The sequence below is a fragment of the Eublepharis macularius genome, chromosome 4 (genome assembly GCF_028583425.1).
Source record: "Eublepharis macularius isolate TG4126 chromosome 4, MPM_Emac_v1.0, whole genome shotgun sequence".
In the NCBI taxonomy this organism is placed as follows: domain Eukaryota; kingdom Metazoa; phylum Chordata; class Lepidosauria; order Squamata; family Eublepharidae; genus Eublepharis; species Eublepharis macularius.
The window spans coordinates 32,545,852-32,690,030 of NC_072793.1; the positions used below are offsets into that span (position 1 = coordinate 32,545,852).

The 144,179-nt window shown below is 42.1% G+C and overlaps 2 protein-coding genes across 3 annotated transcripts; both read left to right on the forward strand.

Moving 5' to 3' along the window:
- Positions 1 to 11,058: 11,058 nt before the first annotated feature.
- TSEN54 (tRNA splicing endonuclease subunit 54) lies at positions 11,059 to 28,660 on the forward strand. The gene is made up of 11 exons (XM_054975259.1): positions 11,059 to 11,133; positions 12,153 to 12,317; positions 12,956 to 13,019; positions 13,472 to 13,555; positions 14,847 to 14,945; positions 16,631 to 16,683; positions 19,422 to 19,520; positions 21,647 to 22,302; positions 24,433 to 24,493; positions 26,204 to 26,320; positions 27,349 to 28,660. The coding sequence occupies exons 1-11, from the start codon at positions 11,090 to 11,092 to the stop codon at positions 27,497 to 27,499; spliced, it is 1,593 nt and encodes a 530-aa protein (XP_054831234.1). The 5' UTR covers positions 11,059 to 11,089; the 3' UTR covers positions 27,500 to 28,660.
- Positions 28,661 to 32,646: 3,986 nt separating this feature from the next.
- Positions 32,647 to 115,287, forward strand: LLGL2 (LLGL scribble cell polarity complex component 2). 2 transcript variants are annotated; one of them, XM_054978270.1, is made up of 26 exons: positions 32,647 to 32,724; positions 55,989 to 56,092; positions 77,233 to 77,330; positions 79,335 to 79,416; positions 83,328 to 83,446; positions 85,039 to 85,197; positions 87,058 to 87,220; positions 87,615 to 87,747; positions 88,263 to 88,317; positions 88,716 to 88,870; positions 93,027 to 93,244; positions 94,599 to 94,666; positions 96,303 to 96,456; positions 96,580 to 96,684; positions 99,728 to 100,020; positions 101,465 to 101,603; positions 102,151 to 102,301; positions 103,512 to 103,628; positions 104,592 to 104,758; positions 105,299 to 105,560; positions 106,257 to 106,410; positions 107,518 to 107,558; positions 108,549 to 108,596; positions 111,951 to 111,993; positions 113,235 to 113,296; positions 114,596 to 115,287. In XM_054978270.1, exons 2-26 carry the CDS (start codon positions 56,018 to 56,020, stop codon positions 114,601 to 114,603), a joined length of 3,069 nt encoding a protein of 1,022 aa, XP_054834245.1. In that variant the 5' UTR covers positions 32,647 to 32,724; positions 55,989 to 56,017; the 3' UTR covers positions 114,604 to 115,287. The 2 variants fall into 2 exon arrangements, with proteins under 2 accessions (XP_054834245.1, XP_054834246.1); XM_054978271.1 differs by having other exon boundaries at positions 114,599 to 115,287.
- The last annotated feature ends 28,892 nt before the right edge of the window (positions 115,288 to 144,179 follow it).

Below are 144,179 nucleotides of genomic sequence, written 5' to 3' on the forward strand. Positions count from 1 at the left end.
GGAAATAAACTTGTCCGTATAGACTTGATGGAAAGGACAGCGAAAGAACATGAATAAGTGATTCCACTTCACCAATGAAGCAACGGCAGCGTCTGTCCTCGTATGGGATCTTTCTATATGGTCATTGAAGGGATAACTTCACATCGGGCCAGGGTGAAAGCTCTTCTATAAGATGGGACATCCAAATGAGTGAGATATCTGGCCATACCCATAACATACCTAGATTCCCTAGGGGCCATAAAATGAGATTGAGCTAAATCTCATTGGCGCTCTGTGTCTCAGCACAGGAAGTTAGTTGCCATCATAAGTGGCTGCAGAACAGCCATAGGATTGTACCCCTTAGAATTTTAAGAACTAGGCGAGTGGATCCAAACATCATTCAAGGAACCTTCCTCCAACTTAAGTGGCTCTTCTGTTGAAGGAAAGCTTCAGACTTTGCTCAGTGGGGATATAGGATGGAGGTAGGATCCCCCTCAGAATGCATGAACACAAGATCTCTAAAATACTTCTGGCATGTAAGGTGGCTTGCTTCCTTCCTTCCTTGCAGCTGACCTGAATTTATCCTAGTATTTGACTGGAGTGTGTTGAGTTTTAGCTCTAATACTGTGTGTCCAGGTGTAACAAATTGTATTCATTAAAATGGTTTTTACTTACTCCAACAATTTACCCCTTTAAGGCATTCTCAAGATATTATTACATTATGTACTCTCTATGAGAACTGAACGAACTCAAAACATGATCAATCAGTTCAGCTGTCTTAGTAAACAAGATGCTCTTGTATGGTGCTTTCTGTGTACACAATTCAGTCCATTTGAAATCAACACATTCCCCTCCTTTGAGACAGATGTTCTATTCACCATCATAAGATAAAATCCTGCTTTTTATTTGATGCAGACAAGTATCCAAATCCCCTGGTGATGCAGTAGAGGTACTGAGTCGCTGCTTGACAGCTGTTGTCAATTGGCTGAAAGCAAGCAAATTGAAACTGAACCCAGACAAGACAGAGATGATGCTGGTGGGAAAAACAGAGATCTTGAAGGACATTGTGTTTCCGGCCTCTGATGGGGTTCAGTTGACTCTGGCTGACTCAGTTAAGAGTCTCCATTTGAAAACAGTTACAGGCTGTTTGGCTTCTGTTTTTTTGGCACCTTTTCTGGGAACACACTTTCCCAGAAAAGGCGCTGAAAAAACAGAAGCCAAATGGCCTGCAAACATTTTGCAAATGGAGACATTGCCACCAGCGTTCTGTGAGTGGGCCACCCCTTTAAGGGTGTGTGGAAGTGGACTTACTTTAGGCAATTGCAAAGCTGCTCATCTGCTTCTAGAGCTCAGCGCAGTATTGCACAGGTATTTCTCTCCCTGACTGGTGATTCCTTTTGACTCCTCCATTCCCCCCAAACCCCTTATATACCTCATATGCCCAAACGTTCAGCAGCTAAGAGCTGGGCTAGCTGCCACAGCAAGGTACTAGTCACACATGATATGGGGAAGGAATATTGCACTGTTGATTAGGGTTTGTGAGACATGGAAGATGCTCAAAATGTTACTAAATGTTTCAATACATACTCTACTCGTTTCTGCTTCAGAGATGAAAGTAAAGGCTGGTACAGAGTATTGGTAAGAAAGTGGTCAAAACTTTCAGTAAAAATACATTAAATATATTAGATTTAATAAGAGTAAAAATACAAAAAATAGATTTAATTAAATGGACTTTAATTCTCAATCTCTAGGGAAACAATGCTCTAGTCTACAATGCTCTAATTTTTACCTCTGTCTAAAAGAGGTAAAGGTAGTCCCCTGTGCAAGCACCGAGTCATTACTGACCCATGGGGGGACGTCGGACGTTTTCTTGGCAGACTTTTGTTACAGGGTGGTTTGCCATTGCCTTCCCCAGTCATCTACACTTTACCCCCAGGAAATGGGGTACTCATTTTACCAAACTTGGAAGGATGGAAGGTTGAGTCGATCTTGAGCTGGCTATTTAAACCCAGATGGAAGGCTGAGTTTATCTTGAGCTGGCTATTTAAACCCGGCTTCCACCAGGATTGAACTCAGGTTTTCCTGAGCAGAGCTTGAGCTGCAGTACTGCAGCTTACCACTCTGCGCCACGGGCTAGACCACTGGCCCCACTTCAACTAAATGTGATATTTGGCTCATGAGCATGGCATCTCTGCATATACAAAGAGTATGCAAGCAGGCTACATTTCCATGAATGGAAAAACTGCCAGGAAGCACTGTCCTGATCACAGGGAGATAGCCTATGTGTGGACTACTTTGCAAAAATCACCCTCTGTGCATACTTACTTTTGCCTTATAAAGTACAGTCATGTTATTTTTGACTTGTAAAAGGAAAAACAAATAATCCTCCCATATCAGCTATTAACAATGAGGAATTTTTTATGCATTGTTGAGCTTTAACTGAAGTATTGTCAGGTTCTGACAAGGTCACCGCCCTGTGAGACGCTGGCCTGCCTGACTTCAGCCTTAAAAGACCTTCAGGGAATATGCAGGATCCCGCTCTGTGGAAGGAGGAGGGATATACCTCACCCTCACACCCTCTCAGTCCACTCGCAGATCCCTTCAACCTGACTTTGTCCCAGCTGCCTTCCATGACAGCTGTCTCCATCCAGTTGTTGGTCCTCCTCTCCATTCTCCATTCTCCTACACAACAACCCACCCCGCCCTGTGGGTGGACTTCCCTTATATCCTGTCCCTCATTCCTGGCTCCACCTGCCAGCCACACCCCTTGTCTGCCCTCTAGCCTTGGCCTTGGCTGCCTCAAGCAGCTGCACTTGGGGTAGCTAGTCAGGCTGCTTTGGGCAGCTACAGCTGTGCTCTCTTGGCTGGCTGCCAAGCTCTCTCTACTAAGGGCCTCAGGCAGCTCCACCTGGTTCTGGCTGATTTCTTCTAGCCTGCCTGCTGGATGGGGCGTGGCCCTTCCTCTACTGCAGGTAAGGTTGCTGGCTGTCTTGCTGCTTCCTGGCTGTCCCTGCTTCCTGGGCTTTCTCTCCCTGGTCTGATCCCCTCCTGGCTCTCTCTGCCTGGGCTCTTAGCCTCCCACCGGAGGGTGGGGCTAGCCAGCTTCCATCTGCCCTGTCTAACCCTCTGAGATTTGGGTGCTTCTTTCCCTCCCTCTGGTGCTGGTGGGCTCTGGCCCTGGATGTCTGTTGGGGTGGCTGGGAACCTGTCTCCTGGCTGCCTCCCATCCCCTCCTCCCGACAAGTCCGGGGGCTGAGCTTCAGACCCCGGACAGTATAGTGTTTTGGCTTCTGTAACTTTTCCTCTGCATCTGGTTTATTAGCCAAATAATAGAGTCTCTGAAACAGTGCTAACAGTTTTTCAAGATTGTTTAATAGAATTACTAACAAAAAACTCTTCAAAGGATAACATATTCCTAATGTTCCAGAGAACTAGTTATAATGAAAATTAGTCAAAAGCATCAAAGAGAAGGATACAGAGGTCAGAGAGAGATGCTAATGCTGTATCTCTTTCTGGTGCCTCCTCTCCAATACTCTCCGAATCCTTTCCCAGAAAATAATGAATTGAATTATACAGTTCACAGTACATTAGTTATCCTGTTGTGGTTTTAGAGGCTAGGTGTTCCAAGGAAAATGTACATCTTAGCTTGGCTGATGTGATGTTAAAATGAGCCCTTGCCATGGCATTTAACCTGGATTTAAAAAAAAAACAACCCAAACTGGTGGCCAGAATTAGTTCTAAAGTCCTCCAGTTTAAACATGAATCTCCTCTCCTGGAACATCAGCACCTGCTGCCAGTTGGTTTCTGGACCCAATTCAAGTTGCTGGTGTTGACTGTAAAAGCCTTCCATGGCCTTGGACCAGCATACTTACAGTTCTCTCTGTTATTAAGGGATGTGCCCTAATTAGCAGTTGAAACTCCCAAGAATCTGGGGTTAGAAGAGCCAACATTTCCATTAGCTTTTCTCCTCTTGGGCCTGGCATGCAGAAATATAGCAGATGATGCTTTTCCTGGCATGAGAGATAGCGATAGGAACAGCTTTAGCTGTTAAAGGCCTAACTAGATGGTGGCAGTTTGTGTAAATAGGGTGTGTGCAGGCGAGCCTGATTTTGACAACAAAGGGGGCTTGCAGCTGACGGGAGATGAACCTTCCCTATACGTCCAACTGCTTTTCTCCTAGTTAAGCTCACTTTCAGCACTGGAATTTGGTTAAGCAGAAAAGCATTGGGGAAGAGAGACAGATTACAGACCACTTCACTGTTTTATTGGGGATCTGTATTTAAACCAATGGGTCCTCCACCATCCAGTCTTCTTTGGTCCTTAATTTTTGCATGTTGAATGCTGTTAAAGTCACAAAAGCCTTTTTTTTTTAAGAATAAAAAACAGCGGACCCTCTATATATCATTAACAGTGAAGCTGAAATAAAACATCTCCCATTTTGAAATTACTGCATTTAAAAATCTTTAAGCAATTAAACAGATTTCTCTGCTGAACTATTGTTAACATTTTTGCATTTTTCTTACTTAGCTATCTAAAAAGTTCATAGTGACAGCTGTCTATCGCAAAGACAGTAAGAAAAGCAAATTTTCTCCTGAAGCTGACGTATATTGATCGCAAAATCTACTTTATTTCTGCATATCAGGCTGCCGATAAAGGCTCAGGAACAGTGAGATGGCAATGAAAGTTTATGACTGCCAAGTTAAATCGGTGTGTATAAACTTGGATGTTTGATTCCTAATTAGCAGAGATACATTTGCCCTTGGTGAATATGAACATTTTTTAATTTACATAGTAGGTAATTTACCATCTGCTTTGCAGGACTGTGAGAGCTTATGAATGGGGTTAAGAGATTACTTTTGAATAGCAATTTGCTCTTCTAGGATACCTCCAGATATTCTCAAACCTTCATTTTTAAAAAGCAGATGGAGAACTCGACCCAGATGTTGATTTTGTTCTGTCCCACATTTCCAATCTGTTAATGTCGCTTGTACATTTTAACTGCACTGCAGTGGATTTGGCTGCAGTCTTCCAATAAGTTGTTATACCACAAACTTTGAGAATTGGTCCAGAGTTGGAGCAGTTTTAGAAGAGTCTTTGCCCAGAGTGAGCCAGAGATGTTTTTACGCATAATATTTGGCAACAAAGACATGTTGAAAAAGTATTTATTGGCAACACACCAAGAAATAGCTAGAAAAGATTAACTATAAGCTCAGCTTTCAATAACAAATCACCTCTCAGCATGTTATGGGAAGTTGCTGTTAATAATACGCCTTTCGTGCGTGTCTTTGTGTATGAGAAAGAAAGGAAGAAAGATTACAGCTTCATTACTTGTTTGCAAGTGCCCTATTTGATTTAGAGATTCGTGCCCAGTGAATTGCTGGAAGTAAATTCCATAATATTATATAATATAACCGCATCGCTGGGGAATCCTGGAACATTTGCCACAGACTTTAGTGGGAGCATGACAAAGTAATAGTTTGCTATAAAAATTGTCCCCATCTTCTAAATCTCATTCTAAAAGCCTGGTTTTAAACTGCCTTAAATGACCTTGCAGTTAATAAACACACAAATAAAACATACAGATGTACAATAGTCAGTGCTGGATGGATGATTTTGTTTTTACATCTGTTCCATCTAGACTTCAGCAAGTTTTTTCCATACATTCTCTATGTATAGGTTTGCAACTGGTACTACTGATGTATTACAACTCAACATGACACCCTAACTTTATGTATATGCAGGTGTCATTTCATAGAAAAAGAGCAAGAGGAATTAATTAGCATAACCTATTAGCATATGCCATGCCCCTTGACAGCACCAGAAGTGTGTCATTAGCATAACTGATTTGCATATGCCACACCCCCTGACATCACCTATCCTGGCTGTTTTGGACCCAATCCTGGCCATTCAGGGCTGAAATTGGGCCCAAAATGGCAAAAAGGGGTTGAAAATGGCCAAAAAGGGGCCCAAAATGGTCAGGATCAGGCCGCTGCTGAGCGGGAGAGTGATCCACCACCCGTCAGAGGCCCGATCTGGGCCATTTCGGCCCCAATCCAGACTGAAATGGGCCCAAAATGGCCGAGAGTCAGGTGGGTGGGGCCACCTGACGTGACCTCTTTGGGGAACTGCGTTTCGGCATGTTCCCCCTTGAAATGAGCCCTGTGTATATGTTTATAGCCCCCCTCTTCTCCCCAGTGTACCTAAAGTAGCTTTACATTAAACTCTCCTCCTCCATTTTATCTCAACAACCCTGTGAAGTAGGTTAGGCTGAGAGAGAACTACGGACTCCATGCCCACAGTGGCTTTCATGACAGAGGGGATTCAAACCCAGATCTCCCAATTTCTAGTCTGAAACTCTTAACCACTATACAATATTATGCTGGCTTTCCATAACACACAGTATTATCACATCATTTGATGTGTTCCCTTCCCCAGTTGCAATTCTGAAGTCTGTGACTGATTTTGGAAAGTGGGAGGGTATGAATATCAGTTGACGTTCCTGCTAATTATCAATGTTGTATGAATTGCCACTTTAAGTAGTAGAAATGTGTCAGGGGAAAATATTAGCACATGTACATCTTGTGCTGACAATATGGTGTTAGATTGTAACAGTGCAGGGAAGAAAAGTCTGAAGCACGCATGTGACTGCTGTTAACAGATGTGCCCAGCTTTAAGGAGCATCCCCTTTCACATTTTCAGGTGGGTAGCCATGTTGGTCTACAGTCAAAGGGCAAGATCTGGCTCAAATAGCACCTTAAAAACCAACTAGATTTCCAAGATACAAGCTTTCAAGCATCAAAGTTCTCTGACAAAGGGAGCTTTGACTCTCAAAAGTTTGTACCTTGGAAATCTAGTTGATCTTTAAGGTGATATTGGACCAAGATCCCTTTTCACAGAACATCATGGCACCACAAACTTTAGTAGAAGTTCCTTATGTAAAACACAAAAACTGTATAAGGTATTAGAAAAGAGCAAGAGTCCGGTAGCACCTATACGACTAACAAAATTTGTGGTAGGGTATGAGCTGTCATGAGCCACAGCTTACTTCTTCAGATACAGCTAGAATATGAATCCATCTGTCCTTGTATCTTGGGAGACTGGAGTGATTGCAGAAACTGAATGATAATAGCCAGTGAATGACAATGGCAAGTGCGATTGAACAAAGTGGGGTATGCAGAGGGGTAGTGGTGGGTGCAGAGAAATTAGCATTGGTAATGAGACAGGAAGCCTATGTCTCTATTCAGTCCAGGTGGATGGCTAGTCTTGAGCTTTGTTATCAATTGCAATTCAGCAGTCTCTCTTTCTAATCTCCCTTTGAAATTCCTCTGCAGGATAACTGCTACTTTTAAGTCAGCAACTGAATGTCCTGGATGGTTAAAATATTCCCTCACTGGTTTTTGAATGTTGTGGTTTCTGATGTCAGAATTATGTCCATTAATTCTTTGTCAAAGGGTCTGGCCAGTTCGTCCGATGTAGAGAGTAGAGGGGCATTGCTGACGTGTGATGGCATAAATCATATTGGAGGATGAGCTGGAGTATGAACCCAAGATGGTATGGCTGATGTTGTTGGGTTCACTGATGGTGTTGCTGGGATCTATACGAGAGCAAAGTTGGCATCTTGGTTTGTTGCAGGTCTTGGTACTAGAGTCCATGTTAATGTTAAGTAGTTTATCATTGTGGGTAAGTAGTTATTTCAGATTAGCAGGCTGTAAGCAAGAAAAGGTCCCCCCCCCCCGCCAGCGCCTATGTGAAGAAAGTGTCACAATCCGGCATGGATCATTAATAATGTGTTGGACTGGCTTGAATTGTGGGCTGTAGGTGACCACAATTGTTATTTTCTTTGGGCTTGTCTTGTAATAAGCTGTCCCTGGGTGTCATTCTGGCCTTTCCAATAATCTTTCTCACTATGTCAGGGGGATACTGTAGTTGCAAAAATGTCTGTTACAGATCCTTCAAGAGACTATCTCTGTCTGCAGGGTTGGAGCAGATGGGACTATAGCATAGCGAATCAAAAGACCCACAACAGTAAGGACTAGCAACCAGGGCCGGCGCACCCATGGAGGCCAGGTAGGCGGTGGCCTCGGGCGCGCGGGCATTGGAGGGGCGCTGGAGGGGGTGTCGGGGGTGGAGGCGCAGGTGCGTACAGCGAAGCTGGCATGACTGGGCTGCAGCTACTGCTGCAGCCAGCCAGCCAGCTCTGTGCTGCCGCTGCCACCGCTGCCACACACCCCAGTTAGGTGCAGCCTCCGGGCGCCGCCCCAGCAGTGGCTTGTGGCTTGTGGGCCCAGCTGAGGTGCGTGGCGGTGGCAGCATGGAGCTGGCTGGCTGGCTGCAGCAGCAGCTGCAGCTGGCCACGGCAGCTCCGCTGCGTGCTCCTCCGCCCCAGCCGGTCGCAGAAGCCGTGAGCTGTTGCTGGGGTGGCACACGGAGCAGCCTCTGCGCACCGCCCCAGCAGTGGCTCGCAGCTTTTGCGCTCGGCTGGGGCATGTGGCGGCGGCGGCACGGGGCTGGCTGGCTGGCTGCAGCAGCAGCTGCAGCTGGCCACGGCAGCTCCGCTGCATGCTCCTCTGCCCCAGCCAGGCGCAGAAGCCATGAGCTGTTGCTGGGGCGGCGCACAGAGCAGCCTCCGCGCACCGCCCCAGCAGCAGCTTGAAGCTTCTGTGCTCGGGGCTCCGAGCTGCCCAGCCCCCCGCGGCACGTGATGACATCTGCAATGATGTCATCACGCAGTCTGTGGCGTGCTCGCGTGCGCAGAGCGCGCGCACGCCACCTCGGGCGCTAAAACCTCTGGCACCAGCCGTGCTAGCAACTTAACATAAAGTCTACAAAGTACAACACACAATTATGTAAGTTACTGACCACTTTTATGAACAATATTAATCACAAAGGCCACTAGCCTGTTCCTTTTCAATACAAAATGAACACAAGGACTGCACAACAAAAAATCCACACTCCCCTCTGGGGAAGACATCCCAAATGTTTCTCTTAATGAAGCGAGTCACTCCTCTCTTCTTAATCATGGTGGTCAAATGATGAACACATTCCAATGACCAGCCCCCAGTTGGGAGATTCCGGAAGAAGGACGCCAACCTGCAGAGAGGACGGAAAGCCACAGTGTGCTCAACAGGGCACAAGCTGAACTCCTGTTGCGTATCTTCTTTGTCAAGAGCGCTATATACTGGTGGTTGTGCGGTTCCACAAGGCTGCACTCTCTCCTCTAGCTCCAAGATGGATATCAATTGTCAGGTGTCACATAGCATAGGGCTTGGCTATACACAATGGACTGCTTGATGTGGCTGGGGTGGTAGCTCGAGGCATGTAGATATGTTTGCCAATCTGTTGATTTACGGTATAATGTAGTACTTATGTGTCCCTCGTGTATCTGTACTGTGATGTCCAGGAAGTTTTTTTCTTGTGTAGAGTGATTCACAGATTGATGGTGGGGTGGAAGTTGCGGAAAGCCTGGTGAAATCTCACGAGGGCTTCCTTGCCATGGGTCCAGACAATAAAAATGTCATCAATGAATCTCAAGTAAAAGAGAGGCGCCAATGGGTAGGCATTCAGAAAATGCTGTTCTAGCTCCGCTATGAAAATTTTAGCATACTGAGGAGCCATACGGGTGCCCATGGCTGTGCCACTGATTTGGAGGTATACATTCTCACTAAACCTGAAGTAGTTATGGGTGAGAACAAACATGCAGAGTTCAGTAGCAAGATCTGCTGTGATCTTGTCTAGGATGATGTTTCTAATGGCTTGTAGTCTGTCTTGAAAGACTGCTGAAATTGCAACTGATAACAAAGCTCAAGACAATGCATCCACCTGGACTGAATCAAGACATTGGCTTCCTGTCTCATTACCAATGCTAATTTCTCCACACCCACTACCCCTCTGCATACCCCACCCTATCCAATCATACCTGCCATTGTAATTCACCAGCTATTATTCTGTTTCTGCAATCACTCCACTCTCCAAGATATAAGGACAGATGGACTCACATTCTAGCTGTATCTGAAGAAGTGAGCTGTGGCTCATGAAAGCTCATCCCCTACCATTAATTTTGTTAGTCTTATAGGTACTGGACTCTTTTTTCTACAGCTACAGTTAGACTAACACAGCCACCCATCTTGATCTATGTTCAAGGTATTGCCTGTCTTGTTTCCTGCCAGGGCAATTGTGACATCCCACTATTTTTTTGTGGTACCACTATTTGTTTACTGCCCATTTCGGCCTGTTCCAGCTTTCACCTGGTCCCAAATTGATTCTCTTGCTGTTTGCCTAATGTCATTGACAGCAGCCATTTAACAGGCGAAGCTATTTCCCTCATGAAGAGTAGGATCAATGTATCCCTTTAAGTGAGCATGGGAGGGCTTCACTTAGGTTTTGTTTTTATATGTTGGTCCTACTGTGGATATATTAATGTTCTCTCCCGGTTGGAAACAAAGAAGAAACCAGTTGTTGAAGCTACCAGGATTCCCTGTGTGTTTGCTGCAGTGCAGGACTGAATGGTAATGAGAAGCAGGGGGATGTTTGTGCCTTAGGGCTGCCAGCCTCCAGGTGGTATCAGGATATCTCCCGGAATTGCAACTAATCTCCAGGCCACAGAGATCATGGCTGCTGGGGGGGGGGACTCCATGGAATTATACCCCACTGGGGCCCCTCCCCTCCCCAAACCCCATCCTCTTCAGGCTCCGCCCCCAAAATCTCCAGGAATTTCCCAACCAGAACCTGGCAACCCTATTGTGCCTCCTACTCAAAAGGTCGAAAAGCAATACATACGACACTAAGAGTTCAACAGGTGCGGCTATTACCATCTGGAAGAGGATAGCGGCGTGCGGAGCGCTCCTAAAGGCCACATGGTCAACTCTTTTTTTTTTACCAGGCGAATATGGCTACCGTACTGGAAACAATAAAAATTATTTTACTTGCAGCCTGAATTTTCAGATCTCATGCAGCTGTTACAGACAGAGGGGGGGGGAGCATAGAAGCTGGATTCGGCAGGCGTTAGGACCCCGGTGAAGCATGCTTTGCAGGCGACTAGGTGGTGCTAGGACCCAGAGGGAAAGGAGGAAGCGGCTGCGTTGCACGGAGGCGGGGGCGGCGCACGCGCCTAATGGAGCCTGAGCTGCGCCCTCGCGCGAGCGGACACTTGCTCAGGTAACTAGTGACGGGGAAGGGACAGTTTAAAGGGGCAGCGCAGTATTTTGCGGGGGAGGAGTGCGCGCGCGCGGGTTCCCTATCCTATTTGGGGGGTTCCCATCCCATTGTAGCCTGTACAAAGCCGGAAGTGCTCAATGCCGGAAGTGCTCTAAACAGCAAACCTCAGGAGTAGAGAACTGGGCTAGGCAGGGGACTGCGAGGTGGGTTTCCCTTGCATCTTGCTCAGGATGTGGTGCTTTATATCCAGCAATGTATGCTGCCGTCCACATCTCCCTTGGGCACCCCGGCGTTCTTTCTGCGGCACACCTTAAGTACCCCGACAATCGAAGTGTGCTGCTGCCCAAGGAAGTCTCACACAACTATCAAGCACATCATTGTTCTGGGAATGTGGGTCATCCTAGGATGCCGAGTAGTCACGTGGACCCAGGAATGTGGATTGTAAAGTCTTTTCTTAGTGCTAGAAGCAGTCTGTTGCTATAGTACAGATGCATTCAGGTAACCGTGTTGGTCTGTAGTAGAAAAGGAAGATTCAGGTTCAGTAGCATCTTAAAGACCTTAAAGATTTTCAGGGTAGGAGCTTTTGAGAGCCTGGTGAAGGGAGCTTTGACTCTCAAAAGGTCATATTCTGGAAATCTAGTTGGTCTTTAAGGTGATACTGTATCCAAATCTTGCTCTAGTATAGATGCTGTGTGCCTCCCTTGCAGTGAAGCACGTTTCATTTTTTATCCCTTGCGGTTCTTGATTTTGGGAGCCAGTGTAGTGATTTGTACATCAGAAAAGGACGTGGATAGATGGGGGTACCCTGGTTTGAGTCTCTGCTCTGGCATGCAGCTGGTTGGCTCTCTTTTCTCAGCTTAATCTACCTCACAGGGTTGTTGTTATGATAAAATGAAGAAGAAAAGCATGTGTGCTGCTCAGATAGAACAATCAAAGCATACTTAATACATTTTCAGCTTTCAGGGAGTTGGGAATGGATTAAGGTGGGTTTTTAATTATTGTGTCCCCTCGCCTTCTAGCCCAGCAGAGCTACTGGCAGTTCGCACACGTGATCACAAGATTCCTCAACGATCGCATGGCCAGAAAGATTTTATGCCTGATGGCTCAGAAGAACAACAGGAGAAGCTGTGCCAGTGCCGTGATGAACAGTGGCAGCTCCTGCGGGAGGAGCGTGTGGAGCGATTGTATGTAGTATTATTTGTAAGGGGGCTATAGCTCAGTGGTAGTAAAGCATATGCTTTGAATGCAGAATGTCCCTATTCAGTCTCTAACATCTCCAATACAAATGGATCTTAGACAGCAAGAGTGCAGAAGACCCCCAATTGAGACCTTGGAGAGCTACTGCTGGTTAGACTACTGGAATAAATGAACCAGTTTATTAGGCAGCAGTTTCATATATTCTTTGCCAAGCCACTTTTGGTCCAGTTTTGTAAGGCTTCTTAGATTCTGCACCTCTATGATTATTTGCTATCTTCACACAATGGGAGTCTGAGGCACGCGCGGAATGAAATAATTTGTCCTGTGCAGAGTTCAGATCCATGGCCTAGTGGTGTGCCTGGGATTCCAGCATTTTCTCTTAGTTCTACAAATATACACGCTCTCTTTTTAAGCCTGTCAATAGAGAAAGTGCCCTTTGCCTTGCATTCTGTCTTCAGCAGTCTGGGCTGGATTTCATATCAGGTTTCTACATGTTAGAAATTATTTTTGTATCTGTTTTTAGTGGAACAAAATAGTTTGTTAGCCCCTTTCCAATAAAGGGAGAAGGACGGGTTGCAGGTGTGATGACTCTAGAGTGTAAATTACTTTAAAACTTCTTTTGCAGGGGAAGTCTGGTCAAAGCTGAATGGAAGCCTCTGGAGGGTATTGTAGAGCTAAAATCGCCTGCTGTAAGTGTACCCTTCCCCCTTTGATGCCATTACTGCTTTTTTGTTTGTTTTTTTAATGTCGTGTTGTCAATTCTGAACCCAGTCCTGGGGACACGCGGTATCTACAAACAGATCTGAATGCAACACACAAAGTTTAGTACGGAGCCATAAAATCTTAATAGCACAGCTTTGTCACTTATGAATAATTTTTATCATAACTGTAGCATTGTTCAGTGTACAAACTTACCTCTGTAGCCATTATGGCACTAATTAGAACAGGCCTTTTTCTGAGACTCGTTCTTATAAATGTAGCCCTAACCCTAGTACCATGAAATGTGATGCAGCCTGTAAAAAGTGAGACAGACTCAGAAGGCCTTCAGACTTACTAGGCCTACCATTTCTGAAAGGTTGTTATGGAGATATTGGACATACCTCTTCATTGCACCGATTAATCCTTGCTTTGCTGTGTGCAGGGGAAATTCTGGCATACCATGGGATACACAGAGCATGGAAAGCAATGCTTGCTGCCGGAGGAAGCACTGTATCTTCTGGAATGTGTGAGCAGAATATCTTGATTTTGGAGGCATATAATTTATTTTCTTTTTGTATGTATTTTGAATGAGCAACTTCCTTATATTTCCTGCAAAAAGATGGGGGGTTGGGAGTAGGTTTGCCAACAGGCCTAGAGTGAAGTGTTTAATGAAGGTTTAAGGGGATGTTATTTACCAGGTAATGCCCTGAAAAGCTTCAACTGTCTTTCCATATGTGAAGCCTCTATTAAAGACATTTTCTCCAGGCTAGTTGACTGCCCTATTCCAGAGCCTGGGTAGTTATATGGTTTCTGGAGAAAAGAGCTCTGCCATATCCTTTCTCCAGCCATTTGACCAAAGCTGGAGAAACCTAAACATGGGTCTGGTGGTGGAGAGTGCCCACAAGCCCTCGCTGACTTATGAAAACCCCTGGCGGGCTTTTCCTGGCAAGAGACTTAACAGAAGTGGTTTGCCATTGCCCGCCTCTGCAATCCTGGTCTTCCTTGGAGGGCTCTGTCCAATTACTAACCAAGGCCGACCCTGCTTAGCTTCCGAGATCTGACGAGATCAGGATCACCTGGGCTATCCAGGTCAGGGCCATGAATCTAATCTTACTTTATGCTGGTTTTGTTTCTGTTCCTCTGGACATGAATTGACTGAACCTGTGACAGTTTCTGTTATATTCACACTGTGCAGTGCAGCAAAGGGCCAGGCTGTTAGTCCATCTTGTTCAATATTGTGTGTTCTTACTGGCAAGGGATCTCCAATGTCTCAGGGTCTTTCTTAAAATCTGATACCTGAGATTCTTTAACTGGAATGCTAAAGAATGAACCTGTGGAGCTCAGCATGCAAAGTATTTGCGCTACCATTGAACCACAGCCCCTGTTTTTTTTGGTACATACTCAGGGAACAGCTCCACATTTTATGTGTTTGTTTGCCTACCAGTGTTTCCTACTAGAAACATGTAAAATGTTGATAAGGTGTATAGGAATTGTTAAAGACTTAAGTTTAGCAGTGCACATGCATCAAACACATTGACAACACAAAGTATGCAGCTTCATCTTTTTTTGACTAAAGTTTCTGTTTGTGGGAGATGTTTGCAACATTACTGTACCACTTCATAACCAGTTAATCTATATTGACAGCATAAACCCAAGAGAACAGGTTAAGGTGAAAAATCACAATGTATAGAGCTCCTAAGTGAAAATGGTCTGGCACAGTCTGTCTCCTGAGGCCACAGAGAAGGACAGGGTGTGGTACCCACAGAGCTGGTTTTGTGCAAGTTGAAATTTGTAAACATTAAGCTTCTGTATTACAGGGCTCTATTCAGCTTTTCTACAAAGACTTGCCCTTGTCAGTCCAGGAAGCCTATGAGAATCTGCTGTCCCAGATGTCAGTGAGTCTGCTGAAGTACCAGGTGTGTCCCGAATTTGGGTTTGGCTGTAGCTATTGTAGCAGGTACAATAAAAGAGAAATCCCTGCCTCACACAGATGGCAGAGAATGCCATAATGCCTCAACAATTAGAGAATCAGAATTTGGACTTTGGCAGTATGTATAGGAGAAGTGAAAATTGAATCCAGTAACTGAAGAATCATCTCTGATTAAGTAGTGATTGGGAGTTGCCTGTTATTCCAAAGCAAGCCACGTCAGGGATACACAACCTCACCTGCCCCAAATTAGTTACCAGAGTATAATTACTTAATGCAGTCATTCTGACACAGGATATGTGTAAATATGGCACTGGAATTTGGGGCTTCACTATTAATGAATATTGGTAGTCACCTACAATGTAACAGCTGAAGCTGTAGCTCTTTAATTTTGCCAGACCAAGGCTTATTGCTGCAATTAATATAGTGACCTTTTCTGGATCCTGGTGTCCTGGCATTTAGGCCTGGTGTCAGGATACCCTGAGGTGGAACAGCTGCAAGAGCCTTGTGGCTTCTGGTGGGGCCCATGGCTGCTGACTCTGTGCTCACGCATCTCCTCGGATGCATACACTCACACCCTTCCCTTGCCTGCTTGTGCTTTGTCACCTCTGCTTCCAGCTGCATGTGCTGCCTAGTGCTGCTGGAGAAGGGCATGTAAGCGGTGCACAAAGCACCAACATTCCTGGAGCTGCGGGAGTGACAATCCTAACTGCACCCACCACCTAGCACCACTGGGGAAGGGGCATGCAGGCAGTGTGGGCAGCTGTGGCTGCAGGTGGTGGGAGAGTGGGCCGAGGAAGGATGCATAGGCGGGGTGGGGGGACACACATGTGGATGGGTGGGCAAAAGCGGGGCTTAGTAGTGGGCATGGAGGGGGCCTAAGCATTCTCTGCTCAGCCCACCCCAAAGCTGGAACCAGCCCTGCTGGCATTCCACAAAGGGCAGGACACACCCTATTGGGTGAGGAATGAGTCAGTATAATTCTGCAGCATGTCACTCATGATGCTTGCCAACTACCCTAGTGATGGTGATTTGCCTGTGTCTAAATATGCATGTCACCCTGCATTCTGTTGTACATTCCTGCCCAGTGTGTTCCAGTGCTCAGTTCCTAGAACTTGGACCCAAAGATTCCAGTGATTCAGGTCTTGGTTTATCAGTGCATTTGCTGGGTGGCATATGGCAAGTTCCCCATCTGTAAGATGGGAGTAATGAGTATCATTGACACCGCACAGTTATGAGAGGCATGGGAGAGAGATTGTAAAGTGTTCTGCTTTGTTAAATAATAATGCTTGTTCTGATATCAGTGTTACATGACAAGCATGTGTGCAATTATTTTTATTATTATTATTATTACAAAGTTATATGCCAATAAAGCCTTGCTTGACTAATAAATCATTACAAAGTAATTCTTCTATTTATATCAAATCCAAGAAAATAATATGTATGAACAGTATCTTTAAATGAGTGTGTTTAGTAGTTAGATACAGGTACATTTGTCAGAGAGATGGGGTCAGATGAAGTGCCACTACACATACGTGGGATAGGAAATAGGGCTTTACCACCTCTGGCATGTGAAATAACATTTAATTATATAGTAAAACTCTTTAACACACAAAGCGTACAAGACTGTGTTATTTCAAAGATGGTCACCTTGCTTCTTGTTCCTTTTTAAAGGTATTCAGCCACTTGAAGAGGCTTGGTTACATTGTGCAGAGATTCCGATCTAGGTAATTATCCCAAGTGAATTCCCTGCCCCCTTGTAACACTTTCCTCATACTTTCCCCTTTTTAGCATGCTTCTTCAGATATGTAGTTAGATTCTATAGAAAGGCGCTGGTGAAAAACTCACGCGGAAGCAGATAGAGCATGCTACAGAACCCACTGAAGGACCTATAAAGTGGAAATGAAAGCAGCAAAGAAACGTTATTTTTTGGCAACTGTTGCGTCAGCTAGTTCACGACCATCCCAATTGTTTAAGATATCTAGACGCCTCCTAACCCCTAAATCTGAACCTTTACAGTCCCCAAAACAGACAATTAGCTGTGAGGCCTTTGCTAAGTTTTTCGCTGATTAAATTGCATGAATATGCTCTGATCAAGATGCTAGCTGCAATGCAAGCAAGATAGAAGAAATGCTAAATACAACATCCAGCTTACATTTGGACTGCTTTGAACCAATCACAATGACAGATCTTAACAGGATCTTGATGTTTTTGGAAGCCACGACTTGTGTGCTCGATCCTTTTCCCATCCTGGCTGTTAACATCAAGTAAGGACGACATAACTAAACCACTGAGGTCTATTGTAAATCAATCACTAACTCAGGGCAGCTTTCTCCGACAGCTCAAACAAGCTGTTATCTGTCCACTACTTAAAAAAAAATCCCTAGAAGAAAATGATGTGGCCAATTATTGCCCAGTCTCTAATCTGCCCTTTCTGGGCAAAGTGATTGAGGGAGCAGTAGCTGACCAACTCCAGACCTTCTTGGATAACTCTAGTGCTCTGGACCCTTTCCAGTCAGGTTTCAGACCAGGGCATGGGAAAGAGCACTAGTAGCATTAGTGGATGATCTTCTGAATATAGACAAAGGCCATGCCTCCTATTGCTTCTATTGAATCTATCTGCAGCCTTTGATACAGTAGACCATGCCAGCCTGTTGAGGTGTTTAGAAACAGAAGTGATCATCAAAGGATGTGCCCTGGACTGATTTAAATTGTTTCTCTTGGAGCGGACTCAAAGTGTTGCCGTTGGAGATCAGCTGTCTCCAAAATGAGAACTATCTTGCTGGGTTCTGCAGGGCGCAGTCTTATCTCCCATGTTATTCAGTCTCTGCGTAAAGCCCTTAGGAGAACTCATTCGCAGCTATGGAGTTGGATGTCATCAATATGCAGATGACACCCAACTCTATATCTCGCTATCCAGGTCCCCACAGAATGCAGTAGAAATCTTAGATCACTGCCTGACAGCTGTGGTGAAATGGCTGAAAAACAATAAATTGAAATTGAGCCCAGACAAGACTGAAGTGATGCTTGCTGGGAAGGCAGAGATCTTGAAGGACATTGTACTTCCTGCTTTTGATGTAGTTCGTCTGATCCTTGCAGACTCAGTTAAGAGCCTAGGAGTTATTCTGGATCCAGTGTTATTACTAGAAAAACAAGTTAAGGCAGTGGCAAAAAATTCTTTCTACAACCTCACTCTAGTCTAGAAGATGGCTTCTTATCTTGACATGGCTGACCTGGCCACTTGGATCCATGCTACGGTAACATCAAAGCTTGACTATTGTGATGCTCTATACATTGGCCTCCTATCTAAGTTAACCAGGAGGCTCCAATTAGTACAAAATGCGGCAGCTCAACTGTTATCAGGAGCAAGCAGGAGCTTGAACATCACTCGCATCCTACAGTCACTCCATTGGCTACCCGTCAATTACCATGCTCAGTTCAAGGTGTTAGTTATTACATACAAAGTTCTTCACGGCTTTGGTCCGGCATACCTACGGGACTGCCTCCCTCCCGCGTTCCTCCATGGCAGCTTCAATCATCTGAACAGGGTCTCCTGCAGGTGCCAGGCTGCACACGGGTGAAGTCAGCAGCAGCCCGTACACAGGCTTTCTCTGTGGTGGCCCCTTCCCTGTGGAATGACCTGCCTGAGGAAGTCAGAAGAGCCCACACTCTCCTGGCTTTTCCTAAATGATGCAAAACCAAAATTATTCAAAAAGGCTTTTTACTCAAATGGGAGGGCTGTATTATAGGGATGGGGTCTCAGGTGCCTCACTAATGAGTTAGGGACCATAGATTTCATCACTGTATTGTGTTACGTATGTACTCCTATGTACCACCAGTGCTCTTTGTTGTCTACTGTTAGTCCTAGAATTGATTATGTTCTGCTTCAGTATTTTTTCTACTCTGTATTGGATTCTTGCTAATACTATGTCTTTTAAACTTGTATCTATTTACCCTATGGCATTGTTTATGGAAATGTCCTTGATACTGTATTGAAATGTACTTGATACAGATTATACTAATCTCATACTGTGAATCTGCCTTGAGTCTCAATGAGAAAGGTGGACTATAAATGACATTAATAAAAAAATATGTGAGAGGAGCTTTGCCATTTCCATGTGTTCTAGCCATGACTAGTCCATTGTGCTTGGACAGATGAAGCTGTGGTACTGATAAGGGTTTCCCTACAACTGTTAACATCTGTTACCTTGATCTCAGCCTCCTGAAACTAATGTGTCTTTCCCATCCTTTGGTTCAGTAGTGAGGCCTGTACAGGTCCTTAACCTTCCATCTCTTCCATATGCCAATTTGAAAATCGATCAGCTGAGTGGAGAGAAGGGCGGGGTTGCATCTTCACTGCAATCTTTGGGTGTTTCTTCTTTTAAGTTTAAAATGTTCGCAGTTAAGTTTGAATCCGATTGTACTGACAATTTCCATTTTCTCTGTTTATTTTACTCCATCATAGCACCATTGCAACACCTTACGAGCAGCAGCTGAATCTGGATAGCCACTATCAGAATGCTGAAAAAAAACATCACAAGAGGAAAAGGAGCTCCAGCCCTTGGTAAAAGTTTATGGAAACCGGGAGGTGGATAGCCTTGACAGGGTGCACCACGTGGAATGTTGAAATCCATGTTGGTACTGAGTTGTATTTTATTGGTTTTATTTGTTGTAATTTATCTATGATTGTAACCCGCCCTGAGCCTGCTTGCGGAGAGGGCGGGCTAAAAATCCAATCAATCAACAGGCTATCCCTTGAAGAGCATGTTGCTTTACTGAGGGAAGGTGTCAGATTCCCTGACTTCCCAGTTCTTCAGGCTTGTTTTAGATAATTGTTACATCTCATTCTGAACCTGGCCTTATCATTATTGTTATTATTTATAGCCTGCCTTTCTTACTGGGACTGAAGGCAAATTACATAGCTGGCATGGTGAAGTGGCTAGAGTGATGGACTAAGATCTGGGTGACCCAGGTTCGAGTCTCCCTTCTGCCCTGGAAGCACACTGTGTGCCCTTGGGCCGGTCACACACTCTCAACCTAACCAACCTCATAGGGTTGTTGTGAGGAGAATGATGTGAGCTGCTTTGGGTCCCCATTGGGGCAAAAGATGGGATATCAATGAATTTTTAAAAAGAAGTAAAAAAAAAAAGAGGAAATTCACAATCATAGAGCATAAGACATCCAATGAGCAATGCAAGAAGATGCAGATGAGCAAAATTCAATGACAATGCGAGCAGTAATACGAAAAGCAAGCTGCCTAAGGAAAGGTGTAGTGCCAGCAATGCAGAAAGTGGAATTACAAAGGTATAAGACAATACAGTAAAAGCGAGATAATTCCCCACAAAAATAGATAATATATACAGTAATCATTGCAGTGCTTATAATGACACCCTTCTGGACTGGTCCATCTTACTACAGTTCTGATTCCATCATAAGACTGCCCTCCTGAACATTTCCATTTTGCAGAGTGATGGTATTGTGAGAGCTTCCTGGCATCCTCAGGCAGGTCATTCCCCAAGGTGGGAGCCATCACAGAGAATGCTCGTGAACAGGCAGCTGCTGATCTCACCCATTTGCAGGGAGGAGCCTTCTGAAGGCTTTGTTCAGATGAGCAAAGCTGTTGCGGTGGAACGTAACAGGAGAGAAGGTCATGCAAGTTTATGGGTCTCAGGCCATGACGGGATAATCAGTATCTTGACTTGAACCCGGTAACTGATTGATAGACAATGGAGCAACTGCATGTTCCACATACCACCCACTAGTGACCATGCTGGCATATTTTGTATCAACAGGAGTTTCTTGAGTTGGCTTTAAGAGTGGGCCTGTGTAGAGTGCATAACAATAGTGTTGCCTTGATGTAACCATAGAGTGGATCCACATGGCCAGATTGGCCAAGTCAAGGCACAGAATCATCTTCCAGATGAAATGAAGCTGGTAGAATGCTTCTCCAGCAGTAATGCTGGTTTCAGTTTAACCCCTAGGCTTTTAATGGAGACACCAAGAGTGATTCTGCACACGTTGGATAATGCACTTCCAATCCTCTTTATAGATCATTTGGAATGGATTTTTTTGTGTGCGGAAGAAAAAATCCACCTCAAACGATTGATAAAGTGCATTGAAAGTGCATTATCCAAGGTGAGTGGAATCAGCCAAAGTATCAGCTGGAATCCATCAAAAGTGCGGAGCGCAGTGTCTTTGAAGATGTCACCTTAGCCCTGTCAACCAGCATTTCCTCAGTCTTGTCAGGATTCATTTTCAACTTGTTCACTCTCAGCCAATTAACCTTAGTAGTAAAGCACAGGTTGAAGACCGCTAAAGGATCACTAGCTGGTTTGGATAAAGAGATATAGTCAGGGCTCATCAGCATATTGATGACATCTTACTCCAAAGCTAAAAATGTTTTCTCCTGAGGACTTTACGTAGAGATTGTATAAAATGAGGGAGAAGACTGAGCCTTGTGGAGCCTCACAAGGAAGGTCCCACACCAGTGGCAGTTGGTCTTCAATGGTAACCCTCTCCCTCTGAGGCCTTCAATGGCTTCATGTAGATGTTAAAAGCATGGGAGACAAAATAGAGCCTTGTGGTACCAGATAGGGGCCAAGGGGCCAAACAGCAGTTTCCCAGCACCATTCATTAAAAGGATATCTGGTGAAAAATACCTCTGTTTTAAAGGCCTTTTCATCTCTGTAGGTTGCATGGCAAGAAACCCAAGACATCAGAGAGAACTCAGGAATATGCACAGCCACCCCAAAAGGATAAGAGGCACCATGAGAGCTCTAGCCACCCAGTGTCAGATGGAGGAAGTTTACCTGAGGAGAAGGTAAAAGAATCTGATTCTGGAGTTGCGGTTGAGGAGACAATCCCAACTGCTAGTGATGCAGTACAATGTTATCAGTCTCCACCAGTTTGCATGGAAGACCACCATGAGAGTTCCACCACGACCTCTTTGGAAAGTCAGGGTGACACCTGTCCATCTCGCTGGAATTTCACCACCATTACTTTCCCCAACATGGGTGCCGATTGCCCACAAACTGTCCTGCTACAGCCTGATAAAAGGCTCCTCCCAGAGAATGTAACTGCACGGGAGGTCGATGCAACCAGGTGGCGCAAGAGACTCAACCAGAAGCATGAGAAGCTGTCTCACAAGGAGCGGGAGCACCTTGAGTGGGAGAGAAAATACAAAAGCAGTATCAATGAGGATAAGGAGGTCAGGCAGTGCTCCACCTGGCAAGAGTACAAGGCTCTTCTGAAAAAGAAGAGACAACAGAGGGAGAAGAACTGCCCAGCACACTTCTGGAAGCAGACCGTCACCCCACTTCTGAAGCCAGATCAAGGTCTTTCAACAGGTATTTTAGCTTCTGATTAAAAAAGTAAGCCTTTAAAGGTTGGCAGAATTACTACAAAGCAAATGGAATGCAGGGACAATGGGAGAAACCCAAATGAAAGGAAACTGAAGAGAACTATACACTTTTATAGAAGTGAGCTTTCAACATGAGCTTTCTAAGGAAATCTGAGAAGATCTGTAAAGATCTGTAACAGTGGTAGAAAACAGAGAGGCAGGATAGAGCTTGAAAAAGTGAACTTGACTCACAAAAGCTCGTTTTGAAATAGATGTTGCTAATCTTTAAGGTGCCACTGGACATCTATTTAATTTTGCTACAACAGATAACACTTTACAGTTTATCCCCCCTACAATTTGTCCTCCTTAAGTAGGCAGATGGCATATGTTTTGAGGTTCTTCTACTTAGAATAAATTTCTTTATTCAGGTTGATCAGTGGTAGAAATGTGCTGATGCCTTGACCTTTTGGGGAGACAGGATAAAATGTAATAACAGAAAAGCAAACATTTTAAAAATCATTTTAAATAAATTGTAGTAGTCTAGAGTTATTTCTAAAGGGGTCTCATCAAATACTTTTTTGAATAAGAACAAAGCCCACATTTGAGTCTTTTGTTACCCAAGTATGATTGTATTCAAAATGTGCTAGGCTTTTTAAAAAACATTCTTGAGTGATTTGCCTCTCTTCCCCCCCCCCTCTTACTAGGGCTGCTCTCTTTTCTTACTTGCAAACTAAAACTGGCCAGGTGTGATAGCAAGCTTCTCCACTGTTTGACTTACTTCTACCAGTTTCATTTTGAGAACTCAGCTTCTAATGGAAATCAATGGAATCTCTTCATTAACCCCTTGATTGTTTTGATTGGCGTGGAAATAAAACTTATAAGGGTCTTCCCCAGATACTGCCTTTCCCCAGATTTTGCCTTTCAGCTCAGTTTGGTATTTTGTGGCAGAGGAACACACCTTTTCCAAATAATTTTAAAAAGAGAAAGAAAATGTCTACAACCTAGCAGGAGGGAGATTGCGCTGCTTGTTATATGTCATGTCACATGCAGCGTTCAGTAGAACTAATGACACTTGTATAGCTGCATTCCATACAGCAGTTACAATAGGACTGAATGAACTACCTGGGAGAAGAACTGCAGTTTCCCCAGCAACAAAATATTTCAGTTTCATTCATGGGGAAATGCAGTGTCTTACAAAGAAGTGGAGACTTGAGTTGAGATGTGTTAGTAGCGTGGGTTGGATCCGGCGATCTGCCTCTTCCATTAGCAGAGCTGTGTTGACAGAAGAGGAAGGAGAGGGTGATTGTCCCCTTTTCCATGTGGCGTCGTGACTCACATGGCTATGAATGTACATGGGTCCCACCACCCCATGGTCAGCTTTTCCAAATCAGAGAGGATGTTGGGAAGATGCAGGAAAAATCTGCATCACAGATTGCTGGATCCACCCCTCATGAAACAAATGTGACATTCATATGGCGGGGTGGTTTGTTTGTTTGTTTTGCAGCATATATTAACAATATGGCAGAGCCATAGTGGCATGACACCGATGGCACCTTTTTGTTGAATAGTTTATGTATTTCCTTTGTCATGTAATAGAAATATGTTGAAGGAGAAGGCAGGACTGATTATGCTGCACGCATGTAAATCAGCACGGCACAGAAATTTAACACACTTTGGTGTGTCTGATCTTTTTTAAATCAAAAGTATCTAGTCCTTGAGGATGTAGCAAGAACTGTTCGAAAGGCATGAACACTCTCAATTTTGGGATCCAAAATCCAGTTCATGACTTCTCGTCTCCCCCCACTCCGTGTGTGCATTTTTTCTGTGACTTCGTCCATCCAAACATCTTAAAACCATTATGTACCTTCAGCAAATTCATGTGTTTGCCTAACTTATTTCTGTCTGCAGCATTTGCATTTCACGGCCATGCAATATTGGTTCTGTTTACACAAAACTGTGAATTGTGCACAGTTTTAATTAGTATATTTTCTCAGCTAGGGAGGAGGATTGCGGAGGCTTCTTGAAACGATAGCATCAGGAAGATCAGAAGGACCAAATAGCTGGCCAGTCAGAGTAGATATGCCATATTCCCCTAACTCAAATTTTTCTCATGGTTTTTTCCCCCCGTACTCACCAGCTGATGTCCTCCAGCAGATCAGTGTGCTCCAGCCTTCCCACATCCTGGATGGAGCATCCCAGTAAGTATTATACTGGTGGAGTGTTTTACAGTGCAGCACTATAGAGAGTACCTCCAGTCTTAAGTTCTTTAAAGGAAATGGCGTTGACTGGAGGTACTCTGGATAGGATCCCACTACTCGTCTCCTTCATAAGGTACTGTCCTGCAGTTTAAGACAAGCTGCGTGCCCTGCTTTGGGTTATAACTTACCTAGAGGACTCTGTGCTCTGTCTGAAAGCCTTCCAGGGGCATATGGTTGTTTACTGTGGGTTAGACTAACCATTGGTCTAATCTGTTATAGCTGCCCTTATGTTTTTATGCTGCTGGAGTGCCCTTCTTCAGTTGGTTGCCTGACTGTCTTGCTTCACGTGTAAAAAGATGGAAGAATCTGGTTTTGGGTCCCACGTGAAAGATCCAGTTGCAGAAGTGGTAGCAAAGTAGTAAAGAAGAGAACTTTGGTTCTCGACGAAGAGAACTGTGGTTCTCGAAAGCTTATGCTACAGTAAAGTTAGTTAGTCTTAAAGGTGCTACTGGACTCTTTGCTATTTTGCTACTACAGACTAACACGGCTGACTCCTCTAGAAGTGGGAATGTGATTTTTGCCCATCCCTCCTCTGCTGTGACAGCCTGGCAGCTCCGCTCTCGTGTTTCTCCTGGGGATCCCCCAGGAACAGCATTTCAGGGGACCCTCCAGGCTGCATTGGTTGGGGGGAGGTGTTCACTTTTCAATACATGAAATTTAGACAGAATCTTAAACAAGATAGAACCCATTCTTGTTTAAGGTTTACTTTGGGGGACTTAGCCTTTCTAGGGTTTTATTGGGCTATTTTTGTCTCTCTTCATCCCTGCTTGGTTTTTTGTTATTGGCACTACTGTTTTTTGTGTGTGTTGCATTTTAAATTTTTGTATAAACTGTTTGCTTTGCTGTTGTACACTGCTTTGGAAAAAAAAATGCCTTGAAAAGCAGGACATAACGTTCTGGAACTGTCTCAAGAAACAGTGGGTGGGTTGAACCCAACTAGCAGCAAAACAATTAAATTTCAGTTTCTGGTTCTCCTCATATTGTAATTTTAATTACTCTCATAAGCAAAGTACAGAGTACCTAGATAATTCTTTCTTCCCTCCTTTCCCTTTTCTCCTTGAAAATGAGATTAAATGTTGAATATTCAAATTTGTCTTTGCTTAATTTCCAGCACATACATCTACTTTGAGATGCCTGAGAACTCAAGTTTTAGTTAATGGGGATATCAAAATCTAAATCCTTGACTTTGTACCTGTGCGCCTAATGGGGAAACTTTGCATTCTGCTGCACATGACTATGCAAATCCAGATGTTTCCTTTAGCTTTAACTGCATTCAGCCATGCAACATGGAATTTGGAGGTGTGGGAATTGGGGTTCAGAGCTCTGAGGAAACCCAGCTATCTCTTTTTTTAAAAAAGCAAATGTTTAGTCTCTAGGGTTTCAGAAGTAAGCTGGTCTAATATTCAGAGTCTTTTGTGTTCTGCTAAGTTCTCCATAAATGGTGGCCAACTGAAATCCTTTCTCCCACTGTCCTACAACTGTTGCATCCCAAATGAAGCCAGGATCTTCTGTTTATTCCTTTCAAGATCATGTCAAAGGTTGTGGTACCTGAAGATTCATTTTTCCTCCATCAGATCTGAAGGGAATGGTAGACAGGAGAACTTTTCAGTGTCTTTTTCACTTTGTACTGATGACTAATCTCTTTAACAGGCTACAGAACAATTCCATAGCTATGAAGATAGATTTTGACGTATATCCAGCAGACACAGCTTCTAGTTTTAAGAAGAATAAACCCGGGAAGCCTTTTGTCCGGATGTGTGTTCGGAGGTATTGGGCAGTAAATGTTTTAACTGTTAGGTGAACTGCATGTTCTGCTTGGGTGTTAATTTATTTACATCATTTATAGTTTGCCTTTCTCACTGAGACTCAAGGCGGATTACACAGTATGAGGTTAATACAATCAGTATCAAGTACGTTTCAATACAATACTATAAGGTAAACAGATACAAGTTTAAAAGACATAGCATTAGCAAGGATCCAAGACAGAGTAGAAAAAATACTGGAGCAAAACATAATCAATTCTAGGACTAACATTAGACAACATGGCGCACTGGTTGTATGTAGGAGTACGTATTTAAAGCAGCAGATAATATACAAGTCAAAAATAGTGATGAAGTCTGTGATCCCCAACTCATTAGTGAAGCATCTGAGACCCCATCCCTACAATGCAGCCCTCCCATTTGAGCAAAAAGCCTTTTTGAATAGTTTGGTTTTGCATCGTTTATGGAAAGCCAGGAGGGTGGGGGCTCTTCTGACTTTCTCAGGCAGGTCATTCCACAGGATAGGGGCCACCACAGAGAAAGCCCTTGTACGGGCTGCTGCTGACTTCACCTGTGTGCAGCCTGGCACCTGCAGGAGACCCTGTTCAGATGATGGAAGCTGCCATGGAGGAACATAGGGAGGGAGGTGGTCCTGTAGGTATGCTGGACCAAAGCCATGAGGAACTTTGTATGTAGTAACTAATGCCTTGAACTGAGCACGGTAACTGATGGGTAGCCAGTGGAGCGACTGTAGGGTGGGAGTGATGTTCATGCTCCTGCTCGCTCCTGATAACAATTGAGCTGCAGCATTTTGCACTATAGATCACTCTCTCTCTATATATATATATCACTATATATCACTATATATCACACCTTTCCATTTAATAAGTTTCCAAGATGCTAACATACCAGAACTTTTTAAACTTAAGAAATGTCTAATAAAGTAAATAAAATGGCAGTAAAAAACTAAAATGCATTGTACATTAAACGCTTGTTAGAATAAAGTCATCTTAACAAATATTTTTTACCTTGCAGCTTTGACGAGCAGATCCCAACCCTGAGGGCAGTGAAACAGCTTGCTTATCAAAGTGGAGATGTGCCAGTGGTATTTGCCTTAGTAGACAATGGGGACATTGCTTTCTGTTCTTTTAAGGAGTTCAAGCTGCCTGTTGACGTATACCCCTGATTCTTGCTGCTATCACCTGGTGAAGCATTTTTAGGACTGGGCTGTCTCCTCTGCATGTGTATAAAATGTACTCAGGGCTTTGCTCAGCTTGATTTTGTGTAGAATCTCCAACTACCAATATTGTCCCATCAGCGGATGCACAAGAAACCTGCTCATTCTTGAAAGCTAAGGGCAGTTCCAACACGTTCTTCCTTTACAGCATCACCTCAATACTTCCTGGCCGTAGATGTTCAGCTAATTTTATTTTTGTAACTAACCGGTCCTTGAGTTTTAATATGATTCGACTGATATTATCTAAATTTTCTTTTTGTACCTATAGAATGCACTCTGGTCGACTGAGAACCATTATATTAAAGCAATACTGAATGGTATTCAGAAATCTTCCTGTACATTCACTAATCCAGTTGGGCTTTTAATGGTATCTAATAACTGCGGCACCAGCACTTGTCATACACTTTGTGTGTTTGATGTCTGGGAGGGCAGGGGTAGGGAAAAAGTCTCCACAACAGGATTTTGCCACTGGATGGATCCCTTTGCATTTAGAAACACCTAGAGGATTGCCATTTTGGTCTGAGATGTGTTATCAGTGATCCACCAATTGGCAAGACAGAGATAATAATGTTCTGATTTAACTTCAGAGCTGGTAAGCTTAGGAGGACAGCCTCCTGTTGCTGGGTCGGTAGGTAATTCTTCTGCCGAGGAAGAACAGCCAAGGAAGATGATGATGATTGTGGAAAGATCTCCAAAAATCCATGGCAATATGCTACCATGCCTATTCATAAAGCTATCGAATCTTGAATTATTTGAAGTACAAGTCACGATTATTGGCACTACCATGCTCAGTTTCTGCATTTTCAGGGTGCAATCAGGAGATATACTGGAAAAGCAAAACTTGTACAACATTGATTGAGCCACTCCCTGATGAGAGTCATGCTCCTGTTCTGCTGGCTGTATCACCAATTTTATTATGGAGCTCTTTTCAGATTCACAGCGTCTCTAAAATTATTGTGCTATATGGAACCATCTCCAGTGTTACCTGGGTTAAAGGAACTGGTTATTTTGTGATTTTTTTAATTGGAACTTTCACAAAGGAGTTTAGGAAGCAGCTTTATATATTTTGTTGGATTTGGGAAGCTAAAGCAATAAAATACCCTTCTTGCACAGTGTTGTTCGGTTTTTCAGCGAGTATGCTTCTCCTGGGAAAAATGTGTTTGTCAAATACTTTGGAGCTTTCTTCTCGTTTGGTAATGATAACAGTAGTGATGGCTTGCCTTTTGACGCTGCCAGCATTTGCTGACAAATGAATTCCCAAGTGATACGATTCTTGTGCAACAGAGAGGAGCGAGCACAAATTGCTATGTGCTTCTCTTAAATAAATTGCTATGTGCTTCTCTCAGATAAAGCTGAGAAATGTGGCTTGAGCAAAGCTGCCTGGTATTTTCTAAAGAAGGCAAAGGATAACTATTTCCAGTGTGTATGCTATATTGTTAAAAACAGTAGTTGTTCTGAAAAGGCCATAATACCAGGTTAGTCTTATGGAGAATGCCAGCTTGAATTAACTTTTTCTGTCTGTGGGGTTTGCAGAAAACGATTCCTTGCTTATTTGCTCATTTGGGCATGACTACACCTTAATTGCTTTCTACTGTTCTTTGAAATTGAGTGGCACGCTGTCTGAATTCAGCAGCGAAGCATCCTGGCTTGCGATGGAATAATTGGCTAGGTAATGTTCTGATTCCTTCTAGCATGGTTTATTTGCGATGTGTATGAAAGCATTATTATAGCTCAGTCAAAACCATGTTAACATGGAAATCTCTTATAAGTCAATGAGACTGAATCCCAAGGAATTGCAGCTTTAGTCTGAGTTTCCATCATCAATTGGTAATTTGTTGTTTCCTTAGGCTAGGATTGGAGGCAACCATGGCCTTTTGTGCCTGGGCAATTTTTGCCACTTTTGACCTCATACTTCTTTGCAAAATAGTAAAAAGTCCAGTAGCACCTTAAAGACTAACCAACTTTATTGTGGCATAAGCTTTCGAGAACCACAGCTCTCTTTGTCAGATGCATCTTTACTATTTTGCAACTACAAACATGGCTAACTTCTCTGGATCTATACTTCTTTGGGTTTTCTTCTGAATTTCCAACACTTAATTCCCCCTTCAGATTTCAGTGCAGCATTTCAAGGGCTCTCTTCCAAATTGTCTGCAGTGCAGAATGCTACGTTGAAATCTGAAGGGGGAGTTAAGCATCAGGAATTCAGAAGAAAACCTGAAGAGGTATGGGACCAAAGGCAGCAAAAAATCACCTGTGCAAAGAAGGCCAGTGTTGGTCTACAGAAACCCCCCCAAAACAAAAGTCCTATAATACCTTTTACTGTGTGTTTGTGTGTGGTGCCCTCAAGTCAGCGTTGACTTATGGCAGCCCCTGGTGGGGTTTTCATGGCAAGAAACTATCAGAGGTGGTTTGCCATTGCCTGCCTCGGAAACCCTGGTCTTTGTTGGAGGTCTCCCATCCAATTACTAACCAAGGCCAACCCTGGTTAGCTTCTGAGATCTGATGAGATCAGGCTCGCCTGGGCTATTCAGGTCAAGGCAATACCTCTTATTAGGACCAACCTATATCAAACTTTGGAGGTCTCCAGAACTCTTCATCAGTCTGCGTGTTCAGAACCAAAACAAGGGATGGATCACCCCTACAACTTTGTTGCCTGTTTACTATTCATTCGCTGTTAATTATATTTAGCTGTTTAATTTACAGGGAAAGTCTCTGGTCAGCTGCTGGCAACCAGGAGCAAGCAGAGCCAAGCCTCAGTAAGTCTGCCAGTGCTGCCGGGGCCACTCAGACCTGGCCAATAGCACATAATGGCAGCAGTGCAATGGATGAGCTGGCACCTATTGTGGGTGCTGCTGGCTAGATGTGAGCTGAGTGGCCATGCAGGACACTGGCTTATGACACCTCTGGGGCCACTCGGCTTGTTCCTAGGCTATTTTTAATTTCTCCGTCCACCCCTACACTTTAGGCCTAATCACTGATCAAAACGTGATTCTAATTAAAATCTCCACCTTGCGATACAGCTGAAGTCTGCTGTTTCTTAGAGTTTACCCAGCAGGAGTTAGTAATAACTTGATGTCATACCATAGTGAATGCCTATCATCCTTCAGTGTGGTCACTTACAATGACATTTCAAGGTCATGTTGAAACTCCTGATGAAAACAGTAAAAGAAAAAAAATAATGTAACAATTCTGTAGCTTCCATTTATGTGCTGTTTAACAATGTATTGTCAAATTAGGAGGACTTAAGGACTCAATACAAAAAAAAAAGTGTATAAGAGAAGGTCATGTCCTGGCCCTAGTTTCAATCTTCTTTCTAACTAATCAGATCTTACAGTACCAGAGCTGTCTGCTGGGAGGGAAAAGCTAAATGAGACAGAAAATCCCCCGGGGTTAAATTCACAATATCTGTCATTCAGCTGAAACTAAATCTGTTGGCTCATTTTTCCTTTGCTGTTTTGCCCAGGTCTCTGCTCCCAGTCTCTGACTCATGACATTATTACTTAATCACAAGCCAATTGGCTTTGTGCAGTTCAGAACAATCAACAAAGCCAACCTGTTTTGTGGTAGTAGTCTTGGAACACCACATCCCAAAAGTGGGAGAAATGCATGTTGAGGATATTCAGTGAAACACAGTTATCAGAAAACTAGTTCCTTATTTTATAACAAGGTACATATTATTTGAAAGTGGAGTTTCAATATGCATTATGTTCATGGCTGCCAATGTGTTTGTGAAAGTTTACAACAAGCAAACATCACAACTCTAATGAAATTGTGCAAATTGAGTTTTTAGTTTCTGAGATTTGCAACCTGATCTTTAAGAAACCTACTCAGAAAGGTTCTGAATTCAGTGTAATTTATTTCCTGGTACTTATTTTGACATGCTTTTCAATCCGATGTCATTTTTCTGAAAAGAGAGCTTTTACTCTCTTCTCAGGTACATGGTACCTGAAAAGTACATGGAAATGTCTTCCAGTGCACTGTACTACTTTATAATTGCTTTTTCAGTTTCTGTTTTGCTCCCACTTGGTGCTTTTCACCATATATACTGTAAATGATATAACAGAACTCAAAAGTTCTTTGATGATCTCTGCCATAAACTTTAACACATCCTTAATATGGTATTATCATCATTATACATATTATTTAGAGGAGAGCATTGAAGCTACAATAGTGATGTGCTGAAAGCTGTGGAACCAAACCCAAATCGTTTTTATAGTAAGAAATGAAAGTCAAGTACAGTAGCACCCCTGATTTCCAGCATATAAGACTTTGAGAGTTAAAGCTCCCTTTGCCTGATCCAGAAGGGAGCTTTGACTCTTGATATCTCACACTATGGTGCTACTGGGCAGGCCTCTAATCTTGCTCTTCTGCAGCAGACCAACACTAACCACTTGAATTTACAGTGTAACTACAATGCGCTAACTAGCAGCATGTGCTTTTTACCAATGTTGTTAATGATATCCCTTATGTTTCTATCTTACTGGCTCCAGACTTAGTTTTTAAATATCTTCTGACAAGATCAGATTGGAGAAAATGTAATTTGGTAACAATGCAACTGGAGAGGGGGAGGTTGTCTTTAATGCTTTTATTCTCCTAGTGCTTGTCGCAAACCAAGCTCAAGAACACCAGTCCGCTTTTTAGCAGAGCCGAATCAAGCCGGAGCGAGCTCGTTTACACGAACAGAGAACTGACCAGAATCGAATTCGCTTATGTTCTTTGTACTCCTTTCAGCCACACCTCCTTTCAACTACCGGAAAAGATAGGTACGCTTAGAATTCGGCGGACGTAGGGCGTGACCAAGGCTCCTTAAAAAGCCGCAAAAGAAGACCTAGCGACATAGTTATTAGCATGCTTTGATCTTGATCCCCCACCCACCATTTCTATTGGCCCGGGGAAGAAAAGGAATGCCGGGCGAAGTTCGCTGGTTCTCGATTGGCCCGGAGGACAGCGGTGAGCGCTATGAATTATTCATGAGGCTCACATACACGGGTCGGCGGCGCGATTGAAGGAAAGGCTCTCGGCGGCCACGCCCCCTCGCGATTTGCATATCCGGCGGCCACGCCCCCCTGCCGGAGGTATCCAGGAAGGAGAGTCAAGCAGGGCGCAAGGAGGAGCCGGGGTGCGCCCAGGGGACGTTGCATGGCGAGGCAGCTTGCCGCCTCTCGCCTGTCTCGGTGAGCGAGGGGCCTGTGCGGGGAAACGGGGCCGAGGTTGCAAAGAAGGGCGGCTGGGGTGCGTTGGGCAGGGCAGGTAAGGGGGCCTGGCCTGCTGGGGTCGGGAGCGGGGAGGGAGCCAGCCTGGGGCGCGGGGTGGAGCTGAAGGCTGCGGCTGTGCGCCGGGTGGGCAGGCGGCAGCTGGCCTCGGCTGAGGTGGGAGGCGAGGTAGAGGGGTTGGAGGCTGCCGTGAGGTGGTTCTGCGCCGGGCTTTGTTCGCGGTTCCAGCAAGGAGGGGAGAGAGCCGTGCCGCGAGGGAGTAGCGGAGAAGGCGCCCTGGCAGGTTCGGGGCGCCTCCGAGCAGGAAGGGCTCGAACGGGGGCCGAAGGTGCTGGGATGGAGGGAGGGTGGCTCTCTGTCGGGCGTGTGTGAAACTGATAGGCAAAGTTTGTAGGTGGCCCACAATAAAAAAAAAGAAAAGAAACACAGAACAAAAGTTTGGTGGTGTGATCTTTTTTTGCTCACGTTTTGTGATAGTTTGGGTCCTAGTAAGATAGTTCCAGGTGGGTAGCCGTGTAGTAGAACCGGTAGCACCTGAAAAATCAACTCGATTTCCAGGGTATGAGCTTTCGAGAGAGCTTGGACTTTTTAAAGCTCATACCCTGGAAAAAATCGAGTTGGTCTCTAAGGTACTTCTGGACCCGAGTTTGGTCTTAATAAGAAAGTGACTCATGTCTTAGTTTTGGAAATGTGTCTGCTGCTGTCGAAGGGAAAGCCTTTTAGGGTTTCTGAGCGTGGAGTTTGAGGGGCACATCATGCAGATGTTTAGGTTCTCTCAGGAGCCTAGGTGGGGGAGGACTGTCTGCAATGCATGACCTTTGCTTAGGCTGGGTCAACAGAGGTTTGGGGCTTGCCTGCCCAGGGGGAGTTTTAACTCTTATCACAGTGAAGGAAGCAAGTCAGGAATGTCCTGGTAGCCTTTGATGGTGAAGGCAGAGCTGCCTTGTGATGCAGATTGCAATGGGAGGCTATTTCTCAAGGGTTTGCTCCTTGTTTCAGTAGGCTTTGTGTGTGCAGGTGCTCTGAAACATGAAATGGCAAGGTAAAAAAAAATAAACCTAGGAGAAGGAACTCCATTTCTGCTGTTGAGCCCAGGTGTCTCTTTACATGCCATGCTATTTATTTTAGTGCCTTTTTTATTTTGTGGTGTATTATATTTGATTTCCTTTTTCTGGAAATTCAGGATGATGCTGTACTTGAGTACAGTGGGATGGCCTTGGGAGTACTCTAGGTTGAGATTCAGTAGCATAAGTTTTATTTTTTTTATTTTTTTGTTTATATCCCACTTTTCTCCCCAAAGTGGCTTACATCATTCTCTTTCCCCCCATTTTATTCTCATAGCAACCCTGTGAGGTAGGTTAGGCTGAGAGAGTGTGACTGGCCCAAGGTCACCCATTGAGCTTCCGTGGCAGAAGGGATTCCAAACTAGTCTCCCAGTTCCTAGTTTGACACTCTAACCGATTCTCCACATTAGCGTTCAGTTCTTGGGAGCAAAAAGAAAACCATGTTTTTATAGACCAAATTGGATCAGAGGTTAATTTAGAAACTTGGAGATGGTAGGATCTCTAGTACAGAGCAAGGTTTATATTCTGTTATGCTTCGGAGGTTGTTTAGGGTGTTGGCTTGATCAAGTACGACAGTCTGTTCTTCAGCTGGTGAAGAACTGCCCTACATAATGTTGGACAACTTTTATTTGGGTTGCTGAAATTCCCTCATGAGCTGAACCAAAAGTAGCTGTATCTAAAATTCTGCTTAAATTGATCTAATGAGTTCTGGTACTTATAAATTTGAGGTTAACTGAAACTTCATCTGAGCTTGAACCATATGAATTGATGCAGCTCACCACGTAATAAAGGGGCTTTTTGTAGGGGCATATTAACTGGCCTTGCAGAAAGCTGCAAGGGTAAGCAAGTGGAAACAATTAATAGATTAACAAAATTCAGGCCCAGTAGCACCTTAGTGGGCCCAAATCTTGCTCTTCTGCTACAGACCAACATGGCTACTCACCTGAAACTAGGTTAACGTTTGTTCTACAACTAAAGCCTTGTTGCTAAGAATGCCTTCCTTGCTCTGTTACCCCGTAGATTAATTTTGAACCAGAGTACTGTAGCTTTGTTTAATTGTAAGGAATATTGGCCATATGGAGAAGCATCTTACGACAAGCAGCAGTTGAACAGTAAGATGTTGCTGGGTGATGCAGCTAAAATAGCAACTGTGTTGGAGGCTTGGAAAAGTTATTAGAGCTCATTAAAACTGGAGTGTTGTGGCAGAAACTTGAAATCCTTTGCCATATAGAAACATAGAGCTGGAAGGGATCCAAAGGGTCATTTAATTCCACCCCCTGGACAATGCAGGAAATTCACAGCTATCTTCCTCTCCCCCCCCTTACCTCCTCTAGTAACCCCTGCTGTATGCCCAGAGGAAGGCAAAAATCCTCCAGGTTCCTGGGCAAAATGGCCTGGAGGAAAATTCCTTCCTGACCCCAAAGTGGGTCAGGCATTACCCTGGGGGCATGTAAGAAGGGGCCACGAGCACCTCACGCTGGCTCATCTCTCCAGACCTGCATGCATTCATATTGAGTCATAGAAACATCATAGCTATCAGGTGGCTCTTCTTAAATACCTCCAAGGGAGGAGAGCCCACCATCTTCTGTGGAAGCCTTTCTTTTTTGCTGTTGAATCTCTTTGAAGTTGTGTTATTAGTGGTCTTTCAGCAGGTTTTCATTCCAGTAAAACAATAGTGTATTGTAGACAAATGACTTTCATTCCCTCCCTGCCTTGTGCTGTACTGAACTGAAAGTGTTGTAGTATTTATCTTTGAGATGTTACAAATATCCATATAGATGTTCTGGCTTTTCATTACATACAACAGTGTATAGGGCTGGTTTCTTGATGCCTGAATTTCTGACACCAATTATATTCAGATAACTGTCTATTTAATAGAAAGCCAGCATTTCATTGGTTATAGGCTATTTAAAATGTTAGAGTTTCCTGCTGAATCTAAATGGGTGAGACAGTGTGTTCAGTCTTGGAAATATGTGTTGCCACAAGTATACTTAAGGTGTTCCAGATACAAGCAACAGATGCCTGGATATTGCACTTGCAAAACATGTAGGCTTCAGATAATATAGAGACCACTCTTTTGTCTACAGAGACCAATGGCATTTTAGCAACCCTTTTTGCCTGCTGTTCAGAGAACACTCTTTTGAAAATTTATAAATATTATTTTTATTTATATCCTGCTCTTACAGAGAGCATCCTGTGGTCTCCCGTGGAAATTTGCCGGCCAGGTCTGCACCTGCTTTCCTTTAGTGTTGTGGCAGCATCCTGTGTTCACAGGTTGTTTGCTGGATCCCCTGAGCATACGTAATTAAATGTAACTTGACTTCTGAAAACACATATTTAGGATTAGGGTATTCTTCCAGAAAGCTGTAACTTGATTGAGTGTACTTATATACTACATTTCTCATTGACCAAAGTTGCTCAGATAAAACAACTCATAATTCCATTAATCCTTAAAATGACTAAAATGAAGTATAATGAAGTATAATTACTAACAATAAAAATAACCATAGAAAAGCACAGCAAAAGCCCTAAACAAAATAAAAACTTCAATGAAGGTATGAGAAACTTAGATTTATTTATCTTGCACCTAAAAGAAAAATGCCCATAGGTACTTGGTACACCATCTTGGATAAATTGTTCCAAAATTGAGTTTGGTTTCTTCTGTTGGGAAAGCTTGCTGCTATTAGTACTTCACCAAAAATAAGAGAAAGTCTTTATGTATCTAGTGGTATTCTTGGTAGTATGTGAACATCTTTTGGTAATGAAACTGCTCTTCTATGTGCCGTCATAATTAAAATTACCATGATGCTCTGCCACATAAGAGATCTGTCTTTATATTAATATGAGAATGTCATTGCTAATCTGTGTCTCTCATCCTGGATTAGTTAACATGGAGCATTTGCAAAATATGTAGCATGGATTGAAGATTTAAGTGCACAGTAGATGATGTTCCTGTTTATTCATTCTTTAAACAGAAGTGATCAAGTGATCATATGAGTGTGTTCCCTTTTGCTATTTATAGATGTTGAGGCACTGTTTGGTAAGATTTCCATTTTGTTCTTCTGCAGTAGTTGGTGTGTAATATAGTTTCCCTACTTTAAACTTGTCATGTAGAATTTTTCCAAACATGGTTTGTATTGTTGTCTTGTATATCTCAGCTGTGAATATAGTTAACTTGTTAAAGTTGTCCTCTGGCAATGAAATGGCCTAATAGCATTTTATGAGGAAGAGGCTGTAATAGGTGTTGTAGTTTTCCAAGCACATGTAGTAATCACCATCAACTTTATTACTAGTCTCCCTCTTATAGATGTCTTAAATGTTATAGGTAATAGAAAGAGAGTTCTGGTTTTCAGGCTAGTCTTGTTTCTGCAATGACTACAAATGACAGATACCAATATGATTACTTCTGGTTGGACTCTGTGGCTCTTGGACGGTGGTTTGAATAGAATATTGTATAAACAGAATCTGTTGAACAGAATCTGTATAAGTGTATTTTGAGGTCCAGGTGCAGTCAGTTACTTATAGACCTGTACAAGTTGTACTCTCATTCTCCAAGTATAAAATGGGAGTGTTAATGACTGGCTTAGTAAGTATTTGTGGGATAAAGGGTTACAAAGCACTTTGCATAACTGACAGTAACGAATCCAAAATTTTTAAACCTGTCGTCTAGTTAAAGGCTTCCTACAGCTAACTATTTATGCTTAGTTATTTAAAAAAAATCACGAGCTATCTATTCTGGCAAAGAGCCTTGGTTTCAAGCTCTTAAATGATCCATCTGATTGATGGTTGTTGTGGGTTTTCCGGGCTGTATTGCTGTGGTCTTGGCATTGTAGTTCCTGACGTTTCGCCAGCAGCTGTGGCTGGCATCTTCAGAGGTGTAGCACCAAAAGACAGAGATCTCTCAGTGACAGGCTGTGACACTGAGACTGTGACACTGAGAGATCTCTGTCTTTTGGTGCTACACCTCTGAAGATGCCAACCACAGCTGCTGGCGAAACGTCAGGAACTACAATGCCAAGACCACAGCAATACAGCCCGGAAAACCCACAACAACCATCGTTCTCCGGCCGTGAAAGCCTTCGACAATACATCTGATTGATGTTCTAATGAAACAGGTGTCTTATTCTACAGTGGAGCTGATATACTAGCCAAGCAAAATTCAGATTACAAACCTGCACTAAACTCTTGTGACAACCCATGGCTTTTCATAAATCAATTGACATAAAACTGTTTTTTATGGTTTTAATCATTCTTTCATAAAACCATGTGGTTAGCAAAGAAAACAGGATCATTCCCCTGGTTGTGCTGCTTTAAAACAATGTGTTAGAGATATAGACTATCTTAGTTTCAGATGTTCGGTAAACTTTCTTGTCTAAGGAAGGTACCTTCTTTCGCCTTCTCGAAATAATATGAATTCTGAATCTTGCAAAAAGATAAACCGTTTGCAAATCCCACCTGAGTCCATATTCTTCATTGGGTATAAGTGGTATTATTGCTTTTTGCTAGATCCATTTTTAAAATATGGTCTACATATGAAATGATCCAGTGCTTAGAATAGAACTTCAGATTTTATAGAGTTTTTTAACTTATAGTAATAACTTGTGAATACCGATCTGTTTGCTGTGTTGATTACTTGTTCTTTTTCTTTGTGCTGTATAATTTTCTTTCTCTGCAAGTTTCTTTTTAAGGTGTAATCCTTAACAGATTACTTAGGCACATTGACTTGGATCCTGCCTAGTATTTCCATGAGCACATAGGGTGTCAGTGTGTGTGATATTCACCAGTTTCCTTTCCTTCTGCAGTGGAAAATGCCCCCTGAAAGGACCCTCAAGAATAGCTTGCAGGGGAGCAAAGAGATCCCATGGGAGGAAAGAATCAGTGAAAACCCTCCCCATGGGCCTGTGGAAATTCTAGGTGAGCTTCAAGACACTGCACTGAAAAGCACAGTTTTGTGTTAATTATTAATGAGTAATTGGATCAGAAAACAGTTTTTTGAGGAAAATTATTTAAAACTTTGCATTTGGTTTTTCAAATCTCAATCTTGTTCAAAGCTTTATCTGCTGTTAATTGTGATATTTGTGTAAATGTTCAGTTTAATAATGATTTCATTATTTAAGCATGTTCCGTCTGTGGTTATTACAGGAGTTTCAGCTCAGACTTGAAGCCTTTGAAACTTAGGTGACTCCTGTGATCTAGCAAAACTGGTTTGTATGGGGCATGGATTTTCTGGTGCCTGCTAGGAAAGAGCCCTGTCTGATAACACATCTTTCAGCTCAGTCTGAAGCAGACTTACTAAGATATAGCAAGTCTTACTAAATTTAGTAGAAGTTACTTCTTTTAATTAGGTTTAACTTATAGCCTTTCTTTTTCGTAACTATCAACTGATGCTATGTTTGGTCTCTGGATCACAGGCCAAATATCCTCAGGTAATATTGTTTGGAGTCTTATTTTAAAACGAACTTCTCAAAAGCTGCACTCAGTGTTCCTGGAAACTTTCTCTATTCTACGTTTATATAGTATTTTAAATTATAATTAGAATAAAAACTGTAAGTTGGTCAGTATATCTTTATTAAAGATCAAAATATATCTAATTCTCAACATGGGCAAATGGCTCCAGAGGTTGGAGCCATGAACAGACAAGACAGGATCTTTTTATGAACCTAAAAAAGCCCCATGTTTGCAGAAAATCTTTTAAAACTGCACTGCAAAGTTTAAGAGAGAGAAAGCACCTGTACCTTTTAAGAAAGGAGATCTTGGTGACTATTGTGGCAGTTGCTGGGCAACCACAGTATTGCCAGTCTTCACGCCTTGGTTTCTTTCAGTAAAAGGCAAGGAAGGGGCAAGGGCAAGGCTCTTTCTAGGGTGGCCGATCTCCCCGTAGGAGTGGAGGGTCCCCCGCTCCCAGGCTCCTCCTCCTGCCACCACTCACCTGGCCAGCAGAGACCAAGCTTTGTGGAGTGTGCTGCTAGCATGATGTCACTCTCAGGAGTCAGAGGAGTTAGCCATGTTAGTCTGCAGTAGCAAAATAGCAGAGTCCAGTAGCACCTTTAAGACTAATCATCTTTATTGTGGCATAAGCTTTCAAGAGTCACAGTCGTCTTTGTCAGGAGTGACATCATTACACAGGCCTTGGGACTGTCTCCTGGGCTTCGTGCCAAGCCAGTTCAGCCCTTTTGGAGGCTGGCACGAAGCGACGGAGCATTTCTGGGGCCTCCACAAAGACGTCACTCCCAGAAGTAAAGTCATTGCATCATGCTGCTAGCGCCTGCTTTGCGCACTCAAGGACTCCCGAAAAGGTAAGTGCTGGGTCCCCCTCCCTTTCCACTGGGAGGGCAAGGGGACCTGGCAACCTTGGCTCTTTCCAAGGCCGTTTGGGCCTTCGAGAGAGAACTCATAGGAACCAGGCCTGGTAGCAGCCACCAAGCAACTTTCTGACACATGACTTGTGTGATTCTACCAGGCCAGCTGCTTGCTACAGTTGAACAGCACCTTGCAAAAGCCAGTATAGTGTGGTGTAGTGGTTAGAGTTTCAGAATTAAGATTTGGGAGACCCAGGTTCAAATCGCCACTCTGCTGTGGAAGCTCACTTTGGGCTAGTCACACGTTTGCAGCCCAGCCTATTTCACGGGGGTTTTGTGAGGATAAAATGGAGCCGAAGAGAATGATGTAAACGGCTTTGGGTCCTCATTTTAGAGAAAGGTGGGGTATACATGAAGTAAATATGAATATAGCTGAAGATGGGGGGACGACAAATCAAAGGTAGGTTCGTTGGTGGGAAGGAAGGAGCAGGGAAAGGTGAGAGTGGCTGATTCTGCACATGTTGGATAATGCACTTTCAATGCACTTTATCAATCTTTTGAGGTGGATTTTTTGTTCCGCACACAAAAAAATCCGTTCCAAATGATCTATAAAGAGGATTGGAAGTGCATTATCCAACGTGTGCGGAATCACTAAGTGTAAGGGGTGCCAGGAGAAGGGAAAGAGGAAATATTATGGGGAGATGGGGATACAGGGAAAAGTGAGGTGCTCCCTGCAGGTCCTTACAGGTTCCCCACTGCACAACTGGGCTATAGTTTTCCCGGGTACTGGCTGCAAGGGGAAGGGAAAGCTGAAGACAGAGGGGGAGTAAATAGGCTGGCTGGGTGGATGGGAAGGAGAGAAGGAAACAAGGAAGAGGAGAGGCTGTGGGGGCTGGCAGAGGAGGGAGAGAGGAAATAGTGAAAGAAGATTAAATGAGATGCCTTTCACAAGTCCTTGCAGGTCACCTGCTTGTCAGTATATCTAATTCTCAACAAGACAAGAAAGGTCTTTCTATGAATTTGAGAGCAGCCCCAGGTTTGCAGAAAAATCTGTATTCTTAAAATAATACATTGGAAGGGTTAAAACCACCCTGAACGATAGAAGCAGTGCCAGGAATGATGCCAATTCTGGTGCGATGCAAAAGTGCCCCAGAGCGCGTGCATGTGTGAGGTAAGTCTCTGGATCAGGCCCAACCACCTCATCTCCTGGCAACACTAGGTACAACACTAAAATGAAGGAGCGGAAAACTATATAAGCTGCTTTGGGTCTTCATTGGGGAGAAAAGTGGGGTATAAAGTAAATAATGTAGCTGATGATAGGGGGCAGATAAAAGGTGGATTGGTTGATGTGTAGAAAGAAAACAAGGAAAAGTGGAAAGCTGAGGATATGGGGGCTGCCTGGAGGAGAGAGAGTGGGGAGGGGACTATAGGGGAAAATAAGGTGCTCCCTGCAGGTGCAACTGAGCCGAGCACCACACGACTTAGTTCAGCTTGGTGGCTGGGCTAACACTGCATTGCACAAATGGGCCAGCTTATTCTGGCTGCCAGGAGAAGGAAAAACTGAAGATGGTGGATGTGGATGTAAATAAAGGTAGCTGGGTGTATGCAGGGCTTTTTTTCAGCAGGAACGCGGTGGAACGGAGTTCCGGAACCTCTTGAAAATGGTCACATGGCTTGTGGCCCCGCCCCCTGATCTCCAGACAGAGGGGAGTGTAGATTGCCCTCCATGCCGGAGATCTCTGTCTGGAGATCAGGGGGCAGGGCCACCAGCCATGTGACCATTTTCTCTGAGGGCAACCCACTGAGTTCCACCACCTCTTTTCCCAGAAAAAAAAGCCCTGGGTGTATGTATGGGAAAGCGAGAAGAAGCAGGGAAAGTGATATGGGGGCTTTCAAGGAAGGGAAGAAGGAAGTTACTGTGCAGGGGAAAATGAGGTGCTCCCCTGTAAGTGCTTGCAGGATGCCCGCTTAGATAAACTATTTTTCAAATTTAGTTTCGGGCTGTTTGGATAAGTGGCAGCCAATATGTAATTGAAACTTTTAAGGGGGGGCGGGTTATGCGGTTGGAAGAGGCTACAAAGTATTACAGTATAATGACTTTAGTTCCAGAGATTCTCATCAATCATCTTTGAAATAGCATCTACAAAACTGCTTTACTTACAACTTTTCATTTCATTGCTGAGAAAGGTAACTTTGTGCTTCAGTCATGGGAAGGCGATTTGAAGTGAGGAGTCTTAAACCTGTGATGTATCTTCGCATTCAAGATGGTATAAACAGTTTTCCAGCTGAAGGGTCTTGAGCAATTATCCCTGGCAAATATAATAAGGGGGAAAGCTACATTTATCAGTTGAAGAGCCATTTTATTTTATGTAATAACTATAATTAATTCTTATTAAAGAATTAATTAAATCTATTGTTAAACTTGCGCAACTTACAGAAGACCAGTTTGTATGGTGAAGGGCATACAGCAGTCTGGTCCTCTACATAGGTTGTACTGCCTACTGTATAGACTGCGTGGTCCTCTTCCAATCCATTATGAAAGAACTCGTTAGTGGCAAGTCATGTCGCCTGTTTAAATGTATACTGAGGCTCCCTTGTTTCCTCTGAAAAGTAGTCACTGAGACCCTTATGAACTGAAGCAATGGGGGGGGGGAGATGGAGGGGAGGGACAAGTGGGCACCGCAACTAGGGTGGGGCGATTTTCGAGCAGATAGACAGCAGAAAGCAGAAGTAGCCCTTCCCTCTTACACTCTTTCTCCAGCATTCTCTGTTGCTGCTTTTTCACTTACTGTTTTTTAAATGTAGAGTGGAGGAATATACATCTCCAGAAAACCTATTTTTTCACTAGGACTAAATAAGTAGAGCATTTTTTAAGTAACTTGGGAATCTGCATGATCTGTTAAAATGTCCCATCTACTGATGAACATCTGAAAAACTGATCTATTAGCAGACTTTTTTAAAAAGCAGCTTTATGAGGTTGGGTTGTTGATTATCTCTTTGTCATTGGTTCATTTCTCAATAAAAGAAGTCAGGGCTGGTCCTTTATAGTATTCCCATATATTGACCAATTGGAAGTAATGTTTTAATCACTATTCTTGATGTTCTGAATCCCTTTCTTGAACTACCTGCATCTTTACACCCTGTAAGCTGTTAAGCAGTGTTGAAGAAAGCACTTGACTATACTTGTTCAGTGATGGTATAGCCCTTGTCCACCCATTTGAGTCAGCAATGTGAAATTATACATTTCTCATAATGAATGGCTACTTCAGCTCTTCGTTTGTGTCAAGCAAGTACTTGGTATTTATTTTGTACTTTTAAGTGCTCAAAACATCATGAACAGAAGGTGGAATTTTCCTGCGTTCCTCTCTGTTCCTGTAGACTCCGAAAAATCATTCCTATAGTTGTGGGACCTGTAAAGAAGAATTGCCTCATAGGGTGGAGGTGGGGCTGGAGTGAGGAGAGACCGGAAGTTGAAATCGTTGCTCCTTCCTCGTCTACAAGTAAAGCTGTGCCTAGGGAAGGGGCCATTTTCATCACCTTGGCCCTTTTCAGCTTACTGACATGCACAACTGTTCTTCTGCATGGGTTCTGCCACCCCAGAACTTATCCTTTGAGGATTTGGAAGAGGCAGTATTTATCTATTTAACAAAATTTATATCCTGCATTTCTGTCCTCATGAGACTACAAAAGCAGCTAACAAATTAAAACATATAATAATTTTAAAATGACTAAAACCAACAAAACAATAACAGATCAGCCACAGCTAAAAAAAACCCAAAGACATAAAAACAATTCCAACATTTAAAACATTGGGCACAAAGGTGTCATGACCTCCTCTGACCAGCCCGGTCTAACTTGGAGGGCTCAGAGGAACAGCCTGAGGGCCAGCGAACCAAGAGGACCAGGGGGATCAGGGAGGGCCTGAGGCTGCAGAGGCACCTAGTGATCATGCACCAGCAGCACCAAAGGCCACCCTGCCAGATCCTGCAAATGGGACCTTGCTACCTACCTTGAAGGATGCAAACCTGGGCCTGTAGCCCCTCAGGTCCCACTCCTCAAGGGTCGGTGAAAGGTAGGGTTGCCAGTCCCCCATGGGGAATGTTCCTCCCAGGGTGCGCTCCTGGGTGACATAACACGCTCCCACATGCTGCAGTAGGTCAATTTTGGCCCAAATTGGGCTGCTGTGGAGCACAGGAGCACTCCAGGGCCCGTTGCAGTACCCCAGCAGCGCTCCCACATTTTGCAGCAGCTTAATTTGGACCAACTCGGGCCAAGTTCAGCCCGCAGTGGAGCATTAAAGAGCTCCAAGGGGTGGCACGTGGCCTGCACAATGATGTCACTTCCAGGAAGTGATGTCATCACTCAGACTGGGAGTGCGTGCAGTCCTGAGGGTAAGTATCAGGTCTCCCACCTCCTGCCGGGAGGGTAAGGGGACCTGGCAACCTTAGTGAAAGGCCTGGGCCAAGATAGTGCAAAGAAGGTGAAGTGCTAGATTGGCAGCATGCACTCCCAGCCTGGATCCAGAAAAGGGCTCTGGGAGCAGGACTACTTTGCAAGATCTTGACCAAAGCACAGCACAGTCTCACGTGCCTTCATATCTGCCAGCCACTGCGGTGAGCCAGATCAACTCCCTGCCTATTGAGGTCAAAGTGTGGGAAGACTACCAGTCCACTGGGCGCAAGCCCTGTGCTCCCAGGCCCAGCCTGGTGCAAGCTCCAGTCTGTGCTCCCAGGCCTAGCCAGCCAAGCCTGAGGCCTTATTCTAAAGGAGCCTAGACCTGGCCTGCCTGCAGAGTACGGGACAGAAGGAAATATCACTGAGGAAATGTCAAACAAATGTCAAACAAAACAAAAACAGAGTGGAGAATAGTGTGGGAAAACTGTGCACCTTCCATATGCGGATCGCAGGATCCACCACTGAACAAATTGCTACAAAGATGTTTCAGTGATCTTTTTTTCTTTTATGGAAGAAACCTGATAATTGTGAAAACCAGCCAGAATAATGGCTTTAAACACACAAACTTCTGACTGGCGTAGCCCGTTAAAATATACCTACCCAATATAAATTCCAGAAAGTAACTGTGTTGATGTGCTGCAGCAAAAATTAATGAGAGATATTTTTGTAAGATAACATTTTATGCATTGGTGATTGGCATTTGATAGTAGCATTTAGGTATCTTTTGCTTTTAATAACTTCCCATTAAACTTGCATCTTTCTTTTTTTAAAAAAGGAAGTGTGTGTCCCTTTGCTTTGGAACTTTTGGATATTGTATGAAACTGTCGCTTGGCCTCTGTTACCCGTGCAGGCAGGGATGACCCTCTATTTCATAGGTGTGTACTGTAAAAAATACCAGCAACACATCATCACAAGTGTTAACAATGCACATTGCTACCTGCTCTACTATCTATTAGCAATTAGCATATCTTGAAAGAATGGGAACCTTTTTGTTATACATTCACAACCCTGATCTTTATGAAAGAAAGTCTTATGCAATCCTCCAAAGATAGGAGTGTTGGTTTTCAATTTATATCTCAACGGCTTAGGGCAGCAATATGCTTTAAAAGCCGGTTTAATGGATGAATATTCACAATCATGAAGTCGTTTTGTACTTGCTCTTTTTCTTCCTGATAAATTTCAAAAAGGCAGATGCCTTTTGTGGCAAGAGCAGCTAAGTAAACTTATTGACATAAATTTTTATGTCTAACGCACAAAGTGCTATTCTTAGTTTCTGAAGAAACATATGCGTGGTTATAAACAGAAGAGCAGGAGAACAAGAATGTTACTACAAAATAAGTCCAGAAGACCCCTGCTAACCAAGAGGCTATGTAGCATAACTGCAGAGCACCAATGAAAGGAGTAAAGATACAATCAGTGTGGGAGCGTAGACTACTTCAAACTGATAAATTGGCAGAACAAGACAAAAGAGTAAGTCAATATCTAAAGAATGTCTAAAGTACAACCGTGTAGTAAAAAACAACAAAGCCTTATGGTACCTAATAAACTAGCTAAGTCAAACCCTACTTTTATCAGATACATGGAGCCTTTCTGTGGTGGGCTAGTTACTCCCATTTTGTTGAAACCACACGATTGTGTCAAATCTGCACATGAGTTCCAACTTTGGTGTCCCCTCTTTTTAGATTTTTTTTGGGTGAAGTATAGCAGGATTTTAGTCTAGTGGGACCTTAGAGACCTTCAAGGTATGAGCTTTCAAGTCAGAGCTTTCTTCTTCTGACCCTCAAAAGCTCATACCCCGAAAAATCTTGCTGATCTCTATGGTGCCGCTGGACTCAGATACTGGTGTTTTACTGCAAATCAACATGGCTACCCACCTAAAAAAAATTGACATATGGCACCTTCCTAATCTGTGGGCTCTGGGGTGATGGTGTTGAAATGTTCCCCTACTGGTCTGAGTTTTCATTTTTTAAATTTGTAATGTCTAAACTTGTGCCCGTTCTTATGCATAGAAACAGTCTGATCTGTCTATTGTAAAGTGGCAGGTTGGATATCTTATTAGAAAATGTACAAGTAATTGGTGGTGTTGGATCCTGTGATAGTGTTGGGTGTGAGAACATTGGGGGGAGAAATAGTAGATAGTGACTCTTTGTTCTTCATGATGAATTTTGAGAGTTATCAGGAGGAATAAAGAGGAGGTTTCCAAGGTGTGTCTGGTCAAGCTGTATTGGTTGGCATTAACATTTTGAATTGCCCTCTGAAACTGGAGGAAGCAAAGAGAATGGATGGATAAGATTGAGCTAAACCTTTTGTTTAAATGATGTGGCTGCAGTGAGTTTCTTCTAAAAACTACCTGCTTTAAAATGAAATTTGAATTGACTGTGAATATGTTTTAACATTGACTTCAACCAAGTTCAGAAAAGCTGTTTTTCTTCCATGAGAAGCATAGGAAAGCATCTTAATCATCTGGGTGATTTCATTCTTTATGTACAGTAACTACCTGGCCTCAGCAATTGTCTTGAACTCTCCCTACCAAAGAACATGAGCGCTTGTTCTCAATGAGATCAAGTTTACCATTCTGTCCAGTAACTAGTAGCCCTAGCTTCAGGTTGAGATTGAGGGAGGGATCAGTGTTGGGTAGTTATGACAATGGCAAAGACTAAAACAGGATAGAAGACTGGAAAGATCTTCTGTCAATCTTCTAGGGTTGATTTCAACCTTCTAGGGTTGATTTCAATTAACAGCCTAACACCTGTCTACAAAAAGCTGCCAAGTTATAAGAGGACCCTATTTGGGTGAGCATTAATATTAGCTTCAATATTTAACTTAATACTTTTTCAAGGAACTTAAAGGTTGAATACTTAGATTTATATTAATATTTTTATGGTTATAGCAACAAATTAGTTGTGCTTTTAGGTTGGACGAGTTTGATGTAAAACCATGTTTTTAATTGGCTGCTTCCAGGTAATTTAAACTGATTTAAGTTGCTTATTTAAATTCCCTTGTTTTAAATTCATCCACCCTTGAAAAAATCCAGTGCCTTGTGTTTCTCTACCGCTGAAACCCACCCCAAAGTAGTTTGCAGACTTGGATATTATAGTCTCCATTACATTTCAATTCTTCAAGTGAACACGAAAAATACTTACGACATTGTGAGCATTGTTGTACTGCAGAAAATTGCAAACCATGCAGGTGTGTATTATAAATCAGATAGAACTGAAAGGAAAACCAAGAGTAGTTGCCTGCATGCGCATCAAGTTTCATAGCTTCTTGTGCTGGTTTATGGTGTGTGGATTTTTTAAAAAGCTATAGTTACAAATCTCTTACTATATTTATTTACTATTTCCTTTCCTTGATTTTGTTTTTGTGTTTGAAAGGTGCTGGACGCTTTTTCTTTTAAACCTGTTCTTGCTAAAAGGATTCTCTGAGGGCACCTCAGTCCATCAGACAAATGCATCAACTCTTTGGAGAAGAGGAAAAAAGTAGGAAAGGTGCAATTGTATAGTTGGGGTCCAATTAGTTACTGGAAATATCTTTCCCAGTTCTAAAAACTGTAGTAGTGACTACCTTAATCTTAGACGAAGACCATATAGGGTCTTAAGGACTACTTGCTCTTGTATGCGTATACATGCTGGTTCTGCTATAAGTGCTTTTCTCTGTGTACCCCCAACTTGAGGCAAGGTAGGTGGCTATCAGACATGCCATTCTATGGTGGCACTTGGACTCTGCATACCCTCCAGACATCCATTCTCCTGATGATTAACTTAAGTTTTACCCACTAGGTCGGATAAATTATTCACCCAGTATTTTGGTTTATTTAGCTTTTAAAATTTGTTATTTATAATCTACCTTTCTCACTGAGATTCAAGGTGGATTCAGCAATGTAAGTGAACATGATCAATGACGGGGACATTAAATAAACAATACAATAGGTTAAGGATAGCTGAACTTTGAAAACAGAAATCAGATTCAGATAGGGTTACCAGCCTCCAGGTAGTGGCTGGAGATCTCCCGGAATTACAACTGGTCTCCAGGCCACAGAAATCAGTTTACCTGGAGAGAATGGCTACTTTTGGGGTGGACTCTATGGAATTATGCCATGCCAAGGTCTTTTACCTCCCCAAACCCCTCTTTCTCCAGGTTTCACCCCCCCACCCAGATCTCCAGGAATTTCCCAACTTGGAGCTGGCAACCCTAGATACAGAGCTGAAAAAAATGCTGAAACAAAACATAAGCATGTATGTTGTGTCTTCATTCTCTTTCCCGTCCTGTGTTTCTTGATTGATTCCACTCCTTCCCCCACCCCGCCAGACTGTTTAGTCACCGTTCCTTTTCTTGCTTGTCCGTGTTAACTAGAACGGGTAGCAGATTTTTTAAAAATAAATGTGACTCACACCAGTATTACAATACTGGAAGAGATTAGGAAGCTACAACATGACTTGTGAAGGTTGAAATAACCTGTTCAAGGACTATTAGGTTTGAATTCAGCCTGGTGATATGGGAAGCACTACAACTACTTTTCCACTAGAACATTTCCAGACGGCTTCCCACCTCCATCCCCCGTGAACTTGTGTGATGTTGTGAGCGATACATGCACTCAGTCATTGTTCCTGACAATGGAATGCCATGCAGGGAGTGTGCTGAACTTTGTTCTGATAGAGGCTGCTTGCAAGGTCAGCATGGGCAGCATAGTATCATAACAGACACAATTACACCAGATCTCTATTCTTGAAGGGCTTCTTTTGCGGCATTTCCTATGTTGGTGAGCTGGTCACAGAACAAGGTGCCATCTGGAAGCCCCTTTGGAGGTCATTGTATTGGGGGGGGAGGTTTTGTTCACGTCTGTGTTTGTGTGCGTGTACAATGCGTGTATTCGATTTTAAGTATATATAATCAAAGAACTGCAAACAACACGACCCGTTCACAAAGTAAAACAAAGGAAGGGGGAGACTATACAGTTATAATAATTTCTTATCCATTCATTTCTAACAGCATATGGTTTTTTTAATACAGCCAATTGTTGCCAGTTTTTGTCTCCTAAAATGTTGTTGTTATGTGCCATCAAGTCATCTCCAACCTATGGTGACCCTATGAAGGAAAGACCTCCAAAATGTCCTATCGTTAACAGACTTGCGATCCTGCAAACTGGAGGACGTGGCTTCTTAAAATACTCTTTAGAATTTTGAGTTGCTCTTTTTTTTTTATTGACAATTCCCACATCTTTAAGAACCGTTCTACTTTGTCAGGCAACATTGGTTGTTTATAATGTGTTTCTGGCATCTCAGTGCTTAAGTAGGAAAGTGGCTATGCGCTGAACTATTAATGCTTGCAGTGTTGGTAGATACTCAAGGGCTTATCCCAAGCTTTTGTATAAAGAGTAGTTAAGTTCTAGCTTCATAACATGTTATCGTTGTGCTAATTTTTCTGTAAGTACGAGTGCGAGTTAGTAGTGTTAAACCCCAGGAATGAAAGCTTCTTCAAGTCTCTCTCTGCTGTAAGTTGTGGCAACATTCACATAGCTCCATACCACTGCGGTTATACTAGGATTGCACATGGACAGATAAGGTTACTCACGGTTCAGGAAGGAGAGCCGATTATTGATTCACTTCCATTTCACTTGAAGATGTATAAACATTTTCATCTGGCTTGCCAGCTGGAAAGGTAAAGGATATTGCTGAATCACTGGGCTATGAGAGAAAGCTCAAGGTCTGCTAGGGATGCTTAATATGCAGTGGAGTTTCTTATACATAAAATTTCTTCATATAAGTATGCTGCTAAATGTAGACAACACTCAAGAGGTGAATTGGGCAAGTTAAGGCAAAATAAACAATCCGTAGTTGGTGGCGTGCATGTTTTGTGCATAGTTCATTCAATACACTGAGTGCCCATGTAGGACCATTGTCAGATGTGAAGTAACCAAGAGTTTTTGACAATGTCACTTGTAACTGATAATTTAATCTCTTCCTTTGCATATTTAAAGGGTAGGCGGTACCGCTGTATTTTCCATAGGACAAGCACTGAGCTGGTTGGCATGCTTTATATAGCCCTGAAAGAACATGGGAGTTTCTCACTCAGCTTTGATAGGGGGACCAGATCTGTCTAGTTAGGTGCACAGCATGCTGATGTCAGTTAGGTCCTTTTAAATTGGCTAACTGTTCAGTCTTATGTGGTGGTGACTTGAATGGCAGTTCTAATATAACCCCTGCAGGAATAGTTTGATTTATGACATGCTGTGTGGGTGATGACCTCATTACTGGTTGGAATGCAGAGAGAATGAGTCCACATGTTTACATTGGCATAAAGTAATAGAAACATCTCAGGCTGTTGAGACCTTTGCTGCAGTCCAAGAGTTTTGTCCCAAAGGGATGTATGTGTGGTCTTAAGGAGTTTGCCCAGTATCTTTACTGTTCTTGTGTCCCACAATACTGAGAAATTGAGAATGCAGCGGTACTCCAATTTAGACTGGAACCAACATGGTAATTTTGCTTGCAAATTTGTTAAACTCTACTCTTCATATTTGGCTTAATATTGTGTGGGTGTTTAGCTGCAGAAGTGTTTTTATTTTGAATTCTGCTTTGCTAGCTTGTTCTTGAATAGAAATCTGTTCAGATGTGCTTACAGCTAACTTGTGTTCCATTGTAGACTGCTCTTCCGACTTCCTTGTAAAAACAAAACACAGCCTTTGTAATGGCAGGTCACTGTTTGAAAGATTTCAGCATTTAAAATCCAGCTCCTTTTGGGTTCCAATACAGTTGTAATGTATACTCCGACCCAAACATGAGCATACGAGGTGAAAAAACTGGGAACTGTTGATAGGTGGTCTTTGATGTTTGTCCAGAGGCTGTTGATTGGGGTCAGTTGCTGCTACTTAGCAATGCTTCCTTTTCTCCTGTGTCTAATAAAGATGCAGCAGATTGTAGAAAAAGCTTTAATGTATAGGTTACATCAGTGGTACCTTGGACTCACACTTATTGTACACAAGATTTCATAGACTCAAACCCATTTCAGAAAGCATGAGATGTATCCTTATTGACAAAGGTGTGAAAGTCAATTGTAAACAGCCAAAAAGGCATACAGTGCAAGCGGCATAATTTGTGATATTTCTATGTAAAGTTCAAATGTTTTCAAGATAACTGCAGTGACTTTCACAACCACAGTGACTAACAAAGTGAAGCTAAGAGCCAAACTACAAGTGATGGCCCTCCATTGCTGTTTCACACCTGAAAAGGTAACGAGGGGGAGAAACGAGCTCCTAGAGCTGCTATAGATGCAGAAGAGTTAGCCGTGTTAGTCTGTAGTAGCAAAATCAAAAAGAGTCCAGTAGCACCTTTAAGACTAACCAACTTTATTGTAGCATAAGCTGCATTCCCAGATTCGGGCCTCTCGGCAATTTTAGAAGAACCACAAATGCTTGTTAGCAGCCACAGAATGGACCTGTGTGGCCACTATCACTTGTAGTTTGGCTCTAACACAATTTCATACCAGTAATGGATAGACCATAAGCTGCCTCGGCTGCCCTTTGTAAACTGTAGTTTGCCACTTTTCCTTGTTGATAGGTCTTAATTTCCCGTCATTCTCAATAAGATCTTGTGAGCCATAATTGTTCCAGAGACAGACAGTAAAAGAACTGCTGGTACAAACAGTGGCAAGAATGTCTCCAGTTGACTTTGGGGGGTGGGGTCTACTTCCCGCCCATTAGGGTTGGCAGCCCTTGGCTAGCAATCCCTGGGAGACTACATGGGGGGAGAGACTTACCCAAATGGCATCCCGTGATGCTTCTTTTGACTGTATAACCAGAAATGATGTCTCTACGTTGCTAGATGTTCTATGATTTTTGCAAAATGATACAATTTCCAGTTATGCAGCCCACTTACTTTTCCTCTGCCACCCTTTCAAGTGGTGGTGGAGGATTGAGGGCCAGAGGCTGCCTACCATACCCATCTATACACAGAGCTTAAAGATTTCCTTCTGAATCTTCGTGTCTGTCCTCTCCTGTTTAAATATTCCTTTTACAATTGTGCCTGTGCCCTTTGGTCTTAGGATTCAAGGCTCCTCAAACCTCTTTAAAGTATGATTCATTCTAAGTCATTGCATTTCCTTAGTTTGCTGAGTGAGTGAAACAGATTGAATTCTGTGCTCAATATTCTAGTGCCCCACATGCTATTGTTAGTCCAGTGGCTCAAAGCTATTTATTTCTCAGTACGGTCTTTTATTGGCTTTTGTAGAAGTATGAAGCAATCAGGTATGTGAAACAGATGTAAAGAACTATGGAGGCCACAAGTCCTTCAAGTTTCATGCTGGTTGTCGCTTTCTCCTTGCTACCTGCTTTAAACAAAGGTGTTTGTACTACATGTTCTACAGAAAACAGATTAACCATTAACCCACCCTTTATAGTAACGTTGCATCGTTTCTTCTCAGCTTAGTACTCATAAACCGAGAGCACAAAGAAGAGTCCCATGGCACATGAAAGACAAGCACTTTGTCAGATACATATGAAACAAAGAACAGCTGTGGGAGATGTTTGTATAATGTATGGGGCAGCTCAGATCTGCACATGAGCTGTACACTGCCCAGATTTGTGGGCTATCAACTGTACACAATGTTTTCCATTTGCTGTTTTAAATACTGTATCTTGTATGCAAGTGGTAGGTGGCTGCAATGTAGTTTAAGTGCCTGAAATGGAGCAGGATTGCAGTTAATAATAATAATGAGTGGATTTTAATAATAAGTGTGCTTATTTACCATCCTTTTGTACAGATTACTGCTGCACTCAGAGAATTGAACAAAATCAGTATTATTATCCCCACAGTACAGCTGGAGAACTAGGGCTGAGAGGAGTGGCTTACCCAAGGTCCCCGTTGAGCTCGTGGCAATGGGGGAGTTGAACTAGCAGAGTGCTGATTCGCAACCTGGCCACTTAACCCCTATGCTACAGCATAGTATAGTTCCAGATTTTCAAGATAATTTTGTCTTTCTGAAGGTTTAGCAAGCAGTAAGGGGCAAGCGTTCCTGTAGCCAAAAGGCATAATATTAATTTATAGCCTGCTTTTATCACTAAGACTGCTAGGGCCTTACTTCCCATTGCTGTTAGTCTGACCTGCACTCCTAACTTTCCTTAACAGCCCAGTGAACTACATACCTATTTCTCAGTGTGGTCTGATCTGTGGATACTTAAATCCAAAGACTGGAGCCATGGACAGACAAGACAGATCTTTCTACAAACCTGAGAAAAGCCCCACGTCTGCAGAAAAATCTAAAATCTAAAAAACTAAAAATAAAAAGGGGGGACCCCAAAGTAATAGAAGTTGCACCTGTAGCTTTAAGAAATGAATGCCTCAGTGGTTGTTACTGGGATCCACAACAGTATTGCAAAGTCTTACAGCCTTAGAGCTAAACTACAAGAGACAAATTACATGAGGATGCTCATGTGAAGGGAGTCGCAATGTTAGCTGGAAAACTGAGTTTTAAAAGAGATCGGAAGGTTCTGTCAATTTCCCCTCTCTGCAGAGCCAGCAAAGATGGCTGCTCAGAGGGTTTGTTTATTTCCTCTTTCTCAAAGAGGAAATTAGCAAACCCTCTGAGGAGCCATCTTCACTGGCTCTGTAGAGAGAGGAAATTGACAAGTATCTTTTAAAACTCAACTTCCCCGCTAACATTGCGACTCCCTTCACATGTGCGTCCTCTTGTTGCTTAGCTCTCAGTTTATGTCAGTAAAAGGGTAGGGGCGGCAGGGCTCTTTCCAGAGCCGTTTTGTACCTTTGAGAGGAGGTAGCAACTAGTAAGCAACTTGCTATCACTTGACTTGCATGACTCCTCCAGGTCCAGCAGCTCGCTACTGTTTAACAGCAGCCATCCCATAAAAGCCAGTGCAGTATAGTGGTTAGAGTTTCAGAATAAGATCTGGGAGACTAGGTTCAAATCCCCACTCTGCCATGGAAGATTACCTGGTGACCTTGGGCCAGTTACACTTTCTCAGCCTAACCTACCTCACAGGGTTGTTGTGAGGATAAATAGGAAGAGAAGACCATGCTCTAAGCTGCTTTTAGTCCCCATTGTGGGGGAAGGTGAGGTATAAATGAAGTAAGTAAAAAAGTAAATACAGTTGAAGACGGAGAGCTAGGTAAAAGGTTAATTGGATGGGTGTGAAGGAAAAAAGCATGCCAAGATGAGGGTATAGGGGTTGTAAGGAGGCGGGAATGTGAGGAAAAGAAATAGAAGGGACAGTTATGTTCCCTCTACAAGCCCTTGTGGGATATCCACTGCACAGCTGATGGCCAGCACCATGCAGTGGTTGGAGCTTAGCAGAGTTTTCCCTGGGAGAAGCTATCAGGGTGAAGGAAAGAGAGAAAACTGAAGATGGGAGCAGATAAAGGTAGATTGGTGGGTGGGAAGAAACGGAAGCAGGAAAAGGCAGGCTATGGGGGCTTTCAGGGAAAGGAAAGAGGAAATAGTGAGGGAGGGGAGAATGAGATACCCCCCCTCAAGTCCTATTGGGTCCCCCACTTGTAATATTGTAATCTTCGTATCTCATGAAGGCAGCTTGACTCTTGAAGCTTATATCCTGGAAACTCTTGTTGGTCTTTAAGGTGCTGCTGCTTTTAACATGATGATGATGTTGCAACTAAATATAGTTTGTATAATTTATTTTGAGAACGTATGCTTAAGTTCATGTAATAGGAATTTTGGGACCCTCATTATTGGGAGAAAGGCAGACTTAACAAAAATTTTAAATCCATGTAGTTAGATGTAGGAGTGATAAAAGTTAGATGGCTTGCAGTAATTGCAATCCTGGTTAGTGATTATATGGAATGGAATCACAGTGAGTAGCTTCAAAACAGAGTGCAAGTCTTGTGCATGTAACCTGCTACATGATGTTAAAGAGTTTCTCATCTTGTTGAGCCTGAAAGCACTTTTGGAACTTTGAGAATGAAGAATGGTCTCCAACTCAAGATGGCCCGAGTGGCAGTGGAGCTGGGGTCATTTGCAAAATGTTGGGATGCTGAAAGCCCATACGATGGAGCTGGCTGTTAGTGAATGGTTACTTCTTGTATGTGATGCCCCCTGGGTCCTTCTGATGCACCCATTACTCCAATATAATTTGTGTGGATTATTAATTGTTGATAGTTTTATGTTTCTATGGCTTTTAGGCCACAATAAAGATTGTACTGTACTCCGGTAAAGTGAAGGAAAGCCTGGAGTGCCTCTTCGCTTTGGGGGAGAAGAAGAGACTGGTGTCTTTGTGTGCTGTGCTATGCTTTGTTGACTATTATCTGGCTTCAGTGCACACACTGCTGTTCAGATGAAAGAACCCAAAGTACAAGTTGCAAACCTCCTTGATTTTATGTGTGTCTGAAATGCCTCAGGTATGTTAAACATGTGTGATATTGAAATCCACCTTATTCTTCATTAGGTTTTGGTGCCAAGTGGTCAAAGCAGAAAATGAGGAGGTTTTTGAGGCCTGGATATGACCCAGTAAGAGAGAGGCTGAAGCGAGACCTTTTCCAGTTCAACAAGGTATGTGCCCTAAGAAACAAGCAGGAAATGTTTAAAGAGCAGCCTGTCCAGGCAGGCTGAAGTGTGAAAGGAATTGGGTTACTTAACTGTTGAATGGGAGAACTGTTCAGCAGGGGTGATCTTACTCTGCTTTTAAATGAGCACAGACTGAAACTAAACAAATATTGGATACACTGCTGGTGCATGTTACGTGGCCACCTCACAATGTGTTTACATTTGCTTGTCTTAAGCTAGCAGACTGCTTCCGGATTTCCAGATGGACATTCAGATCTCATAGTGTTATTTATTATTTTTAGAGGCAGAGCACCTTTGTTGCTTGTTGAACAACATTTTCTCTTTGAAGGTGGCAAATAAAAGCTATTTGGATTAAATTTTAGTATTATTAAACATGTGAGGATCATATACAGCCATTGGAGAATTATTGGATTATATGGCTGCCACAACCAGAGTCCCATTAGACCTGTAGATTTGAAAGGATCAGTATGTTACTGCATTTTATTTTCCAGCCAGAAGTACAAATGCGGTTATTACCAAACTTTATACCAAGTACAGAAGACTTAAGTGATGCTCCATGAGCACTGAAGAAGTGGATGGCATAGTGGTTCATACATAATTGCTTCTAACTCTGACATAGTGATTCACACGTATTTGCTTCTAACTGACATAGTGATTCACACGTATTTGCTTCTAACTCTGATATTAACTGCCAAAAAACTGTCCACTGAGCAACAGTTTAATATGCTTAAGGTTGCCAACCTCCAGGTGGGACTGGTGTTCTACTGTAAATTGTAAGATCTCCCTGGAGTTCCCTGGAGAAAATGGCAGCTCTGGAGGTGGACCCTATGGCAGCACATTCCTGCTGAGGCCCGCCCCCACAAATCTCCAGGAATATCCCAGCCCAAATACATCACATGTAAGAACAAAATCCACAGACAATTGTTCTCTAATTTCGATCACTATATATATTACGGCTCACATGTTACTTGTTCATTGTGTGAAGTACTTCTGGTAGGCATTAAGAACAAGGGCTGAAGACAGATGATCTGCATTGTGGGGGGTTTTCGAGTGTCTATGGAGAAACGTTGAAGAACGACTTCCTGTTTGGGATCCATGGAGGTCTAACGCAGCTCCACTTGCGGAGCTGACCGGACTGCCGTTTTAACCGGCCGGCGGGGTGAAAATAGCCCGCGGCCGACTGCTCTCAGGCGGGGAGCAGGCAAAGAACGCTCAAGACCCTAGGGTGAGCTAGATCTCGGACGAGGGGGGGCTCTACACAACGGGTCCCCTCCCGATCCTTGAGGTCCCACCTTGCGACGGGTCGGCTATAATCTCTGCGGCAGTTTTGGGGCCAATTCGGCTGGCATAAGACCTACATACCCAAGCATCGATTGGGGGAAGAAGCTGAGAGGAGAACTTAAAATCGAAACAGCGATTACAACCCGAGAAAAGTGAAGAGAAGGTAAAGATCATTATCTTCTGAGACGGGACAGATTGATAAAAACAGAGAGGAAAAAAAGTAGATTTTTAAACTGCAACAGACTAGTGAAAAGGAGGGGAAGACTCGGCAGGAATTGAATTTAAAAAGAGACTAAGTTTAAAGAAGTTATTAAAGAAATGGGACTATTGTTTTGAATACCTGTGGCTTTGGAGCTGTGAGAAAAAGACACCATCGCGAGATCTGCTGTGGGAAGACGGGAGACAGGAAGTGCGTAATAACAATAGAGTGGCTGGAGAGAAGCGGCCCTTGCTGGAGGGCAGGAAGTAGGGAATCGCCATTTTTGAAAGGGGAAGGGTCGCGGCTTCAGCGGAAGAGGAAGTAGGCCATCTTGGATTACAAAATCATAGAGAAACCATAGAGAAAAGATGCCCGACATTTTAGACTCTTTAAAATTTAATTTCTATAAGAAGACCGGGACATTTAAAATAGAAAAACGTTAAATTTTACGCCACGGAGTTAAGGAAGAGAGCGGATTCGTGGGAGCGAGCTAAAGCAAGCCCCACGATGTCAAAAAAAGAGTGGCAATCGGCAATAGAAAACCTGGATAAAAACCTGGACAAAAAACTTTTAGATATGATTAAAGAACTTAAGGACACGAAATTGGAGCTGATAAAAGAGGTTAAAGAGGTTACACAGACAGTAAAATCGGAGCTGTCAGAAGTGAAAAAAGGTATGGAAACAATACGAAGTGAATTACAAGGAACGCAGCAGAGAGTTAAAACAGTAGAAGACGCGATGGAGAATTTAGCAGACACGCAACAAACAGAGATGAGATTGGTGAAGGGGAGAATGTCAGTTGCAGAAACTAAACATATGGAGAAGCAGCTACGTTTTCGTGGCTTGCCAGAAGTGGAAGGAAAGTCAGCGCAAGAACAGATGACTGAGGTGTTGGCTGAGTACCTGGGGAAGGAGGAGGAGGAAGTTGTGGCTATCCTAGATGTGGCATACCGTGTGAATTCGAGAATAGCAACCCAGAGGAAACTACCAAGAGATGTGATTGTGCAGTTTACAACACGAAATATGAAAGAGAGGATTGTGACAAAACAGTTTCAAGATCCATTGGAGATTGATGGCAAGACGATTATTATAATGAAGGAACTGCCCAGATCAGTGTTACTGGACCGGAAAAAATATAAAGTGCTAATTCAGATTTTGAAGGACATGAAAATCAGGTACAGATGGGAGTTACCGGAAGGAGTGTCCTTTGAGTTTGGAGGGGCCAAAAAACGCATCAGATCTGAGCGAGAGATGGAGCGATTTATTAAGGACAATGAAAAAGACTTACCAACAAGATCATGAGTATGGAGTGTAAAGTATTATCTTGGAATGTAAATGGACTAAACTCACCGAATAAGAGGAAAAATACTTTTCACTGGCTACTAAAACAAAAATGTGACATTGTTTGTTTGCAAGAGACCCATATCAGAAAGCAGGATGTAAAATATTTAAAATCTGGAAAACTGGGCAAAGAATATGTAGCGGCCTCCAACAAGAAAAAAAGAGGAGTGGTGTTGTACATAAAAGAGGAGCTACAGCCAAAATTTGTTATGAGAGATGTGGAAGCTAGATTTGTAGCAGTGGAATGTATTTGGAATTTAAAGAGAGTGTTGGTAGTTGGACTTTATGCACCTAACGGTGCAAAAGAAAGCTTCTTTGAGGATTTAAGGAAGCATTTAGACGATCTTGCATATGACCAGATAATTCTTGCTGGAGACTTCAATGGAGTGACAGACTTGGAACTAGACAAAAAGACTACAACGGCACAAAAGAAAAGAGGACTATTACCAAAGCTTTTTTTTGAGTTGATTCAACAAGAGACTCTTGAAGATGTATGGAGGAGAGAATATCCTAAAAGCAGACAGTTTACTTTTTATTCTGCAAGGCATTCTACATTATCAAGAATTGATATGATCTGGGCCTCAAAAGACTTAGCATTATGGACTAAGGAGGTAGAAATAATGCCTATGGTAGGCTCAGATCACAACCCAATTATGTGGAAATTTGGAAAAAAGAGAAAAAGGAAAGCATGGAGAATAAATGAGGACTTGTTACAGGAAAGAGAGAATATGGAAATACTGAGAAGAGAGACAAAGTTTTTTATACAATACAACGTGAATAAAGAAGTACCAACCAATAAAGTTTGGGATGCTTACAAGGCGGTTGTAAGGGGCATACTAATGGACTTAAATGGTAGAGCAAGAAAGAAGAAAGAGGAGAAAAGACAAGAGATTGAGGAGAAAATAAAAGCCAAAGAAATACAGCTAAAAAAGAGACCAGGGAAAAAGAAGGTATACCAGGAAATTAAAATACTTCAAGAACAGCTAACAGCAATGAGCAATAAAGAATTGGAATGGAATCTCAAAAGACTGAATCAAAAAGCGTTTGAGGGTGCTAATAAACCTGGGAAGTACCTGGCATGGCAATTGAAGAAGAAAAGGGAAAAGAAGATAATAAATAAAATTTGCGAAGATAACAAAACGTATTTGGAGCAGGCTACCATTAGTAGAGCCTTTTATAAATTTTACGCTAAGCTGTATAATAAAAAAGAAGTAAACAAAGAATCAATAGCGTCATATTTGGAGAAAACCAAACTTCCAGAAATCTCGGAAGCTTGGAGAAATAAGTTGAATAGTGAAGTAACTGACGAGGAAATAAGTAAGGCAATACAATCTGCAAATCTAGGAAAGGCGCCAGGGCCAGATGGACTTACGGCTAAATTCTATAAGACAATGGCTAATGAACTGGCACCATTCCTAAAAGAGGTGATGAATGGGGTTTTAAGGGATCAAAGGATTCCAGAAACTTGGAGTGAAGCGAATATATCATTGATCCCAAAAGAGGGCCAAGACCTGACTAATGTGAAAAATTATAGACCTATATCGCTACTCAACAATGACTATAAAATTTTTGCGAAGATATTGGCGGAGAGATTGAAGGGGTGGCTCTCGGAAGTTATAGAGGAGGAACAAGCAGGCTTTTTGCCAGATAGACAAATAAGAGACAACTTAAGGACAGTGATCAATGCTATTGAATATTATGACAAGCGTTGTGACAAAGAGGTTGGTTTCTTCTTTGTAGACGCTGAAAAAGCGTTTGACAATTTAAACTGGGACTTTATGTTTGCCACTATGGAAAAGCTACAATTGGGAGAAAGATTCATCAGAGCAATTAAGGAAATTTATAGAGACCAGACTGCAGCAATCGTGGTGAATGATGAATTGACCAAGAAATTGACGATAAGTAAAGGAACAAGACAAGGTTGCCCGTTATCTCCATTGTTGTTCATTTTAGTATTGGAGATTCTGATGATACAAATACGTCAAGATGATGAAATTCGTGGAATAAAAATAAAGGACTATTCATACAAGGTCAGAGCATTTGCGGATGACATAATGTTAATTGTAGAGGACCCATTGGAGAACATGCCAAGAGTGATAGATAAGATCAAGGAGTTTGGAGACTTGGCAGGTTTCTTCATTAACAAAAAGAAGTCAAAGATATTATGCAAAAATATGACTAAGCAGAAACAACAATTGTTAATGGAAACAACGGATTGTGAAGTAACAAGTAAAGTGAAATATTTGGGAGTCGAATTAACTGCAAAGAACATAGATCTATTCAAAAACAATTATGAAAAACTATGGACTCAGATAGAGAGAGACTTGATTAAATGGAATAGATTGAATTTGTCATGGTTGGGCAGGATTGCAGCAGTTAAGATGAATGTGTTACCAAGAGTAATGTTTTTGCTACAGACAATACCAATCATCAGAGACTCCAAACAATTTGAAAAATGGCAGAGGAAAATATCAGATTTTGTTTGGGCAGGCAAGAAGCCTCGAGTGAAAGTGAAAGTTTTACAAGATGCAAAGGAAAGAGGCGGAATGCAACTGCCCAATCTGAGACTTTATCATGATGCAATCTGCCTAGTTTGGTTGAAAGAATGGATGACATTAAAGAACAAGAAACTATTAGCCCTAGAGGGATATAAAAAAATATTTGGATGGCACGCATATTTATGGCATGACAAAGTAAAGGTCAACTCGATGTTCCTGCATCACTTTGTTCGGAGAAGTCTATACATAATCTGGAAGAAGTACAGAATTTATCTACAAGAAGGAACCCCTTTGTGGGTGGTTCCATATGAGGTGATAGACCCGAGAGCTGTTGATAATGAACAACAATGTTTAACGTATAAAGAAATAACTAAAACTGAAGCATCCAAACTTAGAATAAAGACACAAGAGGAACTATCACCTAACTACGATTGGTTCCAGTATAGACAGATCAGAGACTTATATAATTCGGACTCTGTAAAGGGAGGTATACGAATAGAGAATTCGGAACTAGAGCAGACCCTTCTTAAAGAAGATAAGAAAAGAATATCCAAGGTATACCAAGTACTGTTGAAGTGGTATACCGAGGATGAGATAGTTAAAACACAAATGGTGAAATGGGCTATAAACTTTAATAAAGAAATAACAATGGAGGCATGGGAATACTTGTGGAAAACTACAATGAAGACAACGACATGTACTAATATCAAAGAGAACATTTACAAAATGATCTATTGTTGGTACATGACACCAAAGAAGATTGCGCTAGGGAATTTGAATACTTCTAATAAATGCTGGAAATGTAAGAAGCATGAGGGCTCCCTCTATCATATGTGGTGGTCGTGTGAGGTAGCCAGGCAGTACTGGGGGGAAATAATAAGAGAAATGAGTGAAATTTTACAATTTCAAATTAATAAGAACCCAGAACTCCTGCTACTGAACTTGGGAATGGAGGGAATTCCAGCCCAACACAGGACGTTGATATTTTATATGACAGCAGCAGCTAGACTTTTGTATGCGCAAAAATGGAAAGTACAAGAAGTGCCAACTATTGAAGATTGGACTTACAAATTGCTGTATATGGCTGAAATGGACAAGATGACAAGAAAACTGAGAGATCTGGACTCAGGGCAGTTCAACACAGACTGGGAGAAACTGAAACAATACCTGGAGAAGAAATGGGAGGTGGGAGGAAAACTGTGGCAGTTTGAGAACTACTGAAGTATTGAAGTAGAGGGGGGAGACTTTACCGGGGGGAGAAGAGATAAATGTGAATTAATAAGCAGTCAGATTAATAGATTGACATATATATAGATATATATAGGTTAACAAACAGAACATAGAGAAAATAATTAATTATAAGGACTAAATATAAGGAGCGATTAACTAACAATATTTTCTTTTTTTTCTGACAAGTTTTGTACCAAACTGAATGTCTGAAGATATAGATGGGTCAAATTGATTGACTACGTGAGGAGAGATATATAGAACTATTATAAAAAGATAGAATGAGTAATATATATAGAGAATAAGTCAAATTGTTTGATATAAACGAATGTATGATCTATATGGTTTATGATATATAGAAATACCTGAAATTGAAAAATTGGGATAAATTGTTTATCTAAGATGGAAACAAAGGCTTACAGTTTGGGCATATAATGTTAAAAATAGTTAAGGATGTACTGCTTAGAATAATTGAGAATATATATTTGTTTTAGATAGAGGAAGCTAATAAAAGTAAGGGAAAGGGGACAAAGGGTTGGAAAGCTGTTGGAAGTCAACAAAAAGGGGGGGGGGAAGGGAGGGGGTTAGAGATGAAAAAATTGGGGAAAATTGAATGTAAATGTGGAAATAATGGATTCTAACCCAATAAAAATTTTTCAAAAAAAAAAAAGAGAAACGTTGAAGAACGAACTATCCTAAGGAGAAATTTATAAAATGAATTTAGGGATTTTGGTTTAAACAGTCCTTGAACGGTCCCTTTGTATTTTGTTTCCTTTTAAGTCAATCATATATTAATGAAGTCAGATTGGCTTCAGAACTGATGCCCACAACCAAAGCAGGTAATAGATCTATATGAGAAAGATGGCTGTGATTTGGGGGTCCAAATATCTTTGAGTTGAATGTGTTCAGAGGACCATGCTAGATCCATTTGAGAATTCCTGAGCTTCCCTCTATCCCCAGCAGCCATTTCTGTCCAAAGGATTCCCGTGGTTGTGAGGCCCAATGAAGAAATAGTCCATTTCCATCACTGGAGCTTTGCTCGTCATGCAACAGGCATCCCTTCACCTGCCCCATGCAGCCTCCCAGCACATGTGGCTCATTTCTTTATGTGGTCCCTGCGATTCAGTGAATAAATCTGCCCAAGTCATAAATGGTTCCTGTGTGCAGGGGAAAGCCAGCAAGAGGAGCAACTATCAGTACCTTCCACTGACACATTGCAGGATCCAAACCACTGATTGCATAACCAAAGCCAAACTGAAATCACAACCATAAAGCTCTTTCCGTTGTGTAAAACAGGCCCAGATAGTTGGCTTTGGAAGTCTTAATGCCCATCTTGATTCTTCTTCTCTCACTTCCAACTAGAGATGGGCACAAAATGAAACGCGGAACAAAATTTCGGACGGAACGGCTGGTTCGTTTGCAAAGAATCACACATTCCATAGGACCGCTTTTTTACGAAACATGACTTTTTCCTACTGTTTTGTTGCTGGTTCAGGAAGCCAAACACTTTGCGTCATTCAGTCCATCGCCCAGCAATGGTGGCAGTCTTTTGGTTGCCCCCAATCTGAGGCCTCCACGCTTGATTGGCAGCTGTCCCTGCGAACCTAGAGAGCTCCCACTCTGGCCTATCCAGCCAGGAAAAGGGCCAGCCCCTCAAAGTAGCTGCCAGCAGACACTCCAGTTTTTCAACTGCGAAGAGAAAATGACAGGAAAGGGGGGGACCCATGGATCATGCCTTTTCTGGGGTTCAGTCTCTCTGAAACTTGGGGGGGGGGGGTTAGAGGACAGTGAGGACTATGTCCTCTGCAACTTTGGAGTGTGTTGGAAATTGGGAAGGTCAGTTTGTAGCCCCTCAAAGTAGCTTCCAGCAGACACTCCAGTTTTTACTACTGTGAGGAGAAAAATGACAGGAAGGGGGGGGGACCCATGGATCATGCCTTTCCCGGGGTTCAATCCCTATGAAACTTGGGGGGTCTTTAGAGGACTGTGAGGACTAGGTCACCTTTAAATTTGGTGGGTATTGGACATTGGGAAGGTCTTGTTTAGTTTGGCTGTGAGTGTGAAGGTGCCCATTCTGGGCTCCCTCGAGCCGGTTTGCGAACCGGCTCAAGTTCGGCTAATTCATGGTTCCTGTTCCGTGAAAATGAATGAACCACGAACCACGTGGTTCATTTTTTCCTGTTCCGTGCCCATGTCTATTTCCAACATTAAAAATGCAGAAGTAAAAAAAAAAATTCACCACATCCTGCCTGCACAATGTGATAGTGTTATTTTTATTAGTTTAATAAACACGAGTTTTGCTTGTGGATTAAAAAAAATGCAAAAGTAAAAACCAAACACCCACAAATATTATCAGAGTTATGATCTTAACTGGTTTATCTAAAGAATAGGCACATATTCTTATTCTCTGTTTTTTAAACCTACAAAATACTTTTTACAAGTTGTGTTAAGAGACCTTCAATTCTCATTTTGTCCTATAAGGTCAATAGTGTCTGCAGTAGTAACAACCTTCTTCCATGCACAAACTATTGAATTACACCACACTGCATAGCTGAACAAGCCCCTAAGGGTTGCCATGGTAGCACCATTTGATTTTTACATCCATGGATTGTGCAAGCCCCATCTGAACACATTAGACTTAACATGCCTTAAATACCAGGTTTTGGAATTTTCCAGTGAAAATGTCAATTTATTCACGTAAAGTTTGGGCCACCTAGAAGTATCCTTCACTACAGAAAAGCCAACAATTTTGTTTAGGCAACAATTGAGAGAAAAAGTCTTCCCTTTTGGAACACACACACACACAGTTCAATCAGAACAGGTCTTTTCAGAGAGCTATAGCTGTAAATGTTTAGCTACCTAAGGCACTTTAGTATGACAAAGTATTTAATTTGACTTTTGAAAAGAACTTCCAAGATGTCTGTTTCAGGCTGCATTATCAAATGCTTCCTTTTAAAGTCTGAACACAAAACCAGGAGAGAGGAGCACTTACGTTACTACACTGCTTATATTATCAGTAACTTTGCCGTACACACATCCTGCCACAATAGGCTTGCCACATACCTGCTTATGGTGGGCAATCTCCCGACAATTTATTTTTATGCCTACTGGTGCATCTGTGGGAGAAATTGGGGAGGGGAAAAGGCCTGGCATGCTAGTGTTGCTCCAGCTTGCTGAGATGTTCTGGTGTTTCTCAAAGACCATATAATAAAACCATAGAGGTTTTTGAAACATACCAGAGCATCTCCAGTGGCGTTCTGACATCACTTCCGGGCACAAGGAGCATGACATCATTGTGTGTCGCTGGCAGTGTGAGCATCCGGCCGTGAACCATCATGACTTCAGCAAGGGTCCCCCCAGCAGGGCAGATCTCCCACCAGTTGCTGGTAGGACCTGGCAACCCTACACCCCAAATACTTAATATGCTTTAAGTTGTAGAAAAGAGCAAGAGTCCAGTAGCACCTAGAAGACTAACAAAATTAGTGGTAGGGTATGAGCTTTCGTGAGCCACATCTTCACATTCTTCAGATACAGCTAGAATGTGAGTCCATCTGTTCTTATATCTTGGGGAGTGGAGTGATTGCAGAGGCTGAATAACAGTAGCTGGAAAATGACAATAGCAGGCGTGATTGGATAGGGTGGGGTATGCAGAGGGGTAGTGGGTGTGGAGAAATCAACATTGGTAATGAGATAGGAAGCCTAGGTCTCGATACTAGACTCTTGCTCTTTTCTGCAGCTACAGACAGACTGACAGGGCTACCCATCTTGATCTGTGCTTTGAGCTGAGAGACGATAAAAGTCCTAGAATAAACGACCGCTAGATGGGTGGCTACCCATCTTGATCTGTGCTTTTAGTTGAGAGACTATTAAAGTTCTAAAAGAAAGTTCTAGAAGAAACGACCGATAGTTACTTGACACAGTGGATTATTTTCATGAAATGAAAAATCAGTACCCAAATGCATGCTAGGTATATAGAGGACAAATATTCTTTAATAAGAGGTTTTTTTCTTTTCAAATATTTTTATTAAAGACTGAAATAGTTTCAAATTAGGCTGAAAATTATTCTTTTCTATGAATTCAAAAAAGGGAAACCATTTCTCTAAAGTTTGTTTCATTTGGGAAGTGTTCCGATTGATATATTTTGTTGTCATGTAATTTTTCTAAGATAAAATGGTCCCAAATTTTAGAGAACCAATTTTCTGAAATTGGAATTTTCTTCGATTTCCAATATGTTGCTATAGCGCTTTTGGCTGCAGTGAGTAGAGTTATTATTAGTTCCCTTCTAATTTTAGGGACAACAATTTTGTCCCATATATCTAAGAAAATTATTTCAGGAGCTAGTGGAATTTCGTAATCTGTTACTTCTTTAACTATAAAATTTCTCTCCAAAATTTGTCTGCAAATTGACATTCCCACCAACAGTGGGTTTAATATGAGAATTGAGCAAATTTGTTCTTAAATCCAATTTAACAATTTAAAAAATCTCTTAAGTAAAAAGAGTCCAGTAGCACCTTTAAGACTAACCAATTTTATTTTATTGTAGCATAATCGGATCAGGCATCTGATGAAGAGAACTTGATTCTCGAAAGCTTATGCTACAATAAAATAAAATTGGTTAGTCTTAAAGGTGCTACTGGACTCTTTTTGATTTTGCTACTACAGACTAACACGGCTAACTCCTCTGGATCTTAAGTAAAAGCAACTGAATCTGATTTTTTGAAAAAGAGGACATATGGATAAAACAGTCAGAGTAAGGATTACCGAACTCAAGATAGAACCTGGAATTCTCCTGAAGTTACAGTTTATCTCCAGATTAGAGACCACCCCCTGGAGGAAATGGACGCTTTGAATGGTGGACACGGTTGCTGGGCTGCAGCGTGAAAACCTCTGGGAGTGTTTTGGGGGAGGGAACAGGCATGGTGTCAGCTGTAGCATAGTGGTTGGGCTGCTTCTGGCTTTTAAGATGTGATGATGTATGGCCTTTCTCTTGTCTGCACAGATGAATTGGAAACTATTTGCTGATAGAAAACTGAAGTAATTGTGTATATTGATAGCCCTGCGTTTCCTATAGGAGAACAAACATCTCTTGGAATTTCCCCTTTTATAGCACTTCACTGTTGAACTTTTCTGCAAACAGTAAAACCAGCATTTCAGAAACCTGGCAAACCAGCTTGGTCGATAGATTCATTCCGAACATGAATGCCCTCAATGAGCATAATCTCTTAACACTTCCTGTTGCCAGCTGTGCTGGGTCTTTATTTTTTGCTTCTTGTATGCTCTTTTTAAAAAAATCCTACCCCAATGTTTTTCTCTGCATCCTCTACATACAGTGCAATCTTGAACTGAGTTACTCCACTCTTAGACCATTGTAATCAATGGGCTTAGACTGGAGTAATTCTGCCTAGGATTGCACTGTAAGACTACTCATGTTTCACTGTGAGTCTAATGCTGTGGGGCACCAGACTTGGATGGCTCCCATAATTTGCGGGTTGACTTGTATGTCATAGTTTGCTGGCTTGAGAGTGGAAGAGCCCAAATTCAGCTAGCAGACAAAGTGAAAAGACCACTACAAAACTTGTAAAATAATTACAAAGTAGGAAACTGGCATCATTAAGATACCCCCTCTGAATCAGGATTAGATTCTTGGTCCCAGTTCAATTTTTTGAGAAAGCAAATATGGGAATTGTAATAGCAGGTGAGGAGAGGAGAACTCTCATGAGATGCTAGGAAAACAGCTTATGAGTTTCGTTATGAAACTTTTCTTTGGGACAACTCTCCTATGCCTGCATGATATAGAGGTTAGAGCATCCGACTAAGATGTGGGATAACCAGTTTCAAATCCCCACTGCCATAGAAACATGTGAAGTGAACTTAGACTAATGAAATGCTCTCATCTTATCATTCTTCAGAGGATGGTGGTTTGTGAGGATGAAATGGAGGGGAAGAGAAATTATGTAAGATGCATTTGGTCTCCAACAGGGAGAAAATCAGGATATAAATGAAGTAAATAAATTTTATAATTCTTTAGTCTGATGCCTTTTTTGCTGACTCCTCTCCAGCTTTTCTTGCTTTCCTGTCACCCTCCCCTTCCTCGTACGTTTTTCTTCTGTGCAATTAGGTAGAAGCAGTGAAAGAGGGACTGAAAAAGGAGCAAGAGAATACAGAGATGGATGGGTACAGAAGCTGTGCATCATATTTTTATTCTCCCTCCACCCTTTCTCTGAGGCGCTCACGGTTCACTCTTCTTACATATCCCTCGGGTTGCCACAGGTTGGGAAATTCCCGGAGACTTGCATGTGGAGCCTGGGGAAATTGGTTTACAGAGGGACACGGCCTTAGTGGGATATAACACAATGAAGTCCACCCTCTAAAGTCATCATTTTCTTCAGGGGAACTGATCTCTATAATCTGGAAATCAATTCCAGAAAATCTCTAGGTCCTACCTGGAGCTTGGCAACCCTATACATTTCTCCCTTTCCCTCAGTTTTTGACTGACTAACAGGCCTAAGGTCACCAGTGAGCTTCATGGCTGAACTCTGGCTAGCTTTGAACCCTGATCTTTCTGGTCAAAAAACAGCACTTCAACAGCTACTTCACACAGACTTTCTGATCTATTTGTTAGAGCCTGTGTGATAGATTTATTCCTTTTGATCGGGTGACTAATAATGGCTATTTAATATCTTCTAATTTTTGTGCTATGATTCTTAATATGGCTCTGTATTTTCTCTTATGTTTAACCTTGTACAGAAGCTGCCTTGAAAGTTTTCACTGATGAAAAGGGGGAGCTAAGTTTTTAAATATATTGTAATTGGTTTTGGCAGGTTGCTTTGGTAATATTGAATCCTCACTGCCTTGGGTCCTAGTAGGGTAGTGGCTGGAGATCTCCCGGAATTACAACTTGTCTCCAGGCCACAGAGATCAGTTCACCTGGAGAAAATGGCTACTTTTGGAGGTGGACTCTATGGAATTTTGCCATGTCAAGGTCCTTTCCCTCCCCAAACCGCACTTTCTCCATGTTTCACTCCCCAGATCTCCAGGAATTTCCCAACTTGGAGCTGGCAACCCTAGGTCCTAGTTACAGTACTGGCAGAAGCAAGCTCCCATGAATTACCACTGTAGTAGGGCAGGAATACACTGAACTTGATTTTTTTTTTGCTTAACTAAATTTAAAATAATCATCAGCTCCAGCAATTCAGACTGTTTTTATCAGTTGACCAAAGCAAGCTAGCTCTTCCAGCAAGCTAGCTCATTTCAATATTGTAAGCAGTCTTTTTTCTAAGATTTTTTTCCTGAGTACCCCAGGGATTGTTCCATTTTAAATTCCTGTTTGTCTTGAAGGCTGTGCCTGTGTCAGTGGTCTCAATACTTTTTCTCAAAAATTCCCTGTGTGTTCCTCTTGTGTTTGCGATTCATATGGCAAAATAACACAAACAGCTCATAAATATTTACTTCAGTCTGCAGCAGTCTGTGGCAGGCTGAGGCATGTACTTTTGAGCTGATGGCAGGTAGTGTGCCCTCCATTATAAGCTTTTGATCTAATCTTCTCTTTCTTCAAAACAAAACTTTATTTACCTATTCTGCCATTTGATCTTATTCTCATGAGCTAGAACAATTATTTTATTTTACTTCATTTATAACCCAACATTCTCCCCAGTGGGGCTTCAAAGTTTGCTGTCCTCCATTTTATTCTCACAACAACCCTGTGAGGTAGGTTAGGCTGAGAGTGTGTGACTGGCCTAAGGTTACCCAGTGAGCTTCCATGGCAGAGTGGAGAATTGAACCTGGGTCACCTAGTCTGTCACTCTAGCCACCATACCACAGTTGAGTTAAAATTTACCTTTACTGGTATAAGTAAATGTCAAAGTGCTAATAAAGTATAATTTTGTCTTTTAAAAAATAAAAACGTTTTGAGAGGCCCTCTTTGTGGACTCTTTGAAAATACAAATCTAAATGTTATTTTGATATTTATATAATTCTGTGGTTTAGATTTCTTCTTTAAATATGGGCACAAATAATTGGAACACATTTTGTGTTGAAATCTGGCCTTTGTTCATAAAGTTTTCTGCCTGAAAGAGAAGGTAAGTTATGTAACCACGTGTGAACATGTTTGTTCTCTCTGTTTTGTTGAAATGTGAATCTTGAGTATTAACTTTCCAATCAAACTTGGGAGGAAGGGATAGAGCTCCTAATTTTGTGTTTTGGTTTCCTTAGGAAGGAAATTCAATATGCTGGAAATTACTTTTTAAGATCTATGGTGCCCTTCCTCTGCAGCGCGTACCTATAAGTGGACCTAAATCAGTATTAGGGTTGCCAACTCCTGCTTGGAAATTGCTGGAGATTTGGGAGTGGAGTCTTGAAGAGCAGGATAAGGGGAGATGAGGAACATCAGCAGGGAATAATGTCATAGTCTGTCTATCTACCTACCTGTTTACCACCTACAGACACTCACTCACTCCAAAGCAGCCATTTTCTCTACGGCAACTGATCTCTGTTGTCTGGAGATTAGTTGTAATTCCAGAGGAGTTAGCCGTGTTAGCCTGTAGATGCAAAATAGTAAAGAGTCCAGTAGCACCTTTAAGAAGAACCAACTTTATTGTAGCATAAGCTTTCGAGAGCCACAGCTCTCTTCGTCAGATGCATGTGACGAAGAGAGCTGTGGTTCTCGAAAGCTTATTCTACGATAAAGTTGGTTCGTCTTGAAGGTGCTACTGGACTCTTTACTATGTTGTAATTCCAGAGGCTCTCCAGGCCCCACCTGGATCTTGGCAGCCTGTCCTGCTGTTTCAAACTGCAAGCTTGCTGGGGGCAGTATTCATCACTGTCTAGACACTAGAAGTAACATTATTTGGCAAGTGAGCGCCCTGTTCACGAGGCATGTGCTTCCCAACAACAAAGCCTAGATGTGAGCCCCTAATTGGAGAAACCTTGTGGGAATTTGAGCACCTGTGGCTACCTGTTACAGAAACCTTCTTTTAGACCAGGAAGCAGAGCAGAGTGAAACTTCAAAATGAAGCTGTACCTCCCTACTTGAGCCTTGGCTCATGTCAAGCTCGGTACGGCTGGCGTGTCTCAACTGGTCATGTTAAGATTGCAGACTGGCAAAGTTCAGCTGTCAGGCAGGCTGGTTACACCTATGTTTTACCTAACTGGAATCCTTCCATTTAGTTCATACCCAAAAGGGATTCCTTGGTTGTTGTTCTTTGTCTCCTCTAGCCTGCCCCGTTAATTGATGTCAACACAGGCGCTCTCATTGACTAAACAGTTGTAAAAATCGTTGCTTAGACTTTGTTCCCTGTCTAAGGGAGAATTTGGTTGAGCAGCTGTTGCTTTCATAGTTGTAAAATTATTATGAATACCAGCGTTGGGCAAGAAGTGGGAGAAACAGCTGCTAATCTAATCCTTCCAGTTTGGCGCTGAGGTTGTGTCAGCGTCTCCCTTTAGAAGTGCTTCTGATTTTGTAGGCTGAACCCCCAACATGACAGATTTCAGCATTCGAAGGCTAAGCAATGCTTTCCTCTGAAAACAAACTCTTAATAAGTGATTGCTGCTGTCATCCACCTTCGGTATTATTCAGGTTACCTTTACAAGGCTTCTTTGTTCTCCTTCTCTTCTCTCCCCCTCCTCTCACTGCTCCTTCCCCCCCCCCCTTTGGTCTGTTGACACCTGGTGATAGAAAATGGACTTCTTTTCTCTGCAAATGCAGGCAAGTCTAAAGTGAAACGGACAGGTAGACATAGGCTGCCTGGATCATAATCAGCACTCACATTTGCAATACTGTATTATAAAGAACTTGGGAGGGAAGGTGGTATGGTATAGCCCAATTTTGGAAGCTAAGCAGGGTCAGTACTTGGATGGGTGACTGCCAAGGAAGACTCTGCAGAAGAAGGCATTGGCAAACCACCTCTGCTTCTCACTTGCCTCGACAGCCCTTTGCTGGGGTTGGCATAAGTCAGTTGCACTTTACATACACACAAGCAACTATGGCTGGTTTTTCATTCATCTGGGATGCACTTAAAATATACTGGTTGGGGTCCAAAGAACTACGAGTGGAGTTCTACATGTGTGATAGATCTTTCCTACCCCTCTCCTCCTTGCTACAGCCAATGATGTCATGAGTGTGAGAGAGCTACAGCTGTGGGGGAAATTGTGGGGGGGGGGACTTAATTTACTTCTGGTTTGTATCCTGCTATACTCCTGAGGGCTGAGGACATGGGCCAATATCTCTTAAACTAGGCAGATACATTGTTGATAAGATATGGATAACCATGGCAAGGATATGGATAGCTGTCAGTTATTCTGTCAATCAAACAGTGCAGACATATTTTCCTACCCAGGAAATATAAAACTTTTTGGAAAGTTTTAGGCACTTAAATCACTATTGCTTATTTAGTGCATACGTATTGGTAAATCCCTTAATTTCCCTATAATTCTGTATTGCGAAGGATTGGTCTGCTACCCGATCACACATTATGAAATATGCTGCTACAGCTCTCCTTCACAGAAAGCAGGATGTGTTAACTTCTGTAACGATAAATGTCTTTACGTAGTTGTTCAGAAAGCTCCTAACATTGTGTGATCATATTCCCCCACCAGGATCCATGCCTGTATGAACTACAAAATGGGGATAGATGCAGAGGAGTTAGCCGTGTTAGTCTGTGGTAGCAAAATCAAAAAGAGTCCAGTAGCACCTTTAAGACTAACCCATTTTAATTGTAGCATAAGCTTTCGAGAATCAAGTTCTCTTCGTCAGATGCCTGATACAGAGGCATCTGACGAAGAGAACTTAATTCTCGAAAGCTTATGCTACAATAAAATTGGTTAGTCTTAAAGGTGCTACTGGACTCTTTTTGATTTTACAAAATGGGGAGTGGAGTGTATTTTAAATCAGTGATTTAAATATCTATCCATTCTAGTTTACATTAAAAATCTATCACAACTGTACCAAAGAAAAGAGCGTAAAATGCAAGAAGTGGGGGTTGAGTGACTGAGAAAGTGCATCTAGGTAAAAAGGTGAAAAACATAGCAACAAGTCCTTCTTCCTCTCTGCTCCTGCAGGTAGAGAGCAACTAGTTATTTGGTATACAAGAGAAGGGGAGATCAAAAGAGCCATCTCATAGCAGCAGATATCAATGGTGTCTTCATCATTTTCTTCCTACCAAGTAGTTGCTGTCTGTAGCTGTTTTTCTATTTTGATGACCCTTAGTGGGTGGAAAGCTGTAGTAGGCCCATATATGTACTTTTTGGATTAGGCTAGATAAATACAGCAAATTTAGCATTTTAAAAGATAACCTCAAACATTATATATTACATTACGAAGTATAAGTAAGGATGTATTCCATCTCTCTATTGTATATTGAAATTCGTTTTTTAAAATCTGTATTTCGGCACATTTATTTACATGCACATTTGAATTTCTTTCATCTGTATAGAAACATGTTAACTTTGATAAAGTCGATTTCCATGTTTAATAATTGAAGAAAGGATCTGCCATCTTTTAGCAGTACATATGATGGTACCAGATACTAGTCAAGAAGACTACTGATCTGTCAGGTTCAGTATAGTTTACTCCAACAGGTAGCAGTTCTCCAGGGCCTTGGGCAGAAGTCTTTCAAAGCACTTACATTCACATCTGCATATTCTCAGATTTTATTCAGCACATTAAGTATACTGAGTACTTGTATCCCTAAAGAATTTTGAGATGAGTCCAGAAGATATGCAGTATGTTTACAGCAGTGTGAAATACCACCATAAGCATTACTTTCAATAATTCTCGTAAGTCTGTCAAAGCTAGTCTTGGAAGTGACTGCAACTATAATCTCATTCATCAAGACACAGGGCTATATTAAGATCTTAATTGAACTTCCAACAACCTCATAATATAGGTCAGTGTTAACCCAATATTGCACTTAAGGGACTGAGGCACTTTGCATAAAGACACTTGGTGAATTTATGGCAGAGGTGAGATTTGAAATGAGGCCCTTTTGATTCATAGCTCAGTCTTAACTGCTCCAGTACGTCAGCTTAAGCAAGTTAAAGATCAGTCGGTGGTTCAGCGTCTTCTGCAGAAAGTTTATCACGTACTTGAGAGTTCGCATCCATGCTTCAAGCAGGCCTCAAATGCATCTTCTTATTTCAAAAGAGCTAGTTGTTTAGAATGTATAAATATACAAGCTAATATCAAAGCAGAACACAGTTGCCACGACCCCTTCTGATCAGCTGTGGTGGGCTGCCCAGCAATGACCTGGCAGGATGGGATTCACCTAGCATATGCTAGGGAAGGGGCAAAATTGCTCCTTTTTTCTCTTCTATGAGCAGAGCTCCACTCATACAAGACACAAAAAGGACGATCACACTGCCTTCCCCACTATAGCCATCTGACCAGGGTAGCTACTAGTACATGCAAGTTCCTCAATCCTGGAAGTAAACTTTCCTGGGAGCAGACATTGCTCCAAGGGGAGGGGTGGGCAGGGAAGGTCCTGGACTGCCAGTGCTTTCCAGTGGTGGTCCACAATATCCAAGCATATCTTGTGCTGGTTTTCTGTTTGTAGGAAGCTTTTAATGTCGAGGAACATCTTTTTAAAAAAATTATGCTCTACCTGTTCAGCTCATTCTATCATGCTGTTTTGCTGCATGAGACTACCAAGTTTTCTTGGTTTTGCTGCATGAGACTACCAGGACTGGGATAGGGCCAGCTTGGTGAGGAAAGAATGGACTCAGGATTGTCGCTTAATGACTGAAGATAGTATTCAGTAACTGTACACATGTGCACACACTGGCGACCTGCAATACTGTATTCCTTCCATGCTGTGCCTGGCTGGCTTAGAGCAGCCAGATGCCATGGGGAGGGTATTGTTGTTATACATATAGTCTGTTGAATCTCTGATCTGCATAATGAAGATTGAAAACTGTGTGGGCTAGTTTTTCTTCCCGTGCATATTTCCTGGAGTAGGTACGTGCTTTCATTATGGTTGTACACCTTATCCTGGCACTCAGAGTTACCAACTGTCAGGAGTAATTGTTTTTTTTTAAAGAAGCATTTTGAACATCTAACTGTCCTTTAGCCTTTGGATTCCTTTGAGAGAAGAGAAATAAATATTACATTTTGTTTTTGCTTTCGATTTGCTGTTTCTCCTACACACAATGGTCAGAGTTCCAAGATGAAGCACATGCTTTGCTGGTACATGGTCTCGGATATTTCCTTGATATCTCCAGTTAAGGATCTTGTTGTGGTATTGATCTGCCTCTTGGAAAAAATGCAACCAATTGCAGAGAATCACGAGAAGAGATAGCAATAGAGAACAATAATCGTGACAACCTAACGAAATAAACACTTATAACAATAAGCAAAAATATTCTTACTGTTATTGCATAGTTCGATTTGCCATTCTATATATATCAATACACACAGTCTTCATATACAGACCTATACATAAAGTGCTAGTGCAAAGCAATGATGCTACTACCTTAAACAGTTGATACTTTTAAAGTCCATTAGTATTCCTTAGGATCACTCAAAAAGTTCATAGGATCCAACTTCAAGTATAGGTCCAAGTACATGCAGGTTGGAATTTATACCATCTAATGGGCAGACCAGTTCATATATTGAATGGCAAATTGAACTATGCAAGAATATTTTTGCAATTGTTATAAGTGTTTATTTCATTAGGTTGTCACTATTATTGTGCTCTCTTGGAAAAAATGAGCAGGAGACAACAGCTCCAGAAAGCGCGCATTGATATTGTCCAGTTGTTTAATCATGAACACCGTTTTCTGAGATACGTTTCAAGAAGCTTGGCAGCTGAGACACTTCAGCATTTCACAAAGTAGTGCTTTTACGAGGGAAGACTTTTCTGAGCTAGGTGGCCTGGTAAATCTGGCTGTCTTCTCAAAAGTAGCTTTCACAGTTACAACAAGGACATAAGGAAAATACCAAGCTAGCTGCAGTGGCTTGTCACTGGTTTATGAAGGAAAGTGCTTTAAAAGAACAGCCACATCATACAAGTGTAAAATAAATCTGCCTTAAATTCAAAAGCAAAAATGAAAACACAAGTAGAGAAAATATTTTGTGTGTAGAAGATGATTTGAGAGCAGTACTATTCTAAAGACAAAAATTTTCCAGGGTATAAGCTTTCAATAGTCAAAGCTCTCTGGTGCTAATCGACTTGAATCTTGCTTGTCTACTGCCCAACGCCCACCTGAAACTATCTTGAATGTAAAGATTGTTCTATCTTTAAGTTGTAGGACCCTACTGTTGAATATTGGTCTTTGAGAATAAGAGTTGAACACCTTTATTTACCAGATGTGTGTATTTACTTCTCCACTGTAATTATTCTCAAAGGAGTTGAGTCATTTAATTTTTGTTTAAAAGAAAAGGCATCAGGAAAAGGGTAAACATTCTTGTCACAGACCTCTCTGGCTCTGTCAAAACTTGCTATGTGAAAAGTTCTGGTAAGAAATACTGTTGTGCTTTATTCTGATTTGACTTGATTCCAGAATTCTCTGAAAGGGAGAAAAAAATGACCACTGGCCCCAGCTATAGTTAGTTCAATAATCCTTTATGTATTCTTTGTTTCCACTAGACTGTTGAACATGGCTTCCCGCACCAGCCTAGTGCCCTTGGCTACAGCTCTTTCCTCCATCTTATGGCCATCGGAACCCGATCGGGAGCCATCAAACTGTATCCTTTTTGTTTGTTCATGAGCAGCACACTTATTTCTCTCAGTAAGTAGATGTGTCAGATGTGTGGCAATATCTAGCATTTATACATTCTCTGTATTCCGCTGTATTATACTTGTGGGGTGGCTGGAGTGGGGAGAAGGGATGAGAAATAGTAGTTATTTAAAGCTACCTAGTTTCTTTTTTTGATTAATAAATTTGTATTGGATGGGTCAATATATAGTCAGATAAAAACACAAATACAATCCGTTTCAATTCCCACAAGTATATTTCCCCACCCCCTCCCCTCCCCCTTTTCGATGTTGACTTCCAACAGCACTTGAACCCCCCGCTATTAATATCACATTATTTCTATATTATAGCTGTTCTTATCTTGTTATTAGTAAAGATCTTAACTGTATCTTATCTTACTTAGTATCATTAAAACCCTTCAAAAGAGCATAATTGTCCCTTAACATCCCATTTCTTTTCCATATATTTTTTCAACTTTTTCCAATCTTCCAAAAATGTTTTTGGTTCTCGATCCTTCAAGTTTCTTGTTAGTTTGTCCATTTCAGCCATGTACAACAATTTGTTTGACCATTCTTCAATTTCAGGTATTTCTTCTTTCTTCCAGTATTGAGCATATAATATTCTTGCTGCTGTTATCATATAATATAACAATGTCTTGTCCTTTCTATTAACATCTTCTAAGTGCAAAGATAATAACAGCATATCTGGATTTTTAACAACATTATACTGGAGTATCAAAGACATCTCAGCATATATTTTAGCCCAGAAGTCTCTAGCCTTACGGCAAGTCCACCACATATGACATAGAGAACCTTCATGCTCCTTACATTTCAAGCACTTAGATAGCTGCTTATTAGCTATGGCTAATTTTTTCGGTGTTAAATACCATCTATATAACATTGTATAGCCATTCTCTCTAATACTGGTACCTGTTGATATTTTTAACGTGTTTTTCCACAATTGTTCCCATGCTTCCATCATTATTTCGTTGTTAGTTTATTGCCCACTTTACCATTTGTACCTTGACTGTTTCATCTTCTGTGAACCATTTCAATAACAATTTACACATTTTAGAAATTGCTTTATTACTATCTCCTAACCAAAGTTCCTCAAATTCTGAATTCTGAATTCTCAGACCTGTCTTCCTTTGATCTGTATCAAATAAGGTCTTTAATTTGTCTGCATTGTAACCAACCCATATTTAAATGGCATTTGAAGCTACCTAGTGAATTCCTGGTGGAGGCAAGATTTGAACTGAAAGAAATCTGGTTAATCAAGATTTAAATAATCGGGGTTCCAGTGAACTCTGTGAAATGTTCCAAGCTATCGTTTGTTACAGAAGTGACTTTTCAGTTACTCCAGCCCAATGGAAAACGCTACAGATAAATAGCTTTATCATTCCCATGGTTTGCATTCTGAGTCTTAAATCCACTGGAATGTTTCTGTGGAGGCAAGTATTTCTACCTGCAGAGCATGACTTTTTCACTGCCTCCAGGGGCAACATTTTAGGGGCCGTTTGGAACTGCAGCAGAAGGGGAGGATGCTTCTGTCCGTAGAATCGCTCCTGTGGATCCAACCCAAAGTCTTTTCAAAACTATCTTTAAGCAGAAGGGGCTTTTAAATGAACAGTACAATATCTGTGACTGCTGCTTGTAGTTTATTGTGTTAACATTTTATTGCTAGTTGCTTTGTGTTAATTGACATTAGCATGTCATTAGTGCTGTAGAATTTGCAGGTCACCTCATGGGCCCTCTGGCAGAGAGCAGTATTTAAACGTTTTAGGTGAAGTAAATACAAGCTTGACAGCAGCCTCGTTCTAGTCCAGCATGGAGAGAAATTGCAATCACTCTAGTTTAGAATTAATTTAGTGTAAGGTAAACTCGCCAGCAATTGACTAATTACACTGTGTAATCCGCCTTGAGTTTCAGTGAGAAAGGCATAAATAACATCAATAAATAAAATAAAGTGCTATTGACTTTAATCAGCCTTTCAGCTATGGAACTCCTGGAGTGGAATTTATGGGCTTGCACGAAGAGACCAACACTGTTATGCAAATACATTTCATTCCTGGCCAGGTGAGTAGAGTTCAGATAAAAAACTCTGTATTGTGTTTCCTGGAAATGCATTGCTTTCAGACTTCTAGAGTATGATTTTTAGGAGCTGAAAGATTTTGCCGCAAGTGCACCAAGATGGAAAATGCAACAGACTTTATGAAACGTTGCTATGAAAGAGTTCAAAATTTCTGGGTAAATGTTCAAATTGTTGCTTTGGAGGACTTGGCTTCTTTCCTTGTGGTGTTACTGAAGCCTGTAAACATGATAACAAAGAAGGACTGTCTGCCCTTGGTGATTTTGTTGGGGATGTCAAAAGCCCTTTATACCTGAATGCTGATAAGGGCGAGGGGTCAGTATTCCTGAGGGTGAGGTCTAAGGGTCCACTGTTCTTCATAGTAGAAGAAACAAAAGTTGTGCTACTGATGCGAAATAGTGGGACATCTTAAATTATAAAGCCATCTTCTTTGAGCCCACAACAACTACTACCAGTACAGAGAAAATGCCAAGTTCATGGCTTGCTCCTCAGATGTTTAGGTAGCCAGATTTCTGACTAGATTCAGTGCTGCCTGAATAATGGGATGTGATCATCATGAATCCCCATGTCTCTGTGGACACTGAATTAAACATGATGGTGGTCAGACTAAAGAATTTACCTGCACAGTTTTGTACCCAGTATCATGTATAAATAAAGGTGTGACTCACGGTGTGTGTAATATTGACATGCCAACAATCCGTAACGCTGGCAAGTATTACACCTGTCCCAATTTAGGATAAATACTGTGTACGTGTGAACTGACACAGGTAAATTTGTTAGACCTCTATCTACAAGTTTAAATTGGGCCTTAACTGCACCCATTCCGGAGTCACCTTAAATATTATTCCAAATTCCAATTGTGCATCTATTCTGTTGCAATCCTAGAATAACAAGGAGAACAAGATGTTGCTTCTGGAGCCAGGAAATTGCTCTGCACTTTTTAGATGCATGCCTTTAAGAGAAATTTGCTGCAATAAAAGGTTTTGAATTGTGTGTGTTAGGGAGGGGATAGAGCTTGAGCTTATATGATTATAAATGTGCTTAATGTACCACAGAATTCTCTCCGGTGTCTGTCACAAAAGACAACACAGTTGGGCTGATTTCTGTATCAACAGGGTGCAGATCAATAACAAGCCTTACTGTGGAGCTGGAGTTATAAACTAAGAAAGCTACAGCATGGGGCCTCTAAATATAAAAAGTACTAAATTACCATTTTTTGTAATTCTGTGGGAACTGTTAAGCTTGATATAATTTAAGGCCTCCGCATGTCTTAATTCAGCCCTGCATTGTAGGGAAGGGGGTGGTTAAAAACTGGATCTACCTGTTAGGTGGAATAGTAAATATACAACCCACTAACTAGCCCTACACCTAGCAGATGCAAGCTGGTCTTGGATCTAGTCCAGAATGGAAGTGGTCTATATATCTTTTTGGAAAATCTGCTGTGTCACCTGCTGCTGATTAGAAAAGGAAATTGCTATGTTGCTTGCTATTCAAAGGCCAAGACAGCCTTTGATCATAATGGAGGGGAATGGAAGTTCAGTTATTGCTTGGTGTCTACTCTGTATGGATCACCTGACACTGTATGTTTTATGTATTGTCGAAGGCTTTCACGGCCGGAGAACGATGGCTGTTGTGGGTTTTCCGGGCTGTATTGCCGTGGTCTTGGCATTGTAGTTCCTGATGTTTCGCCAGCAGCTGTGGCTGGCATCTTCAGAGGTGTAGCACCAAAAGACAGAGATCTCTCAGTGTCACAGTGTGGAAAAGATGTAGGTCATTTGAAAACCCACAACAGCCAACTGTATGTTTTCCCTGTACCTTACCTATTAAGAATGGCACATGGGTAACTTTGCCATAAATGCACAGATTCTGCAACTGTTCGGCAGTTGGTGCACACATCTCTCTGTGTGTCATGTGCCATCAAGTTGCCTCCAACCTATGGCGACCCTATGAATGAAAGACCTCCAAAACATCCCACCATTTGCTCAGATCCTGCGTACTAGCAGCAAAATAAATACCTGTGGAGTTGTGTGTACATGCTTTTTCTTGTACAGAGAGAGATCTCCACAATAGGTTCATAAGATGTATGAAGAAGTCCACTCCATTCATATTGCATTTGAGGAAGACTTTTACAGAGTAGATATAGCAAAGCGTGCGTATCTCCCTTTTGGAGATTGCATTCATAACATGCTACCTGGGAAGCAGATTCCCACTTTAATGATCTATTAACCCTAAAAGAGCCTTGGATACACGAAGTGTTAGAAAGGAAGACAAAAAATGCCTCTTCAGAACTCTGCGGTTGTGAACATGTGTTACCACCCAGTCTCCCCATTCACTGGCAAGTTCTGGATTGAACCACCAAGCTCATGCAGATCACTTTCCCTGTTACAAGGAGAGACCACAATCACTCCAAAGTATGAAACAAATATTGAAATAGCCATGGGAAACATTGCCTGTTCTTCCAGGTGTGGTTTCTGCAATCTCCATGCTTGATTTCAACATCAGGGGTTGGTTAGGGCTGGGCTTATACCAGATATTCTAGAACACTACTTCTTCAGAATGAAGTCATATATGAAGAATGCAAGGTGAGAAGAGAGTAGCAGAATACACCAGTGACATTGGAAACAGGGTGGGAATGTATTAGTCAAATGGCAAGAGATTAAAATTCTGAACAAAGCTGTCTTATATAAACAAGTAGTCTAGAAAAGATGCAACAGTCCGTTTGGATCTTGAACAAGGTGTCTTGTGCAGAACTTGGTCAACTGATACCATTAACCTATTGGTATTTCTCAGTAGTAGTGCGGCACTAAGGACTTCAGAAACAGCCTGCTTTTAATGTCAAACTTTAGATTAATTGATTTGGAGATCAAATGTTGTGGTTCGCCTTTTGACATCAGATCCAAAGGCCGGCTCCAGTTTGTGGGAGCCTCTGGGTAAAATGCTGTCTATTGCCTACTGTAAAAAAAGGTAAAGGTAGTCCCCTGTGCAAGCACCGAGTAATTACTAACCCATGGGGGATGTTGTATTACGACGTTTTCTTGGCAGACTTTTTGTTACAGGGTGGTTTGCCATTGCCTTCCCCAGTCATCTACACTTTACCCGCAGGAAACTGGGTACTCATTTTACCGACCTTGGAAGGCTGAGTCAACCTTGAGCTGGCTACTTGAACCCGGCTTATACCAGGATCTAACTCAAGTCATGAGCAGACCTTGGGCTGCAACTTATAGGAGATTAGTCCTGGAGGCACCTCTGAGGTTGCATGCGGCCACCCATTTCCTGATCACATTGGCACTTGGCAGGGAAAGGAAGCAGCAACAAAGCACAACTTTTATGTAAGAGCTATACTTCACTGCCACCAAGTATAGCTCTCCTCCCTTTTATCCTCGCAACAGTGCTGAGGGTGTGATAGCCCGAGGTGTCACCCAGCAAGCTTCCTTGGCAGAGTGGAGATTCGAACCTGGGTCTCCCAGATCCTGCTCTTAAGCACTACCCCACATTCCTGTTATTTCCTGTTCCTGGTGGGAACAGGTGGTCTGATCATCAGTGGACCTTTTGCTGGGCTGTGAGCCTCAGCAGATGTCTGATCATGCTGACCTCCTTTGACTCTGACCCCGGGGTTTATTCAATAGATGCTTTATCCTTGTAGCGATTTCTGTCTCTTCATCTTGTGGTACTACTTCGTGCTGGGTGTTTAAAACCTGATACATATACCCATGGAATGCCTGTTGGGGAGAGTGATATAAACTGTGTTCTTCATTCTATGTCATCCTGGTTAATAAGTTTTAAATTGGTCTTGTATTGTAATCTCACAAATTATTGCTGAATAATACGGCTCATGTAGATTTGTTGGTTTTGGATTGTGCTAATCTAAGGGCTGTTGTACTCTTTTCAAAACTTTCAGTGCCAGCTAGTGACACTGCTGGATGACAATAGCCTGCACTTATGGAGCTTCAAACAGCAACGAAATGGTGCATCCGAACTGCAAGAGAAAAGACACTTCACACTCCGAGGACCTCCTGGGTAACTGAGATACTTCCTCCACCACCTGCATTAGGCTGTGGAATGGAATCCAATATCTTCATTCAACCCTGTTTTTCTTTCAAACGAATGTGAATGTGATCTGTGTGTGGGAGTTCCCTGGAATACTGTATCGCACTCTGACACCACCCCAGGATTACCTTTCAGCCCTTACCTAGGAGTTCTGTAGAATAGGTGTGAGTTCAGCCCCTGCACACCCAAATGCTCAACAAGTGGATTAATTTTTTTTAAAGTATTGTATCTAAAAAATTGAAAATTAAGCTAAGAGATTTGGAATTCAGGAACGCCTGCTGTAGCTATCATCTTGGCAGGATGAAGCATAAATTGCCTAACAGTTAGAAATAATTGAATTGTCCTCATCTTTCCCTTGCTGAATATATAGTAGCTGTTTCCCCCATGTCTGTAACCATTCTGTGTTAATTTGAGGAGATCAGTTAAAAATCTTTAACATGTAAGCCTTGACTAAACATCTCTCCTCTTTTCTCTCTAATTGCTGTTTCCAAATTGTCCTTGACTCATCATATGCTCACTTCTGAACAATTATCCCAGTGTGCAAATCAAAACATCTGCACAATAGGGCCATGTATAGATAAAGAAGATTTTTCTACAAACCTGGGGGGACTCCTCAGGTTTGCCCCCCCCCAAAAAAGTCCGTAAAAATTTTTTAAACTCTTAACTTATTGGAGGGGTGGGTGGAGCTCTTGCAATGCTACTTTACTATTTTGAGAGTTGCCTAGCCAAACCCCCGTAAGCTGGTTGTGGCAAAAGAAGGCCAGTTAGGCTAGGGATCCTGGAGGTGTTTTACCATCTTCTGAGCATAGAGCAGGGGGTCAGTGGGCCAGTCAGGGGGGGCAGTTGTGAATTTCCTGTATTGTGCAGAGGGTTGGACTAGATGACCCTAGAGGTCCCTTCCAGCCCTATGATTCTAAGCAAGGAAAGTGGTGGCAACAGTAAGAGTCGGGAAGGAAATAGGCACTGGTTAAGGAGGGGAGAAGGCAGGGAAGGTTAGGGGAAGAAAGGCCACAGGAGGATGTGTGTGAATTTGCAGGGCTTTCTGAAAATGAGTGGCTGTTAGAGTTCTTGGAAGCAATTTTAATAAAATGACAATTTGTGGACCCCAGTCCAAAGAAACAGTGCAGGCTTTAGGGTTATGAGAGCTTTTCATGGCTAAAATTGTGTTGACTGGCAGCTCAGGATGAATATGCAAGACTTGCTTTTCTGGCGGGTTAAGAAAACTATTTGTCTCTAAGCTATGCTTCTAGTTATTTCCACAGAGCTAGAGTCCTAATTTTTGTAATTGCTGCTAATTTATGAGATGAGTTAATACCAAGTTTCTGTTTCCACATTGACTGTACCTACTACCTACCTTTCTTGTATCATGTCCCCCCCCCCCCGAAAATTTTATTTGTTTCTGGTCTTCAGTAATTTCTAAAGACCTTGCAAACATATCGCGGATCCAGTTGATCTGAGATACTATCTCATGATGGTATATGAATGTTGACAAGGGAACTAATCTTGCTCAGGGGTAAATTACAGTGTGCTGTCTTCCCCTCACCCCATGTTTTCACCTGCAGTTCTCCTCCAAGTGCAACCCAGGTAACGGCAATCCTCGCACATTCCTCACAAGAATTCCTGTACCTTGGCACTGAGAGTGGTAATGTCTTTGTGGTGGAACTCCCGTCCTTCAGAGTGCTGGAAGACCAGACTATTAGTCCAGAGGTGGTGCTGCAACAGTAAGCATAGTGATGCAGATTAATTACTCTGAATATACCCTAGCCTCTAGGAATGATCTCTCTAGACTGTTGGGGTCTCCCTAGAAAGTTATCCCCATAAGACACTTGGGGGGTATGTTTGGTGTCTTTAAGATAAGTGACTTTAACTATAAAAATTATTAAAATAGATTCAAACAATTAACAAAATGGTCAAAAACATTCCTGGCATGATTAGATAAAGTGGCTTTGATTTAAATGGATGTACTACCGAAAACACTTAAATTTGACTTATTTAAGCATAACCTTTAAGGAAAGGTAGGATTACTGAGCACATGCACATAATACATACATACGTATGTTTATGCATGTCAGGTTAGCTAACTAATTTTAAGCTAGGTCAGATAACAAAGAGGACGTCATAACATGCTTAGCAAGATTCGAGACCAGTAGCACCTTAAAGACCAACAAGATTTTCAGGGTATAATCTTTTAAGAATCAAAGCTTCTTTCATCAGATAATGTGCTTAGGGAAAGCTATGTGGTTTCAAGATAAAAGTTGGAAAAAAAATAAAATGGTGCGTGCCTTCTATATATTCTACTTCAATAGTTTAGGAGCAGCTTAAATGGGTATTGAATCCAGCGTCTTTGGCATCTTTGATTTATACTTCACAATTCTGTTCCCCTGAACTTCTTGGAGAAACACCTTTTTGGTATAAGTTTGGTCTATTAAAATTAATGTTCTTTTGGAAAGAGGACAAATTATGTCATTGGTATTTGTTAGGATGGAAGGATGTTGTCTGGCCTTATTCCAATGCTTTCAGTTAAGATCTGTGCCACATGCAGTGTTTTCCAAAGGTTTGTGGATTTGGAATCTGAATTTGAAGAGTAAGAATATGTAATATATAAAGGACAGATTGGTCAAATGTATCAAATACTGCTCGACAGATAAAGGGAGAAAATTATAAAGATATATGGGGAAAGGGTATTGGGAGCCCTATCTCACAACAGCAACAGGGATGGGCTTGGAAAAATACTTCTAGGAATATCATTGTTTGCAAGAAAATGTTTATAAAGTAAGTAAAAAGATAAACCTCACTCTAATACATTTGTGTGAAATTGAATTATGTCCAATGACAACTGGAATATGAATTTCTTGGATTCTGTATATGTATCTGTTAGATGATAAGATAAAAAATAACTTAAACATTCACACCCACCTACCCCCACACACCCATACACACAAGCACAAAGAATCCAGCATGCAGAGATTGTTGATCTTTGCAGATGAGTTGATGTCTTGGGCTGACATCCAAAACTGCACAGGATATCGAGGAGCCATAGAGATGTAAAATATAAGTTTTTTTGGAGGGAGGGAGATTTAAATACGTTATTGCATATTAATTGTTGCCAAAGTTATTTACATTTAAACAAAAAAAGGTTGAAAATTGTGTATGTCTACAGTATAAGAGGGTTTTTGCAATGCTACCTCAAGTTACCTAGATTTTACATTGGAAAAATTGAAAAAGCCCTTAGACTATTTTTCACATTCAAAATATATAGCTGTAGCATGAAAAACTTTGCCTTGAGAAGTATTTTGCTTATCCTGAAAATAGAACAGAACTGTTCCTCCAAACTGTTCCTTCTAATTTTTCCATTAGAAAAAAATTGACAAAAAGGCCTCAGGGGAGAAAAAAAATCCCAAATTTTTCTGGTTTCCCCCACCAGATCCTCACATCTCTAGGTAGCCAAGAGCTGGATATATTGGCTGCTTGGGGCCTCTCTTCAAAGGGAAAGGGTAAAGGAAAGATTAAGAGTAAATGTTAAGAGTTTGCTTGGCTCTTGGTAACATGACAGATGCTTAGCTATCTCCGTTTTCTCACAGCGTGCCAGAAGATTATCGAAGTAGGCGGTCCATTGAATTGGTAGAATCTTTAAAGGAACATCCCCAGAATCCTAACCAGATCTTGATTGGATACAGCAGAGGCCTCATTGTCTTGTGGGACTTGAAAAGCAACAAAGCAACACACCATTTCCTTGGAAATCAGGTATGTATATGTTCAAGTGGCTCTGGAGCAAGGCTTAGAATAAACCGTTTGAACATTCAATTACTTTGATTACTATGGCAGAAATGAAACCTTGTAGCTTGGTGTTAATGAAGGCAACAGAACAGAGCCCTTAAGAGACCGGACAAATTGCTGTTCGGGGAACTGAAAGTCTTGCCAAGGTTTCCTTCCGTTTTCTGAACCTTCACTGGGTACTGTCAGCATAGGCTTTTTCCTGCACATCCGTGATGGCTAGAAAATTGTATTCTGGCTTTCTCACACCATTCTGGGCATACCAAATTCTGTGACTGATAGGCCACAGAGTCTTGATGAGAGTTAAGTGAATTTAAAATGGTTCTGTGGCCACCTTGGACTTTCCTGTTTTCTCTCTTTGCAGCAACTGGAAAACCTCTTTTGGCAGAAAAGCGGCCATCAGATCATCAGCTGCCATTACGATGGAAGTTATACCCAGTGGCCAGTTTCAAGTGATGATAGGCAGCCTGAACCACTGGAAAGTAAAGTGCCTTATGGTCAGTATGTTGATAGTATATTTATACATAACATTGTGTGTCACACTTAATTTGGTGTTTATTTACCATATTGGGGTTAAACAGGAAAGATTTCAAAGTAACAGAACAGATTTACAGCCAGCTATCTTTCTGCTGCCTCTCTTAGCAGCATCTCAAACCCTTCTCTCTCTCTCTCTGTCTCTCTGAAGCCCTCTTTCCCCTCCAACGGACTCTAACTCTGATGGGCCCAGCATGTCACCCGCTCCCATTGGCTCTCTCTCTCAGGAGAGGTGGAGCTGGAGCCAGTCACACATGTATATTGGGGGGGGTATTTATGTGTAGTTTGTTTGGTGAAGCTGCCTTAATATACAACTATTGAGCACACTCTACCATGCATGGATAAGCTGGGTTTTTATATTAGTATAATAAGATAACAGTTGATAAAACCAGACATCTTCAAATAATTTCCCATAGTTGTGTGAACTTTTAGCTACAGTGTATTTAAAGCACAGTATCTTACACATTTGTTTTCCCAGGCCCTTTCCCTTGCAAGGCCATCACCAAGATCTACTGGCAGACAACAAAAAATGGGTAGGTACTTTGGGCACAATTGTCCTTTCTGCCAAGCTGCATAGATTCTAGAGTCGTCTCTTTATCTGTAAGAAGTACTACGGGCTAGAGATGTACAGCTGGCCAAATGCCACCATGTATGTATTTATATTCTGGCCTATATAAAACTCATATATGCTTAAAATGTTCTCATAGTTCTTGTTTTTGATCCCTTCAAAAAGGCTGCTTGCACTTTAAACAAGCTAGCCTTCAGAAAAGCTACAGACGGAATGATAAGGGTGCAGAGGTTTAGACCTTGCCATTAACTGTTGTCAGAAGGAAGAAAACTCTCTTGCCATTGAAATGGCTTATTTCACTTCTGGAAATTAAATGATAAGTACAGTATTTAATGTAAGTGCCTTCACCTCCCACCTTCCCAGGCTACCTTACATTATATTTCAAGGAGGGATGCCACGGGCGAGCTATGGTGATCGACACAGCATTTCTGTTGTTCACGGCAATCAGCAAACGGCCTTTGACTTCACATCACGAGTGATAGATTTCTTCGTCATTGCCAATCCCGATCCACTTGCAGGTATGTAGAAGGCATCAGGCTTTTAACTTTTGAAGAGACGGGTTGAATGAGATGAGCTGGGGGCAGGGTACTGAAATGCCAAATGTGCAGATTACTATCCAGTTTCAGATCGGTATAGAATGCTAGCTAAGTTTGATCAACTCTTGTCATGGAATGAGACTTATATTTAGCGAATCCATGTTTTGGACTAAGCATGTAAATTTTTTGCATAAAAATAGAGAGAGGCTAGATGGCTATTTTTAAAGCTGTGAAATACAATTTGCAGTCCTCCACTGAAAGAGAACACTGTGTTCATGATGGTAGAGCCTCTTTTTATAATTTGTATCAGCAATGTGGTCCTTCATTACCGTTTGGATTTACCCTGGCATTAAGCCTAAATCATTTAGTATTATAAACAAATGGCTGAGTTGGCAAGACAGAAATCAGCCCTCTTCTACTTGTATAGAAGTGCTGGCACTTATGCTGGCAAAATAGACTTAAAGATCAAAGGACCAGAATTTGCACTGCCCAGTTTTGAGAGATCTTTCAGCTTAGCACCTACAGACATCCGGATAGTCAAGGTGAGCCTGATCTTGTCAGATCTCAGAAGCTAAGCAGGGTCGGCCTTGGTTAGTAATTGGATGGGAGACCTCCAACGAAGACCAGGGTTGTAGAGGCAGGCAATGGCAAACCACCTCTGTTAGTCTCTTGCCATGAAAACCCTGCCAGGGGGTCACCATAAGTCAGCTATGACAGCACTCTCCATCACCGCTATGGTGCAGTGAATAGAATATCCAGGTACAAATCCACGCTTTTTGCTGATGGGCCAGTCACCATCCTTCAGACAAACCTCCTGCACAAACCTCCTTTTGGTGCTACACCTCTGAAGATGCCAGCCACAGCTGCTGGTGAAACGTCAGGAACTACAATGCCAAGACCACGGCAATACAGCCCAGAAAACCCACAACAACCATCTCCTACACACAGTTTGTATAAGGATAAAATGGCCATGTATGCTGCCATGAGATGAAGTATGGGATAAATCCACTCCTCTCAGACCCTGCTCCCCAGCTATATTGTGGGGATAATAATAACACTTTGTTAACTGCTCTGGGTGAGTCTAGAAGTGTGATATATAAGCGCAGTTGTTGTTGTTAAATGCGATGTACGCTAATCTGGACAAGGCAGTTTCATGTGAAGCCCTTCGCTCTTCTTCCATTCTTACCCCATCTTTACTTACCTATGGTGTTGACATAACCCTGAGGTAGAGCAACTGCCAGGGCTTCTGGCAGGGCCCTTTACTACAGACTTCTCGTCTACACGTCTGCTCTGCCACCCACAAGTATGCCCTTCCCCCCATTTGTTTTGCTCTGTACTGCACACACTCCGTGCCACATGCACAACCAGCATCATCAGGGAAGGGTGCCCAAGTGGTGCAGAGAGGAGGCACTTTTGTTGGTGATAGTGGTGGCAATCCCAGCCACACACTGCCCAGCACCAGCCGGGGCGGGGGGGGGACGACAGTCAGGCAGGTGAGTAGGAACAGAGGTGCAGTTGAGCAGAGGAGGGGAGGGGGATCCCCGGGCACTCTCTGACCAGGGACTACAAAACCTACAACCAGCCCTGCAAGTCCCACAAAATGCCATTAGACAAGAGGCAATAAATAATTCCTGTGTGTGCTCGTGTGCGCGCACGTGTGTGTACGCGCAAGAGAATAGTGCGTTCCCTACTGGTAGATATACCAACAAGTTACAGGAGCTCTCCCATTGAGTTTCCTTTAGTGGGGGGCTACTGCTGTGAATGACACAAGTTTGAGTTCCTGCAAGTCTTTTACCCTGAGTGAGGTTCCCAGCTGCTAGCACTGGCCCTGCTAACAACACATACGTGAATGAAATAGTAAAGGAAGTCGTAGCTGTTGCCTGCTTAGTTCAGGAAGCTGTTCAGTCATTTGCGGTTTCTGTGGCTAGCCAGCTTCCCTATAAGCAGTAGCTGAAGCCTAAAGGGAATCTGTTCACCTCAGATGCTCCTTTCGAGAATCTATTCAGCAGCGAAGGAGCAGGGCACTCACAGTATACCCAATCCACTTATGTTAATGAGTATTGCTTACATAATTGCACTTGTGGGGTTGGGAAACCTTTTTGACATTCCCATGGTCTGGATAGGACATTTGCAGGGCCAGTTATTTGGACTTTCATCTTACAATGCAGAAGCTAACTAGACACATTATAAACAACTTATAGACATCTGTGATTAACATAATGCTCTGCAAAGAATACAGTTTGGGTATAATGCAATTCATGTATAATGCAGTGTCCAAAATGTCAAGTTATGTAAATTTGGTATCCAGAGGAGCACAGTTTTATTTCTGTACATTTTTTTGGCTGTTGCTGGTATCTGAGGTGTTGCAGCAGTTTGAATTCTAGATTGCTGTGTTGCCTTCAGGATAGGGAGGGGTATCAGCTTTCTTCCTCTTCTTCCAGCCACCAATAAAGTGTTTCTGGGAATGACCATGTCTGCATACACAGTAGGGGGTGGTGCTGGTATTATTTGCACTTGTCTTTAGGCACAGAGGTGACTGACTGTGATCCATTCAGCTTTGAATTCTTGAGCGATACAAAAAGGGAAGAAAGTTGTTAATGGCCCTGGAGGGGCTCTATAGATTCTTTGCTTACAAAGAGCATTCTTTGACATTTGGTGTGAGTTTTTGAAACTACAAATACAGAAGAGGTTGAATGTGAAGCAAAACCTTGAGGAGGAGGGTGCCTTTTTGTTTTAAGGCGAGTAGCCTTTTGGAGACAAAGACCACAAACTGTATTAAGTGAGTAATTACAAACAATATCTGGTTCAGTCAACTGCAGTAAGAAACCGAAGTACTATATTAGTTTGAATAATTGCATACTGCATCTTTGGTATTGCAAGACAGTATTCTAGTGGGAAGACCAATGCCATGGAAGCAAATTCTGCCATGCCCATTTGTGCAGAATTATTGCAACATGCTACAAAATGCTGCTTTTCCTTTTTGCAAATGAACTTTTGTGTGTTTGCTCTGACAATAATCCCATCTTGCTGATCCTTGTAAAGTTTAGTGTGCAAATATATGTATTTTGCTTTCTGAAAACAAAAGTTCTGGTTAGCGCCTGCAGCATCTATAGTAGAGACTTCCAGTTGGTAATTAAAATTGCTCTTGTTCCCAAACAGAACATGCAACATTGCTTAGATCACTTCTGGTGACCTGGGCTAGTTCCTCCATCTGACACAAAAATAACAACAATCCATGCAGCATAAGCAAAATTGTGATGTGTCGTCTAGCTGCGGGTGACAGATCCTGTCAGCCCTTGTACTCACATCAAATAACAAGACTTCCAGAATTTGGGGGGAAGGCGTGTTTTGTGTAGCATTTACTAAGACAATCTTGAATAAAGCATGTATTTAGTCAGGTGCTAAGTGTATCAGTTTTTCCATATGTATTTGAATCAGACAGCAGACTAATTCTGGCATTGCAGTTCTGTGAGCAGGGCTCATTTTGAGGGGGAACGCACAGGAACGCAGTTTGCCAAAGTGGGCCCCCCCCCCGCCCACCTGACTCTCAGCCATTTTGGGCCCGTTTCGGCCTGGATTGGGGCCGAAATGGCCTGGACCGGGCCTCTGACAGGTGGTGGATCACTCCACTCTCTCACTCAGCAGCGGCTCAATCCTGACCATTTTGTGCCCCTTTTCAGCCATTTTCAGCCCCTTTTTGCCGTTTTGGACCCAATTTTGACCCTGAATGGCCAGGATTGGGTCCAAAACAGCCAGAATAGGTGATGTCAGGGGGTGTGGCATATGCAAATCAGTTATACTAATGACACACTTCTGGTGATAGCAAGAGGCGTGGCATATGCTAATGACCTATGCTAATGAGTTCCTCCAGCTCTTTTTCTATGGAAATGACCCCTGTCCATGAGTATAGTTTTCATTTTTCCACTACTGAGGGGGAGAATTCGGTGAAGGAGCCCCTAAGACAAGAACTGACTCTGAAGTCACCCACTGTGCCATACCCACAGCTGAGAATACCATAAAGTTCCCTAATGCACTTGGTGGATCCTGACAGTCTTAATCATTGGCTTTCCCGTGGTATTTGTTGCTGAATGCCCTCTTGTTTTCCTGCATGAAGTCTTTGAGTTTCTTCTCCCTGCAGAGTTTGATGACCCATCTGCAATGGTGGTGCTAGCAGAAGAAGAGCTGGTGGTAATAGACCTCAAGACTCCCGGCTGGCCTTCTGTCCAACCTCCGTACCTTGCATCTCTTCACTGCTCAGCCATCACCTGTTCCCACCATGTCTCCAATATCCCACTGAAGTTGTGGGAAAGGATCATTAGTGCAGGGAACAAACAGAATTCCCACTTCTCAAAAATGGTACGACGGCATGTTTTTGTAGAGCTGGAATGAAAAAGTGAACAATTGCTGTGAATTTTTCAAATTAACAATCTTAGACTTCATCTCAGGATTGTTTTGTTTTCTTTTTCTTGGGATGTTTCTGCTTTTAAAGGAGAAGGAGGTTTCAGCGTTTAAATCTTAAATTCAGTCCCGAACAGTTGTAGGCAATTACCTCCCCAGTCCATAACCTACCTGGCAGGGAAAACCTGGAATAACTACTGTAACACAAAATGAAGTAACTCCCACAAAACCTATATGAATCTCCATTTGTAGAATAATCTTTGCTAGTGCTTGATTAACAGAAAGGGGGGGGGGGAACCTTTAGATACACAGATGGCCAAGGAAGGGTGTACACTGTTAATGTATTAGGATGGATGGGAGTGCAACTACTAGGAACTGAAATTGGAAAGCAGGTTTGCTTAACAGCAGTTTTGTACCCATGGGGTTAAAGAAGTATAAATAATATCCAATATGCATATTGAACCCTCAGGAAAATATTTTCCTTCAATCCTTGGAACGATGATCAATTTTGCATTTAATGCAAAGGTGGTTGGGTTGCTCCTTGGATGCCCTGTGGTTTGGGATCCAATCAGATGAATGTTCTGCAAGAAGTGAGAGAATCTGATTCAATGAAATCCGATTTCAAGATTATCCATTGTTCCTTCTGAGAAGCATGGATTGGATGTAGCCTGAAGTACTTCCAGTGCTCCTCTTCTCCTCTCCTCTCCTGCCCCTTTTGCTTTGCATTTTTTTAAAAATATCCTTCAAATCTCAATCCTCTTCTACTAATAAAGCAATCAAATTATGGTTCTTGAATTCAGCTTGCGTACTTTACTGTAGATTTACCTGCATTACTGAATGTGTGGGTTAATATGGATTTCTATACCACTTGATGACTTGTGCAGTCTGGCCTTGTGTGCATCCTGATGCAGACAAGTAATACGTGATAAGAGAGACTGGGAGGCTCAGTTCTCATCACCCTCAAAGGTGACAGTAATGTTCTCTGGCCTTACCGACTCACTGTGAAAACGGATTGTCTCTCGGAGTGTTTCCAGCAGTTCGGGCCAGTGCTTGCACTGAGCTTTCTGCAACATCTGCTGCTGTTTGCAGAGAATGTAGGTTAATGGATTCCTTCCAACTGTTAACATTAAACCTTAGCAAGAAGAAATTGGCTAGTAAAACCTTAAAGAACTGATTTATAGCCTTAATCCAACAAATGACCGATCTGTGTAGATTTGCTGTTGAATGCTTCCCTCCCACCCACCATCCAGTTTACATACTTACTGTTTTTAAAATGGTAAGCATTGACCCCTGTCACAATTTTTTCCCTTAGCCCTGGCCAATTGATGGAGGTACCAGTTTGGCTCCAGATCCTCCCCAGAGGGACTTGCTGCTTACAGGGTAAGTATAAAAGTTGAGAGATTCCTCATATTACTAGTATGATGGCAGAGCGGAGACTCTTGGCAGAAATAGCAGACTTCTGTTTGACTGTCAGCAGGAGTAATGTGAGGGTCATAACATTGAAAGGGAAATAAAGTGACCTTTTTTTTAAGACTGGCATGCCTGTAGTTTAACTTCATTGATGACAATTGGTGACCGTTCCCGACACAAGTGGACTTGTAAGGTATAAGAGAACAACGGTACTTGTACTTGATTGCCTGGTGTGTATGTTTGTGTCTTTTCCTATGCACGTTATGACTTTATTACTCTTTTCATCTAGAGCATCAAAAGCAACTTAAAAACTGTACAAAATCTGTAGAGGATTCCATTCTAGATTTCTGATAAAATTGTCTCACTTGAAGGTCTAGGCATCATGCCACGCTGCTCCAAAATACAGGCACATACAGGAGATGTAGTGTTTGGTGTTCCTGAGAATTATGTGTCCTGATTTTGAGAACAGATGGTCAAGCATAACTACCTTTCACTGGACTTCATAAACCCTAGTGGGATGGAAACCAGGGCTCATTTTGAGGGGGAACACACAGGAATGCAGTTCCAGCAGTTCCCCAAAGAGGTCACATGACAGGTGGCCCTGCCCACCTGACTCAGCCATTTTGGGCCCGTTTCAGCCTGGATTGGGGCCGAAACTGCCCGGATCGGGCCTCTGATGGGTGGTGGATCGCTCTCCCGCTCAGCAGTGGCCCGATCCTGACCATTTTGGACCCCTTTTTGCCATTTTGGGCCCAGTTTCGGCCCTGAATGGCCAGGATTGGGTCCAAAACAACCAAGATAGGTGATGTCAAGGGGTGTGGTATATGCTACTGAGTTATGTTAATGAATTATGCTAATGAGTTCCTCCAGCTGTTTTTCTACGAAATGACCCCTGATGGAAACTAATTTCAGAAACATTTGTTGTAGAATTAATCAGATCAGCCTTTTTTACTTCCTTGCTGAGTGTAATAAGCATGGCTCGTGGTGTTTCGGAGAGAGCCATATGAAAGTTTTGCACTTTGCTACTGGGCATGTGGATCTGCCAGTTGTGCTACTACAAACCCCTTTATACAAATCGTGCCTGTCCGTATTATTCCTATCCTTTTCATTTTGAATGTTCATTGCAATTTGTGGCCCTTCACATTAAGTTGTTGGACAATGTAACAAAAGCTTTCTAGAGTGGTAGTTATCATGAACAAAAATTCCTCCCAGCCAGATGAAAGAGCAGTTGCTTATGAACATGTGGAAATAAATACAGAAAGCAGTTTTCTTCTATTCTCTTCAAACTGTGTTCTGAGGAACCCTGGAGTTCTTCAGTCAAATGACAAAGCAGGCAGGCATTCCTAAAAGACAGCTTTCCCACCGCTATTGACTCTTCCCTTGCTGTGCATAGCCGCAGGGGAACGTTGATGTGGTCTTCTGTGAATGTACATTCATCATTGCCGAACTAAACGTCTATGTCTAATAGGCCTGTGGTCTGTACTCCATGTGACTGTGCATCCTAGTATTTAGCATTGGCCAAACCCTGCAGGGTTGTTGAGGCCTAAAAAGTCGGCGGTGACATTGGCATGATCTGCTTGCCTCTTTCTTAATTCGTTTCCGTCAGGCACGAAGATGGTACAGTGCGATTCTGGAATGCGTCTGGTGTATGTTTGAGCCTCCTATATAAGCTGAGCACAGTGAGGGTGTTCCTGACTGATGCAGATCCCAATGACAATATGAACCAAATGGGGGATGATGAGTGGCCTCCACTGCGCAAGGTGAGATGTCCATGCTTTGGGCAAGACCTGCTCTAGTCTAGTTGCAAACAAGTCACCCTGTTGTATCAGTTCTTGCTGTGTGCTAAGGTGGCCTCTTTTTTTCTTCCCTCCCTGCCATACCAGGTTGGCTCTTTTGACCCTTACAGTGATGACCCCAGGCTTGGAATCCAGAAGATCTTCCTGTGCAAGTACAGTGGCTACTTTGCTATAGCAGGAACAGCAGGGCAGGTATTAAAATACTCTAGAAAGACTGTGGGGGGGGGGAGTGCTTGGAAGGACACTTTTCAGCTGGCCAGATGATCCCACCAGGATTCTGCATAGATGCTGCTCTTCCCCATAGAGCATTGGTGATTTTATTTTTGTTCCCACTAAAGTGAAAGATGAAGGAACAGCAGGCCTAGATGGTTTTCCACCTGACCTGTCATAATCCCAAGGGCTGCAGGTGCAGAAGCAATACATACCCAGGCATTGTTTTATATGTTCTTGAGCTGAGCCCTGGCTTAAACAGGTTCTGGAACTAAATCCTCATGAATCAGATTCTAATACTTTTTCCAGGAGAGGGGGGTTATCACTCAAGGTAGCTCTATAATGGTCTTTCCGTAGTTGTGTCTGTTTGCAATATTCATTGTAAGTTTCCTCTGTTGGTCCTGCATCATATGTTCTGCCTATCTGCCATATACTCAGCCAATTTGCAGTTAAGCCTACTTCAGCCTAATCGTGCTCAGGATGTTTTTCTTCTTTAAGTACATCTGCTTTCTCCTCCTCCTGCTCCTGATATTAATAACAAAGCTACTAGAATACAATAGAATACTGGGAAGATTGTTTTAAAGCTTTCGTTAGTCCGTGAGTTATGTGGGCAATGAGAAATCTCTGGATTGGCTAGTGAGCTGCTTCTTTTTTCCCCACAAGGCTTTTTTCATTAAGTTTTCAAAGAGCAGAAGTGAAACTGCCACAGCACCCTTAGATCTATGGGCACGAACCGGGAGAAAAATGAACTGTGTAGTTCATGGTTCATCATGTTTTAAAACCCACAAACTTTCAGAAACCTGCCCTGGTTCACGAACCAGTTCATTTGATTGATGAAAATGTCACTTCCGAGTCAGAAAATTGTCACTTCCTGGTCAGCAGAAGGTCTGCAGAAAGCCCATCCCTTGTTGCCTAGGAAACTGACTGATGGGCGCCAGGCTGTCTGCAGTGATGAACCAAAAAACGACCCAAATGAACCAGCCTAAAGTTTGTGGTGGTTCGTCAGAAATAGGCTCTGATGAACTGCTGGTTTGCGAACCACGAACCGGCCCGGTTCGTACCAAACTTTGATTTGTATTTTGGTTTGTGCCCATCTCCAGTTGAGAAACCTTTGTTGCTGGAAGGTCAATGCATAGACATGGTTGAATATATTTGGGTAACTGAAACTGGATAGGGAAGCTCAACTGTGATAGAACAAATAGCACATACACATGCTTACAAACATCTGTTGTGAAGTGTGAATAGTGGAGTTCTCAGAGTATGGGCATGGGTTTTACAACTACAAAAGTTACCATTACCAGACTAGAAAGGAAGCTGGCACAGTTAATGAGCAAAGTCAAGGAAGTCATAAAGGCAAGAAAGCTTCCTTTAAAAAGTGGAAGTCTTGCTAGAACAAGGTAGGCAAGAGAAAACTCAGACTTGGACAAAACATTGACAGTAATGTGGGTGAACATATAATATGAAGAGCATATTTCTAAAAATGTTAAGAGGAACAGCATACATATCTTTAAATGCATCAGAATTAGAAAACAGGCAAGGGAAGCAGTGGGACCCTTGGATGTCAGAGGTGAAAGGAATGCTAAAGGAGGTTGGGGAGACGGGAAATAAACTGAATGTTTTGTATCACCTGCAAATACTGGATCCTCTGTCTTCCTGAAGGATGTAAAGTTGAGTAAAATAGTGACGAGAGATGAAGTTCTAAGGATAATGGACAGATTATAAACCAAAAGTCACTGGATCCATACGGCATGTATCTGACAGTTCCTAAAGAACTCAGATGTGAAATTGTTGACCTATCAATACCCAACATTGCTAAAATTGGCCTCCCTTCCAGTTTTTTACAAGGGGTCCAGAGGTAATGTAGGAACTAACAGGGCAATTAGCATAGCATCTGTTATGGGTAAATTGATACAAATTCTTAGAATCAAACACATAGAGAAACAAGCTCTTGAAAAAGATGGGCATAATTTCTGTAAAGGGAAGCCCTGTCTCACCAACCTTCTGGAGTCTATTGAGAGGATTAACAAATATATGAACGAGGGTAATCCAGGAGACATTATATACTGGGGCTTCCAAAAAACTTTTGACAAAGTCCCTCACAAAAGGCTCCAGAGTAAACTTAGCAGTCATTGGATAAGAGGAGAGGGCTGTCATGGGTTAAAAACTTTTGGAAGAGGAAGCAGAGAGTAGGAGCAAACAGTTCTTGCAGTAGAGAAAAGTAAGTTGTGTTCCATTGGAAACAGTGCTATTTAATTTGTTCATAAGTGATCTGGAATTGGGTGGTGACCAGTGCAGTGACCAAGTTTCCAACTGTTAGCCATAATGGATAAATGAAACCTGCATGTTCGGAATCACAGAAAGAAAACTGCTCAGAGGGGATGCAGAAGCAGGCTTTGCCTTTATTTCCTGATTGTAGACTTTCCAGGCTATCTGTCCCCCTCTGTGAAACAGGCACAGTGCAAGATTATTAAAAGCCAAAGTGTTATTGTCTTGGTCTTACCTGCAGTGGTGTACATGTGACCATGTGGTAGGCTGGTTATCAGCAATGCCTTGCCAAATGATGGTAAAAATTTTCATCACACATCTGCACCAGAAATAGGAAGGGCAAGAGGTTGGATTCCCCCCCCCCTCTTTGCAAGAATTTTAGATGGTTGGCTTACTAACCATGCACAATCTGCTGTCCATTTGGTAAAATAGTTGTCTGTAACAGTGACCTGGTGCTAGAAGACTTATCTTGCCTTGATTCTAGTCGCGTGCTTTGCCTTCAAGCATCGGAGGGTTTTATACAATAAAAAAATGTTAGTTTTGTCCAAAAACCAGTTTGCTCGATACGTAGGAAGAGGAAGCAGACTCCTCTCACACACAGATGCCCTAAAGTGAAATTAAGTGATGAAATAGTAAAATGCAAAACTTCTTCCTTGTTGATTTCTAGGTAAAAACCTGAAGGAGGAAGAATGAGCGTGTAATAGTTTGTAATGCTGAGATTTCGAAATGGGTGGATGAAGGAACTTTTTGTCCCTTTTAGGTACTTGTAATGGAACTAAATGATGAAGAAGCAGAGCAAGTGATCGACCATGCAGAAGCAGACCTCCTCCAGGACCAAGAAGGCTATAGGTGGAAGGGTCACGAACGGCTCAGAACCAGAGAAGGGCCTGTTCGGTTTGAACCGGGTTTCCAGCCGTTTGTCTTGGTTCAGTGTCAGCCACCAGCTGTGGTTACATCGCTGGCTCTTCACTCTGAATGGAAACTGGTGGCCTTTGGTACGAGCCATGGCTTTGGGCTCTTTGATCATCAACAGAAGCGGCTGGTCTTTGTTAAGTAAGTGATTTCCTGGGAAGATACAAAATTACTTGCCGCTCTAAATCTTGCATTCATAGAACTACCAGGTGTTTAGAGAGATGCATGATAAGTTCCATTGGTGGTTATTAGCCAGAATAACTAAATCGAACTTCAAAATTCAGAGGCAGTAAGCTGCTGAATAGCAGTGCTGGGGGATAGCAACATGGGGAGGTCTCTGTGCCCAGATGTTCCAGGATTATCTAGTCAGCTACTATGTGAAACAGGATGCTGGTCCATTGGTCTGATCCAGTATGGCAGCTCTTATTTTCACACTGTTGTGCCAGAGTGTGTAAGAACAGGAGCTACAAGCTCAGCTTGGAAATCACTTAGGCAATCAGTCCTCTCTCTGTAATCATTCCCCCTAGTTGAAGAGGGAATGATTACACCAGTTTGGTATAGTGGTTAAAAGCAACAGTACTCTAATCTGGAGAACTGAGTTTGGTTCCCCACTTCTCCACTTGAAACCAGCTGGGTGACCTTGAGTCAGTCACGGCTCTTCCAGAGCTCTCTCAGCCCCACCCACCTCACAGGGTAATTGTTGATGGGATAATAATAATATACTTTGTAAACCGCTCTGAATTGATGTTAAGTTGTCTTAAAGGGCAGCATATAAATTGAATGTTGTTGTTAAGAGTAGATCTAGACATTAAAAGGAAGGGGGAAGAGGGAAACACAGGATCTATGCAGGAAAACCTTCCTTGTTGGAGGTACCTAAAAAAACTGTTGTGTTGACTGAGTATAGCTCCGAAATGGCAGTGTGGTAAGCCCAGAATTTCCAGGAGAATGCAATGGGCCTGTGGTAAGGCAGCATGGGAGCATTACCTGTGAATTTTGCTGACACGCATACTAGGAAGAGGATATCCTGAAGTCACTGTAACCATCACTAATCAAATTGAGATGGTTTGCATTAAGCTCTACGGCAAAGGGGGTGGAGTTGTGGCTCAGTGGTAGAACTGCATACTTGGCTTGCAGAAGGCTCCAGGTTCAATCCCCAGCATCTCCAGTTAAAAGTCGTGGGTGGTGAGAGAAACCTGGAGTGCATCTGCTGGCTAGAATAGATGATACTGACTTTGACAGACCAATGGTCTGTATGAGGCACCTCATACGGGTATTGAGGAAGGGGCGCACAAAAGTGCAGCAACATACCTCATGCCGAATCAGAGCTCGGTCTCAGTTTGTCCTGATGCCCGAACGCATCCTTTATATATTGTGTTCAAAGCACACGGGCTGGTTCTGTCCTAATTCTGGCTTTTCTTACATGCAAACCATATATTTTGGCCCATTCAATGCCTGGCAGTGTCCTATGTCACCTTACAAGGTTTTTTATGTTTTAAAAATCTCATAAGCGGCCTGCATTTGATTGCAGTTTAACTTACGGCTGACCAGAATACGGAAGTGATGCATTCTGTTGGCTTCATTCTAGGTGCACTCTGCATCCAAGCGACCAGCTGGCATTGGAGGGTCCGCTTTCCAGGGTGAAATCCTTAAAGAAGTCCCTTCGTCAGTCCTTCCGACGGATGCGAAGGAGTAGGGTGTCCAACCGAAAGCGGCGAACTGCTGAGGTGAGGAGATACCCTCTTTGGCTTCACGTGCCTGGTAATACGTTGGCTTGGAGATAGCAGATAAATGCATAGCAGTATTACATCTTGACCTTACCGCTTGCACCCCTGATATTTTGGAGGAAATCCAGGCAGCTAGAGGTGCCCTTGGAGCAAAATTGTGCTGGATTCCTTGAATTAGTGCTGGTCAAATGCCTGTTGTCTTCCAGTGTGTTTACAGTTGTGTTTTACCTGAGTATGAAAGAAGCCTAGCAAGAGGCAGTATGCAACACTAAAATATTCTGTCCTTTAGAGGTTTCTTTTTGTTGCAGCAGGTATCCCACTGCTGAACATTAAATGTGCAGTAAGTAGTTGACACTGAAGGAAATAGCTGCAGTGGGAGTTGCTTGACCTTTTAAAAGTAAGATTTCCTTATTTCTATTGCCAAGCAATATAATGGCATATTTTTCAAAAGAGCGATCCCTTTATCAGGCTATTCCTACAGCCTGCTTGAGAGAGCCCAAATTGATGAAGCTTTATTCTCTTGTTTCCCGTTTTTTGTTGTGCAAAGGTGCAAGAAGGGATTCCCAGGTACGACCAGGATGCACTACAGGAGATAGAACTAGCTCCAGTCCAGCGGAAGATTGAAGCACGGTCTGCTGAAGACTCCTTCACTGGTTTTGTGCGCACTTTGTACTTTGCAGACACCTTCTTAAGAGACAGTGAGTGAGACGGGCTCCTTCCTTTTGACTTGCACGTGCTCCTATGCTGAAAGTTGTGAGTAGGGGGATTTGATGAGTTAGCTGGGCACTGTGACCTCCTTTGCACAGCTCTGGGGCTAGTGTAAAGCAGAACCTGTTTACCCAAGTTCTGGTGATTTTTTTTTAAAGCTATAGTTTCCAAACAGCTATCCCCAATTGTGCTTTAAAGTTTAGTTCTATGATTTTTAAATATTTCACCGGAACTCCATTTCTGTGGCCTAAACTAGACAAAACAGCAGATCTGTGAACAGATTCCCTATATTTTTTAAAAGCGTGAACACAAGTTGTGGGATAGATTCAGATTGGGGATGGAGGGGTTACCCTCTCTTCCCCCCCCCTCCCAGAGCAGCAACTTGGCCTTGGGGGTGGAATCTAGGTTCTCACATTGTGCCTGTATGTTTTACCTTACAGGAAAAGATGTGGTGGTGGAGAGAGAATAAAGACGCTTGCAATCAGGAAAGCTAGGGAGGGTTTATCCTTCGCAAGACGTTGTCACTTGATTTAAAGTGCTGCAGTTGTTTACACAGATCTCCCACCATCACATTTATTTTGACCCTATGAATGACTTAACACATGAGAGGAATTCACTGCATCTGATAAAATAGGTTCAGGTTCTAAATTTGATAGTCTTAAAGGAGCCATGGAGCTTTTCCTGTTTTGTGTTTGCTGCTGCAAATAATACTGGTACCCTACTGTAATTAGGTTCAAAACCTCTAGACTTCTATTTTAAATGTGGCCAGGTTAGTTAGGCATAAGAACATGTTTTCTGTTTTACTCCAAGTGCAAAGTTTCTGATTTGCAGTAATGCTTGGGATACATGGGAAAGGGCCACAGAGGGAGAAGAAGAGAACAACTGTGCCAGTATTGGCTGAGGACCCCCCTCCCCTATTAACCTTGCCACTTAGCTGCCATTTCCTTTATCTTTTCTCACTACCTTGAAGGCTAGAAATGTGGACACAGACACTTAGGGCTATAAAAGATTTTTTAAACTCCTGTGCTGTACTCTTTCAGTCTGATATGCGTTCTTTGCATCAATGTAATTGTGATACAAATGTGAAACCAGCAGAGTCCAACACTGCTCCTCATCTAATTTAAGGAGTAGATTTGCTTTCCGTCACTTGCAATATGTGCATCATGAGAATTCTGCTCACAGGTTCTGCATCTGTTTTAGGTTCTCGCCATTGTCCGTCCTTGTGGGCTGGCACCAATGGGGGCACCATATATGCCTTCTCTTTGCGTGTTCCTCCAGCCGAGAGAAGAATGGATGAGCCTGTCAAGGCAGAACAGGGTGAGTGAGCCTCGTAATATTTACATTTCGTTAAATGGTTGTCTCCACCACTAGGACACACTTCCACCCTAAAATGTAAAGAATTTAGCCTCCAGCAGAGAGACTGCTTTTGGAAAGTTCAGATGTCTTGTGCAAGGGTCAAAAGCAATGTGTGTATTCGGTAAGAAATAACGCGAAAGATAATGGCTCCAGTACAATAAAAGCCCTTTAAGTATTGCTTTCAAGTATTGCAGTTTCTGACCAGCCACAGTAATGCAAGTAAAAAAAAATTTAATATTGCTTTGCATTGCCACCATTTTATATTGAATTGCAAAGCTGTTATAAACTAACACTTGTAATAGATATGAAAAGACATCAATACCAAGCCCTATGCCTTGGGCAGTAGTGTAATATGTACTCAACACAATATATTTCAATAATCAACCGGAAATGAAACAATGCCTATATCTGGCGTACACAATAACGGAGCTTAACAGAAGGTTGTGTAGCTCACTCTACGTATACCGTCCTCCAGGGAGCCACGTGAATAATCTTCAACAGCAGCGGCTATGCTATTCGTCAAATAATTTTTCCATTGGACCTTTTGAGTTCCACATAGAGTGAGCTACACCACTTTCTGTTAAGCTCCATTATTGTGTACGCCAGATATAGGCACTGTTTCATTTCCGGTTGATTATTGAAATATATTGTGTTGTGTACATATTACACTACTCCCCAATGCATAGGGCTTGGTATTGATGTCTTTTCATATCTATTACAAGTGTTAGTTTATAACAGCTTTGCAATTCATTATATGGGGACTTTTGTCTGTTACTAGTATACCTACCCGTATTTGCCCTTCTTATTTGGTACCATTTTATATTGTTCCAAGAGGGAAGTGCACATTGTAGAGCAGCTCATTGGTGTCTTTGGATGAAGGAGTGTATATCTGAGGTGTATACTTTTGCTTGCTTCATTTGTCAGCCAAAGAAATCCAGCTCATGCACAGAGCTCCTGTTGTGGGGATTCTTGTCCTGGACGGCCGCAGCACTCCTCTTCCAGAGCCACTGGAAGTGGCGCATGATCTTTCCAAGAGTCCTGATATGCAAGGAAGCCACCAGCTTCTCGTGGTATCTGAAGAACAATTTAAGGTAAGTGTGGTGCTATGTGCATATCCATGCTTGTATATTTTTCTGTTGGAACACACCAGCCAAGGAATTCCTGGGAATTCATTTTTTTCTTGATTTTTTTTTTTTACTGGATCTTGCTTGGCATTGAGTGACATTTCAGTTACGCCTTCTGTAGAAAGCTGCCTTTGGAGCAGGGATTTCTACCTTCCTCCTTGGTTGTGTTATTTTTTTAAATACAGTTTAATAATCATGCTTAACATAATAAGGGAAAGTGGCTGGCTACTTAGTAGATCCGGATGGCAAGCCAGCCTTTTGCTGGTACTACATATAGCAAAGCAGGTGGTATTGGAAGCTGTGAGAATTGGATATGGTACCATCCCATCCTTGTATTGGTGCTTGTGAAATTGATTGCGTCCTGCATTGCGAGGTAGTAACTGCTTGCAGAAGTCTGGACTGTCCCCTAGTGACGAAAAGAAGCTACTTCTAAGCCTACTTCCTTGCTGCAGCCAGAAAGCTTGTGTTATGATGGGTAAATACAATGTTGCTTATTTGCATTGGCAGATTTTCACATTGCCAAAGGTCAGCTCCAAACTGAAGTTCAAGTTGACCGCCTTGGAAGGCTGTCGGGTGCGGAAGGTGACAGTCGCCAGCTTTGCTAGCAGTAAAGATGAATACAATGAAAATGACCTGGCTGTTCTGACCAACTTAGGAGACATCCACATCATTTCTTTGCCTTTACTCAAAATACAAGTGCGATATCCCTGTATCCGCAAGGAGGACGTAAGCGGCATTGCCTCCTGTGTGTTCACCAGATACGGACAAGGTATCACCGCAGTCATCTACAAGTTCTACTGTTACTGTGATTTCTTTGGAAACCTTTTATTCTGATACATGTGACAACAGCCTTTTTATTCTACTGTGTACAATACCTAGGAAAGCGAAGTATACTTTTTGTTGGAAAGACCGAAATTGCCATCTGGACCAAGGGTCTTGACTGCTTTTGCAACAAGCTCAGATGCTGCTGCTGCTGTTGTTGTTGCTAATAATAATAATAATAATAATAATAATAATAATAATAATAATAATAATAATAATTCAATTTGTAGTCTGCTTTTCCTCCAAGCAGGCGCAGAGTGGATCACATCAATTTAAAAATAGGGAAATAACAATTAAATCTTGCCGTGGAATACTTGCACTTATTTAAAGCTGGCTTTTAAGGAGGATAGGGGGTTGGATGCCCATATGTGCTTCTAGAACTATCCAACAAGAAATTGGTATGTCTTGAATCTCACATAATAATTCCATGTTTTCTGTTTTAAAAGCTTTGCTTTTTCATCTTAAATCTGTGTATGAAGATAAATTTGTTCAGGGGCGCTTGCTTCCAAATTAGTGCATAGCTTTAGTCTGGGTGGGGACAATGCAAATGTATGCCTTTGTAGAAAATCCAGTTATTCCATACACTGGTGCTCTGTGTGTGTGCGTTTGCACAGCTTACAAGTTTCTCCATCTTCCTTTGCAGGGTTCTATCTCATCTCCCCATCAGAGTTTGAGAGGTTTTCCCTTTCCACAAAGTGGCTGGTTGAACCACGCTGTCTCATAGAAGCACCTGAAAAGACAGGCAATAGCTGTATGCACAACGCATCTGGCATGGAGAGGCCTTCAAAGAAATCAAAGTACGAATGCTTGCAGCGTTTCCACTGATCTAACCAGTAGGACACTTGTGCAGAAAGGGTGCTTGCTGGCATGGTAAAAATATACTTACGTTGCTGTGACGCACATGTTTAACTATGAGAAAGTTGCAGCGAAGGAGCTTCATGCTCACCTTGGGCAGGGACATGTCACTCTACGCAGTGACCTTACCTGACAACTGATAGACAGTCTGTGCTGCTCCTGCAACCCGTTTGCAAGACATCACTTCTCTTTTTATCCTGTTGCATTGTTCTTTTTTTGAAATGAAGACAACTCAGAAATGTTTGGTACCATGTCCCCATCTTATGCAGAGATTTCTGCAGCTGTATATGGAAATGCCACAAAACAAAGCCCCATGAACAAGTTAGAAAATAAACACCTAGCTATTTGTCAGTCCTATCTGTCATAAAGAACGATCAAAGACTGAAAAAACTAGAACCAGATTTGTCCTAGATGGCTACAGAAAAGGTAGTCATTGATCACTGGGGTGGCAAGCCTGTTTCTGTGCTGTACCACTTCAGATTGGGGGATTATACTATTAATTGTTGCTCTTTACAAAACAAATTTGTCCACATAGAAATAGTACACAAGGGAGTACTAACCTAGAACCCTTGTCTTTGTTATGCTGAGGGCTTTTTCTGTGGCGGTATTCATTAGTACTGAGTACTGGCACCTTTGTGGGGGCTCTATCAAGTCCTGATGGGGGAAATGGTGTAAATTGGTGCAACCTGATGTATGAGCACCAACCAAAAAAGCACTCATTATCGTAGATTTGTGTGCCATGAATCTGTTGTATATGGAAGAGCAATTGATCGTGTGAGTCTGTTGTCCAGTGTGTACAGGCAAGACACAAGCCTACGGTGCTTGAAAACCTATGCATTTGGGGGGCCTTAAGTTGTTTAAAAGGCAACAGGTGTCATTCAAAGCCGTGCAGTGTGAGCCAGTCTTACATAATCGCCTGCATTGGTTTCCAGGTAAACTATATATGGTTGATGGACCAGCCTAGGGTAAACTAATTTCTCACTTGCCTGGTCTTGGCAGGATATCTTCTGTAATCATTTGTCTGATTGTCTTTTCTTTGTCTTCTATAGCAGGGAATCAGGACGGAGCTCTAGTGAGCCAGGTGGAGATGGTAAGTGAGACATAAATGCATATTGGTTGTAAATGTAGAGGATTCCATCACGATCAGGCTGCTTGCATGCAGATGTTTGGCTTCAGCTTGCAATCCAAACCAAAGCAGGGTTGGGGGGTTTTAGGAGGGGGGGAGCATCCATATGCAATGTGCTCGTTCACCCACTTTCCATCTCCTCCACCTGCCCTCACTTTGCTGCTGCAGTCTTCCCCAGACTAGGCTTGGTACAATCTTTTTTGGAAAGATTGCAGTCAAAGTATGTATGTATGCCATGTGACTGCTCCATGGCCACTGTGCGGCGGGAATTACGAGAGTTACACAGAGAATCATTGCTGTGTAGAAGAATCCTCACTGAACGAGACGTCTTGAGCCACTGCCAACAGTCTTGGCATGAATAAATCAGATGGCAAGCTGTGGCTGGTAGCAGGATTGCGCAGCTACTGAGGTTGGCTCTGAATTTTGACAGTGAAATGTGTCATATATCGCACTTTGTAAATACAGTTTTTGGCATGACAGGTTGCATAAAGAGGCTTCCTGTCAGCTTATCTGGCTGCACTCCACAGGTGCCATATTCATAAATGCTGAGACAAGCCTCAAAATGAGTCTTTTAAAAAAAAAAAAAAAAAAAAGCTTGATGTCCTTGTTATTCCTAAGCCTTTTGGGTTTGCTGTTAGCTTTCTTAACTACAAGAACTAGAAAAGCGTATATGGAAGACGGCATTCTGTTGCTCAGAGGCGCTGGAGGGAAGAACACTCAGTAACAGCGAGCTGTTATCCAAAAGCTTGCATCATGACCTTCAGTCCTTCTGAGGATAAGGAACTGTCAGAACAGGAGTAACAGGAGTAGCCTTTAACAGCTTCTAGAGATAAGCTTAACCTCTGTTTTTCTTTTGGGGAGGATAAGTTGGAACAATTGTTACAGGCTTCTAAGTTTTTGTATGTTGCATTATGGGGGTTTGCTGCATCTAACTTTCTGCATGTTTCTTTTTAGAGAGGAAGCCTGCAAAGTTGATGGAACATGCCCTGCTCAATGATGAAAGTAAGGAGAATATTATTTATTTCCTTTGTGGGTTAGGCTTTCTGTAGGGATTGGCCTCAAATGATTGACTTGGTGTCAGCCAGTTTCTCCCACTCAAATAACTTGTTAAGAACATAAGTGGGTGCCCACATGACTTAAATTGCAAGGGTGGTGGGGGAGATCAATGGGGTGAATTCTCAACTCAGCCAAATGTGAAGATTCTTACATTTGAAGTTTGGAACTCCAAATTTAAAACCATGAAACAATGCCCTAAGGTTGCAGAAAAATCTGAAATTTTTTTAAAAAATTGGGAAGTTAAAAACCTCAAAATGATAAAAGGAGTGCCTGTACCTTTAAGAAATGGCTAGCATTTGTGATGGTTGTTAGGCAACCACAACAGTTTTGCAAGTGTTCTAGGCTTGATTTCCGTCAGTAAAAGGTAGGGTGAGGGGGCCAGGGCCCTTTCCAGTGCAGTTTTGGCCTTTGAGGAAGGACTCAGTGGGGCCAGGCCTGACAACAACCTTGGGTGACTTGCTACCACCCAACTTGCATGACTCACTCAGGTTCAGGTACTTGCTAGTATTCAACAGCAGCCACTTCATGAAAGCCAGGGTGGTCTGTTGGTCAGAGTTTCCAAGTAGGACCTCAAATCCCCATTCTGCTGTGGAAACTCAATGGGTGACCTTGGGCCAGGGCTTTCCTTGGGTTTTTCCTTGGGCCTAATTCTCAGCCTAATTTATCTCAAAGGCAGGGGCAGATTGGCCATTAAGAACACCAGGATGCCTCTCCCTGAATGCCAGTGGCATCCCCCCCCTCCTCCCCCTGGACCTGGCCAGCCCACCCAAGCATTGCGCAAGGTGGGGGAAGAGGTGCCCAGCCAGGCCACCTGGGCCCTGCATGAAGTGATGGGGAGGTGGCACCAGGCTAGGCCCCTTGAGCCATGCCTGAAGCAGTGGAGGTAGGATGCATGAGTCAAGGTGGGAGGGGGACAATCCCTGCATGAGGTGGGGGAGGTGCGCATGGCTTCCCAAGCAGTGTGTGAGGTGGGGGAGGTAGTGCCTGGCCAAGCCACCTGAGGGCTGGGGGGAGGTGACATCCATCTGAGCCACCAAAGACTTTGCTAATTAATTGGTTATACACACTGCCCTTTCCTTCCCTCTCAAAGACAGAGTCAAGTAGACTGTTTCTTTCTCTCGCCCTCCTTTTGGGGAGATCCAGGGCCAGGGTGGGCTTGAGGCAGGACCCTTTCCCGGGATTTTTCATTCCCAGTCCACCCCTACCCAGAGTTGTTCTGAAGATAAAATGCAGGAGAAGAGAATGATGTAACCTGCTTTGGATCCCTATTGGGGGAAAAGTAGGGTATAAATAAAGTAAGTGATAAACATAGATTAAGATGGAGGGCAGATAAGAGGTAGGTTGGTGGGTTGGGTGAGAAGAAGAGAAGGAAGCAGGGAAAGGTGAGGATATTGGTGTTGCTAAAAGGCAGGAAAGAAGCAATAGTGTGGGGAAGGGGATACAGAGGAAAAAGAGATGCCCTGTGCAAATCTTTGCAGGCTCCTCATTGTGCAAGTGGGCCAGGCCCAGTTACCGGCATTGCACAGCTGGGCCATAGTTTTCCTGGATAGAGGGTGCCAGGATCTAGGATATGATGGAAAGCTGAAGATTGGGGGGCTATGGGGAGATAAAGGTATGCTGGCTGGTGAGTGGAAAGGAAAACCGGAGGCAGGAAAAGGGGAAGGCTATGGGGGCTTTCAGGGTAGGGAAAGAGGAAATAGTTCTTACGGGTTCCTGTTTGTACTATTGGTTTACCTTAAAGGAGGGAGTTCCCAATAATGCAATTCAAGGGACAAATATTTATACGCTTTGAACAGAGCTTCCTGTTGACATTTACCAATTGTTCTTCAGTGCCTAAGTATTCACTTTCCCGTAGCTTCTGTCCAGTGATACTGCTATGCTTGAAAGAACTTTGGCAGATCAAAAACAACAGACAAAAAATTATTTAGCAAAACAAAATGAAATAACTTTTAATTGATGGTTGTTGTGGGTTTTCTGGGCTGTATTGCCGTGGTCTTGGCATTGTAGTTCCTGACGTTTCGCCAGCAGCTGTGGCTGGCATCTTCAGAAGTGTAGCACCAAAAGACAGAGATCTCTCAGTGTCACAGTGTGGAAAAGATGTTGGCAGGTCATTTATATCTACTCAGGAGGGGTGGGGTTGAGCTGAGATCCTGTAAGAGATCAAAAACAACAGACTTTTAATTGTTTTAAGTGGGAAATGCATTCAAAACACAGTGTATTGTGTTCTCTAATTAGCATGGCAAATAATCCCACCCCTCATTAAGGGTAAAAACTTTGAACTCTGCCGAGAATCCTTAGAGGCAACAGCTAAAAACAAGAGGAGCAGAACCTCAATCGGCAAAGCAGACAGACAACAGAAGGGCTTTTTAAAATAGGGTAATAACAATAATCTTGATTGCTGAAATGTAAAAGGATATTATCCTCAAATACGATCACAACTATCATCAAATGCAAATAACAGTCACTGTATTAGATGTGAATATAATAGGACCCCAGGTAGATATTCTAAAGTCATATAAAGTTATTGTAGAAAAACTTGCAGGAACCTTAGAGTCCATTCCAAAGTGAGTTCAATGAGAATTCAGGTCATTCTCAGTTACTGATGCTGGAGCCAGTGTTTGTTTCTCATCATGATTCAGATTCAGATTTCTTTATTACAGCACTTAGCCAATACATTTATCATAAAAATTAAAATACATATTTTACGACCGTTAAAATATGGATATGTACAATTTAAAAACATAATTTCCTAAATTCTTTCAAAATTTATAAAAACCAGAAATTCAGCATAGTTCTAGACTAGCAGCCGGAGTGGAGGCCTACACTCTAATGGACTTTAACAACCAGGGCACAAAATTTCGCTATCTGGTGTAATGTTGTAACATCTGAGTTTGACAGCAGTTTCTCTAATTTGTTCTTATCCGGATGTTTTGAGATACCTTCCAGAAAGGGATTTATAAGTCTCATATGTGCTTCCTTAAAGAAAGGGCACCTCAGGAACACATGTTCCTGGGTTTCATCCTCCCCAAGTATACAAGGACATAGCCTCCCATTCCAAGGAATCTTCTTAAATCTGCCATCCAGAACAGCAGAGGGTAGGGCAGAACATCTAGCCAAAGTAAACGCTCTCCTAAGTTTGTTTACCTCCAGAATGGATAGATAGGAAGCAGGTGCAGAAATATATCTGCTGCTAGGAGGAGCTATAAAGGCAGGAGTGCCCGGTAAGTCAGATTGTTGTTCAATATCATCTATCCTTTGCCTCATCATGATTGCTTTGCTTTGCTTTTGTTTTTCTTGTAGAAGTTCTGAAGGAAATCCAGAGCACTCTGGAAGGCGGAAGAGGGTGAGTGCCTTGCAACCCGGCTTCTGTTCTCCTTGTTGGGGCCTAGGAAGTTGGTGTCTGCTCAGATGACAGAAGGGAGAAGGCACAAAGAAGATCTGAAAGCACCATTTTAGCACACTTGGATTGCCCTGGGGGGGGGGGTTCCTTTGATTGTTCTCAAACTTGTAATCTTCTCAACAGTTATCAGAATTGAATTCTTAAAGGGGAACACAGTCTACCTGAATTTTTACCAAGGTCTCTTCAGCCAGCTTGTGTTTGAGTGGCATGCTATCCCAGTCTTGTGAACAGCTCAGAACATATTTAAAAGGTTAAGAAATCCTTGGTTTTTAAGAGACCAGGAAAAATGTGCCTGTATAGCTACAATGAACAGTCAGTTGGAGTAAAGGAGAGGATAACCAGGCTCGGAAGGGGGACAGAGGGGACTGCCCAACATGACATTGCCACCAATTAATTTTGTGGTACTGAATCTTCAGTTCTTACGGTTGTTGTGAGTTTTCCGGGCTGTATTGCCGTGGTCTTGGCATTGTAGTTCCTGACGTTTCGCCAGCAGCTGTGGCTGGCATCTTCAGAGGTGTAGCACCAAAAGACAGAGATCTCTCAGTGTCACTGAGAGATCTCTGTCTTTGACACTGAGAGATCTCTGTCTTTTGGTGCTACACCTCTGAAGATGCCAGCCACAGCTGCTGGCGAAACGTCAGGAACTACAATGCCAAGACCACGGCAATACAGCCCGGAAAACTCACAACAACCATCGTTCTCCGGCCGTGAAAGCCTTCGACAATACTTCAGTTCTTACTTCACACAAAGAGAACTTTGGCTCAGTGAGCCTATCCTTCTGTGAAATACTTGTTGTATCAGGGCTTTTTTTCTGGGAAACGAGGTGGTAGAACTCAGTGGGTTGCCCTCAGAGAAAATGGTCACGTGGCTGCTGGCCCCGCCCCCTGATCTCCAGACAGAGGGGAGTTTAGATTGCCCTCCACGCCACCAAGCAGCGTGGAAGGCAATCTAAACTCCCCTCTGTCTGGAGATCAGGGGGCGGGGCCAGCAGCCATGTGACCATTTTCAAGAGGTTCCGGAACTCTGTTCCCCTGCGTTCCCCCTGAAAAAAAGCCCTGGTTGTAATGCATGATTATCTGCTCTAGGGAAGGGGAATAACTTTGCTACTGGACAAGGCAATGGTACAGAGGACGATCTGTCCTGTTGTGAGCTTTGTGAGTATAACTGTTTTGTCATATCTGCAGGAGTTACGGTGACAGAAATTCAAGGAGAATCCAAGTAGGACACAGACTAAGTAATGGAGGGGGTAAGCGAACATACCTTGATACTCATGTCTGTGTGTTCCAATATGCAACATGGTTGTGTGCTCTCAAGCCAAATCCCAGACTTGCAAGGTTGTGATCACCTAAAGACCACTCTTCACTATAACTCCTCAAAGCATTGATTAAGCTTTTGGGCAAACAGCTGTAGAGACAAACTCTTTGTAAGCACAAATTGTGTGTCCTTGTTTTATAGTAATGGACTTCAGAGTTAAAAGTATTGCACAAGCCTGGATCACCTTGAATTTTTAGGAATAATGTGATTCATCATAAGATTTCATTGCCAGAATGTATGGCTTTTCTAGGGCAGTTTTGTTGCATTTGTTCCAGCATCAAGACTAGCTGGAGCACTTGTATCATGCACATGGGAGAAGAGAAGACATGTGTCTTAAGTCAGCTGGGGGAAGATGACAGTTTTTTGGATGCTTCACATGAGGAAACTCGGCTTAATGAAGAGCTGTTGGGAAAAGATGGGCAAAATTAAATGGGAGCAACCAACTGTTGGCAAACTGACCTCTTTGGCATTCGGGTGGCTAAATTTATACAGAGCATGAAATGGTTGCAAGAAAAGCAAAATGTTGACTCAACTTCAGCTAGGAGTCTATTTTGCTATCTTAATACAATCCTGTTACGCTTCTTGACGTAACAACTGCCAGTAAGGCAGTTTTCTGTGCCTGTTCCCTGCAAAAAAAAAAAAAAAAGATCTGGTAAAGAGCCAAAAGGAAAATTATATCCTCACTTTCCTCCCATGTTTTGCAGTTCTCTTTTTAAGACCATCTACAGCTGGGAACCCAGCTAGAGGTAACTAACGCAGCCAAATAAATATTCAGCCTTCCGGCTGACCTAATCTCACCTGCTCTCTGGAGATCCAAGGGTTAGTCCAGAGCAGGGCCCCTCTATGCCCTCTTGGAATTCTGCACCAGTTTCTACAAACATTCCAGTTTGTTCTTACAATTTGTGAAATGATACTGAAACCATTCTGGCAGTGACTAGAGGAGCTGCGTTTAAGCTGGCTACTGCTCAGCATCCTTGTAGCAAATTTCAACACTCCAAATCTGTGAAAGTTTGGGGGGCATTATGTAGGAGGTTTCTTTACCAGCCACCACCGAAGATGTGGGAGCAGCTACATTTGTGGAAATGTATACAGTGGCCCAAACTTGAGCTTGGTTTTCATAGATAGTAGCAACGGCCATTGTTTGTTCCTGACTTACATTTGAGTCTTGGTGTTAGATTCTGGGCAGTATATATTGATAGTAGGAAATAACTATGTAATTTTCTCTTCATAGCAGAATGATGGTTTCACTGTGACGTCTAGCTTTTTGGAAAGAGTGCCATTACACTACTGTCTGCCATCCCTGGGGAGATGCAACCACGGATCATGGCCTCCAATGAAATGACAAGGTTGAACCTTAGTTGGACACTGACCGCTGTCCCCTCTTCTGCACTGTGCCTCACTTGATGCTCTCTCTTCCTTATGAGTTACTGCTAGCCTTGCACACAGGCTGAAATGATTTTCTTGTCTTCTCCTTTCATGCATTTTCATATGTTTTTGCAACTCTTCAAATATTTGCACAGTTCTTTCCTTTTTTTAAAAAAAAGATTTCTACTGGGATGGGTTTTAAATTATAAATATTACTGCCTTGGGTGCAGATTTTTTTAATATACAGTTACCTCTTAAGATTCTTTTGTACATTTTTAAAAATCATAATGGGTGTTTTTTGTTTAATAGAGACCTATTTTAGATGCGTGCTTTTTAAAAAAAACTGATGAAATAATATATCACTTTAGATTACTGTGGCTGCTGTAAACTTTTTTTTTTAAATAAGGAAATTGGAATGTTTTTTTGTCATGTTACGGTACTGTTAAGTGGTTTGGCAGTCTATCTATTTTTGTAGCTGTTCAAATGAGAAAATTAATCAAACCTGTTTTGTATCTGAACACTACATTGATTTGTCTTGAAATAAAACCAATAACTTTACATACTTTTTATTGTGATCGGTGAATACTCAAGTCATGTTGCTTTGTTGGTGCCCAAGTTCAGAAATGGGGAGCTCAGAATGGAGCACTTCAGTTGCCCCTCCAAAACGGCAACCAAGTAAGGTTCCGTTCATAAGTAGTTTGCCAATGCCGTCACCAAGGTGTTTCCTCATTGCTGGTGCAGGTGCAGATAAAACAAGCAGTAATGGGGCTTCCATGTGGCAGTTTTCCCTGCCCCAGTCTGCTGGTAGTGGCCACCTCCTTACCTGGGCCACCAGCGGTTTTGCAATATGTTTTTAATTGACATTTGAATATCATTATCTCAATATACCATTGTAACAATTGGTGTAATGGGTTCTGTGAATTCCCAGCTTTTATCAATAATGATATTCTAGTGCAATGTAAAAAAAATTAAAACGCCTGTTGGAAGGGTAGAAATGGCTGTCACAGTGACAGGGTCAGGGGAAATGGCTAGAATATGGCTGGTAGTTTGCCAATGCCGTCACCAAGGTGTTTCCTCATTGCTGGTGCAGGTGCAGATAAAACAAGCAGTAATGGGGCTTCCATGTGGCAGTTTTCCCTGCCCCAGTCTGCAGGAAAATCCAAATTTTTCCCCACAGCATCCATCTAGTCTTTCTTTCTTTCTCTCTTTTTATTTTATTTTATTTTTAACCTGCCCTCCCTGCAAGCAGGCTCAGGGCGAGGTACAACATTGATTAAAATACAACTTAAAATCATTTATAAAAACAGATAAAATACTGTTGTGCCCCTTTCGGGGCAACCAGTGGGAGTGGACTCTCCATACCCCTTGTAGAGGGAGACCGGGGGAAGGCTTGGCAATGATGGGCTAAAATTAGCCTCCACCATATGCCTGGCAGAACATCTCTGTGTTACAGGCCCACCTAAATGATACAAAATCCTGGTGGGCCCAAGTGTCCTCAGACAGAGAGTTACACCAGGTTGGGGCCAGGACCGAAAAGGCCCTGGCCCTGGTAGAGGCCAGCCGAGCCTCCTTAGGGCCAGGGACCACCAGTAGATGTTTTCTGGTTGAACGAAGTGCTCTCTGGGGCACATACAGGAAGAGACGGTCCCTTAGGTATGCTGGTTCCAGTCCAGATCTTTCCCAAAGTTTTGGAATAAAGCAAGTTTGAGAAAGATTGGAGAAAAGCTGGGGGAACGCTGAGCAGATTCACAAATGCATCATGACGCTGTGGGAAAGTAGGGGGAAAAACTGCTTCCCAAAGCATTGGACATTGGGCTGATAACCCATGTAGAAATGCTCCAGACTCTGTACCACTGAAGCCACCACCTTCCCTTTGCTCTTACATGGCACCAACAATTGGAAAATCTCACCAGCAGCCTCCTTCCTTGGTGCCTTGAATGCTGAGGGTGCATAGTAAAGACTTGACGATCTGGAGAACTACATTCCCCAGATTCCAGGGTCACAGCCCTGGCCAGTATTCAAGATGCCAGTGCAAGAGGAATGGCCTTGCAAGGTGATTACAGGGATGTTATCAAGAGCACCTCAAAATCCAAATTTCAGAACTGGGTTGGGGAGAACTATTAGCTTAGTTTGCTGATCTCAGTTACTCACAAGGCCACCTATAAGTATTTTAAAAATGAAACAAGTGGAAAAAACATCCTTCACATAGACACAGAGGGAGCTCTTGAACTGGTTGTCGTAATCTTCTTCCAAGGACATATAGATGCACCCCTTCAGAGGAGTACAGCTTTTAAAATTTGGTGGTAAACCCCCCATTTTAATTTTCTGGATTTAAACAATCTTCTCTCCAAGCAACCAGCATCCTCCAGAAACATTACATTTAACAGAGGAGACCGTGTAAACACAGCAAGCGATGGTCCCACTTTGAACTGTTTCTAACTCTAGCATAAACTCTGTTGTTGACTCTCCCAGTCAAATAAATGAAATGAAGACATTAACCAGTAAATCTAGAAATCAGGTTACTATAAAATAATACATTATCACACAAAGTAGATGTCATGGCAGCAGTGAACAAAATTAGTCACATGATATGGATTGCATCTGATATTGAGGGGGTTACTGTATACAAATCAGAACCGCTTATGTGTTTGATAAAATCTGGTGCTTCTGTTTCTGAAGAGAGAGTGTATGGTTTAGTGATTAGTGTTGAAATATGACTAGCAAGAGCCAAGCTCAAATCTCCCCATGCAATTCAGTTTGATGGGTGACCTTGAAGCAGTTGGTTTCTCTCAGACTTACCTACCTCAAGGTGGATTGTGAAGACAGGACCTTATATACACTGCCCTGAGCTCCTTACAGAATACGCAGGAGAAAAACCTAGTTTTTCTGCCAGGCCTTTGGTTGAGGACCAGCGGGTGTCCCCTCTTATCCTATCGAAGATCGCTGCCTCTTCTATGACTGCCCTCGCCTATGCGTTCTACCCACAGCTATGACTTATGTAGGTCTTTTATTAGTTTCCAAAGTAGCCTACGTATAATGGCACTGAAGTATTTTAATACAAGTTTTCAAGTGTGTTTTTAAAGTTGACCATTAATTCATTGTGAGCAACCCTGAGCCCATTCGTGGGGAGGGCGGGATATAAGTCAAATAAAATAAATAATAATTAATAAATAAATTTATTGTGCTAAAATAGGATCCTTAACCTCTACTAACTTCAGAGTATTCCTCTGGTTTCTGTTCTGTACCCACATTACGTTGCAATACGAAGGAGAAGTGGTACCAGAACAATGACATGGTGCACTGAAAGCAATCAAGCTGCATCATGTGCGGGTGTAGAGGCTCTGATTGATTGGATCTTGCTGACTATTAGTATCATTCATAACTAATTGATGAATAGCAACTGCTAACAAAGCTGAAGACAATGCACTCACCTGGATTGAATCAAGACTTAGACTTCCGGACTCATTACCATTTCTCCACACTTACTACCCCTCTGCATACCCCACCCTGTCCAATCATGCCTGCTATTGTCATTCTCCTGCTATTGTCATTTACCTGCTGTTGTCATTCGGCATCTGAAACCAATGCACTCTTCAAGATATAAGGACAGATGGACTCACAAGAAGTGAGCTATAATGACTCACAAAAGCTCATCCCCTCCCACAAATTTTGTTAGTCTTATAGGTGCTACTGGACTCTTGCTCTTTTCTATAACTTGTATTAGTAAGCAATCTCCATAACTGGAAAGGTACTTGGTGCATCAAATCTTCTTGATGTGGTTTATGGGTTTTAATGAACCAAGATAAATGATTACATAAATAATTAAACATTAACTAAATAGAAGTATGAGCTGTTAATTAGTAAACGCTACACCAAAGGGGGAAAAATCTCAAACTATCAATACATGATTGCATCACCGTAATCAGTGAACCATGTAATATACCAAGCACCTCAAAAATCAGTGAGTCAAACAGACCATAAATAACCAGTACTTCAAAGATCAATGAGTTAAACAGACTGTAAAACATATGTGATGGAATATCTTCAATAAGCCTAGAGTAAGATTTCTACTCCCACCCCCCCACTCCCGGCCAAAAAAAGATTCAAGGAAAATTTATCTAAATTTTCCCAAACTACATAGTTGTGTGCTATTTAAAGAAAGTGTATATGTAGTCCAAAAAATAATTTGTCAGGGAGAGGGAAACATTCAAACGTAAGGCAGCTATACTGGCACAAAGTAACCATAACATTGAACACTCTCTTTACATATATTTTTTCCAAATCATAATGAAAAAAGTCAATTTTGCAAGAAACTTAAATTCTAAACATTGCGTAGACAACATTTATAATAAGTCATTTTGGTGAAATATGCAGTATTTGAAATTTTATGCAGCCATTCTGATATTATAGGTACATTTTTTCATTGACAATAAGATGTTATATATATTCTTGCAGAAATTAATATATTCAAAATCATTTTAAGATCAACACCATAAACTGTTTTTGAGAAAGCCTAATAAAACCACTTTTGGATTTTGAGGAATAATAGATCCAATATTGAACCAAAGAACCACAGAACTTCTGAATCTCAACACAGTCCCCCAAAATATAAGTCTGCACAGATTGACACCTCCAATGTTTCAATTATTATATCATAAATCCTAGACAGTGTATGAAATTAGATACCAGCCAAATAATATATATTTTTTAAAAATTTACAATCGACCAAAATTAATTTTCTCAATAGTGTTTCTCAAACCCATCACCATTCATCAATAAAGATTTCTTTTTCCAATATCTTTTCCCATTTTAACAAATAATTGGTTGGTAGTGGTAACTGATTCAAAATTAATGAATACAAATTAAAAATCTTTCCAAGTGTCACTCCTAATATTGTTTTCATAAGGAGTTTTGGAACAATGTTGCAAATAAGTATTATGAAGTGCCATGTCTTACCAGAAGGAATTAATAAAAAATTTGGTCTTATTCCTTCCATCTTAGCCATTACTTGTTCAAAAGATGATATACTTTGACAAAGCTCTCAAATTTATCAGGTTAGCCTTTTCCCATAAAAATATATCCCCCCCCCCCAAAATTTAGAATTGCCCATTTCTTCATTATAAAAATTGATATTAACAGGGAGAAAGCAGGACTCAACAATTGTTTTAATTTTTTCCATACAGGTAAACAAGAATTCACATAATCAAAGTCACACTTCCATCCACATTGTTGAAACTAGAGAAGAGCACATGGCTTTTTGGCAATGCAGTTTTCAATAGCTTTCAAATACTTATAATTGCATGATTGATAATATTTTATATTGGGAACACTCAACCCTCCTCCATTCTGTATCCTCTGATACAAAATGTTTCTTTCCAAATAAACTGAAAAATCATCTTCTGCCAAACTTCTGTTATTTCAGACTTTACTATCATAGATATATTCATAAAAAGAAATAAAATTCTAGGCAGTACAGTCATTTTTATAACTGCAATTCTATCTAGCCAAGAAAGAGAAAGTTTTCTCCAGAACTTCAAATGTGTCTCATTTCTGAAATATATTTTTATGATTAAAGTATGTTATTTTATACATACGTTCCTGTGCCCAAATAGCTAAATATCTAATAGGCTGGGAACTGCAAGATATACTGGAGATTTTTGCTGAATAATTCTTTTCAGATAAAGACATATTAATTGCCATCCAATAAGATTTTAAAAAATTAATCCTGTAACCAGAAACATCTGAAAATTGGTCCAAAATATTTAACAATGCAAGCGCCGAAATAAAGGGCTGAACCACACTGAGTTACAGATCATCAACAAATAGAGAAAGTTTACAATTTTTTCCCCCTAACTGCATACTCCTGATGTCAACGAAATTCTAAGTGCAGCTACTAATGATTCCATCATAACAAATAATAGTTCTGAAATGCAACTGATAACGAAGCTCAAGACAATGCATCCACCTGGGCTGAATCGAGACACTGGCTTCCTGTCTCATTACCAGTACTAATTTCTCCACACCCACTACCCCTCTGCATATCCCACTCTATTCAATCAAGCCTGTCATTGTCATTCACCGGCTATTATCATTTGGCTTCTGCAATCACTCCAAGATATAAGGACAGATGGACTCACTTTCTAGCTGTATCTGAAGAAGTGACCTGTGGCTCACGAAAACTCATACTCTACCACAAATTTTGTTAGTCTTACAGGTGCTGCTGAACTCTTGCTCTTTTCTACAAATAGTGAACAACTCTTGCCTTGTCCCCCTGTGAAGATTTATCTCTTCTGATAGTTCACCATTAACTACAATTCTTGCTCTGGGATTCTCATACATGAGTGAAACTTGCCCTTTTTTAAGATAGGATACAGAATGTGGCACACATACCCCGAGGAACATTTTACAATGAATGCCAGATGAGTAAAATTAGGGGGTGTGAAATTCTTAACTGTTTGAATTCTAGTTTGCTTTAACTCCTTTCTATTCCCTTGTCCCTCCGCCTCACAAGGCACAAAGAAGGAAAGGCCCATGTGGGGAGAAGGGGAGATGTGAATTTCCTGCATTGTGCAGGGGGTGGACTAGATGACCCCAGAGGCTATTTCCAACACTATGATTCTGTGATTCTTCTGGATCCTAATAAGATGGAAACTCTGTTCTCAGCCAAAGTAGCAGTTTTCCTGGTGAGTGGTGGAATTGATGACCCATATGATTCCTAGAGGTTTCCCAATACAGGACCAATAACAGCAGTCTAGTTTTAGATTTTGATAACAATGCAGAGGGAAAGACACTCTCGGTTCTCTCTTCTCCCCCTCTCCTCCAAATGTAGTTTACCTCTGTGTGTGAACAGGTGCATGGAAAAAATACAGAATTGTCTTTAGGAGTTAATTCCTTTTTCTTCCACTGGAGGGAACAGTTTTCTGTTGTACTGTTGTAAAACCTCTTATTGTTAATGGTGAGCAAGGCTTTTTTTCTGGGAAAAGAGGTGGTTGAACTCAGTGAGTTGCCCTTGGAGAAAATGGTCACATGGCTGGTGGCCCCGCCCCCTGATCTCCAGACAGAGGGGAGTTTAGATGCCCGAAGGGCAATCTAAACTCCCCTCTGTCTGGAGATCAGGGAGTGGGGCCACCAGCCATGTGACCATTTTCAAGAGGTTCCGGAACTCCGTTCCCCCGTGTTCCAGCTGAAAAAAAGCCCTGATGGTGAGCATGGTGTGCACAGAAATTTCCCCCATGTCCCTATCAGATGAATGAGTGTGCAGATATCCTTTAGCTGATTGTGGGGGTATGTTGCTGCTTACCTTATTGTTTCATCTCTTTTGATATCAGTGTAACACTCCAAAGTGCACTGGTCTCTTAATCGTCATGATGACACTTGACTTTCAAGAGAGGACCTGTGAACTGTTGAAAGTTCTTAGTTTTGAAATATATATTGTAGTTGCTTTGCTCCTTTTCCCATGTGGTCGATGAATGGCTTTCACATCTTCACTCTAGGAAACACGTGCCGCCCCTATGTGATGTATGGAAAGTATTAAGGCCCACGATTTTTATAGAACATTTGTGAAGCCTCTTTGTGTGACCTGACTGCCCTGAGAGCACCTTAGAATATGTCATTTCCATAAGACTGCTCATTACAGAAGATGATCAGTAGGTTGTTTTTCACAAAGCTGAATACTTCTTAAGCCTTCAAAGAGACCTCACTCTCCTAAAATACAGTATGGAAGTTTTCTCAGATAAGAGGGCAGTAGATGTTTTGCTCATTAGGAACCAAAGGCTTCACCATTATGTTGCCTTACATATTATCTGTTGCTTTAAATCTGTACTCCTATATACTACCTGTGCTTCATGTTGTTTAATGTCAGTCCTAGAACTGATTATGTTCTGTTTCAGCAATTCTTCAACCCCATATTGGATCCTTGCTAATGTTATGTCTTTGTAAACTTGTATTTATTTACCCTATGGCATTGTTTATGGAAATGTCCTTCACACTGTATGGAAATGTCCTTGATACTGATTGTACTAATCTCACACTATGTAATCCACCTTGAGTCTCAGTGAGAAAGCTGGACTATAAATGACAAATAATTTTTTTTAAAAAAGGTTTAAGCATACTTGGGACTTCTCTCCTCTGTTGCCTTGGCAATGACACACAAGCCCTCGCTGCCACTACTGTATCAAAAACCAATTAATTCAGTTTCCAATTATTGAAATTAGAAACAGCCAAGTATTCTTGCTTAGTTTTCCCTTTTTACTTTGATGTCAGCTTACTAGACCTCTGTACAAATTTGCCTTTTCATCCTGTCTATCAACACTCCCCCAGGCTGAGGCTTTTCTTATAAAAGGAATAGTAGTATTTTAAAACAAAGGTAGACGCTTTGCTGTGGCAAGAGAAACTTTGGTACAACTATGTTATGGGTAGATTTACAAATAATTCTTTTTTGAGACTTAAGATAAATTTCTCCCCTCAACGGTATGAAGATACATGGGCTCCTGTGGTACGCTCTTTAAATGACCAAGAAGTTATATCTTCAAGTTGGGAATGACTTCAGATAATATAAGGGGAAATTTGGTTATTAGGATGTTAGGATGTTACTTATTAGGATGTTACATAATAAATTTGAAAACTTTTATCACGTGTCTATTTTTGTATTTGTCATATTGTATGTGATAAATTTTTTAAATATATTTTTTTAAAGTTGATGCTCTGCCTGCCTTTAAGTGAATGGGCTTAATAGGCTTAGTCTGTTAACTACTTTTAATTCTTATACTGTTATTTAGATTGAATAAACCTGCACAATTATGCAGAAGAAAGATTTATGCTGGTAGTGCACTGATACTACCTTAGTGAGCCAGTATGGTATAGTGGTTAGAACGGGGGACTAGTGCTGAGGAGTCCTGGGTTCAAATCCCCATTTTATCACAAAGTTCACTAACTGACCTTGGACAAATCATACACATTCAGCCTAACCTACTTCAAAGGGTTGTTGGGAGGGTAAAACAGAGGAGCGAGGAACCATGTACACTGACCTGAGTTCCTTGCAAAAAGGGTGAGATAAAAATGTGATACTTTGGTGGTGTATCTGACTACCACTCCTTGAAACTAACAGCCACGTTTCTTTACTTTAAGAGGTTTTCCTGCCACTGAAGGAAAGCTCTTGTGTTGGCAGAGGAATCCTTTGGCTAATGCAAGAGGGCCCCTCTATCAGTGGAAAAGGTTCTTCCATTGGTTGAAGGATTCTTGCACTGATGGAGCCTATCACCATTTCATGGCATATCTTGACAGGGACAAGCTAAAGCAAGCCTCCGTGGTTCTGGCAGTCTGATATGGGGTTGCTTTTTTCATTTCCTGCCAACCGGAGCATAAATATGCCCATCCTCATCATGGCCATTGGTTAGGTCAGAGATACTGCCTTTGCCCTTTTAACAATTCATCCTGCTACTTGTATAAAGCTTGGATTCAAATAATTTCTGCGGATGGAAGGGATTTCTTTCAGTTGAGTGCAACTCTTCCCCCCCCCCCCACTACAGTGTCCCAGAACATAGATGTGTGTGATGCTGCATTGCAAATCACAGAGGAAAGAAAACCCAAGCCAAAAGAGTAATTGATCCAATCACAGTGGGTGTGGACCGTTTTCCATTGTTAACGGCTCCATGAAACAAAATAGTCTGAATAAATCACAAGTATTACTTTCAGTAGTGAGCTAATCATCTCTGTTCAGATAGTAAGGTGGATAGTAACAAATCTGCCTACTTCTCTGATGCAACTTTCTATGTAATTCTCTGCACAGAGGGTTTGGAAATGCTAGGTTTTAATTTTTTTAACCAAATTCATGAGGAAACCACATTATTTGGCAAGCAAGCTGACCATCCTGAGGGCCCTAAATCCAGAGGCCTATATAACAACTAATAAGTAATGCCTGTACAAGTAAATAATGCGTGTTCTGAGCATATGAGAGCAAGTGTGTTGTAGGGGTTAGCATTTTTGGACCAGAAGATCCAGGTTTGAATCTCCACTCTGCCACAGAAGCTTGCTGGGTGACCTGGGCCAGTAACACTCTCTTATGCCTAACCTTCCTCACAGGAATAGTGAAGACCAAATAGAAGTAAAAAGAAAAATGTAAGCTTGATTTGGGTCCCTTTTGGCAGGGGCTGGGGCGGGAAGGTGAGGTACAAATGAAATCCATAAATAAGAAGCAGCCCTGCATGGAGTCAGACCATTAGCCTATCTAGCTCAGTGATGTTGCCTGTGGCTGGCAACAACTCCCCCAGGTCTGAGACAGATATTTCCTAGCACCTGCTACCTGAGATACCTTAGTTAGGGAAAAAATTAAACACATCCTCAGTGGCTCCTTAAGCTAACAAACTTTACTCCAGTGCTTTTGTAAAACAGAACTCATTTCATTAGATTCCTCAGAGCTGTGACTCAAAAAAGTTTATGTTGGAATACATTTTGTTCATCCATAAGGTGCCACTGGACTTGTGTTTAATTTTGCTGCACCAGACTAACATCTGGGGATATAATTCTTCTAAATGCCTAGTGAGAAAAGCCATAATTTGGCAAAACATGCCAGCATCATGTGTCAGACTAGGATCTACTCTACCTGGGTTCAAATCCCAACTCTGCCATGGAAGCTTGCTGAGTGACCTGGGGCTGGTCACACAAACACACTCTGCTTTTAAACTACCTCGCAGGGATGTTGTGAGAATAAAATGGAGAACTATGTAAGCCACTTTGGGTGCCCATTGGGAAGAAATAAGAGGTTTGAATGACATTTTTAAAGAAGCAATACTGAACTCAATCCTGCTGATCATCAATTTCCTTGAATTCTTCCATAAACCCAACAGATAACTGTTTTTTTAAAATGAGTTAAAGATTCATCCTCAAAAGAGGAAGAAAGTGGGAAATCTGCTGCGTAACACTTCCTAATGTAGTGGTTCCTTGATAATTCTTCGCTGTATTCTTCTAAAACTACAATCCAGAGTGTGTTTACCTTGGAATAAATTCACTGAGACTTTCTTATGAATAAATTGCAGAGAATCAAAACCCCCATTAAAGAAACAAGAGTCTAGTGACACCTTATAGCAGAGTCCAGTAGCAGCTTTAAGACTAACCAACTTTATTGTAGCATAAGCTTTCGAGAGCCACAGCTCTCTTCGTCAGATGCAACGGACAAAGAGAGCTGTGGCTCTCGAAAACTAGTGCAACAATAAAGTTGGTTAGTCTTAAAGGTGCTACTGGACTCTGCTATTTTGCTATTGCAGTGCAGACTAACAGGCCAACTCCGCTGGATCCATGACCTTAAAAACTAACAAAATTTATTCTAGCATAGCCTTCTAAAGTGTACAGCCCACTTGTCTAGCTCAAGAAAGCTTTAAGATGCCACAAGATTCCTGTTTATTTACCCTTGGTAAAGACCATCAAAATAACTCCAGCCCAGCAGGCAAGATTCCTTTTCTCTGCCTCCCTCTTTTCTTGCGAGTCTAGAATCCCTGGTAGATCCAATTAGCAAAGATAAGATAATTGAACAAGCCTTCTCCTGCAGTGACTTGCCGATCTTCCTTTAGTTCTACAATTTAAACTAATTATCCAAACAATAAAGCTGAATTTTTACAGCCTGCCTAAGCCTCGAGGGAAAAGGGGAGGGGAGGGCATGGCAGTAACCATGACAAGTGTATTTGTGAAATCACTGTTTTCAGAAAAGTCCTGTGAAGTAGGCTTCCATCAGAGTTGGCCAATTTAAAAATACCTAAAGAACTTAATATTTGAATGGAGATTTGAACCTGCCTATCTCTACATCCAAGCACATTATTTTAACTAATTTAGAATACTGGGGTGGGGAGGGGCGATGACCCACACAGCTGCAGATATTTTAAAAGGTCTGTACCTTCAAATGGTTTGAAGCAAGTATTTCTATTTTTCATGGGCTTCTGCTATGGGCCTTTTAAAAAACATGCACGTTGAATTCATCATGAACAAATGTTTCTTCTTGTCGAAATTCCAGAGGGTGAAATATGTTCATTGCAGCAATCCTGAGGTAATATTGTGGGTTTTTTAATACTCCAAAAATGATTACATAGTGAGGAAGCATTCACTGCATCTGAAGAAGTTTTAGTCCACAAAAGCTCATGCTTAGACAAAACTTTGTTACTCTTGAAGGTACCATAAGACTTATTTTTCTTGTATGGCTTTCCATGTGCGCTGCAAAAGTCGATAGATCTACAAAAGGATGTACACTTCTTCACTCAGCAATGGTGGTTCCATGTTTGCTTTAAGGCTTATATGCAAATTAGCAGATTAGATGGAACCTGAATACCACAGTGTCATGAGATGAACCAGACAAGTATTTCTGCTACTGCAATGGCATAGAAATTAATGGAGTAAAACCAACAAGAAAAATTCCTTAAAGCTAGAAAGGGAAGCAACTCCAATTATGAACAACTTGCCTCACTCATAATTTGCCAGTATTGAGATCAGCTCTCAAAACACAACGGATACTTTTGTCCAGGAAATGAGTACAGACAAAATTACTTGGATGCTCAAGTGAATAAAACCTGGTGTGTGTGTGTGTGGGGGGGGGAACAGACGACTTCTCTTTTGAAAGACTCTAAAATGATAGATCCAGAGGAGTTAGCTATTAACGAGTCCAGTAGCATCTTTAAGACTAACCCACTTTATTGTAGCATAAGCTTTTTGAGAACCACAGCTCTCTTCGTCAGATGCATCTGATGAAGAGAACTGTGGTTCTTGAAAGCTTATATTACAATAACGTTGGTTAGTCTTAAAGGTGCTACTGGACTCTTTTCTAAAGTGATAGAAACAGCGTGGAGAATCGTATGCGTTGGAAAGGAGCAGCAAGTGCCCTTCTTTACAAAAGAAATGGTGCAGATAAGCACAGGACTGTGGTTTCTGAACATTTCAGAGAAAGGATGGTGTTAATGGGCTAAAGACGACTAGGGCCACAATTAACAGGAGCTCTCTATGTAAACCATGTGGAAAGAAAGGGCATCAAGAGTGGCTTCCTATTCATCTCAGTAGAGTTTGTACGAGATTCCCATATGAGGGGAATTTCTATCTTTAAAGGTTGAGAGATGGAATAAAACAGGCCCATATCTGTCATTACTAAGCCAAGGGTTCTCAGTGTGCCCGCCAACACTTTTCCTGTTGCCCATCAAGTGTTTTTAGGAAGTGGGTAGCTTCTGCCCAGCAGAACCTCTGATTGACCATTGAAGATCTGACTGGTTGTGCAGATTTTAGAAAATGTTGCTTTGGCAACAGTTGCTATTACAGCACAAGGATCTTCACCGCATGACTGAAGGTGAGCTGTGTGTGTGCCAGAAGATACTGTAAAACCATGTGTTCATTTAAAAAGGCATTCTGTTAAACAGCACTTCTGCATGAACTACTGAAAGGCTGCTATTAAGAGTTAAAAAAAACTGCACTCCCTGACATTTTGTGGTTGGCTGTGCCTACTGTGGGAGCCATTTTGTGGCTGGTTCTGCTTGCCTGTGGCAGCCATTTTGCACCATCACCCTGTACCAGCCTTTCAAAGATGCCCAGATTCCAAAAGGTCAGGGACTACTGTATTAAGCAATAGGTATAGACTGTTCAAATTCCATTATAGTTTATTTTAAAATACAAAAGTAATGTTACATTCAGCACTGCTGCAGGTATGACTGACATAACATGAATTTATTTAGGAAGGAATTTAAAAAATAAAATATGGGGTAGGGGCTGGTCCTAGTACACAGCCAATGCCCCAGCAGGTCTCCTACAGACAGGATTGGGTGTATCGTTTCTTGGGTGGGAGGTGGCCATTCTGAGAAGTGTTCATGGACTCCTTGCTTGCCATTGTAAGGAAAGAAAAGGGAATATTTATATTTGGGCTGTACAGCAGATTTTGTTCCTGTCTCCTCTTGGTAGCTTTCGTAATGCGCTGTTGGTAGGTGGCAGCTTCAATGCTGTTGGAAGGTGATGGGCACTCCCCCAGTGGGTAAACTGGTCTAACCCTCCTGTGAGAATCCTGTTGCCTGAGCCAGGCAGTGAATTTGCGATAGAAAGATTCCACCTCAGGAAGGTCTGCTGGATTGGTCACTGACAAACTATCCACCAGATGACTGTATTCTAGTGGGAGAGGACTTCTATCACCCTCCTGCACTGGGTGTGGTGCCTGTTTCTTCCACACTTCTACATGCATCTTCCTGTTAGGTGGCAACAGTCTTGGCCTCTTCCTCACTGGGGACCCCAGCAGCAAATCTGATACACAAATGTGAAGGAGTTCCTCCTCAGTTCTTGTTTGCCAGCCCAAGGAACTACTAGGCAGCTCATTGTCTAAAAGCTCTAATTGTCTGATAGGGTGTGGTGTAGGCAGCTTCTGGGAGCAATGTCTAGCGGCCAAGAAACTCACAGGTTTTGAGTATTGCTGCCCCTGAGGAGCTGTCATCACTGTTAGGACATAAATAGCATTTTCGCTGGGATGCAATATAGCCCCACTTTGCAAATGTGAGCAGGGTTCGTCTCTGGTCCCATTCCCCTGTGTTGGAAGACCAACTGCTGTCTGATGCTCCAGCTCTTGAGAAGACAAGATGGCAGAACGCTGATTTTTCATCTTTTCTTCCCATGCTTGAACAAACTTCTCCCTGCAGGATTTTGGCCTCTCTCTGTCATTCCAGCATGTGGCTTTCTCATTCTGCATGGCTGCTGGTTTCTTGTACGTATCTGTGATGTAAAGATGGAGGAAAAATTAACTTAGACGCCTTCGTAGGGCAGGTAAAGTTCATCACATGCACTCTGAAAATAAGTTATCTGCATAGTGGACATCAGTGAGAAAGGCAGGGAGGGTTTAGGGGTCCAGAGAAAATTGTAGATCAAAATGGTGGTCAAGTTTGAGAACCACTGTTTTAGAAAATTCTTATTTCTGTTTTACAAATGGATGATACTCCTCATGCCTTTTCCTTGGGTACAACTAGTTGCAATGTTGCCAGGCAGTAACACATTCTAGATCTAATATGTTTCAAGCATGCTTCTAAGCCATGGCATCTACAGCAATTTAACTCTTCAGTAATGGTGCGTGTTTACTATTGACAAAGCACACATGTATGCCTGTTGCTAAGAGCTGTTTTCTGACCACTATATGATATCTGTTTGAACACATGTCATGTCTGGTGGTTATGCTTATGTTACTACACTGAAGTTTAAAAGTGCATGTTATAGAGTCTAGAATCAGACCCTGATCAACCCTTCTGAAAGCCATTTTGAAAAGAATGTCCTCCCATTCTTTCACAAGGCGGTGGGCATTGCTTATTATATTATTACTTATATTATATTACTTATTATATTAAGGGTCTGCTGTCTCCTGGCTTCCACATTTCTAGTCTATCATTTCTGTTCTCCTGATCACCTTGATCATGTTGCATTGGGCCCAGATTCGCAAAGCCTTTACCCAGTGTTGATATTTTGTTACTTTTATTCTAAAGACTGCAAATCTATATATGCATATGTTGAAAGTACCACACACTGAATTCTGTTCTGTATTGGATGAATTTGTTGTTTGCTCCCCTATGCACAGCAGGGAACAAGAGTGTGGCAGCCCGGTTCCCTGATCTGGTATGCCGATTCCAGACCCAAATAGGGACGTAAGATCTGAATGAAGCATACACACGATGCTTTTGTTTTCTTGCGGTCAGTTCTATGAAGTGTACTTTCAACCTGTGTGTCTATGCAAGTGAAAGTTGTTAACACAGAACAGAGAGTAGAAGAGAACTCAAACAAGTCACTCTAAATGGCTTTGGTTTTGCGTACTCTTACTACATTAATGGAATGTTGTATACACAGCCGCTTCGTAGTAGCACTCCTTTGCTCTTGAATGTGTAATGTGAGCTCTTCTTCACCTTATGGTTCTGTGCAAACACATCAATTGAGCTACCTGCCCCTTTTGACCCTGTTGTAACAAGACTGAAGAGACATGGCTTCCATTACAACACAATCACTTCTGTGAGCTCAAAAAGGTGCTGACAATTAAGTAACAAAGACCAAGTGAAATATTAAAGGGAGCAGTTTTCCAACGTGTGTTGCTTAATTGCTTGGGTTTTCTCTTCCTATTCGTGAATATTTTATCGAACCCTCTCAGGTTTCCATTGGAGAGAGAAAAGGTTGGACACTTCCTCCTAGAAAAGGCGGCAGCATCCCAAATGCCATAGCCCAACACCCTCCTTCTCATTAAAAACTTTATGGGTATATATTCTGAAACTGTGTTCAATTGACAAAAAATATGTGTAATATATCCCTAGATTGTTTAGAATGAGACTACTGTGCACTAACAACACCCTTTCAGAAGAAGTAAGCTGTGACTCATGAAAATTCATACCCCTACCACAAATTTTGTTAGTCTTATAGGTGCTACTGTACTCTTTCTCTTTTCTACTGCTACAGACAAACACGGCTACCCATCCGGATCTAATACTACCTTGTATCCATTCTAAGATGTATGTATATCTTTGGGCCTCTTTCAGCTGTTACGCAGATAAAAAACCCTAATAAATTTCTCTTGCATTTCCACCGAGGGTTCTGTTGTAGTAAAAATATTTCAGAAAGCATCTAGCACATTTGGAAACACAATGGTGCTTACCTGGGATGCACTCTCTGTGCAGAAGCAGGTAGAAGAAATATTAGAGTAGATTCTAGAACAATCACAGTGGGGAACCTGAAAGAAAACAGAGCAAGTCTGAATGAGGAAAATAAAAAATCCTAAGGGAAATGTCACATTCTGCTAACAAAATCATTTTCTGCACAAACAGAATGAATAAATGTTATCCTGGAGACTTCCGAAAGTTAAAGCTGGCAGCCAGTTTAACTCTATTTGCCATTTCTTGATCCACCATTCTATGGCTAATATGTTTTAAGCAGATGTTTTGCATCTTTAATTGTGTGATGGGCAGAAAAGGAACCAATAAAGCTCCCCATCATTGCATCTTGACAGACAAAGCTTCACCTATTGAATTTCTGCCTGTCAAACAGCTGTTAAAGCACATAGGTTCTACTGGGGGAAATGGGTGGCATCCTTATTATAGCAGAAAAATAAAGTTGCAGGCTGGCAGTGGCATGTGGCATAGAAGGGAATTGGCTCTAATTTGTTTCAGAGAGATTGAAGCGTTATGTGTGTATACCAAAATACGCTCTTTAGAGGCAGCCCAAAGGTGGTGCTAAAGAAAACACGCATAACAAACAGTGAAGGAAACTATAGAAAAGATGGGGGATGTTTTCCATTGCTTTATTTTTCAGTGGAAAAATTTCTATAAATAATAGAAAAACAATCTGCAATTTGAGATAGTCTTTGAATGGCGATGTTATGCAGATTTAAATGAGTTAAGACATACTGATGTACCACATTTCAGGCTGCACCAAAGGCTGGGCACCATACCATCTCTAGTTTAAGCTTTTTCTAAACAGCAGACTAGAGTTTTATCATTCTCTCTCTCTGCCCACCTTCCGATTAATGTTCAGCCTGATGAAGAGTTTTACTTTAGCAGGCATTGTCCTACTGCTGCTTTTGAACTCCTCTTGTAAGAGAAGCATTAGCAAGGCCAAGCTCAAATGAAATATGTACAGATTTACATAAAATACCATAGTTTGCTTTAGTGGATTGTGTTAAATTAATTTGGCTTGTATTGAGCTGAAAAATTGAAATTTCTGGATATTCCTATGCTGCCTTCTTGCTCAAGGCAGCTTACAATTAAAACATCAAAATATATATTTTTTAAAAAATCCATTTAACCACACAGTTACTGTGTTGCCCTGTAAAAGTCATTTTTGCCTCGGCATCTTATCTCAAATTAGGATAATATGGGGCCATAGGGACTGTAATCCACTATTTACAAATTTATCACAACAGTATCCTACTGTTTCAGGATAATCCCATGTATGCCAGCTATCCTATTTTACCCTCATAAATAGCCTTGTAGGATACTTTACATTGAGATTGAGATTTAAATTCACCCAGAAAGTTCCACAGCTAGATCTGAAGCCACGCTGGCCTGTTAACATACTGCCTTTGCATTAGCTATGAATTGCTGAGCCTTTAACTAAAGTTAAATCCAGCTTTGGTATGAGGCTTATCTTATACTTGATAGGGATACGGAATAACCCCTCCACCCCCATTATGGCAGATTGCTGACCATTCTAAATTCATATAAGTAAACACGCTTATGTGCAAATTCATTTAAGAATATAAACTTCTAACCTGAAGCAAACAAAATACCATCGAGAACGAGGAGAAATCAGGAGTTTGTAAAAAGGGAGCCGAGAAGGGCAATAAATCTTTCTTTATCTGACAGCACAACAGTAAAACATACACCTGATAAGAAAACGCCTTTGCTGTGCAACTCTCTCAACGCCCCCATAGACAACCAAAACGTTAATAAATTAATTAAAATTTTAAAAAATCTCTAACCAATGCATAGGAAAAAATCGATTATGGCATTAACTTCAAAATCTATGGAATCCTGCCAGGGAGAAAACCCAATTCCACGGCTTTAGCAGTTTCAAGGGGAGAGAACTGTGGAGGTTTTTGTTGGTTTGGCAGAGAGGCCAGCCTGAGGTTGCTTAGCATTTTTTCCCTACTCCAGAACAAGGTATGCCAAATTGAGAACGTTTCCTCCCCTTTTCTATTTGTGAAATGCTTTCCCTTTCCTCCCCACACATAACATGACAACCATTTCTTGAAGCCGCCGTCGGTTCACTGACCTTTGCCGGCCCCCTCGCCTCTAATGCGGATGCCATGTCCTCTGCACAAGGCCGACACCGGTAGTCGAGGAGGTGGAAGAGATTTTAAACCGATGCACGCCGGGCACCCAATAAAGTGTTTTTTTAAAAACCGGACGGGGTTGTTGTCGCTGGGAGAATAAAACAAAGTAGGGGTGGCCACCACTTACGCAGCCCTAAATTTTTTGGGTGGGTAAGGGCCAGATAAAAAGTCACCAAACCAATAAATAAGGCGAGGGCGATCTGAACCCATTTCGCTGATGACAGCTTGAAGTGGGAGCAATGCCCCCCGAACTCCTTCCGAATAAGCTACAGGTTGTGAAAAGGGGGGGGGGACGCCTCTTAAAAATGTTGCCACTACACTCTTCCCTTTGGGGCTGGGGTGTTGGTTTCAAATCCAACGCCCGCATTTCCCCAAGAAACAAATTTGGAAACTTCACCTGGAAGCAGATGGCTGAGTCAATCTGGGAAGAGGGGTCCCTATTCTGGACGGGTGAAACGCTCTTCTTCACGCTCAGCAGCAAGGAAAGGTAAACATGAAAGGAGAAGGCCACGAAAGCTGAACTAACCTGTTGCTGGTCCGTCCTTTGGGCTCGAGCAGATCCACCTGGCTGGGGAAGGTTACCAGACCAATTTTTTAATTCATGACTAGGATTTGAAAAACCCCGGATGTTGTCTTAAATGACCTTGGTTGGGCAGGAGAAAACAGGCCCCACCCCGCCCGCCAAGGGCGGCTGTTGGTGCTTGGGCGCATCCAGGACCTCAAGGCTTATCTTAACGACCTCAATCAAGGCGGTGGGGGAAGGTTTGGGCCAAAGCCGTTTGTCATTTGAAAAACAAGGACAAGAATAAGTCGACTCCAAGAAGGTTCCTGCCCTGATGCTTTTCCCTCTTCCGAGCGTGGAGGGGAGGATACTTGTTAGACACTCAAAGAGTGAAGGGGTTTGGAGGTGTGTGTGTGTGCACCGAGCAAGGGCGATCAGTTGGCACTTGGCAGTGCACCCCAGCTATAGGTCTCGCCCAGCGATTATAAGACATCGAGTGCGGGCCTGGCACGTGTAGCGAAGTCGTGCCAAAGGCATTGACGGAGAAAGAATCCGTGCCTCCTTTAATGCGGATTATTTGCCTCTAAACGGAGAAGAGGCAACTAGGGCTGCCAGCTCCAAGCTGGGAAATTCCTGGAGATCTGGGGAGTGAAACCTGGAGAAAGTGGGGTTTGGGGAGGGAAAGGACCTTGACATGGAATAATTCCATAAAGTCCACCCTCCAAAGTAGCCATTTTCTCCAGGCGAAATGATCTCTGTGGCCTGGAGACCAGTTGTAATTCCAGGAGATCGCCAGCCACTACCTGGAGGCAGGCGACCCTAGAGGCAACGGAAAGCACGAGTTACCACTTATTTTAGTCTTCTTTCTTCTGTTCTTCAAAGGATGCGAGAAGAGCATTTTTTAAAATATAAATGGTTTTGACACTTTTGCTTGTCCTGGTGAGGGTTTAACTGCTTCCCCTACGCACAGACCAGAATAAATCAATAAAAGGCCACTCTGGAAAGCAAACCGTAGTTTCAAGAATCAAGATCTTTTGCTTAGCTGATAGGCACCGGGACAAGGTAGAACTGCCCCTCCTCTTTATTCTCCTTAACAGTTTCTAAAAGAACGCTATGGCTATTAGTGTTACAATAGGAGGAAGAATAGTTTCAGGTGGGGAGTGGTGCTATTCTGCAATCAAAGAGCAAAATGAGTTTATGGGATGAAAAAGTGATCAGCATAATAAAGAACCATTGGCTCTCTGCACAACAATGCCTTGCCATTTCATAACCTTCCCCCTTGCAGTTACATGTGTCTCTCCTCTTGCTCCACCCATCCTCATTCCATGCACATTTGTACTAGTATCAATAAGGAAAACAGATGTTTCAGCAAGGAACAAGTGTGTCCTCAGCATTAAAGTATTGAGCTGCTGTTTGCGCTTTGCAGGGCATTCTTGCCCTCTTTACAGTAAATTGTAGGAGGTGGCATTCTTGCCCTCCTTACAGTAAATTGTAGGGGTTGGCATTCTTGCCCTCCTTACAGTGTGATATGAAGCGGGGTGCGATGTATGTGTGGACCACTCATAATAGCATTAATTGGAGAAAAGTCTCTGAATTTTGTTAAGCTGGACGGGAGACAAATGTTGGTCTTTGTTCAAGTACTGGGAAATCTGACCACATTTCTTGATGACTTTTAATTCAGTAGTTTCACGCTGGAGTTCCTCTTTGAAGCTCTTCGGTTGAAGAATGACAACTTACATCAGCAAAGTATCTTGGGAGACTGAAATGTTCTATATATTTTTAGACACTGCTCTTTTTGATGTTAGATTTTTGTTCAGTTATTGACATCCCCCATAAAGCTAACTTTTTTTTGGCAATATCAGATTATGATATTTATTTTATTTATTTCTTCATTTATACCCCACCTTTCACCCCAGTGGGGACCCAGAGTGGTTTACACTGGTCTTTTGCCCTCTATTTTATCTTCACAACAGCCCTGTGAGGTCAGTTAGGCTGAGAGTGTGTGACTGGCCCAGGGTCATCCAGCAAGCTTCCATGACAGACTGAGGAACCTGGATCTCCTAGATACTAGTCGGATACTCTGATTGCTACAGAACACTGGCTCTGATTATTATTTGATTATCTGCAGCCCTCTGTAGACCATTATATGGAACAAGGACAGGGCTTTTTTTCAGGGAGAACGCGGGGGAACGGAGTTCCAGAACCTCTTGAAAATGGTCACATGGCTGGTGGCCCCGCCCCCTGATCTCCAGACAGAGGGGAGTTTAGATTGCCGTCCGCACCATGTGGCGCGGAGGGCAATCTAAACTCCCCTCTGTCTGGAGATCAGGGGGTGGGGCCACCAGCCATGTGACCATTTTCTCCGAGGGCAACCCACTGAGTTCCACCTCCTCTTTTCCCAGAAAAAAAGCCCTGAACAAGGATATCATGTTGCTTTATGTAGGCTAGCATTCGTAACAGTAAAAGTATAGGGATTTTTAAAAAATTATCTGGAAAGACCCTCTCTTGATTAATACTGCAAAAACTGCCAAACCAGATTCCTTCCTTCCTTCCTTCGCCCATTTGGTACAGTTCTGATTAATCATACTGATTAAAAATAATTGCCTTCCGAAATTTATTTGGAAAAGCAAGAAAAACTCTATTTAAATAATACATCAGTTTAAAGGAGTAAATTGCATGTTAGTCCCAGTAACTATTATGTTGTCTTTTAGAGCTGCAGCTTTTGCCAAGAGGTCTGAATCTGGCACATCTAGATTTCACCAAAGTCCATGCTCTCTACTTTCTCATGGCCCTGCTAACCATCTGGTGCCATTATTGGTTGAAAAGTTCAATAGTGCTATGGGGGATCTTGAATTATTGATGCCAGCTTTTCTCCATCCTCCCCTGTTCTATTAATGCATAGGCATCCTTGTTCAATCCCAGTCTATGAATAACATTTATTTGTCTGGGGGAATATTAGAATGTGCTTCTACAGACTCTTACGGAAGTGTAAGGAACATGTGTTTTTAAAGCCTTACACTTTTCTGTGACTTGTGAAGTTGTGTAGCCGATCTCATCTCTGGAATCAGCAGACCTAAAACTGGTAAGTTAGACAAGAGCATCTAAAATGATCAGGAAGGAGCCTGGTGTATTTTGATAAGGAAAAATGAAAACATGGTCTTAAAGTGGAACCTCTAAAAGATTAAAACTAAAAATATGTATTTATAGTAGTATGTATCAGAGTGCAGACTGATATTCTTAGTCAATACAATGTGATAAGGGATGGAGACCAATTTATGTTAACGTAAGAGTAGACGAGAGGCGTGGCTTGATCCTCCCCATACAAATAAGATCAAAACAAGTTTTGACCCCTGAGAGTTCTTCAGTGTTTTTTATTTCAGATTTTCAACTGTATTGTGAATAAAGTCTTCATTGTAGTTAAAAAAACCCATAACTCTGTAGCCATGAACCATTTTTGTGGGATCATGTACTTTTTTTAAGTTCTTGTTATTTTGTTTTTAAATTAAAGCATTTTTGAAGCAGATCCTGCTCAATTTAAAGATCTGTAAAGACCAGGGGGGAATGCACATTCCCACAAAAATAGTAAAGAATCAAAATAATTGACATTAACTAAATCAGAACCAGGCTGTTCGTTTAGATCAAGCGGTGTTTTATGTTTAATAATCTGTGGAAGTATCTTTCATATACTTCATAATCTCAGGGATGTTGGCAGAATCTTTGGTACGTTGCCTTAAACACCATTTAATCATTTCAACTGGATGCACAATGTTGCTTCTCTGGCAGTTTATGCTTTCCAATGTTCTTCTGTGTGGACACTTGACATTTACTTTTGTGTTTGGAATAGAAAATTTAATTTTTTTAATCTTGTGAGAAGAAATTGGTGGAAATTTGGTGTTTTTAAACAAAAATTACATTTCCAATTTAACCCCGTATTTAATGAGCATCTGCGTTAGTTTAGTAGATTTCATTAAGGTGAGATAATGCGTTGTGCAACTCCCAGCTTGCTTTGCTTTACTATTTGCTGTGAGCAGAAGCTACAGTTTTTATATGTCATTACCTACTTCTTCAATGTGGGTTGAGCTCACATGTGCTAAAGTGCACCTTTTTTATTATATTTGATAGTTAAAATATATGCTCACAGCAGGGTGGCAAGCATGGATCTTAAAACACTACCCAGGGTTAATCCAGAAATGATAATAGTTTTGCCTGCAGTTTCATTTGGAAGGAAAATAAAATTATATTTGAAAGTTATGTTTCTGTGAGGGACAGAGATTTCATACTTCACTGTTACAATTGTGTGTGGGGATGTGAGGGTGTTTATAGTGTCTGGTCAGATGAGTACCATAATTCTTCTGATTATGTTGGGGCTACCTGGCACTCAGTTTGCTAGAATCTGAACACCTGCAGATTGGCGGGGGTGGGTGGCAAAATATGATTGCATGAGGACTTGATCCTCTTTGTAGAGGAAATAAACAGGACTCTTGTGTCACCTTAAGCACTTGGCGATTTTAAAAATTTTAGCATGAGTGTTTGTAGACTAAACCACAGATGTTCAAGGTAGATCCTCACTAGGCAGAAATGGTTATGAAGCAAAAAATGTAGGCGGCAGGATCACAGGGCAGTGAAATGCAAGAAGTCTAGGATTCTGAATTATGTTAAATTCAAACATTGTCAAGAAAAATACAGCGGCCATTTATAATGTCATCAGTTAGTAATAAGACAATCTTTGTATTGTCGAAGGCTTTCACGGCCGGAGAACGATGGTTGTTGGGGGTTTTCCGGGCTGTCTTGCCGTGGTCTTGGCATTGTAGTTCCTGACGTTTCGCCAGCAGCTGTGGCTGGCATCTTCAGAGGTGTAGCACCAAAAGAAAAGTCTTTTGGTGCTACACCTCTGAAGATGCCAGCCACAGCTGCTGGCGAAACGTCAGGAACTACAATGCCAAGACCACGGCAAGACAGCCCGGAAAACCCCCAACAACCAAGACAATCTTTGTTTTGATAAACTGATTTAACATTGATAATGGCTAATGAATCCCTGTTCCTCCTTGGTGGTTGTGGGGAATACAATCAGATTTCTTGATGAATTTGCATCCAGCTGTTTCTGCTGGAGCCGCTCTTTGAAGAGCTTTTGTTGAAGAATGGAACTTTTAGATCAGGACTCAGTCAGGAGTAAAGCATCTTGGGACATGAAATGTTCTCTCCTTGGTTTTTGAATGTTGCCATTTTAACGTGACATTTGTGTCCATTTGCTCTTTTGTATAAAACTGACCTATATGTCCTATGTAGACAGAAGGGTATTAACAGATAATTACATATATTGGTTTGGCTCCAAGGGCACAGAACCTTTCTGTGAACAGAATAATTTCTGCCTGCTGAGTGTGACTTTTTTACCTCTCCCTCCTGCTGCAGCCAACATTTCTTCCTGGAATGCTGCTCAAGGAACAGCATTTCAGTGGACATTTTGGGCTACAGTGAAAGCAAGAAAGTTACGCTCCAGGGGGCCTTTGGATCCAAGCTATTATGTTGGAAGATGAGCAGGGTGTGAGCATCTCATGTTATGGATAACCAGGGGTCATTTCGTAGAAAAAGAACTGGAGGAACTCATTAGCATACCTCATTAGCATAACTCATTAGCATATGCCACAGCCCCTGCCATCACCTATCCTGGCTGTTTTGGACCCAATCCTGGCCATTCAGGGCAGAAATTGGGCCCAAAATGGCTGAGAGTCAGGTGGGCAGGGCCACCTGACATGTGACCTCTTTGGGGAACTGCCGGAACTGCATTCCTGCGCGTTCCCCCTCGAAATGAGCCCTGTGGATGACATTAGGATATACAATAATGTTGTCTAAGTGGATTTGGTGACAAGAGTTGGCATCTAGGTTTGTTGGAGAGTCTGGCCTCTGGGGCTATGTTTTTATTTTCCGCCTGTTCTGCAGTAGGTTGTTCATTATTGTGTCTCAGACATATGAGGTGGCTCCTCAGTTGAGGAAGTAGATTCTAGTCCATAAAAGCTTATGCTGGAATAAAAATGTTAGTCTTTAAGGTGTCCCAAGACTCCTTTTTGTTTTGCTACAGCAGACTGACAAGGTGGCCCACTGGAATTTGACTTCATAAATTATATATAACATTAGGAAGAATGGCTCTTCCACAGTCTAACAGAGAACACAAAACAGGCAGAGAAAAGAAAGCCAGGACTGAAAGTCAGGAGAGAGCAGATATATCTCAGAAAAAGAAAAATCGTGTTGGCGAGTCTAAGAACCAGAAAATAAAGCAGAAGAAAAGAACGAGCAACGATCAAGCTAATTCTGAAGATGCTTCATCGGACAAGGATGTATTTCTATCTGTTCAAGGCTCAGCAAAGAGCAAGAGGGAGGTGAAGCTCGAGGGAGGGCGGGAGAGTGCGTCCAAAAAAGAGGAAAAAGGGAAGAGACATTCTAGAGACAGAGAAGGTCATCCTAATACCAGGCATGGTGAACAGTTAAACTTCAAGGGAGAGAAAACCCAAAGAAGGGTTATCAGGCAAGAGGACTGGAGTTCACGGTCAAGGCATGAGATCAATATTAGAAATAGTGAACCAAAGAACACTGAAGACGAAGAAATACATGCTTTGAAAAAGAAAAGAAAAAGGCAACCAAGTAAGAGAAAAAGTGTTCCTCCTGATGCAGAATCCCTCACAGCAGAAAGTGAGGAAGGTTCCCTTTGGCAGCCAGAGTCACACCAGAGAAGAAGTTACGTTGAAAGCAGAGAACAGTATGAGAGGAAGACTCACTGTAAGGCCGGCAGGAAGCCTTCCAGGAGAAGAAGTGGAGGATGCAGGAAGACACATATTGGGGAATCAGTCAAAATATTTTCCCATGTAAGTCCTGCGAATTCAGATGATTCATCTTGTCCAGATTCCAAAGTTAAATATAACAGGAACCCGAGAGGAAGAGACAAAGAGAACGAGATCAAAGCTAAAGAGAACAAGTCCAAAGCCAGAGATGGCAGAAGGCACTCTATGGAAGATGATGAGGAGCTCTATAGAAAGAGGTTATTACCAGCTATTGTGGAAACTCAGCTTGCAGATAAGAAAAGAGGGTATCGAGAGCCTAAAAAAACTTCCATTAAAAGTGAAGGAAAGTCAGAGGCTATCAGCGAAAAAGAGGAATATCAGTATGAAGAGAGTGATTCAGAAATAGAAAACAAAATAAAGGGGAAGACGAAAAAGTCTATGTCAAGAAAAGCTGTTTCAAGTTATAGTAATGAGCAAAGAGATGACAGTGGTTCAGACAACCACAGTGGAAGCACCATGGAGGAAGAGGATGGTGAAGGAGAGCATGAAACTCTGTCAGAAGAAAGAAGCAGCAAAGAAGACTCTGACTATGAGCAAACTAAAGCTGGCAGCGAGGAGGATGAAAATGAGACAAGTAGCCTTGCAGAAATAAAAAGTAACAAGAAAATACCCTTCCCCAGTACTGTAAGATCAAAGCTCCCCAAGACTGACTTGAGCAAAATTCATCAAGGGAGCCATCAGGCAGAAGAGAATGTAAGGGATGGTGACAAAATGGCTGAAGTTGAAACTACATCTTCACCACATCCAACAAAGCATAAAAATCAGTCAGGTAAGAAACCTGAGATGTTCAAACAGAACACATGTTTAAAAGATCAAAAAAGCAAAGAAGATAGTTCTTCAGGTAGCAAGAACGGAGTTGATGCAGTGGTTTTGACTACAAAGAGTCAGCTGACTTCACAATCTCAAATTCTGCTGAACCTAAGGGTCAAGCATAAGAATGCCAAGGCCAAACTATTTGCAAGCGGCAAAATTTGTTCTCCCCCAAGGGCAGCAGAAAACGACGCTGAGTTGGAGAAGACTCAAAGCCTGCATTCAAAACAGAATGGTACAAGAAACAACCAAGAGATTTCTAGGGCTAAGGATAGCCAAGCATCAAGATCCAGTTTTTCCACGGTTTCAAGCTCATACTCTCATAATAAAAACCTTTCTGCTGAAAAGAAGGAAGTTGGGGAAGTAATTGGAAAGATTAGTATGGCTTCCCATCAGGCTGTGGCGACAACAGAGGAAGAAGAGAGGGTGAAAAATCAAATAGGAGAAGAGGATGTTGAAAAGGTCTTGTTGGCCAAGCAAAAGAGCTCCAGATCTCTACATACACTTTCAGCATTTAGGAAAGTAACCCACTGGCTGAGTCATCATAAACCTCTCAAGAAAACAAGCCTGAAAGATCGTTTCTTAAGCGTGGCACGTGCAGTTGGCATATCAGGATGGCTCTTCAAGAAACTTGGCAAGAAGAAAAGGAGCAGCAAACCCTTTGGATTCAGGAGGAAAATGGCCATCCGGATTGTTAGTACAGTTGGGCTGGCCAAGAGATGTAGCAGAGACTCAGCAGGAGAGCAAATGAAGAAGAATTTGTATAACAAAGGATCTTTGCCAAAATGTGATCCTGCTGGAGATGAAGACGCACAAATGACAGAGGGACTGGAAGATGGAGGAATGTCATCAAGTAATTTTCCTTGTAATGAAGCCAACTTTCCACCTCAGAGGAGTCCCACTCAACTGCCCGAGGGAGAGAAGAATAATGTTATGGATGCCAAGTTTGCAATTGTATTTCCCAGGGTTCATCAACTGGTACAATCAAAAAATGCCTCTCTTGAAAGCTCTGGCAATAGTAGGTCACTGAAGCAGTCATGTGATCAGTCAAGAAGAAAAGCAATGATGTCTGTCCAGCCAAGCAGTACACTTCACCATGACCTCACTAAGCCAAAGAACAGCCAGGGACATCCTTGCAGTTCTTGGGCTGAAACATCCACACCAGGTAAGTCAAATGCAGCCAAAACAGAGAAAGGAGTGTTGAGACTGTTTCCAACTGCATGCCCCACCCCATTGGGTGCTCTCCCTGCCTCTCCACCTCGAAACTTTTGTAACCTCTTGTGTCCGTGCGTAAGCTCCAAGGCAATGACAATTGTGTGCCTCTCCCCCATGTTATTTTGCTCTGGCTCAAAGGTGAAAGGTACATGAAGCACATGAGTCATGCTCACAATGAGTATGACTCATGTGGAAGCTCACAAAAGAAGTTGGGGCATCTAGGGGGCCACGTGGGGCAAAATCCCCCTGTGGAAGCAGCTCAAGGTGTAGCTTCTATGTTTGTAGCTCCAAATTTTCTACTGTGGTTTTATTATTCTTTATTTCTCCCACAGCTAGGCTTTCATCTTCTCTCTTTTCTCCCAGCTTCCCTTCAATTCAAGTGTCTAATTTATGGTCACAGATGGACTATGTTTCTAATTCAGCACAGAAGCGACCCTGAATTCAGGGTGAGGAAAATAGGGCACCATCTCCCAACAGATCTCCCTTCTCCAGACTTTTAACCTCTGCTCTTCTACCTTCCTCCTTCATTTTCTGTGGTAGCAGTACCTTTTTCCTACTCTGAGGCTGTGTAACTTGAAACTAATGTGGAAGCAACAACAAAACCAAAACCAGACAAATAGAATTAAATTGTCTAATTTGAGCCTAGGTTGATTTGAGTTCTCTGGAAAACAGGTGGTGGTGATGAAACTCAAATACTTCATTCCCCTCATAAAACCACACTGAAACATGAAATTCAGGGTAGAAGAAATTTTATTACTTGCTTACTTGCTTACTTACTTATGTTTCTAGTCCTCATTTCTCTCTGAGACTCAAGGCAGACAACACAGTGTAAATCAATGCAATCAACAGAATGAGATAGATAGTAAGAAATGCAATAGGACTAGGATTATAGAAATCTAAACAAAGCATGGAGTATTAGATAGATATGTTAAACAATGCAGAAAATGGTATTACATAATTAGAATACAATGCAGTGAGAGCAGGATAAAGCATACGGCAAACGCAATGGTATAGTGTATACTCCTCATTCCCTTTAGAAGTGCATTCCATTATAATGTAGCAGTATTACCTTTATACAAATGCCCTTCTGAACAATTCTAGTTTTACATAATTTGAGAAATGACAAAAGTATGGGAGCCTTCCTGACCTCAGAGAGAGGGCCACAAAAGAGAGCGCATGTGTACAGATGATTTTGGGGTGCACTTATAGTTACAATTTTAAATTATTTTCCTAATTTTGTTTTGGCTTTACTTGAAATTGAAGTTATTATTACTACCAGAACCTAGAACCA

Excerpts from the sequence above, each read along its gene's own strand:
- TSEN54 (XM_054975259.1), top strand. The coding sequence starts at position 11,090 with ATGGAGCCTGAGCTGCGCCCTCGCGCGAGCGGACACTTGCTCAG. Across the intron at positions 13,556-14,846 it reads CACTGTATCTTCTGGAATGT|GGCTCTATTCAGCTTTTCTA; the intron begins GTGAGCAGAATA and ends TCTGTATTACAG. Across the intron at positions 14,946-16,630 it reads TGAGTCTGCTGAAGTACCAG|GTATTCAGCCACTTGAAGAG; the intron begins GTGTGTCCCGAA and ends TCCTTTTTAAAG.
- LLGL2 (XM_054978270.1), top strand. The coding sequence starts at position 56,018 with ATGAGGAGGTTTTTGAGGCCTGGATATGACCCAGTAAGAGAGAGGCTG. Across the intron at positions 94,667-96,302 it reads AGGGACTTGCTGCTTACAGG|GCACGAAGATGGTACAGTGC; the intron begins GTAAGTATAAAA and ends CGTTTCCGTCAG. Across the intron at positions 111,994-113,234 it reads ACTCTGGAAGGCGGAAGAGG|GAGTTACGGTGACAGAAATT; the intron begins GTGAGTGCCTTG and ends TCATATCTGCAG.